The 144,179-nt window shown below is 34.5% G+C and overlaps 5 protein-coding genes and 4 pseudogenes across 5 annotated transcripts; 2 read left to right on the top strand and 7 right to left on the bottom strand.

Annotated features, from left to right (window-relative positions):
- Positions 1 to 17,576: 17,576 nt before the first annotated feature.
- LOC141481112 (polyadenylate-binding protein 2-like) lies at positions 17,577 to 18,242 on the bottom strand. Its single transcript, XM_074172226.1, has one exon. The coding sequence runs from the start codon at positions 18,240 to 18,242 to the stop codon at positions 17,577 to 17,579; it is 666 nt and encodes a 221-aa protein (XP_074028327.1).
- A 3,440-nt stretch (positions 18,243 to 21,682) lies between these two features.
- Positions 21,683 to 22,573, bottom strand: LOC141481141 (polyadenylate-binding protein 2 pseudogene; annotated as a pseudogene).
- A 1,514-nt stretch (positions 22,574 to 24,087) lies between these two features.
- On the bottom strand, positions 24,088 to 24,905 carry LOC141481111 (polyadenylate-binding protein 2-like). The gene has a single exon (XM_074172225.1). The coding sequence runs from the start codon at positions 24,903 to 24,905 to the stop codon at positions 24,138 to 24,140; it is 768 nt and encodes a 255-aa protein (XP_074028326.1). The 3' UTR covers positions 24,088 to 24,137.
- Positions 24,906 to 56,596: 31,691 nt separating this feature from the next.
- On the top strand, positions 56,597 to 134,578 carry LOC111508187 (uncharacterized). Its single transcript, XM_023163616.2, has 5 exons — positions 56,597 to 56,679; positions 74,864 to 74,950; positions 107,672 to 107,769; positions 118,040 to 118,202; positions 131,039 to 134,578. The coding sequence occupies exons 1-5, from the start codon at positions 56,662 to 56,664 to the stop codon at positions 134,102 to 134,104; spliced, it is 3,432 nt and encodes a 1,143-aa protein (XP_023019384.2). The 5' UTR covers positions 56,597 to 56,661; the 3' UTR covers positions 134,105 to 134,578.
- On the bottom strand, positions 78,151 to 78,988 carry LOC141481140 (polyadenylate-binding protein 2-B-like). The gene has a single exon (XM_074172277.1). The coding sequence runs from the start codon at positions 78,829 to 78,831 to the stop codon at positions 78,178 to 78,180; it is 654 nt and encodes a 217-aa protein (XP_074028378.1). The 5' UTR covers positions 78,832 to 78,988; the 3' UTR covers positions 78,151 to 78,177.
- Positions 92,047 to 92,700, bottom strand: LOC141481093 (polyadenylate-binding protein 2 pseudogene; annotated as a pseudogene).
- Positions 95,956 to 96,609, bottom strand: LOC141481092 (polyadenylate-binding protein 2 pseudogene; annotated as a pseudogene).
- Positions 98,955 to 99,567, bottom strand: LOC141481091 (polyadenylate-binding protein 2 pseudogene; annotated as a pseudogene).
- On the top strand, positions 102,587 to 103,853 carry LOC141481000 (uncharacterized). Its single transcript, XM_074171857.1, has 3 exons — positions 102,587 to 102,937; positions 103,003 to 103,073; positions 103,375 to 103,853. The coding sequence occupies exons 1-3, from the start codon at positions 102,786 to 102,788 to the stop codon at positions 103,461 to 103,463; spliced, it is 312 nt and encodes a 103-aa protein (XP_074027958.1). The 5' UTR covers positions 102,587 to 102,785; the 3' UTR covers positions 103,464 to 103,853.
- Positions 134,579 to 144,179: the final 9,601 nt, after the last annotated feature.

Genomic DNA, 144,179 nt, shown 5'->3' with positions numbered 1-144,179 from the left:
AATATGATTCAGTTTATGTTATGTTTATTAGTCATTTTAGTGTCGTTCTTCATTTTCAAAACGAATAACGAACATTTCTTTGAATATACAGTACAGATGTTTACCAGGTAGTAGTTACTAATGAATGTATCAAAAATGTTGTAGAGGACCTCCACGTGCACGATGCGAAGCTCATAACTGGGAGATCTTCAAGTTCTGTAATACATAGTATAACGGCAAGAGTAATCGATCTGACATCGGCCCTCGAACCAGACAAAGCAGAATGTATGATAAATAGCTTGTGGGCACACCTCGTTCGTGAGAGTACTTTCCTGCTTTCTTTCAGCAGGCGACCTTGTGTCTGTACTTCATAGTTCAAGAACGTTTATCGAGAGGTACGGTGCGTCCTCTAGATAGTCGAATCAATGAAGTATTCGGTTGGAAAGATTCCACAATCAGCTTTTATTTTTATGAATTTTATTCAATTTTTCATTCAGTATATTATTTGCAATAAAAAACGTTTCGAAGCGGTAACGGATTATTTTTTTATTATTTCAGTAATTGAAATATTTATGTAATAACTATGACACAAACATCAGGTTGTTTTTGACGGATATAATGATGATGGAACTGAAGCTTCGTAGATCATTATTTTGAAGAAACCACGGCTCTAAATACAGATATTTTTATAAAACAGAAAGGTTGAAAATAGGTTCATTAGTCTTCTTGAAAAAACTGGTAGAGAATAATATTGTTTAGAATAACTATTGAAAGAAAAACAAATCAAATTTCATTTGAACATTCAGCACTATAAATAATAATTTCAATAATGTAGTTATTGCAGTGAGGGTCATTGATATCTTTATTTAGTCTCACAACAAGTTCATTCGACAAAAATAATATTCATGTGTATCCAAATTATACAGTGTGGTCCAACGAAAACTTAACACCTCTCGAGTTTCCGGCGTTAACATGAAAATGTGGGAAATCGCTCGAACCCGTCAATTTCTGATTCGAGGGGGAACAACTGTTCCACTGTTTTCATCCCCGTGACTTCAACCCCCTAACGGGGGTGAGCACAACCCCTTGATTTTGAATAGGGATGAGGGGTGTTGAGATACCTCATTTTGAAGATCTTATCGTGTACTATCTGACCGTAAAATTTCGCTCCAAAATATCCATCGATAACGACATGACAGGTAAAAGAGTGGAAGAGTACGTACTTTTGTGATTACTTTATTAAATGTTCGAAATGGGCACCATCCACTTCCATGCAGTGATATAAGTTTTGCTGAAAACGTTCACGTACATTACTCAAGATGTCTGGTGTAATTTGACGGCATTCATTAATGATCCGAGTTCGCAAATCATCCAGTGACTCAGGCTGGGTAGCGTAAATCTTGGATTTCAGGTGACCCCATAGAAAAAAGTCCAGTGGAGCCAGATCCGGTGATCTGGGTGGCCACTCAATATGTCCCCTTCTTCCAATCCAGGCGTGAGGAAAATTGTCATCTAAAAACTGACGCACCGGTTGAACAAAGTGAGGTGGTGCGCCATCTTGTTGGAAAATGATCGTTTGATGGTCTTCTGCATTCTCCAATACTTGCACGAGGGCTGGATAAATAGCGTTCTCAATAGATCGAGATAAAGTTGGCCTGTGAGATTACCGGGTAGAAAAAAAGGGCCGATTATGTGATTTCCATAAATACCCGCCCAAACATTTAATTTTTGGGGGCGCTGTGTATACACACTCACGAAATAATCGTGGATTTTCATCTGACCAATACCGACAGTTATGCCGGTTTACAATGCCGTTAAGGTAAATGAACACTCGTCCGAAAAACAGATATCGAACATGTAGTTTTGATTGCAGTTAATTATTTCACTGATCACTTCACAGAACTGGAGTCGGCGATCGGGATCATCCTCATTCAGTTCCTGAACCAATCGTATCTTATACGGATGGAATTTATGTTGTTTCAGGATTCTCATGATTGTTGTGCGTGAAACACCAGATACCTCGGACAATTTCCTAGTACTAACGGTCGGATCCATTGCTATATGACCTAAGACAGCCACGTCCCTCGCTTCGTCTCTTTCATGCACCCTCTTTTTGTTTCCAACTGACCCAGTAGCGTCAAATTTGGCAACCAGTTTGCACAACGTAAGCAGCGGATACATTTTTTCCAGGATGTCGTTCGTTAAATAAAGCCGCTGTTGTGCGCGCAGAGTCGTTATTTCGGAAAAATAATTTTATCATTTCCACCCTTTTTTCTACGGAATACACCATTTTAATTCCACTACAAATTTACAATCGCTTGTACACACTTGTACCGTTCTTAACAATTCACGATAGACTAAGGTACAAAAACAAGGTCCGTCTACTTTTTTGGACAAAAAATTAACCACTCAATACCTTTGAAATGCGTCGGATACGAATAATATTCTCGAGATAAATTCCATATTGCCTCTTTCTTTCACTATTTTCGCTGTTATTTCATTATCGATGGATATTTTGAAGTGAAATTTTACGGGCAGATAGTACACGATAAGATCTTCAAAATGAGGTATCTCAACACCCCTCATCCCTATTCAAAATCAAGGGGTTGTGCTCACCCCCGTTAGGGGGTTGAAGTCACGGGGATGAAAACAGCGGAAAAGTTGTTCCCCCTCGAATCAGCAATTGACGGGTTCGAGCGATTTTCCACATTTTCATGTTAACGCCGGAAAATCGAGGTGTTAAGTTTTCGTTGGACCACACTGTATAAACAATCTATTCAATCCATTCATGCATTCACCAGTAATAATACTACATTCACTTTTTATATTGTAGGTGTTGAACTTTTTGGTTTAATAAACCTGTTTAATAACGTTTTAAATGAAATTTTCATTCAACTTGACCTCCAAAAACTCTCAATATTGAATTGTCTCAAAACAAGTGACTAATCTGTCAAAATAAATATCGAAATTATAAACAGTGTCTTCAATATCCTCCACCTCGTAAAGAATTCAAGTCTTCAAAATATCTTCTATTTTAGATGAGAATGGAATTCCAGGGAATGCTATTTTGAATATGAATTTCAACACTCGTCATCCAGTTATATTAGACCCCAATAAAAAATTCACTGAATTATTGAAGAACGATTACCATATCAAAACTGGTTACATCGATGTAGAAACAGTTATCAATAATCTGAGAGAAAAGTTTTGGGTACTATACCCATTTATTCAGCTGTGAAAAAAATATTAAAACATTGTCAGGAATATCGCATCAGAAAATGTCAAACAGTTGCGCCTGAAATGGGAATGTTACCAGCGAGTAGCAGATTACAGCCGGTTCTGGGCCTCCCCCCACCACTATGACGTATTAATTGCTTTTTTTGTTGTTGTTTAGTAACATCAAGGCGATGTGACCTTGAAGGGTCTGATGCAGGGATCGTTCAGATTTTTTTTTCATATGAGATTTTGGGGTGTGTGTATGTGTGACATAGTGACGTAATTACATTTGATTGGTGTGTGTGTGTGAGAATGCACGGTACAGGGTTTCATCATGTGCTTGTCTATGTACAAACATACGTCTGCATACTTCGAAAATCATTCAAGTAATGAATGTTCCATCGGTGTGAGCCCACCAAGTTAGTAGTGGAGTGACGTCACAGCAATAACCGTTCAACGGCTAGAGAGCGACATGTTCACTCCATGACGTGTGGCAGAGTAATGCGTATTCATCGGTCTGCTCTCACCTCCCTCGATGTAGTGAAGGATGTGACGTAACGCATCGCCCCAGACTCGCCATCAATGGTGACGCGCAGGCGGGCGAGGACTGTGCTAACGTCTGTCCTCTCCGAGAGCGCAACGACAACTGTTTGTTCGTATCGCTCTCGAAGCAGTGAATGATGTGACGTAACACATCACCCTACCCTCGCTATTGATGGTGACATGCATGCGGGCTAGGACTGTGCAAACGTCTGCCCTCTCCTAGAGCGCAACGACCACTGCTTGCTCGTACCGGCAACTGTTATCGCGTCAAGTTGGGAGATGAGCTTGGCTGTGACGTCAGGCATCTCTAGTGGATAGCAACTAGCAATGTGAACCTTTCACGGTTTCATGGTGGAGGTGACTCGCACTGTTTAATAAAAAAGAAATGCCTGGCACACTATGAAATCAGTAGACGAATATATCTGCTGCAGTTAGCAATTGGTAGAGTGTTATTCAGTTCGTAATAGAAGGAAGACGGTGAGTGTATTTGTCTGTTGGAAATTGTTTATATTTTCATATATATTTTCATCATGTCCGTTTCAAAAGTAGACTTGAATAAAATTAATAATTTGATTGTACAGGAAGTTGAAATACTAGAGCAAAAGGCCTTATCTTCATTGCCAATTGATGAAGTGTACATAATTAAAAATATGTCAACTTATTCTACACGATTTGGTAAATCAATTTTATTAACTTTGCAAGATGTGAGCAATGATAAATTATTTAAAAACATGGCGACCAAAACGTATTTCGTTGCAATTCAGTGATGACGATATATCTTGTATCAACTCATCAGGTGGTAAATATACGATGATGTATTTAGGACAGAGCCAACAAAGTTTTGCTGGCACGAAAACGCTAACTCTAGTCAAATTCAATATGATTGAATAATAATAGTAATTATAATGAATTTCTTATTGTTTTATTAATATTCATATATTAGATGATAATTATATGGAAATATAAACATTACTAACTTAGTTGAATACACTCACTTTGTAACTACAAGTAAAATGGGAATGTGAGTATTATATCACTGAAAAATTGGAGGTTGCTTATTGTTTTTTTTATTCGATTTAAGTTCCACCATTTAAAGATGTGGATGCAGTACGCAAGTCAAGATTGGGTCAATGTTGTAGATCTCAAATCATCGGTTCAACATTTGTCGTCTAAATTGAAGGTGTTGGGTGATGGAGCCGAACATGCAAGCAATTATGATATGAGTGTATGCTATGATGAAAAACAAATCGAATTATGCCTTCGTGATGCTGAGAACTATTGGAGTGGTGCAGAAGTTTGTAACAAATTTTTGGATAATGAATTGGAATTGTGGCAACTTTGTGAGGTTTGATTGAACTGAACCTGAGAAGATTCCTGTATAGCCTCCAACCATACTTGCCAGAATGGATTATTCATCATTTTGAATTGAATGATTAAAATCGAGAGGAAATTAAAGATGGTCGCGAAAATGATAATTATGAGGGAGAAGTTATTTTAGATAGTCTGTATGTTTCTGTAAATCATAAATAATGTCAAATAAAAAAACTTTGTATGTTTTATTTATTTAAATCTCATGAAATACAATAGAAAATGATTACAAAACAATAAATATGATATAAAATACAATACATGATATAAGTCAGTTACAAATAAAAAAAGATCATAAAACAGTACATGATAGAGTGAAAAAAAAAGTGTCAATATCTGCTATGACTGAACCATCCAATGCATTGTATGATGAAAATGTATAATGCAAAATTAATGCATATACTTTAGTGTTGTCTGTAAACTTGGTCTTCCTCGTCTCAAACTCAATCTTTATATCAATAGTTGATGACTTTGTTGCATTCGGTTGATGGGAACAATCGATGACGAATAGTGGATTCTCTCTAAATTGTCCAATGTCCATCAGAGGTTTACTCATATCTTTATCATGATAACTTCGCTGGAAACTCTCAAAAGCATAATGAGCAGGAGCATCAAGTTTTTTATCGAAGTTCAAATTCCAACGCTCATATGGAAAAACTTCAGAATTCACGTATACTCGAATACTATTGATATCAGCAGTTGTGAATTTTGTAATATCCTGTGTTCTATCTTCAGATGTGGTAGTACTTTGGAATGCGATGATGACAAAACGAGGAGTTTCCAATGCGTTAGTTGTTTTGATGGCCCATATGTCTGAAGAAGTCCCACGTAATGATGGTAGTTCATAGAGGTCCCACATACGACACGCCAACTTGATTTTGGCATTCAGACCGCTTTTGTTTATTCTACTCAAAAGTTTGAGCTTGTGTTTATCATCTGGTACAATATGTCTTATTTTCCATTCGATTTTATTTATTTTCAAATCAGCATCAACCTCACCTATATATGAGTTTTTGAATGATCGAGCAATAATCAAAATCAATTTCTGTTTGGCATTCAAGATACTTTTGTTGTAATCTTCAGCAAAACCCATCAAATATTTCAGTGGTAGTTTTTCACTAAAAAAATGACTGTTTGTATCCAAGATAGCTTGCTTCAATTGTGAAAGTCCCCAACCAGATGTCAATAATGTGTTAGCATGAGATTGTCCAAATGATATCATGGTTTTCATTGTAGATGTCATCCCAGGTTTTCTAACAACAGCCACTTGTTCACTACCCATTTCATAACGAATTTCGTCAAAGAGAAATGCAATTGCATTATTCGAGAGATAGCATGTTTTCGCTACATCTTTGGGGTGAATTTACCTTCTATGTAAATGAAGCTCTCGGCAATATCTAGTATAACATCTTGATTATTGATTGCAATTCTGATTTCATCCGAATTCCTGAATAGCGGTGATCCATAGGGCTTATATGTGTGCTCATGTAAACTTATGAGAGAATGATCGAGCACTGGTTCATTGAATATATTCAACTTTTCACTGTTTGTTTCGAACACCATTGTTATTTTCTCACTGTCAATCCAATCGATTTCAAAAATTTAAGATCACTCACAGACAGAGCGTTATGTGCTAACTGTTTAGCATACACTTGTGGAATGAGCTTCTTTTTATGCACACCTTTCTTTTTGATAGTGCAACTCGTTTGGGATTGTTCAATGCGATTTTGTCTATTATAAATGAAACCCATAACAACAGTTATTCGATTTTCTTCAATTCCAAAATAATGAAAATCTCTTCTTCACCTCCAAAATCGATAAGGATATTTTTTTTCATCCAAAATACGCACTGTAATGTGAATCAATTGACGACCTTCTGGTCTGACAGGCATATAAATAATACTGTGTGGTTCTTTAGTAAGATTGTAGCCAGGTTCAACATCAATATCGAATGAGAAAAGAATGCGGGATTCTTCACCATTTATATATGAACCAGATATTATATTGCAATCTAAGCGGATAAGTCTCACAGTTGTAATGTTTATTGGTAATGATGATTCATGTGTCTGATTTGGTGGAAATATTCCATGAGCTAACCCCATCATTTCTGCTATAGAATTTGGATGTGTCAGATCAATTTCATATTTGGATCGCATTTCACATTTGAATGTATTATTATTGGCGTGTAGATAGAAAATATCATCTGCAACGACATCATTTGGTTTTTTATCATGAAACAATCTGAACATGATATGTTTCTGTATGACAGCATTGATCTCTTCTATTTCGTAAGCACCACATGGAATTTCAATTGTCAACTTTTGGGGTATCGATGAGTTGTCATTACTGATTCTAAAATTAACTAAGTCATTAGCTTCAGTTATATTATTGATTGTATTTCATCCATAGAATCCCAAAAGTCCTAATCCATAACGACTGTTCCTATCCAATTCAATTGGTGGAAAAAAATCCGCACTTAAGACACTTGTCCCGAGAGCTTGTAGCTCGAACTTTCGTTTTGAAACACATTTCAATTTATTATTGTACACAGCAACAGCACATTTGAGACAATTTACACTTTTTGAAAGGTGTTGTATTGTAATAAGTATCATTTTTATTGATACCAATATTCACATCCTCTATATTACAAATACAACACATAGATTTTCGAGGTATAGGACCATCATTAACATCCGAATCTGAATTTTGATCGTGGTGGTGCTCATAACAATATCTATGTTTCATTATATCGATGTCATCTTGCAGATGCTTAGGCAACTTTTCCCAAACATTTGCAATCTCATGTGCAACATATGCAAGTATCACTTCCTTAGGCATATTTGCAAGCATCACTTTATCCATTTTTTTCAAGGTACCATATTTTGAAAACATTCTAAGTGAAAACCCCATTCCCTTGATAGCCTCCCGATCCAGTTTTGGTGTTGAATCCATTTTTATTTGGAAAATTATTTAGAGAGAAACTGCAAGCACAAGTGACCACAGAGAACTGTATTAAATTTCTGTTGTCGATCATAGTTATATTTGATTTTTACATTCGAACATTTTCGAAAGAATCGAGTCAATTCCAATGGTGGGGGTAGATCTCCAAAACTATCGAAATATGCGACTTCTTTCCCACATTTTTTATATGCCACCCAATGTGTTCCTGGTCCACTTATTCCATCTAAATTAACAATAGCTGTCTCGTTTTGTTTTGAACCTGAAGATGGTAATCTATCACACATAAAAACACCACGAAAATGTGGAATTTTCATTTTTTGTGCATAGTTTTTTGTTTTGTTTGTGGCTTTGTATGGTTTCAAATATAGTCCTAAACCTTTACGGTATGGTTTGAGATATATTCCACTTCCGCTTCCGTTTGCCTAATGCTACAGCCTCCATGGTTTTATACGATCGGCTTCCATTAAAGCCGCTCTGCTGGCTTTTGCCGAATTCACGGCCTTGGTAATACCAGCAGCGGCTCCCGCCAAACTTCCTAGTGCGGATAGTCCAGCAAAATTGGTATCAATGGTAAAAGTCCACCGATCTTGGGAACAGGAATTATGCGTGGTGTACGGATTTTCTTCTTTCCACCAGCAGCTTTGAGGTATTTACGTGCTGCCGGCAATGCCACAGTGATCGCTTTTTTGCTATTATTCGTCACAAATTGATTCCCACCAGCTATCTTCAATACATTTCGCACTTTATGGACTATCCCAGCACCAAATGCAACTTTTCTAATTTTATTTTTCTCCGTTTTTTTCCTCTTACATTTTTTCTTATTGGTACTATAACCCATGCCCATATGTCTTTTCGCTTTCATAATGTTGGTGACAAGTAATGCAGCTGCTCTTTCCCTAATACTCGCGTCCTTCGATTTAACCCTATCCCAAGCGCTGTATTCAAGTTCTTTGTCGGCTAAATGTCTTGCTGCAAGATCGGATGGATGCTTAGAATATTGAATATCGTGTTTTTTGCATTCAATATCTAATTTATTGATTCCAGGATCGTTACGAGCTAAACGTTGTTTCAATTTTGTACCCGGTCCACAGTATTGGTAACCTCCGGGTAGATGTAATTCGAAAGAAAGTTTGTTTATTAAATCATTAACAAAACCACAACCTCTTTTAATTTTACAATCACTTTCAATACGTCCGTATCGTTTGATGGTACACATTGAAATGAATAAGCTAATAACATTTATATAGTCTCCAACCACGGCACGATGCGCATTGTAAAACAGAAAGAAAAGTTTGCTGTAGATAATCTAGATGAGAAATTTGGGTTTGGATTGAATGGACAAAGGGTATTCAGACATGGTCCACTACTTCTATCATCAGTTCGAGGACTCATTATAGGACCTTCAAATTGTGGAAAGACGAATGCAATGATATCACTCAGTCCACAAGGACTGAGATTTAGAAATGTGTATCTCTATTCGAAATCGCTCAATCAACCTAAATATCAGTACTTGCGAAGTGTTTTGGAACCTATAAAAGGATTAGGTTTTTATACATTCAGCAATAATGCAGAAATAGTGGAACCCTCCGACGCTAAGCCTAATTCTGTTTTCATTTACGATGATGTGATATGTGAAAAGCAAGATATTATTAGATCATATTTCTGTATGGGACGTTATAAGGATGTTGAATGTTTTTATCTAGCACAGACATATTCACGGGTACCCAAACAGTTAGTGCGTGACAATACCAATTTCATTAAAAAGTTCAAAAAAGATGAAACGAATTTACATCACATTTATTCAGATCATGTTTCACCCGATGTAACATTCAAACAATTTCAATTGATGTGTGTTAAATGCTGGGGGGACCAATATGGATTTCTAGTCATTGATAAGGATAGAAAAATAGATGAAGGTAGATATCGCAATGGATTCGATAGTTTTATATACCCATTGTAGTATATGTGCATAGTACTTTTCGGTTGTTAGTGGTGTCGCTAAAACATGTACTATGAAATGACAGTTGACACTGACGAAAGAACAGTGTTGTTGGCGTTGTTTGGTGAAACTAGACACGTTGTGCGTGAAAACCAAAAACTATGAAATATAAAATTAATCATGTATATCATTGCAAATAAGTATGTAAATAAAGCTTGTAAATAGACTTCATAGTGTGTTAAATGATAACACACGGCGCAGTCTGAAAAAGAGGAACTGAAGCTCTAAAAATGGATTCGAAACCGCCATATTTTAAGGTTGGAGATTCAAAAGCCGCCAACTTATGGCCGAAGTTTAAACAATCTTTTGAGGTATTCCTGGTGGCTGCTGGATTGACGGAATCTGATGACAAAAGAAAGTGCAATTTATTACTACACTGCATGGGACAAGAAGGCCAAGATGTATATAACACTTTTGAGTTGAAAGCAAATGAAATTGATAAATTTGAAGTGCTAGTTATCAAGTTCAATGATTATTTTGTGCCCAAAGTCAATGTAACATATGAAAGACACAAATTCTTCATGATAAATCAAAAAACTGGAGAAGGGTTTGACAACTATGTTACAGAATTGAAATCTCTTGCAAGTTCATGTGATTTTGGAAAATTGAAAGATACACTCATAAGAGATCGTATTATATGTGGCATAGAACACATTGAATTAAGAGAAAAGCTATTAACAGAGCCTTATTTAACACTAAATAAATGGGTCAATATTTGTCGAGCTACTTTAGCAACAGAGAGTCACATTAAGGACATATCAAGCGAAGCAATAGCTATAAATAAAATAAATAAGCACAGAAAAAACCACAGAGGAAAGAAGCAAGAAGATACACAGCCAAACACAGAGAAGACCATAAAGGACTGTACGAGATGTGGGTATACACATAAAGTGAATAAATGTCCAGCGTACCAGCCGACCTGCAAGAAGTGTAATAAACTGAATCACTTTGCTAAAATGTGTGGACAGAAACAAGTGAAAGAAGTTACAGCGAAGAGCAAGAAAGAAGAACTAGAAGATGAAGAGAAAGACTCATTGTTCATAGGTTCAGTACAACATAGTAATAAAACAGAAGACTGGGTAGAGGTAGTACAAGTTTGTAAAAAGCCAAAGGTATTTATAGAATTTAAGTTAGATACAGGAGCTCAAGCAAGCATTATACCAATGCGTGTTTTTGAACAAATCCCTTATGTTAAACTACAAAAAACCAACACTAAACTTAATAACTACAATGGAAGTAGCATAAACCAGCTGGGAGAGTGCAAATTACACTGTATTCTTTCAAACAAAAATGAATTTGACCTAGAGTTTATTGTAGTAGACACTGTAAATCATAGTACAGCCATTTTAGGACTAGAACACTGTAAAATGTTAGGGTTGATCAAAAGAATCAATAATATTTCAGCAAGTAATGTTTTAGTTCAATATGAAGATGTGTTTACACGTATAGGTTGTTTAAAACAAAAACATAAAATTATTTTGAAAGAAAATTCAGTGCCAGTAGTCTTTAATGTCCGCAAGATTCCTATATCTATTGAAGAGGAAGTAAAATGTGAGTTAGATAGGTTGGAAAATTTAAAAATAATTGAAAAAGTCACAGAGGTCACTGACTGGGTACATCCATTGGTAACAGTAAGAAAGCCCAATGGAAAAATCAGACTGTGTCTTGATCCGGTAAATTTAAATCAATCAATTAAAAGGGAATATTATCAAATACCCACAATTGAGGAAATCCTAGCTGAACTTTCAGGAGCAAAGGGTTTTAGCTTATTAGATGCAAATCAAGGATTCCACCAAATACAATTGGATGAATCCAGCAAAAGGTTATGCACTTTGCAACACCTTTTGGGAGATACATGTTCTCCAGGCTCCCGTTTGGGATTTCATCTGCACCGGAAGTGTTCCAAAAGCAATTTAAACAAATTTTTGAAGGGCTCGAAGGTCAAATATCATACATAGATGACTTGTTAGTTTTTGGAAGAAATCAAGAAGAACATGATAAAAATTTAGTAGCTGTTCTAAACAGAGCCAGACAAGAGAGAATTAAATTCAATAAAAGTAAATGTACATTTAATGTAACTGAAATAAAGTTTGTAGGTCATGTTATAAGCAGTATGGGGGTAAAAGTTGACAATGATAAAATAAAAAGTATAAATGAAATGCCATTGCCTAAGAACAAAAAGGAACTTGAGCAGATATTGGGCATGATCACTTATGTCTCAAAATTTGTACCTAATTTATCTGAATTAACGAATGATCTGAGACAGTTGTTGAATAGAAACGCAGTTTTTCAGTGGGAAGAAAATCATACTGAAGCCCTAAATAAATTAAAACAAGCGTTATCGTCAACTCCTGTGTTACAGTATTATGACGTAAATAAACCAGTCATATTGTCAGTTGACTCCTCAAAAAATGGTTTAGGTGCAGTTCTGCTGCAAGACAATTTACCGGTGATTTATGCATCCAGGGTACTGACAGAAACAGAAAAGAATTACGCTCAGATAGAAAAAGAGCTTCTCGCAGTTCTGTTTGGGTGTACTCGTTTCCATCAGTATATCTATGGAAAAAAAGTGTGTGTGGAAAGTGACCACAAACCACTAGTTTCAATTCACAAAAAACCATTAATTAATACACCCTTAAGACTACAACGAATGTTGATTGAGTTACAGTTGTATTACTTATAAACCAGGCTCACAGTTATTTATTGCTGATTGTTTGAGTCGCAATTTCCTAAATGAAGTAACTGATAAAGACAAGTCTTGTTTAAATGGAACAGAAGCCCAGATTGATTTAATCGAAAAATTCCTACCTGTGTCTGATGAAATATTTAAAGAATTCCAGAATGAAACCAAAAATGACAAAAATCTAAATAATTTAATGAAACTAGTAAAAGAAGGTTGGCCAAGTGACAAAAACAATTTGTCAGATGAGTTACAATCATTTTGGGGTCATAGACATGAAATAATAAGTCTGAATGATGTATTATTCAAAAACAATAAAATTATCGTACCCAACAAACTGAGAAATGAAATGCTGAAGATTATACATTTTGATCATCTTGGTATCACAAAGTGCCACTTAAGAGCAAGACAATGTTTATATTGGCCCAACATTAACAAAGACATTGAAAACTTTGTAAACAATTGTGATACTTGCTTAAATTTCAGAAAATCAAACTCAAATGAACCATTAATTCAAACAGAAGTTACTGGAACTCCTTGGGAAACAGTTGGCACAGATGTTTGTCAAATAAAAGGAAAAAACTACTCAATTGTAATTGATTATTACTCTAAATTTATTGAAACAGGACATCTAGAAAAATTAGACAGTAAGCATACTATTGACCTATTGAAGTCGTTTTTTGCACGACATGGCATTCCAAAAATTATTAAATCTGATAATGGAACTATTTACAGTTCAGAAGCATTCAAAGCTTTCGTGGAATCATGGCAAATTAATCATGTAACTTCCAGTCCAACTAATGCCCAGTCGAATGGCATGTTTGAACGTTGTATCCAAACATTCAAAATTATCATGAAAAAAGCAGAGTATGATAACAAAGATCCATACCTTTGCCTTCTTGAATATCGAAACACACCTATCACAATGACATTCCATCACCCGCTACATTACTATTTAACAGAAAAAATAAAAAGCTTACTCCCTGAAGTTAATATCTTTGACAAAAAAGATTACTCAATCATAAATAGTTTTAAAAATAGGCAGTATAGACAAAAATTAAATTTTGATAATCATGTTAGAAGTTTACCAGAATTAAAGGAAGGGGAAAAAGTAAGAGATCAAAAGCAAGATAAATCAGAATGGGTCCCAGGTAGAATTTTAAATAAATTAGAGAAACCAAGAACTTATTTGGTTAAACTTAATAATGGTAGTGTAATAGAAAGAAACAGAAAATTCTTGATAAAAGACACAAAAAGTAAGAGGACTCCTCCTGAATTAGATTGCAAATCCAAGATAGTAGATAAGAGACCTAAACGAAGTACAATACAACCACAAAAATTGTCAGATTTTGTATTGGACTAATTACTGAATTTAAATATTGTACAAAGGCATATTGTAAATAAGTAGGCTAAGTTTAGCTTAAAAGAGAGAGGTGTAGTATATGTGCATAGTACTTTTCGGTTGTTAGTGGTGTCGCTAAAACATGTACTATGAAATGACAGTTGACACTGACGAAAGAACAGTGTTGTTGGCGTTGTTTGGTGAAACTAGACACGTTGTGCGTGAAAACCAAAAACTATGAAATATAAAATTAATCATGTATATCATTGTAAATAAGTATGTAAATAAAGCTTGTAAATAGACTTCATAGTGTGTTAAATGATAACACATTTCCGTATATCTGTTATCATGTTCCTGTAAATATCATTCCTGAATTTCTCCCGGACTAGTCCCTTCGAAGAATCAGGCATATATTGAATGGAACTTTCAACACCAGCAACGATATCCTCAAGGACTTTCTCGGAAATCGGGGTGCCAAATTTTGAACCGTTGTTCAAAAGATTGATCACTTCCTTATCAAATGATTGTGATAAATGATTTTCTACAATATTTGTGAATTTCGAAGTGGCTTCTTTCAGTTAATTCTTAGATATAAGGGTTTTGAGTTTCTTATTCAGCGTACACATTTTCCTGATATATTTTGATTCAATCATCTGAATCATTCCTCTCTGAAAGTCATCCATTGTGCGTTATATATATATATATATATATATATATATATAATTATATATATATATATATATATATATATATATATACATATATATATATAATATATATATATATATATATATATATATGTATATATATATATGTTTGTATGTATGTTAGTTTGTAACTTTCAAACTTCGGATCTGTATTGACAGAATTATCGGCATTATTGCTTGATCTATTGGCGGGCAGATGACGCTATAGGTGACTATCAATTATTCCTTGATCTTTTTGCGGGCAGATGGCGCTGTACGTGACTATCACTTATTGCTTGAGCTATTCGCGGGCAGATGCCGCTATACGCGCATACTCCTTGATAGGTTGTTCGAAAGAAAATCAAAATAAAAAACATATTTTAACAATTATAAGTATTGGCGAAATTTTGTACCACAGATGAAATATTCAAATATTCACAATTGCTCGTGATTCAGTACAGAAAAGAGTTTAGAATGAAACGAAAGATACATTTAAAAATCTAATTCAATTATTTGAAAGCAAATCAGAATATGGATATCAACATTGAAAATTTTATCGTAAATTGTACACCTAAAAAATTAAAAAAATTATTAAATTTTATTTATTCAATAAACATCTTAAGTATAACTGAAAAACAATTGAACGTGAATCCATATACCATATATCGTTATCATATTCACTCCCAGGTTATTTGAACGACTAAACTCCAGTTGCTGCAAGCATCTATTTTCAATAAGGTGAATAATGACCTCTTCTATAACTGGTTCTTATCGAAGCTCTGTTAGCGCAATAAAATGCTCTAGTCATCCCTCGCGATCCACGGAATGCACCGCGTCCTCTGGGTGGTCTATGCGTTGATGAAATGCCTGGGCGATTCGTCCTTCTTGACATTACTTTTATATGCCTTTCTCTGAAATTTGACTCATCTAATGTTACTGCAGTTTCTGCAGATTCCCTGTCCTCAAATTCAATATACGCAAATCCTTTTGGATGCTGGTTTCGAAAATTCTTGGCAAATAACATTGAAAGTGGGAATTGAAATATTGAACAAACAATATTGAAACAAAATTTATTCATAGTGGAATTTTTACTAATCACAACACAGATATACTTATATTGTTGTCAATTTTTCACTCGCCTTAAAATATATGAAGTTTGAAACTATTTCAATTTTCGAAAAGTTTTTTACATATTTATACTCATACTTAAATTCATCACTCAAGCCTCAGGTGAATGCTTGGAAGAATTGTTTTCTTTCACATAACCTGAAAATAAAAATATATTTCAGATAAGTTGTCTTTGACTCCCCGCTTTATATTATTTCGCATTGATATAATAGATGACATGAAAAATACTAAGGCAAAGTGTAACAACCTGGCTTACAAGAAAAAGATTTATACTTCTTGTTGGAAGATTGTTCGCGCTCAGCGTATTCTCAAAAAGGATAAGAAAAATATTCTAAATAACTATAGACCATTCACTTTGCTATCACTGATGTCAAAAATCACAAAGAGAACCGTAAACCACCATATCCCCAAATATTTGGAAGGCTTTAACATCTTGAGCGATCATCAGTATGGCTTTCAGAAACAAAGATCGAAAGACGACCTCTTATCTTATGTCACCCATCACCCATATTTGGAATAACGTAATTGGGAAATATAGAGAGTCAAGAGATTTTGCGCTCGTCAAACTTCGATTCTATGGCTTTTTGGATCATTTTTGTATATGACTTTACCGCATACTTGCCAACCGTGGTCTTCATATTTTGATTTGCAAAGAATCGATTTCAGGTTCTTGTAAGGAACCGCCATTTTGAAGAATCTATCAAAATACGCCACTGTGCTGGGTCATATAAGATATTAAATGTATTCACCAAACCTTCAATACTGGTACAAGAAACCAACTCTTCCTCTCTAAAAAAGTAGGGCACAGGGCGTTTTCATTTGGAAAGTAATTATAGTTATGACCTGTATACATTTAAAAACAGTAAAAAAAATTAATTTCACCTGTTTGTTCATGACATGTCTAAAGTATGTCTATGTCTAAATAGGTTTGTAGAGTCATATATAGGATTCAGATGAAAACATTTTTTTTTCGTTGCTGACGTGTGTTATTAATGTTTTCGTGGCCATTTCGATTAAATATGTTCGTGGAGTCATTCGCGTTTTCTCTAGATCGGAAAACCGATTTCAGTAATTCAGGAGTAAATTATTCTTGAGATACTTTAACAGACCTAGTATCAACAAAGTCGGATTAACATATTTTGAACATTTTATACAAATCAATATTATCCCGAACAAAAACGCTCCTTCTTCTCATGGAAAAAACCCTAAATACAAAAAATCCAATTTGACATCAAAACATCCTTGGAGACTCTCATAAAAAACTAGCCCACACCTTTTCGGTATAAAGGCCAAGTCAAGGTCGAATTGACAGTATTACTCATATTGAAACGATGTGGTTTGTTTTGTAGGTATCAGTCATCAAAGTTAAATATTTGATACTGATTGCCGGTAATTGTTTTGTGGTTTCTTTTGCTAAATATACCATTGTGGAGGTACAACTCATTGATTGCAGCGCCTCATCGATTTTTCAGCTATCTACTATGGAAGCGTGAAACTGTTTTTTCAAAACTGGGCAATGACAGGCCAGAGGACAAAGTCACCCCAATTGACGGTTAACATAAAAAATAACAATATAAAGAAAATTTTCAAAAATTTATTGAATTCTATTTATTTAATAAACATCCTATGTATAAATGAAAATCAACTAAACTTGAATCCATATATCATATATCGTTATCGCATCCACTCCCAAGTTATTTGAACGACTAAACTCCAGTTGGTTCTTATCGAAGCTCTGTTTCCGCAATAAAATGCTCTAGTCATCCCTCGGGATCCACGGAATGCACCGCGTCCTCTGGGTGGTCTATGCGTTGATGAAATGCCTGGGCGATTCGTCCTTTTTGACATTACTTCTATATGCCTTGCTCTGAAAATTGACTCATCTGATGTTACTGCAGTTTCTGCAGATTCCCTGTCCTCAAATTCAATATACGCAAATCCTTTTGGATGCTGGTCGTATTTGTTGCAAGTAATAGTTATTCTATTGATGGGGCCGCAGATTTGGAAATGTTGTTCCAACTCTTCAGCAGTTGCACCGTAATCTACATTACCAATGTATATGCTACGATTATCCACATCCATTTTTTCTTTCATTGACAATTGGACTGGATGGGTGCACATTTTGATTCGCTCGCCAACATGGTTTTGTATTTGTTTCAATTTAGCTAATTCTTCTTCCATTTCACGGACTCTAACTTTCATTCTTTCTATCTCAGGATCGGGTGCGATGTCAATTTCATCAAACGTTTTGTCTTCACAAGAATGATCTTCCTCCTTGATATCACTCAATTCATAATCTAGGATCTCATCAGCTAACCAAATGTTTCCTTTGTTGGCCATAGTTTGAATTTTAGATCATATCTCTTTAGTAACCACCTTCTTCAAATTCAGAGAATAACTTACATTATAGATCCCAACAGAAAGCTTTTATATTCTCTTTCTCTACCTGTTTCATTATTGCCAACTTATATTCCCCACTCATATACACAGGTATAATAACACAACACAACAAAAAAATATTTTTTGAATGTTTCCTACACTAAATTAGTCAATTTCTACTAATTTTGGGGTGATAAAAACGAAAATAACAATGAAAAATTTTTATTAGCTCTGGTTTTTGAGATACACAGTACTTAATCTTAAAGAGTAGTTATACTATACGTGAAAAGTGAAAGTACATAAAACAATATTGTTATGTTTCTTTTAGAATATTTCAAGTACAAAATTAATAAAAAAAAACATTATTCTTAGTGTTTTGACAAATAAAAGAAGTTTGTACCACCAAATTTCAATTAAGTCCATCTGATTCATTGTAAGATCGCTGTCGTTTAGCTTGTCTTTTATAAAACACTTCTGGAGCATCCCTACACACAGACCAGCAGTAGTCTGCAAGTATTGCTTCATTCCAACGGCCCTGATATCTCTGTTCCATTAAGGCAATGTCTTGATGGAATCTTTCTCCATGTTCGTCACTCACAGCTCCATAGTTTTGTGGGAAGAAATTAAGATGAGAGTGAAGAAAATGAATTTTTAAGGACATGTTGCATCCAAGTTGGTGGTAAGCTTGAAGAAGCTCTTTAACCAATGCTGTGAAGTTATCATCTCGTTTGTTACCTAAAAACCCATGTACAACCCCCTTAAAGGCTTCCCAGGCTCTTTTTTCATTTCCTGTTAAAATCATGTCAAAAGCAGGATCATTTACGATTTCACGGATTTGAGGCCCAATAAAGATGCCTTCCTTGACTTTAGCATCACTCAACCTGGGAAACTTTGCTCTCAAGTACTCAAAAGCTTGTCCTTCCTGGTCCATGGCCTCCACAAAGTTTTTCATTAGTCCCAACTTAATATGTAATGGGGGAAGGAGAACATCCTTAGGATCTACAAGAGGCCCCGTAAACTACATTTTTCTCATTAGGGTTTAGGTCTCGTGTAGGCCAGTTCATTTTTTTATAGTGAGATTTTCTATCCCGACTGTCCCACAGACACAAAAAACAACAGTACTTGGTGAACCCTAATTGCATTCCTAGGAGTATAGCAATGACTTTCAGATCACCACAGATGTGCCACTTGTGTTGTTCATATTTGATTGATTGGAGAAGTGTTTTCATATTTATATACGTTTCCTTCATGTGAACTGCATGACCTATAGGAATAGAGGGTAGCTGATTTCCATTATCCAGAAGTACAGCTTTTAAGCTTAGTTTTGAAGAGTCTATAAACAGTCTCCATTCAGATGGAGTGTGATCCAAATTCAAGCAGTCCATCAAACCATTAACATCAGAACAAACTACGAGGTTTTCTTTTTTCTCAAAAAAAGGAAGCAAATCTTTTTGACGCTGTCTGTACTGAGATATTTTCACATCATGTTTTAGAAGATTCCACTGTTGTAGTCTTGACCCTAACAGCTCAGCCTTTTCCTTAGACACGCGAAGATCTCTTATAAGGTCACTCAACTCTGCTTGACTAATTCTGTGCGCTTACCTCAAAATCAGGGTCATAGGATGTAGAAGGATGGGTTGCTCCTTCTAAACAGTCTCCATCACCTTCCTCTATTCCATAGTTTTGGGGTGGGGAAGGAACTGGCAAATTGTCTGAGTGTGGTACAGGCCGAAGAGCAGATGGGAGATTAGGGTATTTAACCGTTCCTCTTTTCTTCATAGATAAACCTTGCTTAATGGGAGGAGTTAAGCAGAAATAACAGTCGTCTGCATGATGGGTAGGCTCACGCCAAACCATAGGTACTGCAGAAGCCATTGCCCGGTTTTTATGACGGAACAAGAATTACAACATATATGAGGAGCCCATGATTTATCTTGGTCCCCAACTTTCACACCAAAATAATGTTCATAGGCTGTCTTAACGATAGGTGTTATTTTACGTTTCTGAGCCTTAAATGTTATTTCACCATATATATAGCAAAAGCTATCGACAGAATTCACACACTTTCGAGGCATTTCAGATCAGCACTTAAATTAATTTAAAAATCAACTTCACACGATAATTTCAATAGCAACCACGTGCGTACAATTGACAAACTCACATAGGTTATGTTTACTACTTAAGAACAGCTGATGAGAGGGGTGTTATGTAAACAAACATGTGTACCAACTGTTGGTGATGAAATATTTCATTTGTTGAAAACTCAATATACATATATATAATATAATGATACTATATCTTGAAAACAAGAGCTGATATATAATTTTTATGGTCACTTTTGGTTTTAACACGTGGAAATACATTAAAATCTCTAATTTCAACCCCGAAACAAAAACTTTGTTGTGTTGTGTAATTAGATAATTTGATTGAGTGAGTACCTAAGTGTGCAGTCTCATTTGTGATAAGGTAGAATGACAAATTGATTGTAGGAGATTAATACGTATAAAATATACCTGAATTATAATTACTCCAATATTGATTATTCTTCATAGCTCTTTGAAAAAGGCACTGAACTAGCAACAAAAACTAGTTTTCCTAATTATTCATTCATTCTTGTTAAGTTTCGAAAATTCTTGGCAAATAACATTGAAAGTGAGAATTGAAATATTGAACAATGTTGAAACAAAATTATTCATAGTGGAATTTTCACTAATCAGAACACAGATGTACTTGAATTGTTGTCAATTTTTCACTCGCCTTAAAATATATGAGTTTGAAACTGTTTCAATTTTCGAAAAGTTTTTTACATATTTATACTCATACTTATTAACATCACTCAAGCCTCAGGTGAATGCTTGGAAGAATTGTTTTCTTTCACATAACCTGACAATAAAAATATATTTTAGATAAGCTGTCTTTGACTCCTCGCTTTATATTATTTCGCATTGATATAATACATGACATGAAAAATACTAAGGCAAAGTGTAACAACCTGGCTTACAAGAAAGAGATTTATACTTCTTGTTGGAAGATTGCTCGCGTTCAGCTTATTCTCAAAAAGGACAAGAAAAATATTCTAAATAACTATAGACCATTCACTTTTCTATCACTGATGTCAAAAATCACAAAGAGAACCGTAAACCACCATATCCTCAAATATTTGGAAGGCTTCAACATCTTATTTCTAATAAGACCTTTGCTCGTCAAACTTCGATTCTATGGCTTTTTGGATCATTTTTGTATATGACTCTTCAGCTTCCTGGAAGAACGTTTCCTGCAAGTGGCCGTCGATGGATATCTCTCAAATACTTTTACCATCCACATATAAAAAAATAACAATATAAAGAAAATTTTCAAAAATTTATTGAATTCTATTTATTTAATAAACATCCTAAGTATAAATGAAAAACAACTAAACTTGAATCCATATATCATATATCGTTATCACATTCACTCCCAGGTTATTTGAACGACTAAACTCCAGTTGCTGGAGTTTCAATAAGGTGAATAATGACCTCTTCTATAATTGGTTCTTATCGAAGCTCTGTTTCTGCAATAAAATGCTCTAGTCATCCCTCGGGATTCACGGAATGCACCGCGTCCTCTGGGTGGTCTATGCGTTGATGAAATGCCCGGGCAATTCGTCCTTTTTGACATTACTTTTATATGCCTTCCTCTGAAAATTGACTCATCTAATGTAATTGCAGTTTCTGCAGATTCCCTGTCCTCAAATTCAATATACGCAAATCCTTTTGGATGCTGGTCGTATTTGTTGCAAGGAATAGTTATTCTATTTATGGGGCCGCAGATTTGGAAATGTTGTTCCAACTCTTCAGCAGTTGCACCGTAATCTACATTACTAATGTATATGCTACGATTATCCACTTCCATTTTTTCTTTCATTGACAATTGGACTGGAGGGGTGCACATTTTGATTCGCTTGCCAACTTGGTTCTGTATTTGTTTCAATTTAGCTAATTCTTCTTCCATTTCACGGACTCTAGCTTTCATTCTTTCTATCTCAGGATCGGGTGCGATGTCAATTTCATCAAACGTTTTGTCTTCACAAGAATGATCTTCCTCCTTGATATCACTCAATTCATAATCTAGGATCTCATCAGCTAACCAAATGTTTCCTTTGTTGGCCATAGTTTGAATTTTAGGTCGTATCTCTTTAGTAACCACCTTCTTCAAATTCAGAGAATAACTAACATTATAGATCCCAACAGAAAGCTTTTATATTCTCTTTTTCTACCTGTTTCATTATTGCCAACTTATATTCTCCACTCATATACACAGGTATAATAATTAGATAATTTGATTAAGTGAGTACCTAAGTGTGCAGTCTCATTTGTGATGAGGTAGAATGACAAATTAATTGTAGGAGATTAATACGTATAAAATATACCTGAATTATAATTACTCCAATATGATTATTATTCTTCATGGCTCTTTGAAAAAGGCACTGAACTAGCAACAAAAACTAGTTTTTCTAATTATTCATTCATTCTTGTTAAGTTTCGAAAATTCTTGGCAAATAACATTGAAAGTGAGAATTGAAATATTGAACAAACAATATTGAAACAAAATTATTCATAGTGGAATTTTCACTAATCAGAACACAGATGTACTTGAATTGTTGTCAATTTTTCACTCGCCCTAAAATATATGAAGTTCGAAACTATTTATTTCAATTTTCGAAAAGTTTTTTACATATTTATACTCATACTTATATTCATCACTCAAGCCTCAGGTGAATGCTTGGAAGAATTGTTTTCTTTCACATAACCTGACAATAAAAATATATTTTAGATAAGTTGTCTTTGACCCCCTGCTTTATATTATTTCGCATTGACATGACATGAAAAATACTGAGGCAAAGTGTAACAACCTGGCTTACAAGAAAGAGATTTATACTTCTTGTTGGAAGATTGCTCGCGTTCAGCGTATTCTCAAAAAGGACAAGAAAAATATTCTAAATAACTATAGACCATTCACTTTTCTATAACTGATGTCAAAAATCACAAAGAGAACCGTAAACCACCATATCCTCAAATATTTGGAAGGCTTCAACATCTTATTTCTAATAAGACCTTTGCTCGTCAAACTTCGATTCTATGGCTTTTTGGATCATTTTTGTATATGACTCTTCAGCTCCTGGAAAAACGTTTCCTGCAAGTGGCCGTCAATGGATATCTCTCAAATACTTTTACCATCCACGCTTTTGTCGCCCAGAAATCCATATTGTCTCCAAATTTCTTTTTCATTGTATATCAACGACTTATTGGAAAGAACTTAAAATCCAATATATTGCTTTGCTTACGATATCACTCTTGTCTCGTCATTCCACTTGGATTCGGGTGGAGTGCCATATACAATAAAAAATAAACTAACCCACACCTTCTCGGTATAAAGGCCAAGTCAAGGTCGAATTGACAGTATTACTCATATTGAAACGATGTGGTTTGTTTTGTAGGTATCAGTCATCAAAGTTAAATATTTGATAGTGATTGCCGGTAATTGTTTTGTGGTTTCTTTTGCTGAATATACCATTGTGGAGGTACAACTCATTGATTGCAGCGCCTCGTCGACCTTTCAGCTATCTACTATGGAAGCGTGAAACTGTTTTTTTAAAACTGGGCAATGACAGGCCAGAGGACAAAGTCACCCCAATTGACGGTTAACATAAAAAAATGACAATAAAAAGAAAATTTTCAAAAATTTATTGAATTCTATTTATTTAATAAACATCCTGAGTATAAATGAAAATCAACTAAACTTGAATCCATATATCATATATCGTTATCGCATTCACTCCCAGGTTATTTGAACGACTAAACTCCAGTTGCTGGAGTTTCAATAAGGTGAATAATGACCTCTTCTATAATTGGTTCTTATCGAAGCTCTGTTTCCGCAATAAAATGCTCTAGTCATCCCTCGGGATCCACGGAATGCACCGCGTCCTCTGGGTGGTCTATGCGTTGATGAAATGCCCGGGCGATTCGTCCTTTTTGACATTACTTTTATATGCCTTCCTCTGAAAATTGACTCATCTAATGTTATTGCAGTTTCTGCAGATTCCCTGTCCTCAAATTCAATATACGCAAATCCTTTTGGATGCTGGTCGTATTTGTTGCAAGGAATAGTTATTCTATTGATGGAACCGCAGATTTGGAAATGTTGTTCCAACTCTCCAGCAGTTGCACCGTAATCTACATTACCAATGTATATGCTACGATTATCCACTTCCATTTTTTCTTTCATTGACAATTGGACTGGAGGGGTGCACATTTTGATTCGCTCGCCAACTTGGTTCTGTATTTGTTTCAATTTAGCTAATTCTTCTTCCATTTCACGGACTCTAGCTTTCATTCTTTCTATCTCAGGATCGGGTGCGATGTCAATTTCATCAAACGTTTTGTCTTCACAAGAATGATCTTCCTCCTTGATATCACTCAATTCATAATCTAGGATCTCATCAGCTAACCAAATGTTTCCTTTGTTGGCCATAGTTTGAATTTCAGGTCGTATCTCTTTAGTAACCACCTTCTTCAAATCCAGAGAATAACTAACATTATAGATCCAAACAGAAGCTTTTATATTCTCTTTTTCTACCTGTTTCATTATTGCCAACTTATATTCTCACTCATATACACAGGTATATTAACTAGATAATTTGATTGAGTGAGTACCTAAGTGTGCAGTCTCATTTGTGATAAGGTAGAATGACAAATTGATTGTAGTAGATTAATACGTATAAAATATACCTGAATTATAATTACTCCAATATTGATTATTCTTCATGGCTCTCTAAAAAGGCACTGAACTAGCAACAAAATCTAGTTTTCCTAATTATTCATTCATTCTTGTTAAGTTTCGAAAATTCTTGGCAAATAACATTGAAAGTGAGAATTGAAATATTGAACAAACAATATTGAAACAGAATTATTCATAGTGGAATTTTTACTAATTACAACACAGATGTACTTGAATTGTTGTCAATTTTTCACTCGCCTTAAAATATATGATGTCACCTCATAAACCACAAGAGGAGACTAAATCATCTGTCGGTAACAAATAAGACAGATGGGTATCCGCGGCCAAGCTAAACAGTGGAGACGGGAGTGGGTTAAACAACTTAGCAAATTTCAAATAGATCTCAATGGGCGCCAGGTGAATTTAATCCTCCAGATACCCTAAGTAACTCACAATATCAATAACTTACCAATTAATATTGGAAATAAAAGATAAAGATCCCCAATATGATTTATTCAGTAATCCTAACTTACATGGATTAACCAACAACGCTTCTAAGACAACAATGCAATATTCACACTACTACGCGATGTTCAGATGTCAATACAAGAGCGCGGTGTATATAAGCACGAATTCAATCAGCCATTAATTACGGTAGTAACGACGCTCAAAACAAACTACAATACGTCGAGTAAAACTACCACGAAAATTGAGTAGGTGAAATCGTAAATACTAGTATTGGAAGGTGAGACAAACTCGTTTGCGTCGCGTGAGCTCAGGCGTAGGCGCATCGGTGTCAATCAGCAATCGTGAAAGGAAGAATATACCTCAATTTATATTTCACAGATGAATCACTATATCAATCTGGTATCAATAAACAAACTCTTTATCAATGAACGATAAACAAACACTATATCAACAGGTATCAATAAACATAAGGGCAACAGTTATTCAAATATCTCAGTATATCACAAATATTCAATTAAATCAATTATAACTTGAGTGCTCCTTTTGGGCCACCCGGTACATGGTGTTAGGCTACCCCGTGGTTCGACGGAAGTGGATCACCCTGTAGTACTGCTGAGATGGATCACCCTGTAGTACGGCAGAGATGGATCACCCTGTAGCACCACCAAGATAGATCACCCTGTAGGGCACGACAAGCTGGACCAGAAATGGATCACCAAATAAGATCCAGAAAGATAAATAAAAAAGGAAAGAAGAAAAAAAAAACCCTGGCCAAGGAGTTTTCTATACGTTTCTTCGTGTGCGGTGCTCTGCACGGAAGTCCTACTGGGACTTGATGAGTGACTAAGGGCCTTCTGTTTCTTATGAATCTAATTTCGAAAATCCTTCCACCTGGCACGAGTTCGGTAACCACCACAAATCCTCAAAAGAGCTTAAGTTTCAGACTGCAAATATCCACACCAAAATGACCAATCAGTCTTCCACTATTCAATCCTGACTTGTAGAAATAATCCCCGTGAAGGATGGCCCAAATACAACCATATATATCCTACAATCAGTCTGATGGTACCCTTGAACTCCGAACCAACGCTCATCGAAGGCCAACTTCCGAATACTAAGAGACTGCCACCTCTGACAGCTAACCAGTTGTTGCCACAGTGCGTCCAATCTACACTACAAGCACCATGGGGGCGCTGTGCACAACATCATAAATCTATCAATTCCTCCACAGCCACTTGAGACATCATCAACAAGTCCATGACCCATCAAAACTCCTTCTCATAGCAATGCAACCCTAAACAACCCTTGACAATTTGAGTAACCGATCAATCCTCCACCCGTGAACAACTGTAGAACTAGTTCGGTGTAGTTCGTCGGAACGACACTACGAAAGTCCGGTGGATGTCAACCAACAGCTGTCCCTTAACCTTGAAATTGAATGTTTACAAAAATATTGTTCCAACCTATTTCCAACTATTTACCAATCCTTATTCATGCGTTGGAATAGAAACATATAAGGTAATTCGCCACATCCTTCCCTTTCAGTACGAATATTTGAACATTCATCTTAAGCAGAATATCTACCAAAAATATCAAACAGTATTCAGAAACCAGAGGTAACTAATATTGTTTTTCAGGCGATATGGCTCTAATATGTAGGTAATCCTTCTGGAAGTGATGGATAACAATCTATGCAAGAAATATTCTTGGGAAGGTATAGAGAATAAGGCAGACAACGGCTGAAGAATGATAGGCGAAGTAAACTGAGAAACAAACAATAACAACTATTTCAACCTAGCGAGGAATTTTCGGATCTCCAACGTCGATTGGCAATAGGAGAATGTGTAAGTACTGGTCAAAGCAGTTAATCAGGGAGCATACATATATTTCTTGTACATTTCAGGAATAGTTTTCTATGGAACGGAAGATTCCCATTACTATGATGTTAAATGAATAAAATCTACTTATAACTTAATTACATTGTTAATATCCTTTGAATAAAGATCTTAAAAGGTAACGTAGTGTTTTGAAAGGTCACATAAGAGCAGTTTAATCTAGTGCTAAATTGAAACGTAACAATGAAGTTTGAAACTATTTCAATTTTCGAAAAGTTTTTTACATATTTATTCATCACTCAAGCCTCAGGTGAATGCTTGGAAGAATTGGTTTCTTTCACACATAACCTGAAATAAAAATATATTTTAGATAAGTTGTCTTTGACTCTCCGCTTAATATTATTTCGCATTGATATAATACATGACATGAAAAATACTAAGGCAAAGTGTAACAACCTGGCTTACAAGAAAAAGATTTATACTTCTTGTTGGAAGATTGCTCGCGTTCAGCGTATTCTCAAAAAGGATAAGAAAAATATTCTAAATAACTATAGACCATTCACTTTGCTATCACTGATGTCAAAAATCACAAAGTGAACCGTAAACCACCATATCCTCAAATATTTGGAAGGCTTTTACATCTTGAGCGATCATCAGTATGGCTTTCAGAAACAAAGATCGAAAGACGACCTTTTATCTTATGTCACCATCACCCATATTTGGAATAACGTAATGGGGAGATATAGAGAGTCAAGAGATTTTGCGCTCGATATTTCCAATAAGACCTTTGCTCGTCAAACTTCGATTCTATGGCTTTTTGGATCATTTTTGTATATGACTCTTCAGCTTCCTGGAAGAACGTTTCCTGCAAGTGGCCGTCGATGGATATCTCTCAAATACTTTTACCATCCACATATTAAAAAATAACAATATAAAGAAAATTTTCAAAAATTTATTGAATTCTATTTATCAATAAACATCCTAAGTATAAATGAAAAACAACTAAACTTGAATCCATATATCATATATCGTTATCACATTCACTCCCAGGTTATTTGAACGACTAAACTCCAGTTGCTGGAGTTTCAATAAGGTGAATAATGACCTCTTCTATAATTGGTTGTCCATGCGGTGGTCCATGCGTTGATGAAATGCCTGGCGATTCGTCCTTTTTGACATTACTTCTATATGCCTTTCTCTGAAAATTGACTCAAAAATTCAATTTGATAATCATGTTAGAAGTTTACCAGAATTAAAGGAAGGGAAAAAAGTAAGAGTTCAAAAGCAAGATAAATCAGAATGGGTCCCAGGTGGAATTTTAAATAAATTAGAGAAAACCAAGAACTTATTTGATTAAACCTAAAATGGTAGTGTAATAGAAAGAAACAGAAAATTCTTGATAAAAGACACAAAAAGTAAGAGGACTCCTCCTGAATTAGATTGCAAATCCAAGATAGTAGATAAGAGACCTAAACGAAGTACAATACAACCACAAAAATTGTCAGATTTTGTATTGGACTAATTACTGAATTTAAATATTGTACAAAGGCATATTGTAAATAAGTAGGCTAAGTTTAGCTTAAAAGAGAGAGGTGTAGTATATGTGCATAGTACTTTTCGGTTGTTAGTGGTGTCGCTAAAACATGTACTATGAAATGACAGTTGACACTGACGAAAGAACAGTGTTGTTGGCGTTGTTTGGTGAAACTAGACACGTTGTGCGTGAAAACCAGAAACTATGTAATAAAAAATAAATCATGTATATCATTGTGAATAAGTATGTAAATAAAGCTTGTAAATAGACTTCATAGTGTGTTAAATGATAACACACCCATGATCTTGTTTTTGAAACTTATTCGATCACTGATTATGTAGAGGTCACTTCATCAGCGAATTAAGCTATAATTTAAAAAAGGGCATTTTAATACAAAAAACGATTCTGAAAATAAAAACAATGAAATGAATTTGAAACGTCAACTAGTAGAGACAACAGAAGCTGTCAGGCAGAAATTCAACTCTATCAAGAATGATAATATTGAAAATCGTACGACATTTGAAAGATTGTATGAGCCCGTAATGAAACCATTGAATGTTTTATCATCAAACGCTACTTCTAAATCACCAGTGTTATCACCAAATCATGGAACTGTTCAATCTACTTCAAATTATCCCATGATTACTCCAATAGGAAGAAAACAATCTTTTGCTAGTGTATCATCTGTGAATAGTGACACGAGCACACTTCAAGACGATATGAGAACAACTCTATTCGAAACACCATCATCGTCCCACATCGATTCCTCGGATCCTGACACCTCACCTGATATGAATGAAAGTGGTGAAGATGTTTTGATGAAACATTTGAATAATGTACAATCTAGAAATCCAGCATATGATGGAACATTTGGCGTACGTATGGATCCTATTACACAAAAGCTGAAAATGGGAAGTCTAGTGGTGCATTTCAAAGATGGAAACATTTCATTTTGGGATGCTAATAAAGTGAAAAAATATGAATGTGCAGGTAGTCCAGAATTGTATGATATGATCTTTTTGAAGAATCCACAAGATGTTGATAATAAAGAAACTTTGAAATAAAGAAAATATTGAAAATAACGAATGCTCCATATAAACAATATCATCTGAAGAATGGTTTCAAAAACACAAATTCTAAAAAATTTCGAGAAGTTATCAAACCTCGAATCTTGGCTCGATAAATGTAATACTGGAATATTTTCAAAATCAGTCTGATCGATATCAACAAGTGGTGAACAATCTTCAGCAATCAATAGCGGCATAGAGCTCATGATAATGATTATTAAGGTCTGAGGAATGATATGTGATAGCAATAGAATGTGGATAGGAAAGGTGATGATGTTACTGAGACCTCACCATTTATAGAAGAAAATAAACTAGCGCATGCGCTCTTTCATCAACTGACACATGCGCTCTTTCACTAAACTATTCACGCATGTAACAATCTTAGTCATTTAAGAGGAAAACTTTGTGTTGCATGCATGTATTTTTAAATGTGAGAAAATAATACAAATAAACTCAATATATATATATATATATATATATATATATATATATATATATATATATAATATATATATATATATATATATATTAATAATAGAGGACAATAACGATAATAAAAAATATTAATATGTCTCTGTGGATGTGGAACGTTCTTTGACTCTATTCCTCAATATTTGTTGCTCATGCGTCAGACACCAACAACATGAAAAAAATGAATTCTCCTATTTGGGTAGAGTTGACCAACCTTCTCATACAGATCCCAAGTACTTCTACATGTATTGCATACATGATTCCAACAATTCATGGAATATGTATCACAACGCAATCAACGTTGCAGTGGAGCTGGAACGGCAGTACAGGTACCACAAATATTTCTACAGATACCTATATTATTAAATATTATAGGTTCGGAACACTTCAGACACTGTAACTGTTGTTGACAATAATCCGATTTTGTTCGCTTCGGCGGATGAGAAGGAGGCGATAGTTGAATCCGCGACACACAATCACTACACAAACCAGTACATGGGTTGATTGAATCCTTAGGTCTACTTATTTGGCAAAAGTAGCACACAATAGCCCCTGCAATCATCATTGGGTAGACACACACTTTTGGTTTTTCATTCCACTCTTTTTGAAACGGCATTTTACTAATTCGATTAGAAATATTAAGAGATGACTTACAGAAACTCTGAATGCTCTCTCCTATACCAACGATCTCTATTTATACAAATCAACATCATGTGAAAGGATAGTGGGATAACTTCTCCTTCTCTTCCACTCTAAACGAGTCAAGTGGGAGTCGCACTACCACCACTACCTATATAAGTCGACTTGCAAACCTAGAGTTTACTGGAAGGTACTGCGCTATACTAGAGTGGACTGCTCTCGATGAGATGACTTGTCGTACTGAATGTTGTGGAATGGTCTCCGGAGGGTATCGACATCAATGCGCGAGTGGTGGGAAAATGGTGGGAGCGCGCACGCGCGTTGAGGGTAGGGCTGTGCATGTGCAAGTGTTGGGAGTTGGGGGCGGGAAGGGGCTTCGGGAAGGGGACGGGGCTTAGGGGAGGGGCGGGGCTTAGGGAAGGTGGGCGGGCTCTCTGAAAAGTGGGTGGCGAAGGGGGGGCGTGGCCCGTTAGGGCCATGCCCACCGCCTGGGCTCCGCCCGGGCGGGCGGGGCCTCCGGCCCCTGGTAGGCGGGACCTCTGGCCTCTAGTAAACGCGCGCTTTGCGCGCGCGTGGAATGCTTTCACCATTCATTCCCAACGTAACATCTAACCGAACACCTAACCTAACGTATGTGTGAAGCTAACCTACCGTAAATAATAACCTAACCTAACACCTAACCTAACGTATGTATGACCCTATCCTACAGTATGTATTAACCTAACCTAACCTAATCTAACCTAACCTAACCTATCGTAAGTATTAACCTAACCTAACCTAACGCGGGAGTAAATTCACCATGTTGGTTCAATTAATACGTCATCTGTTGGTTTTGGTTTTGATTTTATTATTCTAACATTTGGATCAATGTCCAGTCCTGGATATCCCAGTCCACCTGATGGCCCGACTTTATGGCTTTTCTCCAAAACTTCAACTCTCTCTTCCAGTACATCATACTTTTTCATTGTAGTCGCTGTTATGTTTGACATAGCATCAAATTTTTATTTGTAGACGCTGTTATGTCAGACATTTTTATGTCTACATCATTTGTAAGTTTGTCAAATTTACGAGTGAAAGTTATCCGAGCCTCTGCAATTTTATCGTCAAATGCTTGACGGGCATCGCGAGCAATATTGCCTATTGTGGATTGTATTGCAGCTTGTAGGGCTAGAAGTATAACCTTCTTCGTTCCGTTAATTTACCCCTCAAGGTATGATACAGTTACACAATCACTCTTGTCAATTGGTTCGCTTGTATTTTTCAATATTTTTCCTTGCATGTCATAATGACCATCTTTTGTTAATTTAAATCCATTGCCGGGTGGACCTCGGATGACATTACCACCCCATTTTCTTTTTCTACCAAATTTATCGATTGTTTTAGACATTGTGCACCCACGATGATTCTTTTCAAACTGATATTCCTTTCATTTACATTATACTATATATTGCAGTAAATGATTAGGGAAATAGAAATAATACAAATAAAATTTTAATAATTTTATATTCATTACAGTAATACATATACATACATACATAATACATTAATATCACATTACTTCTGTCATATATTATTAATTATAAATGGCTACATAAATATCAATATTGAATTTTCCGGTTTTGAAGATATTGAATGATATTTCAATCATTGATCTCGGCAGATAATAAATTAATCAATTGATCCAATGGAGTCTCCTGAGATTGTGATTGTTGAATTATATTGGTTATCCAACGAATGTTATCATTTGGATCGTTTTGATAAAATTCAGTATCATTATGACCCCAAGGAAGAGTGTGGGTAGTATTCGGAATGATAAATCGTTTACCGTCGTGGTATGATAGTGCAACTTCATTTTTCAATTCAGTATACATATCATGCAACACGCTTCTAAATGAATTCATCTTTCTGAATATCATACCACCTTGTTCGACGATTTTTTGATAATCTTCGCATGTCAATTCATTCTTTATAACTGATCGTTTAACCCCTTTTGGCTTTTTTAAATTCACCATCAACGGATTTCACGTAATACGCTTTTGCACCTGTACCATAAAAGCTCATGATTGGATCATTCGGAAATTCATCTTTGAAGTTACCCAAGATTGAACTTGTTACTGGAATATTGAATTGGTTAACTATACTGTAATTGGATGTATCAAACCTACTTATGTTACTTTTCATGAATTCATAAAAATTTTCTGTATTTACTTTCAAAATGAGTGAGTCGGTATTTGTGTACAGTAAAGAGACATTTTCACCAAAGTGTTGTTTGATGCATCCATAGAAAAAGTCGAACATGACTGTTTTTGATAATTCTAATATAGAAAATCCCAAATATAATGGTTTATCATAATGGAGTTTAACTTCACCCAATTGAATGGCAACGAAATTTTCTGTGAAAATTGAACAATTTTTGAAATTTGGTCTGGATATGAGAGTGCTGGCACCTATATTTTTCTTTATATTTTCCCAATGTGTAACGAGTCTAACATCAATTCTGTTATCTACATTCTCCATTGTCTTTCCATATACCGCATTATTCATTAGTTTATAGAAATCTTTAACAGATTTGTTGTTAGACCTATTACGCATTTCAGTATTGAGATCTATATAGGGTTTCATCCAACGTGATTGTTTGAATTTCAATACTCTATGTGTATTCATCACAATAAAAAACATTTTTGATGTCTTGCTGTAGATTTCTATAATGAACAATATATTTATTTTCTTTTATCATTCAAATTTGGAATTAATTTGGGAATTTTCGATTGTGTACGAGGTGGTATTAATTTTTCAACTAAAAATGGAAGATCAGAATGTTCATCATGCAACTCTTGTGGATAATGAATGTCCACTTCAAACACATACCCGTACGGACTATCAGAACTCACATTCATCATATCAAGGTTGAGAATTTCATTTGGTGTCAACCATGTAAATTCACTTGTTTGAGAGGTTGTGACATGCTATGACCGTATAGATTCGTTGCATCTAAATATGTAATGAATGTGGAAGGTTCATTGGGATTATAATTTGGTAAAAATTTATTATTTGCTATATGTTTCCTCTCACTACACTGACTAATTCCACCTCGTATACCTTTTTGAAAAAAGTGAATCATATCAATGTCAGTTAGTAATTCCAATTCAATATTCGTATACTTCAACATAGCATCCCAAGATAATCCAGGTGCAGTGTAATAATGTGCTGGCTCTAAATTATAAACCTCCAAACTTGTGGTGCGAAAGTTTTCAAAAACATCACATAATAGCAATACATTCGACTTCGAATACAAATTTTTTGTTGGAAGTGATGGATAATTCAATTTGTCAATGTCATCAACGAAGCTATATGGAAATACACCTTTCTGCCTCATCAAATTGAATTTCTCAATTTGTGGGAAATGTTTATTCATCTCCAAACATTGATCGGAGGTCAAGTTAGCACCCAACTTCTCCAACGAATTAGTCATAAATTTATAACTATCAATAAATCTCATTTTGAGATATTTCTTCTTAACCTTACCATCTTTATCGATATAGGTGACTGTGAAGAGATGCTTAGTGAAAGATATGTATTTCTTTTTTGTTTGTGGGATGACATCAACTTTCTCTTTATTCCTATACAATTCTTTTATGAATAAATGGCAATCATAGCCGCTTAAATTGTGGAAAATAATTGGTACAAAGTTAGGGATTTTGAAAATCAAATTACATTTGGAATGAGCGGCATGTGATCTTTTCTTCCCTGTAACATGACAATGATCTCTAACTTTGACTTCACCATCAATAAATGGTTTATTACATATACCACAAGTTCCGGCTGCAGCAAATTGTTCCTCTTCTTCGAAGGTTTGTGCATCCATTGGTATAGGGTATCTGAGATGATTTTCATATATCTTTTTCAAATCATCTTCAATGCTACTAACAAATTTCTGAGCTGCATCTACACCCCTATATGTAACAAATTTTGACAAATCATCATTATATGAACATTTTATCAGATAAGCAAATGAATATGGAGCATGTTTGAATGTTTTAATCGTGTATGAACTTTCTGGATTTGGCTCATTCACGTGAATCGGTTCAAGTACTGATTCAAAATCAGCATATACTACAAATGGTACCCTCATTTGTCTCTCAAAATTTTCAAACATTAATTTATTTTCCGCAACCATCCGACCATATTTATTGATCTTAAAATTGGTGGTTGGTGTTGTTGTACTAACGAGATTACAATCATTCATCTTATGACGTAAAAGCAATCTCTCGCTGGAAAAATATATCAAACATCCATCACAAAAATATTTTTTGTGATCATGAGCTGATAGTTGACTGGAAACTAATCTTGAAAGATCTTTGATCCAACAATAATGACTATTGCCGGAGTCATCAGTTATAAGTAACAAATTGACATGTCTCCGGAGTCTTCTCTGTGAGTACCGCAATGGACCAATCACATCATACTTCACTTTACCCTTATCAAATTTACTCTCTAAACCGTAAACATTAATTGAAATATCATTCCTATCTTCAAATCTTTCAATACTCTTATTATTAACTTTAACCGGAAAGTCCATACCTGTGACATCTAAAACATTGGAAAAATGTGGATATAACGTAACTTCGGACACTCTACCATTTGCAGGATATAATGCTGATGTTATAGACCAAGCAAAACAGTGTTGATCTTCGTTATGAACATTCACGACAGCTGTTCTCCATTCAATGCATTCAGGCAGCTTCACATATGAACGCCCTCCCAGTGGGCTGTATTTATTAATATTGACTTCGAGAAATAGTATTTTTTCACAAGTCCATGTCACCATCTATAGCACAGTCCTCGCCCGCCTGCGTCTCACCATTGATGACGAGTCTGGGGCGATGCGTTACGTCACATCCTTCACTACATCGAGGGAGGTGAGAGCAGACCGATGAATACGCATTACTCTGCCACATGTTGTGGGGTGAACATGTCGCTCTCTAGCCGTTGAACGGTTATTGCTGTGACGTCACTCCTCCACTACTAACTTGGTGGGCTCACACACACCGATGGAACATTCATTACTTGAAGGATCTTCGAAGTATGCAGACGTATGTTAGTACATAGACAAACACATGATGAAACCCTGTACCGTGCATTCTCACACACACCCAAAAATCTCATATGAAAAAAAAAATTCTGAACGATCCCTGCACCAGACCCTTCAAGGTCACATCGCCTTGATGTTACTAAACAACAACAAAAAAAAAGCAATTAATACGACATAGTGGTGTGGGGAGGCCCAGAACCGGCTGTAATCTGCTACTCCAGCGGAAAGAGTCGAAGCATTCGTATTTCCGTTCACGTATGTTGGAATAGATTTTCTGGCCCAATGTAATATTTGTCTCAATTGGTCGTGGAAAGAAAAAGAGGTACGGAGTACTTTTCACGTGTTTCAATATTGAGATTGCTGCAACACTTGACACGAGATCAACAACTCTTGCTATCAGACGGGTCATTTCTCACTGCGGACAACCTAAACAATTCACCGGATCACACAGCGATCGATTGGGTGAGTATAGTGAAAACCACCCACGCCAACCCAATCGGCTACCGTACTACCATGGGATGGTGAGGATGACCATCGATACACTTGTTTCGGAGTACTAGCTGAGAAGAATTTTGTTGGTTTGGAATATTCAGACGGTGCACTCCGCCTGAAACAATTTTTTCAACACGGAATTTCTAAACTTTCATCTCTTCCAACGTTTCTACGCAGTAGGAACTACTTTCCCCGCCGATCCCATGATTGACACTGACAGGTATTTATGCAAGTTACCTTACTGATCTTTGCAGATTCGTCTCGTTCGTCCAGTAGCAAAGTCACGTTGAAATCAATTGAGTAGATCACCTACACACCGGTTTCTAGGTGTTACCTCCCATACGTACAGAAAAAATTTGACTCAATGTACATATGACCACAATGATTGAGGATTAGATACTACAGATTCTCGTATAGAATTTAAATAAATATCATATGAAGCTTGGATTTAGTTTTTTATGATAACTGTAAGGCAGTTGAATTGATAATTGTACTGCATATTACCAACTTTCTTGTACTTTTCGCGTCGTTTAGCTTTATTTTTATTATTGCATATAATCGCGGATGTATACCATTTGGTATATTTATGTTTGAACACTTTGAAAATAGGAATATGTGAATCAATAATATCATATAAGACATCATAGAAATTACTAACAGCTAAAATCACATCATCACAATCCCGAAAAAGAGACCAATTCGTGGAAAGTAACGCAGAATAATTGGCTCGTTTGAAATTATAATTTTTTTGGTTTTGGTTATCATTTGGATTGAAACTAGTTTCGGTAATCAAAAAATTAATAAAATCAATAATTAGAGCTGGATGATGAGTCATATCTTCAGGAACTACTGGAGCTCTGTCTCTTGTCACCTCACATGTCATATTGGAAATGATCAAGTCCAAGAGCCTATTCGAGTCATTCCATTGGTTCATATTCGAAAAGTTGATAATATTATAGAAAGCGTGGGACTTGTTATCAAGAGCGTAGACACATACAAAATTGGGAGCACTGTAGTCATCAATTAAAGTTACATGTTTGGTCTGCAAAATTTCTAGTTGTTCTAATGATTCACAAAATAGTTCGTAAGTCTCAGTGCTTACAGATGGTGAAATATAAATAACACACACACATAAAATAAAGTGTACTTTGAAAAGCATCTACATATAAGCAAATCGATCATGGGAAAATTATTATCAAATAATTCAACATATACTATTTCACTTTGAATACTGTTTTCATAGCTAGCTAAACACAATCACCACTTTCTCGAAATACAACATCTAATTTACGGTCTTTTCTGAATACTGTGTAACTTTCAGAAAAATATTTACTATTGGAGACGTCAGACGATAAATTAGTTTCGCATAAATAAATAAGATCGAACTTCTCCTGACTCACAGCAGAATACAAAACTTCACATTTTGAACGAATTCCGCGAAATAGCAGGTGACTTCATGGGTACTGTTGGATAGTTATAATTTTTTGTTACAATTACAGGAATATTATTTTTATTTCTTATAATCAGGTTTGATTCGCCAGCGTGTATACGTTCAATTAGTTTGTCACAAGTTTTCTTATGCCATGCTTGTTACTGTGGGGCTGCTGATTTTATTCTTGAATCTGGAATTTACAAGATTTTTTGTATTCCTAATAATATCCTGAACAAGTGTTTCATTTGCGAGACTAATTCTAACAGGCCGTTTTTTTGTAGAATCAAAACAGCCCAGTCGAATTGGTCTTAGTTCAGACATGTCAATGTTGGGTTGAAAGGTTTTAATGATCTCCGACACTTCAGCTCTGTTACTGTTTCTCTCATTCCCTCCTTGTTCATTTGGATCACGTTCGTCTGAGCCAAAAATGATAAAAGAAAGACGTACAATACAGGAAATAGCAGCCACTAACGGTTTCTCGAGGGGTACTGTAGATGACATAATAAGGAAGAAGAAGTTTAGGTTAAGAATGAACAAAATCTTAACTTTCAGAAAGGACAAAAAACAAGATGAATACATCTCAGTTCCATACCACCAATATACGAAGAACTTTTGGAAGTTTTTCGAAGAACTAGGTATGAAGGTGGTTTTCAAGACAAGTCATACAGTACAAAGCCTTTTGGGAAGTTCAAAAGACAAAGTCGAGAATTCGGAAAAGTCTGGAATTTACGAAATCGAATGTAAGGACTGCGATGCAAAATATTATGGAGAGACAAAAAGATCTATTGAAGTAAGATATAAGGAACACATAGCACTATTGAAATATGGAAGACCTGAAAAATCAGCAGTCATCCATCACATTTTGCAACAAAACCATTCCATAGACTTCAGTTCATTAAGATTAGTTAGACAAGTTAACAGCAACAGGCAACTAGATACCTATGAGAGTGTAGAAATAAGTAAACACAATAATATTATGAATAACGATGACGGACCTATACCAAAGAGCATACTATATAGCTTGTTAAAATAAATAAAATAATGTTGTTGGGTTTACTGATTACTACTTAAGGAAACATGGCAAAAATAAATTTGGATAGGCAATATTGTGAAATTAATTTTTATATAGCTGAAAATTGTTTTAAATAAACATATATTGTAAAATAATAGATAAGGCAAAATTGTAGAATTAATATAGGTTGGTATACCTGTATGGATGGTACACCTGGATGGTTTACTTGAAGATGATCACTTGGTGAACGAAACACGTGTCGAGGTTTTAAAAATAACGACTTGGTGTTGGGAAAAAACTCCAGTAGTATTCATTAGTACACCAAAGGTTTCAAACAGTGCATCATTTGAACAAGATTATTTATGTGTTGTTCCGGAATTTGAACTTCATCCTTAAATGCCTTCAATTCATCTTGAAAGACACTTAGCTGCCTCAAGATAGTTGGATCACTCTTCATTGCAGTACGACAATGTTTGCATAAAAACATTAATGATCGATTCTGTAGTATGGCAGCATGATATTCAGTTTCATCAAGATTGGTACATTTTCGCTGCCATGAAATGTTATAAGACAATTGTCACATCAAACAAGTTTATCATCGTCTTTGAATTCATGTTTACAGTAACCACAATTATCCATCAGCACACCACTGGTTTGAAATTCAATACAAGTGCGAAATAAGTGCAAAACAAAAATAATGAGAAGAAATATTGTGGCACCTTATCTACACGATTACAGCAAATTGATGAATAAATGTTAAAAAAATCAAGTCCAAAATATACTACAAATGTAGAACTCCTTTTTCTAAACACAGTGATGTTAAATTTGGGATTTCAACACAATTTTAAACCACTCAAACTTACTTACTGTTTTAATGTCTATGAAAGGAATTGCAATTATATCGAAGAAGAAAACAAGTATATGTTGAATGGTAGAATTAATTCTCCGGAATTACTTTCTACACAAAATTTTCATCTAGAAATAATACCACTTTTTTGTGCGAAAGAGCTGAAACCAATTCATTGATGAAATCACCAGTGAATTTAATGAGCAGTACGGCAGATGACATTGAATAATGTGAAATACGACAATAAAAAGGTAGAAGAAGTATTTCACATTATTCACATGTCAAAAAGTTGTCATTTTGATATTGAAGACTTCTTTCGAAATTTCGAATATATGATAGGTATTTGATAGGTTTTTGTTAAAAGTTTTGATTTTTCTTAGTTCAATGTTGGAAGTTTTGGGAAGTCAAAGTTTCATTCTTCGATGTTCATTATTATTAAAAGGCTAGATACTTTACCTTGATTCAAGTTTCTATTTTTATAATCCAAGTTATTACATTTCAGTATTAGTGTATTTCAAATTATTTCCAATTCAAAATTATACAAATTGAAAACAGAATGTGCAGAAAGGTGATAAAAATTAATCATTATTATTATTATTGTATATTGGGTAACATAGTTCATAAATATAAGCAGTGAAAATAGTGAATGTACGGAGATTCAAAAATTTCAAAAATATTGCCATGGAAAAACGAGAGTTGTTGTGTAACCATGGGAGAATCAATAAGGAGAAAAAAGTGTGTTTGGGAAGGAGCTACACGAAAATTTTTTGAAGAGCCCAATAAATTGAAATACCAGCCCTATTTTGCAACCAATTAACATAAATCCTTGATAAAAAAAGGAAGAAAAAAACGTACCTACATATTGAAAAAAAGAAGGATATTTGAAGAATTCCAATCTCGAAGTCAGAAATTCATGTTTCCATTCACATCAGACTTTCAAGTGCGCAAAACGTATATCATTGAACTTTCTTGCACTCACTAAATTGATAATTTGATAAATATAAGAACTCTAACTGCTTTGAATATTTAATAATTGGAATTATTATTCATAGTTGTGGGTAAATATTGTTAGACTTCATCACTTCACGAAACACAGAGTTTTTTGTGCTACTTAATTTGTTATATTTATTATAAATTTGAAACTTTGAAGCAAAATTTTCATTCTTCATAAAAGTTAAGAGACACAAAATTCTTGAAAAACCCTTTCCAAGATTTCTACTTTTGAAAGAGAGCTCCATGAGCTACCAGACTGAGCTGATGCAACTTCGAGGATAGATAAGTAAGTAAGATAAAATTGCTTTAATATAGAATTTCTTTCACAAGACTTCAAAGACATTGAATTGGAATCAGAACCAAATAAATCAAATTTAAAAATAAAAAAAATTTTAAATCACAATTCCATCATCATAATTCATAGAATTATATAGGATATATATATATATATATATATATATATATATATATATATATATATATATATATATATATATATATATATATATATATAGCTATAGCTACCTGCGTGACATCACCGCGTTGATGAGGCCAATAGCCAGAAACACGTGTCGCGCGGTTTGCTCCACTTTTGGAGTGTTGTGTCCACTAATTAACTAATTATTTCATTCATAATTCCACTCGATACCCACTCGATAAAATCTCTCTTTGTATTTATATCCTGGACCCGGATATCACGCAGGTAGCTATAGCTGCCTACGTGGTCATGTTAGATGTAACCTGGGAATTCTAGGTCTTCTAACTGAAACCACAAATGTGCGGTTGGCTCCTGTTGTTGACTCCGTGCATATGTGTTGTTTCCTGCTTTCGGCAAACAAATGTTGCTCATCTTCACACTTGGCTGCACCGCGCTGATGAGGCCAATAGCCAGAAACACGTGTTCGCGGTTTGCCCCACTTTTGGAGTGTTGTGTCCACTAATTGTTGCATTTTTTCTATTTTTAAAATGTATTTTTAAGTAGGTTAATAATGATTTTTTTAAAGTAATGAAAACAACAAAGAAATTAACGCATTTTTTATTTAATTCAAAGGAGGTGTTCAAACAGGTTTCCGTTATTTTCCAAACATGAGTATGATCTTCTAACTGTAGAACTTAAAACATCACGAAACATCTCTGGTGTAATACTGTTAAATGCGACAGTTACACATTCTCGTAACTGCTGTTCAGTTTCAAAAGAATGTTGGTAAACCCGGTTTTTAACAAAACCCCATACGAAGAAGTTCAGAGGAGTTAAGTCAGGGGATCGCGCTGGACACTTCACTAAAGGTTCCAATCCACCTTCCAGGAAATCGCTGCGAAAGATACTCTCGAACTTGTCTGGAATTATATGCAGGAGCACCGTCTTGTTGAAACCAACAGTTATTGACCTGTGCCAGAGGTAAATTATCTAAACAGTCTTCTACATAGTTTTGCAATAAATGATGGTATCGTTCGGCGGTCAAAGAATTATAGTAAAAAACGGACCTAGTATTTTAGTTTCTAAAATTGCACACCACATATTAAACCCAAAACGTTCTTGATGTCTTGATATTTTCTTAACACGCGGATTTTGCTGAGCCCAGTAATGCGTATTGCGGCGGTTGAAGATACCATTATTAGTGACCATACTTTCGTCGGACCATATTATTTTTGAAGGGAAATTATAATCTTCTTCACACGCGCGTGTATACCATTCGCAAAAATTTCGGCGCCGTTCGAAATCCCCTGTTTGAGTCCTTGGCAAATCCTAAATTTATAGGGGTGATATCTATTTTTACGCAAAATAAATTGAGCTTTGGATTTGGCTACTCCTACATTATTTTCGATTTGCCTAGTTGATATTTCAGGGTTCTCAACAACTGCTTGTAAAACATTATTTTGGGCTTCTTCTGAAGATTCCTTTTTTCGAGATAAAACAGGCTTTTTAAATGAACCATATTCTTTGAAATTTCGAGCCAACTCTAAGAAAATGGACTTACATGGCTGCTTTCTTTCTGGATATGTATTAAGATACATTGCTGCTGTATTTACAGTATTTTTGTGGCACAAAATGTAGCACGTTAGCATGTCAAACTTTTCTTCATGGCTATAATGCTCACCCGGCATATTCGACGATAATAACACAATATTATCTATTCAACAATAAACAATAATAACGACAACAGTAACAATAACTCTAAAAACAACAACTCGACAAACAGGCTAACAACAACGACAATTATTATTTTATCGTGTAATTAAATAATATTTGACAGGCTCGGTGACAGGTATTTACGTCAAAGCATTTGTTTGCAACGCCTACTTAAAGATTTTTTTTTAAATAGAAAAAATATAATTTTCCTTTAAACTAAAAAGAAAACAATGGCATGTGATACATCGTTGAATGAATAAAAAATGGAATCAGATACAGGGTTACTTTTGTTTCGGGTATATAAAAAAATAAATAATAAATTGAAAAGAAACGTCGGATATAAAATCTAAAAATAAAATAAAACTAAAACCAACGTGTAGTACCTTAAAAGCCAATGAAAAAGTTTATTATTTTTTGATATCTCCAAATAAAGTCAGAAAAAAATAAAAAATGATATTGTCAAACTCGTTTTTTCCCAAATATCTCAGCAGCCAAAAATTCTTAATAAAAAGCAGCAAAAATAAGCAAAAGAACAAACTTTTTCCTAATTTAACCTAAGCTGTATCTCCAACAGGTACTGAGATTCCCATGCTTAGGATCCTTATCTTGGACACACTGTATATACAAAGAGAGATTTTATCGAGTGGGTATGATATAAAAATCAAAAATGAAACAATATATATATATATATATATATATATATATATAATATAATATATATATAATAATATTATATAATATATATATATATATGACTGCTATCACTGATAAATACGATACGTACGATTTCTTATGACTTGCGCGTTACAACTTACGACTGAGTGCGTGACTAAAGACAAAATCATTCATGGTGATAATCGCTCCTGGACTATAGTACTAGAAGTGAATACATTCCGAGCGTACTCATAAGATAAAGCGATTGTAAATGGTGCAGAGTATATCTGAGGCATACATAAATGTAATTGTGGGTTACGGCAGGTGGATAGTCGATTAAACGAAGTTAATAAATTCAAATTAGAAATGGTGAAGCGCTTGCAATAACGTTTCCTTCGACTGAAATTATATTGGCGAATCCGAAGTTTTCAAATAGGATTTTTCATATAAGGATCGGTAGGAACTTAATGAATACTAAGTATATATACTGTGAGTGAATATAAGTGATCAGGAAGTGACCTTTGAAAAATTTTTGAAAATAATTCATGATGATGTGAGAAAACTTCTGAGTTGTTTATAAAATAAATGAATATTACGAATAACAATTCGAAACATTCACGTGTCTCAATGTGCCTCTTATATATCCCAAAACAACTACTTTCCTGGCTATCACCCCATAGAACATTGGATTACACCCGATAGTTATTTGTGCAAGTTTCCTCATAGTAACTTGCAGATATCGATCAGTTTGCGACAACATTCAATTCAAATTTCACCATCTATCATTCTCTGCGTGTAAGTCAAAAAAAACGTTAGTAGTATGTTCATTCTTTTCATTATGATCACAGATTTCTGAGAGTACAATATCTAAGGCGTTGTTTATAGAAAGAAATGCAGTGGTTCCATGAGATCTAACAGCATTGATAAGAATATACGTGTATTAAATCTCAAAGCAACATCAAACGCAGTTTTCAGAAAAAACATCTGCATTAAATCCACATCATAATATGTTGTTTTAATATTTACAAAATGACCTTTTGTGATCGTGATGAATCCAGTTTAGATTCTCATCAGAAAAATATCAGAGTTTTGACGATCAGCATGCTCGTTCAAATAGAAGTTCGTAGATAAATTCATCAAATACTCACAAAATACAGCTTCAGTCATTTCTTGGGTAATTCGTACTTCAAACGGGTGGTATTTTATTTTTTTGAAAATGTTCGATTTGGAAGACTTCAAAATATTCAAATCCCTAGATAGTCCCACACTTTCGATCCATCATGAATGTTTATCCGTTCAACTGCCGACGAAATTGCGACTTGTTGAATATGTTCAGGAACTATGGTCTATACTGCTTACATTGTTGAAAATGTTCACCATCCAAAACGAACACCAATCTTGATTACAATTTCAATCGTCTCTCTTTCAGATGAACGCATTTCCAAAAACATATTTTTTGATAACTTTCGACAAGATTCCAAGTGAATGTACTATCTTAGTCGAAGAGTTTGCGATATACAATTGAACTTAAAATGACAAATAAAAAACAAAAAGCAGCAAATATCTTAAATCAGTATATATTATAGCCGTTAGGCAAATATCACTAATAAAAATACTTTAAAAATCTGTTTGAAATATGTTTTTCCGTTAACCAGCTGTCGCACCCCTACGAACGACAACCCTCAGCAGTCCAAACTTGTGCTAAGGACTAACGAGGTCTTAACTTTCAACGTGTGATTCCTAACACGAATTGGAGGATAAGCAAGTGAAAATCGATCGTTCAGTCTGGGGCTTGAACCAGCGACCAACACGGCGGTGGATTTGAGTGAGTGAACAGAGTTGGATACAATTATAACCCAATATGAAGTATTTTTAATTATCTTATTGAAAAAGTCGTGGAAACAATATGTAATTTCAAATAGTTTTTTATTACATCAATTTTTCTTATTTTGTGAATAATTTTTTGTCATTGCCTTCTATAGACAAGCAAAAAGCAACTTTTAATTTATTCTTGGAAGAATGAGATCAGAAAAGTAACTAGAATAATTGTGAAAAAAATAGTGATGGCATCGTTACTCTAAGCTGGATCACACTATTCATCAAATATTATTCACTTGGCTCATAATACTTTAATGAATTACTTCATGAACGCACTGTATGTTATGAATTGCAGAAGAGTTTGTTCCGCGAAACCTTGATAGAAACAATTTAATACTCCAAAAGAAAAAGATATTGTCATGGAAATGATTATGTCTGTCCTAGAGATAGTATTTCAACTCAACAAATATTTTAATAAATCCACAACCTGAAATTTTTATTCATATCAATTTCCTTCAACCAACCCCAAATACTTTTCGGTTGCTGCGTCCATCCTGAACTCTGAATCCACTTTCATAAACTCTCCAAACTACAAAAAAAGCTTGAACCAAAACGTTAAAACAAATTAATAGTAATTCAAATTCATGAAACAATTCAAAGTGAAATAAAAATTTGTTCGGAACAGTAATGATTAGAAAAAAAAATTTAACTATACAAGCCAAACAATATTTTGTTGCAAAAAATATTTTAAAATTCTCAATCAAACTAGATGAGTGCCAAGGTGTTATGAAAACGATTCATTGATTACAAAGGTCAGGTTGAATTTGTGCATAAAATGTCTAGCACAATATTTCGTTCAATTCTCAAAGTTGTTGAGTGTGAATTTCTATTATTTCAGAACAGGAGGTTGGTTCACAAATAACAGCATTCGCCGCCATGCTCTGTGTTATTGAAATATTTCGTTTTTCTACTTTCAATTTAATACCGTTTGCGAACCAATTTGGATTTTTTATATTGATGCAATTATAACTGTTGAAATTGGTTAGCAAATTGAAAGCTCTCATTCGAACGCTACAGAAGTTTCTAGAGATACCGTACCCCTCTTCAACACCTGTCACTGTAGACCAACATCGTTAACACCGGTATAGGAAACTCTTCAAGCATACCAATAAAATATGGAATACGGTTTACTTGTGATTATTAAATTAACACTAAATGTCACTGTACAAATAAATCAGAGTGTCAATGTTCTGAAATTTTCTATTATCTTCATTTGGGAAAACAACTGAATGCAAGGTCTCACCCTAGAGTTTAATGTACTAAACCTTGTAACTTCTGATGGAAATCACATTTCCAGAAACTTAAGGCTTTTGGTTTTACACTTCTCCAAATACACTCCTATGATTATTGAGATCCGGGACTCCGGCAGACTCTAGCAGTAGCCACGTCAGACCTATGTTTTACAGTGTACCAGACACGTCCAAGAAGATCTCCACGTTGTGTCCACTTCATTCCTGTTTTAAAGCAAATATTTGGTGTGATACAATGTTTAATATAAAATTGACAAAAAAGGGTTTCTTTCTCTTCAGATTGTCCCTCAAACAGCTTTAACAGTATATTGAGCTTTAAGAGTATTAATATTATCTTGAGAAACTATAGATGGTCTCTAATTGCATCATTGCCTTGAATTACTCATCATCTATTCACGGTATTGTTTGCTCCAATCATTTCTATATGTCTGAAGAATTCGATAGGTAGAACCTTTGAAGAAATATAATACAGGGCTTGTAGATACGCAGGAGAATTTTAATTTGAAAAAAAGATGAAGTGGATTAATTGAATGTTCCAAAAATTGAACGAAAGTTATTTGTTTTGTTAAAAATCAGATATATCCAGCGATCTTTTATCTAATATTAGCGAAGACCCCATACTACATCTAATGTTTCAGAAGTCAATCAACAACATTGATATATATTTCATATTTCTAAACTCATTTGACATCTGTCAAGGAAGTTTAATAATGAGGTAATAATGAGGCGAATCGAAGAAGTAACGATCACCGATGAATAGAACAGTTCTTAGTGTTTAGAAAGAGTTTTATCTAAGTGGATGTTTTTATGAAAATTCCATTTTATGAACTACTACCGAATCTCCCGGCGCACACGCCAAATATTCGACTTTTGTAGATAACTCTTGATTTGAATTGTCGTAGGAATACCCAATTGTTTGATACTTGTTGATGATATAGCTCACTGATGTGAGGTTTTCCAAAATTGACTAAGCGGTTTCTGAGTAAATCCAATACAAAAAGCTAACAAAACATTTTTATGTCTTCATTACAAAGATATTAGATGGTATATAACAATAATGAACGTCTCCTGATAATAATTTTAGCAACAGATGTTCACCATTTTATTCATCACTCTGCCTTTCCACGTCGGTTGACTCCTGACCCTGCATGAAAACAGTAATTTACCATACCCCAAAGTTTCACTCCCATTTAAGAAACTGGTAATTAACTCAGGACGTTGGATTATATCCGACAGATGTCAGTGCAGGAATCTTCACAGAAAATTTCCTGCATATGCAATTGGCAATACAACTGAAAGAGTCGACCTTCAATTTTGGAACGGGCACACTTGCACACCGGTTTCGGACTCATTAGCCACTCATCAGTGCAAGATAGTGACCATCATCGACCTAAGGTCAATGAGTTGCTAATGAGCCCGAAACCGGTCTGCAAGTGTGCCCGTTGAAGGCCGACTTGCTAATTCATTGCTAATTGCATATGCAGGTAATTTTCTGTGGAGATTCCTGCACTGACGCCTGTCGGATATAATCCAACGCCCTTCATGGTATTAGCCAGGGGAGTAGTTGTTTTCTGATAGGCGTCAGTCCATTCAACCTACTGTGTAGGTATATTCGAGACTGACTTGAACGTTTAAAGTTCATTTCTTTAGATTTGTTCATTGCCAGTCTTCAAGCATAGCCCACTGACTAATAATGAAGGATATGGGTCAATTTTGAGCGGTTTGAAAAGCAACACTCGTTAGTTCTTGAGTTCCTTCCTCTCTTTTTGGAACCAAAAACTTCATAACATATATCTTCGTATCTCAATGGCCGAGAAGGGCTAAAGCAAGCTCAGCAGATTTCATTCATCTGAGAGTTGGAAATGAAGAGTTTCATTAAATTCGTCCCTGTTCGTTGTCAATAATTGATACCAGATATGTTAATTCAACACTATTTAGGACCCGTTTTGTGATGTTATTAGGTAGACTCACACCCTGACAGCTAATGTATAAAGGTTTTTTGACGCCTCTCGGTCAAAAATCTCCGTATTAGTCACGATATGTTGAAGAAACCAGTTTGACATTCAATGATAAACACCTCGGCCTCAGTCCTGTTGATATGAGAAAGGAGAGATAGGCTTCCTGAATGAACCGTGATCTTAGATGTTACTGAAAACAACTTCATGCAATGGCCTATCCACGAAGTAATTTTTGATGTGAACTTTTGTTGAACTTGTTTCAAGTCGTTGAACTTATTTCAAGTCGATGAAATGTGAATATCATTATTTTATCTGAGGATGACCCATTGCACATTTGTCTATCTCAAATTTCAATCCAATAGCATTCATGGCCGAATTGGTGTCAAAAGTTTTCTTTTTGACTCTCTCTGTTGAAATACTGCTGGGAGTGTTGTCAGTGTGCCTGGATTTGTGAGGGTAAGAACGATCCGAATTTTTTGTGACTTCAGAAGCCCTATACTCATAAGTTGTCCTACGTGTCCATTGGTGGAAGCGACTCTCATCCTCACCCACACCAACTAATGTTAGATCTTCTGAAATGTTTTAGATTCAGGCGAAGATATATAGTCTTTAACATATTTGACCAAAGAGGCGACATACTCCGCATATATTTCACACTATCAAGCATGCATTCTCGTCATGTATTCTGTTTCTACAGGCTCACTACTTCCGCATCTCAGGCTATTTTTTGTCCACTCGAAGCATAAGGGGGAGATGAACTTTATCAACCAACAACGATCAGCATTGAATAATTACATCTTGGATGATTGGATGATCATGGATGATTGTTTCAAGAACATAAGACTAATGTCCGTTCAAAAATGCATTATTGTTTTTTACTATTATTTCAAATTATTCTACAAATACATTCAAGCAATACTAGAAATAATTACTTATTTTTTGGGGTTCATTTTCTTTTATTTTTGTCACATTATCACAATATTATACATACACAAATACTCTGTATGATGCAATGAAAGTGATTTCAATATATAGGGTGTTTTTTAAACATTCGACAAAAATTTCAGCGACTATTCCTTGGACTATTCTAAGTATGTTTTGTCCTTTTAATGATTTTTGATAGCTTGCTTTGTTACAAAGATACGGAGCGAAAAAGAATTTTGTCAACAAAAGTTCATTACCAAAAAATACATGTAATATTTCTTAATCTACAATTGAACACAAAAAATGCACGTCAAATAGACAAAGTCAAGAAGTTTCAACCTATTCGACACATACAAATGATAACTTATGAGACATCTATTCAAATTGAATGTCTGCAGCCGTTTGTAGTCATTGGAATGTTGTTGATAGGTACCAACGGAATTGTAAGATTTTTTATTACTTGGTAGGTCCAGTGTAGTACGCTATACTATTATTTCAGCTGCGTTAACAATTTTAGAATGACCAAAATTGTCATTGCCGAAATTCTTTTTCGCTCCGTATCTTTGAAACAAAGCGCCCTATCAAAAATCATCAAGGAGCAAAATATCCTTAGAATAGTGCAAGGAATAGTCCCTAAAATTGTTGCTGCACGTTTAATAACACCCTGTATTTTATTTAATTGGAAACTACTTTTTAAATCTCATAGTGTGAGTGCCCATGGGTAAAATGATTATTATTAATCAATACCCTCTTGAAACTTTTTCTAACGATTAATTGATTTCGTTTGTTTGAAGGTGGTTGTTTCTCTAAACACATTTTTTCTCTACTATTTCCGTCGAGGAGGCGTTTCTCGCAAATATATTATAATGTGGACTATTTCATGATGATTAATGGATTTATACATATTTTGTCGTCGTACAAAATGAAATCGAGAAAAAAATGAATCGAAATCACGAAAAGAAATTATTAGACAAAAATATGGAAGCGTTATGGCTGTCTATGATGTATTGATACCATTCACTTGATTTTTCCAAAACTACTAAAAAATGTGAAAATTGCACATTTTTGAGTAGTAGTAGTAAATATTCTTTGTCGAAAAATATTCCAATTTTCCAGTCAGAAGCGTCCCATGAGGCCCAAGAAATTTATGAATACCCTTATTTATCATTTTTCGATTAGTAATTCATTAATAACCTTATTTATCATTTTTCGATTTAACACAAAAAAGAAAATGTAATGAATGATTCGTCGAGCAGTGGAATGTTGACTCAAGCGTGACAAAGAATAAAGTTTTTCCGTAATTTATAATTTATCAATCTTAATAACGTAAATAGAAATATTATATTTTCTGAAATCCACCTGCAATTTCTCTACAATCGCTATATAGTTATATATACAATGTGATTACCAGAGATAGTCTACCAAAAAAAGTTTTCCGATTTTCAAGTCGGATACACAACAATCAACGGTTTTCGGAATATTCAATATGTTCAGGAAGAATGCAGTATTTTTATTTCAAATTGATAGCAAGTATGAGTAGCTAAAATAATTTTTTAATTTGCTATGAATTTGTTTTCCAAATTTATTCATACAATTAAAAAACTGATGTTATGTTATTTATTCATCTCTCGAGGAATTCTACATTAGCGTGTTACTCCTCTCGAATAGCTAACTTTTTTTTCAATAAAAATAAAGTTGAAATCAATGTACGGTATAAAGAAGTCTAATACCGATTTAGAGAAAGCTTGAATATCAATGCCATTTTTGCTGTGTCATGTAAGACACCCAAGTCGGAAATATTGCAAGAATTATTTGAAAATAGAAGCTCTCATATCGATTATCCTATGTCAGACATAACAATTATCGATGTGTGTTATTTCCTTCATACTCTCTCATTACTTCCGGAGAAATATTCAGCTGTTCTGATATACATTTTCAAATGTTAAGTTGATGAAAAAAAAGAAATTCATATTATTTTTGACGAGTACAACTGTTTGAGCATTAAAGATTAAGAGCATCCATTACGAGGAGAAGATAATAACACACTCTCCGATATCCGCCCAGAAAAAAAGGGGCCACTGAATTTGGCAAGTTGATACGTATCAGAAATTTTGAAAGAAATGTGAGCAATTTCTGATTGTTGATTGAAGCAGACAAAATTTTGTTGTTCTCTGTCAAGAAAAATTAGTGAAGCTGAATTATGATGAATGTTATGGCTTCGATGTTCATATGAAAATGATGATGATGATACGAAAAGTTTTCATATTGCCAGATGAATAGGAATAACAGATTGACGATATTGTGTACAAAAAAAGCAAGGTCTCAAGATGCTTTGAACCAGCTCTTAAATATGTATACACATCAATCAACAACTGCTACCAGTAAGGTAAAGTCGAAGTAATCTTCATTGTAAATAGTTGAAGATATCGGCAACTCAAAGACAAAAAAAAAACAATACAGAGAAATAATGCCGCTACGAACTAGTCCACGTGGACTGAAGAATTGGCGGTTCGTATTGGATAATTTTTACTAACCTAGTTTTATGATTGCTGAAGAGTCATAAAATCAAATTTTAATTCATGTTACGGTGACTAATGGAATGTGGGGATGTGTATCGCCGTTGTGTCGTCAATGTTCAGTTCAGGAACTGATCGCGATTTGAGGGTTGAAATTCGATATTGGTGTAGTTATACCTACTTGAAATTTTTGTTATCTGTTCAAAATGTGGCGTCCTTGGACAAGTACTAATAGTAATAACGAAGGTGATAACAACGCAGACTTTTTCCTGTGTAGTGATTCTAATAGCGCTAGTGAACAATGCGAAAAAGAGATACCAGTGCATGAGATTCGGATGTATTTGAATATTGAAAAACAGAGAGTATATTTCAATGTATATAAGAATCTACATCTCAAGTTTGGTTTCGAGGGAAACAATATATTACAAGCAACATCAGATTTGACCGAAATTCTTTTCTCAACTGTACGTAAAATAGTCGAAAACAAACCTTATGAACGCAAGATGCGATCTGTTACGGGATTTCGAAAATATTTCGATGTTCATCTAATAAAATCATTAAAAAAAAACAATATACGACTGTTACAAAAGCAATGAGATTCCTACAATTGAAATCATAAGGAAGAAATTGTATACTTCCGGCCATAACGTGAGCTGCTGTGATAAAACTCTTCAGAATTGGAAAAAGAAACTAGAATTTACATTTAAAATAATAAACAAACGTTAAGCAGTTATGGAAAGCAGAAGAATAGTGGAATTGCGTAACAACTACTTAGAACAAATAACTAAATGAAGACAAGAACAACGGCAAATTTTCTATTTGGACGAAACTTGGTATGACACTCACCACACAGTAACGAAAGGGTGGACTGATGGTTCGAGAATATGTACGCCTAACATGGCTGCAAACAAAGGATCACGACTAATCATTGCGGAGAAAGTAAAGGATGGGTTCCGAATTCTTTGAACTTATGAGGAAAAAAACTTGAGGACTGCAATGTTGACTACCATAAGAACATGGAAGCCAATATTTTTGAGGAATGGATTGAAAACACATTGGCTCCAAATTTGGATGCGAATAGTGTAATAGTTCTTGACAACGCTTCCTATCATTCGCGACAGCTCATCAAAGTACCGAATAAAAATTCAAGGAAAGGTGAAATACAAAGTTTCTTTAATGTTTAACAATTTGTATTTTGAAGATAACTATACCAAAAACCAACTACTTGAAGTTCTACACACAAAAACATTTGAAAAAGTGTATGCCCTTGAGAGTATTGCTGAAAAGTATAGACACACCATACTGAGACTTCCCCCTTATTTTTGTGTTTTCAGTCCCATCGAGATGGGACTGAAAACACATCAGGCGTAAAAATTATTTATCAAAATTTGATAAGAAGGTAATAGAGCAAGTTAAAGAAGAAGTTTCTAATATTACCGAAGAAGACTGACAGAAAAGGAAAAAAAGTAATTTTAGTTGAAAAAGAGTATGGAGATTGGACACTTCCATAGTAATGGTGAAAATGAATTCATTATCGATTTAAATGACGACAGTGATAGTGAAACAGAGAATATGGAAGAGGAATTATCAGAAGCTTTCAAAGAAAGTTAGTGGAGTGTTTTTGTAGCGATCGATTGTATATATATTTGTTTCAATCATCACTCTGTTATTTGAATCCCTACTTTTCCACTCACTTATATAAACGAAATATTTATTATATATATTATATCTATATATACATATACAATTGATAGTGTAAGGACCGTAGGTATATATAGAAGAGTGGTTTTTCGGAGATTCGGTTTGTTTAGAATGAAATATTTTTTTCAGCTGCCCGAGCTTTCGCTAATATTTATTAGCTTTATCGAATGCTGGAATATAAAAAAAGACATAATAAATGTATATATATATATATATATATATATATATATATATATATATATATATATATATATATATATAATCTAGAAAGGTTAATGCAGTCAAGCTGCTGGAAAATAATTCCATGAAAATCAAAAAATAAATAGATAAGTACTCTTTGATCATTCCCATATTGATTTCAATTTAAGAGCCACCGGTATACAGCTGTTTCAGCCTATTGGGCATCGTCAGTACCGGGCAGGCGGTCCTCGATTGAAGACAAAATGAGAAAAAACCAAGTGGTTTTTTCTCATAAAACATAAGTGGAACCAGGTGGTTCCACTTATGTTTCGCTTGCGTTTACGCAGCTATTTTTATCAAGTACTTTCTTGGTTTTTTCTCATTTTGTCTTCAATCGAGGACCGCCTGCCCGTACTGACGATGCCCAATAGGCTGAAACAGCTGTATACCGGTGGCTCTTAAATTGAAATCAATATGGGAATGATCAAAGAGTACTTATCTATTTATTTTATATATATATATATATATATATATATATATATATATATATATATATATATATATATATATATATACATACAGCTGTCTACCGGTGGTTCTTATTATTATTATTATATATAATATATATATATAATTATATATATATATATATTATATATAATATATAATATATATATATATAGGTCCCTAACTATATAATTAAAGGGGAACTGTTGGAAGGTAGGTTGCACTATATCGTTTACTTGAACTATACATGCGATAGAAGAGTTTGTTTTTGATGTGAATGCAGGTCGTTATGAATTGTTCGAAAATTATTTTCGAAACAAACAAATTTCTGAAGAAATAATCCAAAAAATACTTCAAAGATGTAGAAAGAATGTCTCCATCGAAAAATGAACTCTTGCAACAACTGAAAAGGAAACTAGTGCCCAAACAAAACTCAGTTATGATTGAACAGCAAGACAGTAATTTGGACGAATCGTTTGAAAGTTATCACGATAAGATTAACTTAACGCAATGCAATAAGCCATTATGGGTCGCGTCTACTATGAGCCGGTGGTGGACAATGCGCGGGGGTAAAGGGGAGGTCTAAGCAATGAAGCGCCATCGCCGAAAACGCGACCCGAACGCGGGCTGACACATGCGGGCAGACGTTGTTGACGGTTGTGTTAGTTTTGCGAATTTCTATATAGGTAACATAATTCGATTCTTGAAGCTATTTATTACTTAGGTTGGCATATTTTTAAGTTACTGTATTTTTAAAATAAATATATAAATTTACTAGCAATTGCCCGCTCTTATATCAACGTACAGCCAAAGCTACTGAACCTAGAATCTTGAAATATGCAGGTTAGTTCTTTGTATAGCGTAAATAAGCATCAAGAAAAGGAATGAGGAATTTCCAAAGTAGAAAATAGGGCTTCAAAGATTATATTGAATTTCTTTAGTTTTGAAGTTAGAAACCTGAAGTTTTGGGTTGATGAAAAACATTGTAATAACAAGTATTTGTTTAAAATGGTCTGTCACGAAACTCGATGTGACAAACCAAATTCTACGCGAGCGAAGCCGCAGGTAACAACTAGTAATTATTAAAACATTCAAAGAAAATCAAATCTTTCACAATAAAGCAGAAATGCAATTAGACTTTGGAATATTGCAGCTCTATTCACTGCAGGTGAAGAATAAATCGCACATGAGGAGATTCGTGTTCAGTATTACCAGGTCTAGTGTTTTTGTAGCAGATCTCCTATTCTGGCTCTCGAGTTACTGTTGTGCTGTTTGAGAGTTCAAATCTACTAATGAATATTGAATGACTGTAGTTTGTGTATATAGTATGTACCTATAAAATTATATTATCTGCCGTTTTTCATTAACCCACTGTTTTTGAGATAAAATCTACTACCACCCGGCAACACTGACCGTGTTCATATGGCCCGACTTTCTGCTTCACATATAAAATATAAAAAATTCAAAAAAATCTAATCAATAACACAATATTTATCAATTCTTGGTGTTACGGAGTTCGCCGGATCTGCTAGTATGTAACAAAACGACATGTTTTATTTGAAACAATGAAGTTGAACTCTACTTTCGCTTTAACCGGAAGTGTTCCGGACTTGAAATCATCCCAGCTGAATTGCCCCTATTGCCATTTTGATACCGTCAAATTTTCATAATTTCCTCCATTATACGGTCAAGTGATGAATAAAGAGATTCCATGTATTCCTTAAAAAATGAAATTATGAAAAAACATCAATTGCCAAATGACAGACCATACCAGATAATTGCAGGACCCGCAGCATCCCATATATCGCGTCCCCGCATGTAAATTTCTCGTTTCAGCGTTGGGCTGGGCAGGTGAAAGGACTTGTGTAAGGATTCGAATGAAATTCTGATACATTTCTAAAAGAGATCAGTCGAAGAGAGTACATCTCCCCGGAGAAGGCGTCCACTGCCGTTATTGCAAGTACTCCGTTCACTCTCTCGCTCTGTGTTACACTCTAGGAATTTAGTTTGTGATAGTTCTCAGTTCAAGGTGGAGCCGGCACGATGCTGAATGCGATGCAGGTGAGTAACCTTCACCTTGCGTGTGGTGTCGCGTGGTGCTGGAATATTCAATTTGTTGTGGATTTTTCTTGTTTTTTCGGTTGGTGATATGAAACAATTTTTTCTGAATCGGCACGTACGAGAAAAAAAAGATAACAACCTTCTGTAGGATAAATAGATATTTTTGTAATAAAGAGATATAATTCCGTAAAAAATCCTTTAAAGTTTTTCATGTGAACAAAATATCATCATTTCTTAAAGTGAAATGATTTCATACATTTTTTATTGAATATTTTACACAATGTGATTTTAGGTAGTCATATACCGTTCCGTTATGTTGAACAAAAATCATTAATATTTTTGTCCCGAAAAGATAGTTTCGGTCGAGCTTTCTTTCGACTTTCCAATATATTTGGAGAACTGGTCAATGACCACTCCCCACAACGTGAGATGAGTAATCATTGTATCCGAAAATCATGTGCCCGCAATGAGCCAGGGATGACAGCCTACTGAAATTTTTCAGTCAAGATTTTTGCCGTATTACGGCAAACCTGTATGATCTTCATATTCCAGAGTAGGAAAGGCATCATTCCACCATGGATCCCAACTATCAAAATAACTGATATATCATTCATTTTTCCTTGACTTTTTGGGTAATAGGCACCTCACTCGGAAAGAGGTGCTTACAAAGAGGCTTACTTCAGGCTTATTCCCTGCAACGGATTCAATACTTTCTTGAGAGAGGCAACACCGGTGTATTTTCAATACCGTAGAAGATCCGAAGGTGGAAATAGGACACTCTTAGGGCCCCAATATGTCGATGGAAATATGCTGAGACAGCAAATGCCAGATATTCTGACAGCAAGTATATGAATGTCAGACGCTTCGCGGTAAGCCCTGCACCTGGTGTCAAAAACGATATAGAAAACGGTTCCGGAAATAGGTAGTAATTGAATTTTATCAAAAGAATTTTTTCAAAAATATATATATATTCATTCTTAAATACGTTTTCTTTGTTTTAACATTATCTATTTTTTATTTCAACGTTTAGTATTCTCTAGGTAATCATCATATTCTTACTTCAAATACGGACCTGAATTGGAAAAAAAACATTTTCAGGAGAGGTTAGTTTTTCATTACATTTTTGTCAAACAATTTTTTTTTGAATACAGTTATGTATCACACGTTTAGTTCGGATTTTCAGACAACTCTGACTATCTTGTATTGCACCTATTCATATTTTATTTCTCATCAGATCGTAGAACATTTCTATAAGGAAATTGATGTAAATCTACCACGAATAGTGAAGAAAGTGAAAACGGGCACTTTTTTAAAAATTTTCATCAAACAAATAAATATTCATATATTTGTTATCCATTAATATGGAAATATTTCTAGAATAGTTTAGTTTCTTCATTTTATGAATATTACTGGAGTTTTTTCCAGCACCAAACCGTTATTTTATCGCCGCGACACGTGTTTCGATCATCTGTTGAAGATGATCACTTGATGATCGAAACACTTGTCGAGGTGATTATTCCAATGCAGTTTTTCCTCAATATTCAGTATTGCCAAAACGTAATAATTCCATATGACACAAATAATATCGAACATTGAAATGAAAATTTGGTGGAACCAAATAAAAATAAAAGATTTTGGATGGAAAATATCTGAAACATGTTGTGCTATTCTCTCCATTTGCAACATGAAGCACGTAAAACTGAATTTGTGTAATTGTATTTTTGCATATTTTCTATTTTTTCAACACTTTGGACAACTGCATTCCGGCTCATCCTTCCATTTTTCATAGTTTTTAGGTATAATTTGTATGATTTTAACAAACCTTCATATTCGTAGTAACGTGTGGAAATTTATTTAAAGATTTCCAAGAATTGTTTCGATAAACAATAACATAACGTCTCAAAACAAATCTCTTGGAAAATATTGAATAGAAATCGAGATTGAGATCTACTTCTGCCAATGTCATTAACATGATCACGGTAAAACAAGATGTAAAATGAAAAACATTTGTGTGTAGTTTCTGTTACATACTCTGTTACTAATTATGAACAATTGTGGAAATGGAAAATAAGTTATTTTTCACTAGACACAGGTTTCAAACTCCGATATCAAATAGATGAAGCTTTAGGTTTCATTACAATATTCAGATCATTTCCTTCTCAAAAATCTAGTTCGATATTTTGAGATTGATGAGTAAAGAAAATTTTTTATGTACTGAACTAGTAACTGAAAAGAAAGTTATTCACAATCTTTTACATCTATTTTTGATTGATTGACTTACTATTTGACATATCTATGATACTAATTCACCTAATTCACACTTCAGCATCCTCTTATTTGTGCAGCTCATGTCCTCAAATCCATAAAGTTCACTTATGACTTGCCTCCTCTTGGCGTGTGTCTGAATGAAGTTCACTTTCGTGGCTTCTTTGCACTAAAATCACCTCTCACCTCCTGTAATTTTTGTCCAAACTGAAATATCAACTCCCAGCCTATAGTGAATTTTTCCACAATTTACACCTGCTTTGAGAGAAGAATAGCAATGGCATAATTGGTCAGATAAAACACATAACTGACCCTCCACTGCTAAAAGTTTTTGTCAACGAAATATCATATCTGATCTAAAATGTTTTGTGGTATATTTGGAATTTAAAAACAGTCACTTCAATTCCACGTTTTTGGGTTTTTGATTCATAAAAGCAATTTTTTCCGGTATGCTCGTATATGCATTGATACAATATTCATCAACAATATGCTTTTTTTATGAAAAAATACCATTTATTGAATAAACTTAACGCCTACTTACGAAAATAACAAATGATTTACAGATTGTGACTCTGACCCGTTACTTGATGAAAATTAATAATAACCATGATGAAAATCATAGAATTTTCACAAATAATTTTATTTAATACGCGTTTCGCTATACGATAACTTCATCAGTAACATCAGCTACAAGTAACTGATGAAGCCCTCATCAATTGAACAAGTTATAATTATTATCAGGGGTAATTTACAAATTGTATGTCATTCTCAAAATATCAACTTCCATTAAAAATCTGGTTTTCAAAATCCTGAACTTCTTCGTTGAAGCATTATAACTGTCAGTGAATTAATTGCAATAAATATGGTTTTCAGATAAAGTGAGCGGATTGAGTAATTGATTTACAATATGAATGTTGAATTTTATTACCTACTATGATGAAGTGGTTAACCCGTTTTTGTTATCGATTTGATTTTAGAGAGTAAGAGGTATAATAGTAAAAGCAAATTTTTTTGTATCACGGAAATATTGTTTGATTAGAAATGGAGAGTTTCAAATTGAAGAGGAAATAAACGGCAACGGGTTAAATAACATTGCAAGATGGGACAAAGGTTATAAGCTCAAGTTTTGGAGGTAGTTGTGAGGTTCTTTCTCAAGCGAAAAATCTGAATAGCATCAGATTCAATTGAAAGTATCTGTAAAAATCTGAAATACTCTCAAGTGTTCTGACAACTACTGAAATGTATGGTCGTTGTCAATGAACGGTCACATATAAGATGAACAGCTTTATTTTATCCGGCCCAACAAAAGAAACAAAAATTTTGGAAAAAAATTGTATTTATTCATCAACATAATCTCCTTGTAGTTCTTTACACTTTTCCCAGCGACGTTAAAAAAATTTGTTACCGTTTTTATACGAAGAACTGTCGAGCTCCTCAAAATAGCCATCAACTGCCGATATCACTTCTTCATCGTTGGAAAATCTATGACCACTGTTCCAAGTTTAGGAACAGAAAGTACTCCAAGGGGGGACTAAATCTGGCAAATAGGCTGCATGAAGTAGCAATTTATACTTTAATTCGTTAATTTTGGTCATTGCGATAATGGATTGATACCAACTATGCATTGATATACTACCATTTGGCATATAATGTTATTTTATAGGGGAGATTGTGTAAATTCTGGAAGAGCGTTCATTTGTCAAAAACGAATTATCCGTCTCATTTTTAATATAAAAAATAGAAACAGCTGTAAAGCCGCTTTTTCAAAGTATAATATTCTAACATTTCCCTGTATTTATCTATATAAATTATCAATATATGTAAAGCAACATATTAATAAATTCACAAAAAAACTCGGATTACCATTCATATCCTACAAGAAACGCGGATGCACTTTCAGTTACAAAGCATAATTTGAAGACATTTGAAACATCTCCACACTACTCAGGTATAAGGATATTTAATAAACTTCCACAACATCTCAAAAAACTGGACCATAAAAAATTTAAAAATAAATTGAAACATTTCTGTGTGCAAAAACCTATTACTCCATCAGTGAATTCCTGAATGATGATTTTTTATTTACTTGTCTGAGAGTTACACATGTTTGTCTGTTCTTTGGAACAATTAGTGTTTGTGATATTTCATTATATTTTGTTATATTTTGTTTTATTATATTTTGTTTAATGTAACAGTATTTGACGTGTACATCTATCCTAAGGATGGCTGCTATGTAGCCAGTGCGAATAAATTATTTTGATTTTTTTTATTTTTTATTTTTATTTGTGAGCTGGTGCATTGTCTTGATGAAACAATAACACTGATTTCTCCACTATAACGTTGATGGTTTTACATTTTTCAAGATAGCCAATGAAAATTATCGTACGCGCATCCCAAAAACCGATGCCATGGCCTTGCCTGCAGATCAAACGGTCTTCGCCTTCTTTGTAACCGGTTCTCCCTTTAGAGTCCACTCTATTGATTGTTTTTTTTTGTCTCGGGTGTAAAGTGATGGACGCATGTTTCATTTATGATTATGAAACAACGCAAGAATTCTACTTTGTTGCTGTGAAACTTCGCTGAACACTCAATTGAAATATCTTCACGACACTGTTTTTAGTGGAGCTTTCTCAGCTTTCTCATGTCCAAATTTTCAGATAATATATGATGTACCGCACTTTTTGAAATGCCTACTAAGTCTGCTAGCTCACGCACTTTCAGTCAACGATCATTCAGTACCGCTTTGTGTATTTTCTTTGCCGTTTCTGAAGTCGTCACCTCATTTGGTCGACCACTGCGATGCTCGTCTTGGCATCTCGTACGGCCTCGTTTAAAACTCTGCTATCCAATATTTCACTGTTGTAAACGAACGAGCAGACTCAGTTCAGCTTTTATATTAGTTGTTCTGAGGCCTTTCAGATAAAAGTATTGTACTACATAACAATGACCAATTTTCTCCATTTTTACAAATTCACCGAAACCTTTCGTTATTAATGACTGCCAAACAAATACTAACAACGCAGCGTCTTCAAACTTGCAACAAATACTTTACAGATTGTGTACTTTCTGAAACAGTGATATTTTTCAAAACCGGGTACTTCTGAACCACCCTGGTAATGGAAATCGTCAATACTGTAGAATGCAAGCCCCACATAAGTGGGTACTGAATCAAAATTAAATGAGCATGTGGTTTGATTTTTATCAATCCTATGGTATCAATGTAGGAGGAACCGTCATCGACACTACATACCAAATAGGTAAAACACTGAATTGTAATTACCAAAACCTTCAATACCTACTTCTACACGCTGCTATATTTTTACATTACAGTCAATAAAACCCCACAAAATCATGACTACTTTTAAGATATAGCGATTATGTAATCCACATACTGAAAGTATGCAGCCAAATGAAATAGGTATACTCGAAGTAACTGATATAGTAATTCTTAAGCTATCGGCGAACTCAAAGGCCAAAAAAAAACCAATACAAAGAAATAATGCAGCTACGAATTAGTCCACGTGGACTGAAGAACTGGCGGTTCGTATTGGATAATTTTTACTAACTGAGTTTTATGATTGGCTAAAGAGTCATAAAATTTAATTTGAAGTCATGTTACGGTGAACAATAGAATGTAGCGATGAGTACCGCCAAGTACCGTCAGTACCGTCAATGTCCAGTTCAGGATCTAATCGCGATTTGAGTGTAGAAATTTGATATTGGTGCAGTTATAATTACCTAACATTTTTGTTATTTTTTTAAAATGTGGCGTCCTTGGACAAGTACTAATAGTAATAACGAGTGTGATAACAACGCAGACTTTTTCCTGTGTAGTGATTCCAATAGCACTGGTGAACAATGCGAAAAAGAGATACCAGTGAATAAGATTCGAATGCATTTGAATATTGAAACACAGAGCGTATGTTTCATGTATATGAGAATCTACATATCAAGTTTAGTTTCGAGGAAAAAAACTATTACAAACAACATCAGATTTGACCGAAATTCCTTTCTCAACTGTACGTAAAAGAGTCAAAAACAAACCTTATGAACGCAAGATGCATGTGATGCGGGATTACCAAAACCTTTAGATGTTCATCTAATAAAATCATTAAAAAAAAAACAATATACGACTGTTACAAAAGCAATGAGATTTCTACAATTGAAATCATAAGGAAGAAATTGAATACTTCCGGCCAAACGTGAGCTGCTGTGACAAAACTCTTGAGAATAAGATAAAGAAACTGGGATTTAGATTTAAAATAATGGGCAAACGTCAAGCAGTTATGGAAAGCAGAAGAATAGTGGAATTGCGTAACAAATACTTAGAACAAATAACTAAATATAGACAAGAACAACGGCAAATTCTCTATTTGGACGACACTTGGTATGACACTCACGACACAGTTACGAAAGGGTGGACTGATGGTTCGAGAATGTATACGCCTAACATGCCTGCAAACAAAGGATCGTGACTAATCATTGTGCGTTGCGGAGGAAGTGAAGGATGGGTTCCAAATTCTTTCAAATTATGTGGAAAAAAACTTGAGGATGCAATGTTGACTATCATAAGAACATTTAAGATGATATTTTAGAGGAATGGTTTGAAAAACACATTGGTCCCAAATTTGGATGCGAATAGTGTAATAGTTCTTGACAACGCTTCCTATCATTCGCGACAGCTCATCAAAGTACCAAATAAAAATTCGACGAAAGATGAAATATTAAGTTTTTAATGGGTAAAAATTTGTAATTTGAAGATAACTATACCAAAACCAACTACTTGAAGTTTAACAGACAAAAACATTTGAAAAAATGTATGCCCTTGAGAATATTGGTGAAAAGTACGGACACACCATATTGAGACTTCCCCCTATTTTGTGTTTTCAATCCCATCGAGTTGATTTGGGGAAAATTGAAACAAAGCATCAGGCGTAAAAATAATTTTCCAAAATTAAGTAGTTAGGTTAGGTCTGGTCACAAGTGACTGGGTCTATTCGATCCATTACCGCAACCCGCAAGGATTTATTGTGGTTCACACCTATTCAAGTGCGAGTAAGTAGTATATTATATATAATATATATATATATATATATATATATATATATATATATATAACTCGATAATCTTCGTATTTGTATTATTTCCTAGACCCGGATATCACCCTGGTAGCTATAGCTACCTCCGTGTTGATTTTGATAGTTTTCTTGTATAAAAACACGATCTGTTAACTGAAATCATAAATGTGCGACTGGCTCCTGCTGGTGGCTCCATGCATTTGTATTTCTTCCTTCTGGTAACCAAGTGTTGCCCATACTCCGGGTTGCCTCTTTCATCTCATGCAGACCTACGACTTTGTAGGTAAGTGTGGCAGATATCCAACGGAAAAACAAACAACCCACCCAGCTAATGCCGCGCAAAGAGTTGAAGTAAAACCATCAGGCACCTGTGCAACGTCTTCGACTTGGAAGGTTCGTCGCAAATTGTTTCCTACCATGAAAAGCAGAAATTAATTTCGTTTGGTTGATCCGACCAACCGATAGTTATTGAATAACAAAATAAGTTAGCTCTCTAACTATATTATTAAAGGTAGGGTGCACTATATCGTTTACTTGAAGTATACCTGTATTATTTTTTGTGAACATTGATCATATGTAGAAGACTATTACTGGAGTTTTTTCCCAACACGAAATCGTTATTTTTAACACCTCGACACGTGTTTCGATCACCAAGTGATCATCTTCAAAGAGGAAGATTAAAACAGTTTTAATCTTCCTCTTTGAAGATGATCACTTGGTGATCAAAACACGTGTCGAGGTGTTAAAAATAACGATTTGTGTTGGGAAAAAACTCCAGTAATATTCATTACTACACCAAAGGTTCCAAACAGTACATCATAAGCATATGTAGAAGAAATAATTTTGTCACAATTTTTGAAAGCACATTGTTTCACTGGAGAGCGACATGCTTCAGAATATTGTAATTAAATGTCCAATCTCTCCTTTACCAAATCTACACTCAGGCTACTAAGCTGAAAAGGTTGATATATATTTTACTTCAGGAAATGGACTATACCAATGATCTATACTAATTCATTAATAGAAACATCAACAATAAAAGAGTTCATGAAGAGAACCCACACTTTTAACCAATGTTCGTTTATTTTATGGCCGTTCCACAACACTGAACTTTTGTGGTCTACGAAATCGGATGCATCGAAAAGTGTGTTGCAATTCTGGTGTGGGGATGCAGCATTTCTGTTATATTCGTTTTATGCCAGATATTTTTTTTCATCTTATTGCATTACATTGTTAATAGATAGAATTGGAAGTTCTTACGTAAAATGAATTTATACCACACCAGAATAAAAAAAAATTCTCTTGACGTGAGTTCTGATGTAGAATCAGTGTTTTAACGGAATAACATGTTCCTCACATTGATAAGAGATGATAATTTCACGAATACACAATATCACCACTGGTGAAATTTCATGATTGAGAACAATATTTTTTTGAGTAGGTTTGAATCAAATGTCCTTTCTATTATTTCGTTTTCAAAAATTCGCCATATTTTTCTAATTATTTTTAATAGTCACCATAATAGTTAAACCGTGAAGAGTTTACTCGTCTTGCATTGTTGTCTTGTAAATTACAATAAAAAGTGTTTTCAGCCATACAACTGAGTGGAAAAACTTTCGTGTACTGAAATATTTCTTGAATGTTGGGTTATCTTCAATTTCGTTCAATATTTCCATTCCCATCAAACTTTTCCTAATTGACAATATTCCAGAGTCACTAGGGTTTGTTTTAACACTGGTAGACATCGATGTCTACCAGTGAGGATGACTGTGTTCCATGAAATTTTACCACTCATTTAGTCTATTGTGTAGAAATCCTGTGAATGATATTTGATGTAATTCCATAACGAATGTTTGGAAAACAAACTGAGTAGAGAAGAGTGTTTTTCTTTTTAATAATTCAGTGTTCATATCAAAGTATTTGTTTCGAAAGAATTTATCTTTCGTGTAATCCAATTTTTATATGAAAGTAGCTGTTTCAGAAGGTCGTTTTTTTCTTCCAGTTTTTGTCTGATAGTCACTTCTTTGCATGATCTAGTATTGAGTTACTACTTTAAAAATTGATTGCTTTCTTCCTTTCTTTGGAAGATTCCCACATTTTTTGTATCAAGTAGAAACCCAAACATTTTTTTCCAATAATGTTAAATAATTGTTGAGAATTTTCAATTAAACTTCGGCTCCTCTAGCGTCTCATGACGAACGATTCTCTAACCAAGTTACCAACCAAGTACTCTTCCCATATTGCTAAAATTGCATGATTTTGATATTTATTTGAAGAGATTAATTAGAGAAATAACGGTTTCAAAATACTGTTTGGTGCCGTATTGTTAGAACCGCTGTATTTACAATAAAAAAGGCTTCATGGAAAGCCCGCAATATGCAGACTTGTGACGTCAACTGATTAGACAGTGCTTTGATGTAATATGAAAGATATTCTGAACATGAGTGAAAATGTTTTTTTTTAATTTTTTTGGGATTAACAAGTAATCATATCGTTGTGAATATAAATATGGTACGCAAAATGTTACTCGTATCAAAATTTTGAAAACGAATAGAAAGTACCTAGAACGCAGCACCTTTCTTACCGAAAGATTGAATGACTTTATTGGGTTGTGTGCTACAAAACTCCAACGGGACTACTGCAACACCCTGTATAATATTCAAACATTGGCGATATTTAGTCGGTTGTTATTTCCGTCAACCCAGTATTGAAATAAAGTAATAATTTTTTTGGACATCTCATTTAATTATAAAATTAATTTATAATTAAATTCCATTAAATTCTGCCAAAATGATCACTGATCACTGTGGGAAAGAGGACACGGGTAGTGTCAATTAGCTCCGGCACACCAATAGTAATAATTAACGTCACTTCGAAATGATTTTCAAGCTGAGCTATGTTTATAAGAGATGACAAGATAAAACTTATTTTAGAATAGTATGTTTCAGTTTCAAATCATGAAATAAGACCAGTAGAAAACATTTTAGGTTGGTCTAATTTCGAACCGATATCAAACTCAAATTATTAGAATGAAACATGAACTGATGTAACGTGGTAACGAATACTAGAGTAACGTGGATGACAATTGAAAAATAAATTTGTGCAAATTGAAATTCAACTATTTTTCTCAAGATAAACCAAAGGAGTTGAGAAGCTACACGTATTGTTGAAAGAATGAATTTCATCATAAATGTTTGTTAACGTTATAACAAAAATCGACGATTTCGAAAATTATTCAGAATATCCTAGTGAATTGATGAGAAATACCATTACTTTCAAATCATTAACAAACTATTGAAAACGTTTATTCAAGCAACTTTGCGTTCAATGTATTAGAGAAGTAGTCTTACTACTCACTTGTTTCATGTAGTCTACTGCTCACTTATTTCATGTTTTTATTGAAAAAAATAATTGAATTTCTCTTTCCATTTCCTTCAAGACACCTTATGTAAAAATGCATGACAGCTCATGGGATAAAATAGATTTTCCGTTAACCAGCTGCCGTCTCCCCAAGAACGACAACCTTCTGAAGTTAAATATTATGCATGCCGAAGATTCGTGAGATCTCATCTTTCAAAGTGCGATTCCTACCTTGGGTCAGACGATACGCCCTGAACACTAATCGTTCCAAAGTTAAAATCGAATCAACCTTCACAATAGAAGTAGTTTCGTGAGTAGCATTCAGTAACCAACCAGCTACCATCTGACGTACTGTTTTCATATTGAATAAATGATCGATGACAAACTCATTCATCATTTGTTGGGATTGTTGATTGCTTTTGGTTCCCAATGTATTTCTTAACGTTTAATAAAAGGTTAAACTGAAACCTCAGCTCCAAAGATCCATCAACTTGGGCTTCTGAAGTCACGGAAGTTATCATCTATGGATGCATATATTCTTTTTCCAATGAAACGAACTTCTAACGGCAAACCTTGGTTCAAAAAAAATTGCGAGCAAGCTGTCGCCTTCAAAAATCTCGCCTACCGGCAGTGGCGCAAGAATCCCAGTGCCAAAAACCGAACTAGGTTTATTAATGTTCCCAACAGCTGCAAACTTAGGATAAATGAAAGCAAAGAACCCCACAATTAGATAATTAGGGATAGACTGCTTGCCACTCCCAACGGGTCTAGATCCTACTGGTCGGTAGCTGAAGCTGTTAATCAGAACTTTACAGAATCCACAATGCCACTATTATCACAAGCAGATGTTTCAATTGCAACAACAGCCATAGAAAAAGCGAATCTACAAGCTTCACAGTCGATGTTCTGGGAAAGGCACTTCACAGTCGATGTTCTGGGAAAGGCACCACCCACTATCCCCAGACTAGAATCCACAATGCCGGAAATTACTTTGCGACAGCGTTTAGTCAGGCGAATTTTGAAAGAGCTCAATATCAACAAGGCGTCTGGCTCTGATGAAGTGCCCGTCTTCGTACTTAAGAAGTGCGCAAATAAACTCGCACCAGTATTTTGCAGACTTTTCAACGTGTATTACAAGAAAGATGTTTTTCTTTCATGTTGGAAGATTGCTCGCGTTCAGCCTATTCCCTAAAAGGGCAAAAAAAAATCTTCCAAATAACTGCAGACCAGTCGCTTTGGTATCAGTGATATCAAAAATCATTGAGAAAGTCGTGAAACACCATATCCTCAAATATTTGAAAGGCTTCATCATCTTGAGCGATTATCAATATGGCTTTCCGTTATATTGATAATCACGACTAGAGGTCGTGAATGTTCCATCGGGTCGTTTAAGCGACCCAATATCACCAGTCGGCTCTCTAGAGAGAATCTTATGAATTATTGTGCTGCAAGGTAAATCAGAGGTACTCTAACAGAACTTCCTCCTTCCTTCCCGTTTTGCCTTTCTAATTTCCTTGTTGTATATCGTTAGAATAGTTTCTTAAAGCTCCCAGTTACCTGATTCTTCAGCTCGACTGATTAATCGTCGAACTTCTTTTCTTTGTTTTTCCAGGCTTTTGTTCCACCAAGATCCACCGGTGACCATTAATTTCAAACTCAAAAACTTCTCTAACGAGAATTCCAAGAGCTTTCAAACGATATTTTATTCGACTTCTGAAAAGATTGCACCCTTTTTGTCAAGGATCAAGGAGCCTCTACGTTTCTCTAGAATTTTAACGCAGTACCTGATAAAAAAAATTTATTTTGTTTTCGTTTGCTTGCCCGGTATACTTTGAGAGGAGGGTCATGTAACAGGACTAATTGAATTGTACCGAATAGGAAATATTCATTTCCATCTGATACTTCCATTTTTTGTTTTCCTCGTGTGATAAATTTGCAATTTAAAAATATCTTCGAATATGGTAACCAGGGGAGAGCGAAAAGTGAAATAACACGATTAATGAGAATTTCTGCAATCTATAGCTCACATAATTCAGTGACACCTGATATAATAAATGCCGTAACAAAACTGGTTCAACACGACAAACTAATGCAGAAATTGCTACAAATCACCTGTGAACACACCCAAACTAAATAATATTTGCATTTCCGTTTACGGTGGTAAGTTATATAAAGTTCTTCAACCTTAGTTATCTCACCCTGAAGTGAGATCAGTGTTATGTAACGAATCATTTACTGATTTTTGTCAAATGGAGACCTGGAAAACTTACTTCAATTTTACGGATTAACTGTTCAGAAAGTGGAACAAAAACTTTGTTTTCAATTGATATCACACAATTGTAATCAATATATCATAATATCATCAATTTTCATTTAATTTAGACATTATTACGCCTTGGTCAAAGAAGAAACGGACTGGTTTAAGTTTGACGATAGTCGTGTCACGAAGTGTTCTGGCGATGCATTGAATTTATTGGAGCCTCTGGAGACACCCTACATTTTGTTTTATGAGAGAGAGGACATTGTTAGATCAAGATCTTCAGATGATGTGGTGCTGCAGGTTTTTCCGGGTTTTCCTGCAGCTGAAAAAGCAAATGCGCCACTGGAATCAATGAAGTCGCCCGGAGCGCCAATTAATTTTTATTGTTGTATTTATTTTATTCTTAATGTCATAAATTATAAACTGTATTTGAAAATTTAGACATATTCAATTTATTTGTGTTATGATTGAGATGAGCAACAATAAATTGACCGTTGTTGTTTTAATACACATCCTCAATCAATTCATTTACCATACAAGTTGATATACGAAACAACATAGGTAATCTTTTTTTCCCCACGTTATAAAACAAGTTAGGGTTTTTGCGTTCAATGAGGGAAATCATATGAAAATAATAATTCCGATTTCATTTATCATCTTCTGAATACAATCGATAATTCAAAAACAGCGTTACAGAGTGAGCCTAGAGTTAGTTACACCGGTCTTCTACTATTTGTCTTTGAGACCCGATGCATAAGTCCAAAGTTTTATTTGGATTGATTTTCAGTCCATGATTCTCCGAGTTTAGGAATGTTTTGTGCAAATCTATGTTTATATTGACCACGCAACTTTATGTATCGGTGTTATGAGAAGACAAATATAACTGTATATCATCTGCGTATAGATGTACTTGACAATGTGATGAGAAAGTGGGGTAATCAAAAATAAACACCAACATCAAAGGTCCTAAAATACTTCCCTGCGGTACACCTGAGGTTGTTTCTTTCAGGGAAGAATGATTACAATAAAACCATGAAGATATATATTAAACAGAAAAGTCTCTCCGAAACAACTACTTTCATATGAACGTTTGGAATGGAATTTTTCATGGTAATTATTTTCTATCTTCCTTTCTCCAGAAGTTTTCCACAGGTTTGTTCAATATTTGACTATTTCATTTTACTTTTGAAATATTGAAAATATAGATGATGATAATTTCGTTGACATTAATGTAGCTAAATAACTTTTGTATGAATGGAAAGTGTTATATTTTTAGGACTGAATAATTTTGGTGTAAAGGTGGAGTAGTAGAAAGCCAAAAACTTTTGTATATATTCCTCTTGAAGCTCTCAATATTCTGTAACCTTTGAGAACAATAAATTTTTTGATTTGTATTGAATTGAATCAAAACTGCAACAAAACATGTAAAATAAGTTTATACGATATAAACCTGAATGCTTCAAATTCTGTTTCATTTGTCAATTTATCAACAAGTTAGTGCTTTTCAGACCAAAATTCAGATTGATTGATTTACTAACATGTTTTGAATATCGTTATTGAAATCTCTATTCACTGAAAACATTCAATCCTATAAACTAAAAAAGATATCATCTACACAAGAATCAAGGAACTTTTAAAAAACTATTCCATTTTGATTAGAGAGCCTAATATGTTATTGAATAAATATTTCACTATGTTAACTAGCATTTCATTATTAGAGTTACAGAAACAACAATCTATTTGTTTGGCTGAAAGTTCAAATTTCCCTGGAAAGTTTGTCATGATTATAAAAATTCAATAACAATTCTAGAATTGTGTTTCGATCTATTTGACAGCATCATGAATTTTTATTCAGTCGAGTTTAGTTTAAATATGTTTTAACTCAATCACTTTTCCAAACGTCTTATATACTGTGTGTAATGTCTACAGAATTCACTATTACATAGATCAAAGTATCACCAATAATAAAGTTCAAACTGAAAAATTCCAATGATTTCACAAATTTCATTTATATACAAAATAAATAACAATGCATCAAATCTTGATAACTGAAATTTGATCGATACATTTCAATCATCTACGTAGTTATTTTATCATCAAATTATGTGTAATTTTTCGGTATTGATCTATCAATAGTTTCAAATGCAGTTCCAAGTCAAATTCGAAATATATACTTCACTCACATGAATTTCATTCGTTCTGTATGATTATACTTCCATTTACCAACAAATCAAATACTAAGGCATTTGAATTTCTCATAATGATTAACGTGAGAAAAGATGTAGACGGATAACAAATAAAAGTAATCTCTTTAATTAATACTTTACTTCTCAGACAACGCACGAGACAATGTAGAGAAGGTTGGCCATGGACAAAACTTTTATTTTCATAGGCACTTCTGATGTTACAGAAAGATAAAGATTATTTATTCTTCGTTATCAGCAAGAAACAATTTCTAATCTTCCGCATGTTTTGAAGTGAACATTTATGCATGAGAGCACTGAACTTAGAGCGATGATTTCTTTTTTTTTTAATATATCGAATTGTTACTGTTTAACGGAAAAACAGATTTTAAACAGACGGACAGACATATATTCATTGAAAGACGTTTTTGTGGATAAGTCATTGTCGAATTTTTCGAACAAACTGCAGATTTCATTGAAATTGGACAAAGGTACCGAAATGCAGAACGTTCAGTAACTTGAATGACATCACACGGTGAAGGTAAGACCTCGTCAGGCTCTAGATCGCACAAGTTTTTGTCATTCCTATGGGTTTTGTCACAGTAGCTCACGTTATGGCCGGAAGTACTCAGTTTCTTCCTTATGATTTCAGTTGTAGGAATCTCATTGCTTTTCTAACAGTCGTCTATTGGTTTTTTTCAATGATTTTATTAGATGAACATCTAAAGGTTTTGATAATCCCGCATCACATCGCGTCTTCCGTTCATAAGATTTGTTTTTGACTATTTTACGTACAGTTGAGAAAGGAATTTCGGTCAAATCTGATGTTGCTTGTAATAGTTTGTTTCCCTTGAAACCAAACTTGAGATTAAGATTCTTATATACATTGAAACATACTCTCTGTGTTTCAATATTCAAATGCATCTGAATCTCATTTACTGGTATCTCTTTTTCGCATTATTCACCAAAAAGTCTGCGTTGTTATCACACTCGTTATTACTATTAGTACTTGTTCAAGGATGCCACACTTTAAACAGCTAACAAAAATTTTAGGCAAATATAACCGCAACAATATCGAATTTCAACACTCAAATCACGATCAGTTCCTGAACTGAACACGACAGCGATAACATTCCCCGATTCCTATTCTTCACCGTAACATGACTTTAAATTTGATTTTATGACTCTTTAGCCAATCATAAAACTCGGTTAGTAAAAATTGTCCAATACGAACCGCCAAGTCTACAATCCACGTGGACTAGTTCGGCTTTCTGTGTATTGGTTTTTTGGCCTTCGAGAGTGCCGCCAACTTTAAATATGCACAATATCGTTTACTTCGACTATAATATAATAATGTAAACTCAATGAAACATAGTGACGGGAGTTATAACAGAACATCCACTAATGATAGAAAAAAAAACTATTGGCTGAGAAACGAAAATTTCGACTAACCGAACTATTATCTTTATGTACGTGAACGGCATGAAAAATCTAAGGTTAGCAAGGGAAAATCGAACACCGTACGAGATACAAAGTTGCTAATTCTTTTTTCCTGTCCTTATAAAATACTTGAATTGGTGATGGTTTCTCGGCAAGGAAACGTAGGAAACGTGAAAATCTGTAAACGCCATCTTATAAAGTTTGAAAAGTGGCAATGATAAAGTGTCTTTTATCTTCCGTTGGTGGCTCCAAATCGCTACTCATTTCTACTGACTGCATGGCAATATAATTATTTTAGAAAGTACCTATAATATCGCAGTAACACAAATATGTCTTAGTCTGTTTGAATGTGTGATTTCGGAGACTGCAACGCATTCTGATTGCGATATTCATAACATCGTTGTTGATTACTTTCCATCATAATCAGCCATTCTTCTTTTATTTTGAAACCTCATTGCGAGTCGAACTAACTGTTGATTGGAAAAAAGAGTCCTAGAAGTTAATCAGTTCTGGTCCGAATAACACACTTGACATTCACCGTATGATTGAACACAGAACAATGCCCTGAATTTGAAATACGGTACTGATTCGAAGAGCTCAAGGAACAAAAAATTTCCTTTCAGATTTCACATTGAAGGAATTTGACTGGAAAAAATTTGGGGAACAGTAAGTGTCGTAAGAAAACTCTGAAGATATTCAGATGAATAATTGGAATGTTTCAGTGTGAAAAATAGAAAGGAACTACTTGCTTGTGGAAGCCGAGAATGTATAATTACAGTCGTTGAACCTAGTTATCGATACCTACCTTCAACTTTTCGAGAATGCATTCTACAAATATTCTTTGCAAACAGTTTATCCAAAAGTTTTCAGCACATATATCAAAATTTTGTTTAATTTATTGTTAGCATGAAAATTTTAAATTAGATCATTCATAGCATATACCTTACAACAAACAAGAACTATGATCATTGTGGTTTGTGACAATAAAATATTTCAATAATGTTTACAAAGCCCGTTAACGATAACATGAGGGCAACAGCTAGTTAACGGAAATACAGACTTTAGAGATTTCATCTGGAGCTGAAAACTGAACGACCAATAACTCTGATAGTCAAAAAGTAATACATCAGGCCTATTTGCTTGTATGAGTTTGAGGATGGGAAAGGAATAGTTCCAATAAATTGTTCATCATCATTATTTCTATCGAAGATTAAGCTAGGCTGTCCCTGTCCACGAAGACCTGATATATTCGGGAAGGGACACCAGAATCATCAACCAATGACCACTTTCCATACCATGGGTTAGTTATTATTATTATTTGAAACAAGTACTTTCCTCTGTAGATATTGAAATTAATGTCATGTCTTCTTCCGCATTTTATGTATAAAAACTTTAATATGAGAACTAAAGCAGATATGATTCATTGAAAATATAATGAATTAAAAGGTATTTGTGAAAAATTCCAGATGGAATGAATGAATAAAAATATAACTCGAAACAAATATTTGATGAAAATATTCATCGATATCAAATCCAAGCTGGATGCGACTGATACAAAAAATCACTAGATACAAGATAAACGTTGTTTTTGTTTTCAGGTGGTGCTTCTGTGCATCCTATTGATGATTCCCGTATATGCGGTAAAACCTCCAGGATACGTGGAACCAAAAAAAGAAGAAGACCCAGTAAGTATCCCTTTGTGAATTTTAATAGACACATATGGGTTATTCGTAGGTTTGAGAAACGATGCACAATGAATTATTGCTGAACACTTTTCAAAATTGAATTGCAAAATCATTAGACTCCTGAAGTGAAATCGTCATTTACCACTAAGAGTTAATATTCAATAATAAATGGAGTAAATTATTACTCATCAAATACTACAAAGAGTAGGTAATAATAAATGTATTTCTTTCCACTAATTGGAAGTGCAATTCATTAGGTTTATAAAGAACGTGATATAACGACTATAACAAAATTTTGTCAAGAAATAAGCAGCCAAGCGTTATCAAAAATTTCGATAAATATGTACTGAGTGAGCCAAATTGGATACTTCTAAAAGGAAACTCCGGTTTTCGAACTAGATAGATGAAAACTAATGGGATTCAAAGTTTATGACAAATTTAATGGTGGAAACTGTAAATTTGTGCTGTAACTTTATTCCTTCCAGAAAATTCTTGTTTCTATGAAAAGCACTTTTTCACGTAGAATTCAATGAAGGAAAAAAATGAGATATCAATAGTTATTGATGGAAAACTATTTTTGTTAATGAGCCACCCTATATATGAAACAGAAAGACATTGTTCAGTAGTAGCTATCAAATGTTGAGAAAATCTTTTTACAGCGGTGATTAAAACGCATGGTTTCAATAAAACTGATACGATAATGATAATGATGAAGAACAAACAATGAAATATATTTCTTCAGAGAAAGTATTCGAAACGTCTACCAGCTTCTTCTACACTCACGCGACACCTTTTGTAAACGTTTTTCGCCAAATTAATCAGTTCAATAGGAGTGAAAGAAGCAAAACGTTGCATCACTGCCACTTCCAATTCGTATCTAGTATTGTTCTGCAATTCGAAAATAAAATCTTTCATTCTTCGCAAGAGATAATTGTCCAAAGGCGTTAGGTCCGGTTACCTGGCCGGCCAACGGTTGGGTCCTTGGTTAGCTATCCAATTATCACCAAAATTTGTAGCCAAAGAATTGTTAACCATTGCAGTATTGTAAGGCGAAGCCCCGTCTTGTTCAAAATATATTTTTCTGAGTACCACTAACTAACTAACTAATATTAATATACTGGGGTCTATGGAATGGTTATGTTGCAAAATATGTGTTCCTTATATCTTATTTTTTTGTCTGTCCATAATATTGTGCATCGCAGTCCTTACATTTGATTTCGTAAATTCCAAATTCTCGACTTTGTCTTTTGGATTTCTTAAAGGCTCTATAGTGTATGACTTGTTTTGAGAACCACCTTCATACCTAGTCCCTTGAAAATATTTTTAAAGTCCTCGTCGTGTGTGGATGGTATGGACCTGAGATATATTTATCTTGGTTTTTGTCGTATTTAAAAGTCGAGATTTTGTTCATTTTCAACATAAACGATTTCTTCCTTATTATATCATTTACAATACCCCTCGACAAATCGTTACTGGCTACTATTTCCTGTATTGTACGTTATTCTTTTGTTAACTTCTCATGTTTGAGGCACGTTTATACTGTCAACAGTGATGTGAACTGTCAGGAATATACCTGTTCGTGCTTGTTTTCCTTTCTAAATACATCGTATTCTAGCCCTCCTCGTTAGCTCCTCATTACCAAAACGTCAAGAAATGCATGCTGTCCTTTATTTTCTAATTCATACGTGAATTTTATTGATGGAAATAGTTTATTTAAAAAGGAAAACAGTTCTCAATATTAGATTGTATATACATAATATATATATATATATATATATATATAATATATATATATATATATATATATATATATATTTATTACACGCTTTATATTAGCTTCACCTGTATGTATGTTAGTTTGTAACTTTCCAGCTTAGGATCTGTATTGACAGAATTATCGGCAATATTGCTTGATCTATTCGCGGGCAGATGGCGCTATAGGTGACTATCAATTATTCCTTGATCTTTTTGCGGGCAGATGGCGCTGTACGTAACTATCACTTATTGCTTGAGCTATTCGCGGGCAGATGCCGCTATACGCATACTCCTTGATAGGTTGTTCGAAAGAAAATCAAAATAAAAAACATATTTTAAGAATTATAAGTGTTAGCGAAATTTTGTACCACAGATGAAATATTCAAATATTCACAATTGCTCGTGATTCAGTACAGAAAAGAGTTTAGAATGAAACGGAAGATACATTAAAAAATCTAATTCAATTATTTGAAAGCAAATCAGAATATGGATATCAACATTGAAATTTTTATCGTAAATTGTACACCTGAAAAATTGAAAAATTTATTGAATTTTATTTATTTAATAAACATCTTAAGTATAACTGAAAAACTATTAAACGTGAATCCATATACCATATATCGTTATCACATTCACTCCCAGGTTATTTGAACGACTAAACTCCAGTTGCTGCAAGCATCGATTTTCAATAAGGTGAATAATGACCTCTTCTATAACTGGTTCTTATCGAAGCTCTGTTTCCGCAATAAAATGCTCTAGTCATCCCTCGGGATCCACGGAATGCACCGCGTCCTCTGGGTGGTCTATGCGTTGATGAAATGCCTGGGCGATTCGTCCTTTTTGACATTACTTTTATATGCCTTTCATGGAAAAAACCCTAAATACAAAAAATCTATTTTGACATCAAAACATCCTTGCAGATTTCTCATTGGTAAGTCATGAAATTTGGTTAATGAACCTTAAATTCGGGTGGAGCGCCATATTCAATAAAAATTAACTAGCCCACACCTTTCCGGTATAAAGGCCAAGTCAAGGTCGAATTGATAGTATCACTGACATTGAAACGATGTGCTTTGATTTGTAGGTATCAGTCATCAAACTTAAATATTTGATAATGATTGCCGGTAATTGTTTTGTGGTTTCTTTTGCTAAATATACCATTGTGAGGTTACAACTCATTGATTGCAGTGCCTCATCGACCTTTCAGCTATCTACTATGGAAGCGTGAAACTGTTTTTTCAAAACTGGGCAATGACAGGCCAGAGGACAAAGTCACCCCAATTGACGGTTAACATAAAAAAATAACAATAAAAAGAAAATTTTCAAAAATTTATTGAATTCTATTTATTTAATTAACATCCTAAGTATAAATGAAAAACAACTAAACTTGAATCCATATACCATATATCGTTATCACATTCACTGCCAGGTTATTTGAACGACTAAACTCCAGTTGCTGCAAGCATCGATTTTCAATAAGGTGAATAATGACCTCTTCTATAACTGGTTCTTATCGAAGCTCTGTTTCCGCAATAAAATGCTCTAGTCATCCCTCGCGATCCACGGAATGCACCGCGTCCTCTGGGTGGTCTATGCGTTGATGAAATGCCTGGGCGATTTGTCCTTTTTGACATTACTTTTATATGCCTTTCTCTGAAAATTGACTCATCTAATGTTATTGCAGTTTCTGCAGATTCCCTGTCCTCAAATTCAATATACGCAAATCCTTTTGGATGCTGGTCGTATTTGTTGCAAGGAATAGTTATTCTATTGATGGAGCCGCAGATTTGGAAATGTTGTTCCAACTCCTCAGCAGTTGCACCGTAATCTACATTACCAATGTATATGCTACGATTATCCACTTCCATTTTTTCTTTCATTGACAATTGGACAGGAGGGGTGCACATTTTGATTCGCTCGCCAACTTGACCCTGTATTTGTTTCAATTTAGCTAATTCTTCTTCCATTTCACGGACTCTAGCTTTCATTCTTTCTATCTCAGGATCGGGTGCGATGTCAATTTCATCAAACGTTTTGTCTTCAGAAGAATGATCTTCCTCCTTGATATCACTCAATTCATAATCTAGGATCTCATCAGCTAACCAAATGTTTTCTTTGTTGGCCATAGTTTGAATTTTAGGTCGTATCTCTTTAGTAACCACCTTCTTCAAATTCAGAGAATAACTAACATTATAGATCCCAACAGAAAGCTTTTATATTCTCTTTTTCTACCTGATTCATTATTGCCAACTTATATTCTCCACTCATATACACAGGTATATTAATTAGATAATTTGATTCAGTGAGTACCTAAGTGGGCAATCTCATTTGTGATAAGGTAGAATGACAAATTGATTGTAGGAGATTAATAGGTATAAAATATACCTGAATGATAATTACTCCAATATTGATTATTCTTCATGGCTCTTTGAAAAAGGCACTGAACTAGCAACAAAAACTGGTTTTCCTAATTATTCATTCATTCTTGTTATGTTTCGAAAATTCTTCTCAAATAACATTGAAAGTGAGAATTGAAATATTGAACAAACAATATTGAAACAAAATTATTCATAGTGGAATTTTTACTAATCAGAACACAGATGTACTTGAATTGTTATCAATTTTTCACTCGCCTTAAAATATATGAAGTTTGAAACTATTTCAATTTTCGAAAAGTATTTTACATATTTATACTCATACTTATATTCATCACTCAAGCCTCAGGTGAATGCTTGGAAGAATTGTTTTCTTTCACATAACCTGACAATAAAAACATATTTTAGATAAGTTGTCTTTGACCCCCTGCTTTATATTATTTCGCATTGATATAATACATGACATGAAAAATACTAAGGCGAAGTGTAACAACCTGGCTTACAAGAAAGAGATTTATACTTCTTGTTGGAAGATTGTTCGCTTTCAGCGTATTCTCAAAAAGGACAAGAAAAATATTCTAAATAACTATAGACCATTCACTTTGCTATCACTGATGTCAAAAATCACAAAGAGAACCGTAAACCACCATATCCTCAAATATTTGGAAGGCTTTAACATCTTGAGCGATCGTCAATATGGCTTTCAGAAACAAAGATCGAAAGACGACCTTTTATCCTATGTCACCCATCACCCATATTTGGAATAACGCAATCGGGAAATATAGAGAGTCAAAAGCTTTTGCGCTCGATATTTCTAATAAGACCTTTGCTCGCCAAACTTCGATTCTATGACTTTTTGGATCATTTTTGTATATGACTCTTCAGCTTCCTGGAAAAACGTTTCCTGCAAATGGCCGTCAATGGATATCTCTCAAATACTTTCACCATCCACGCTTTTGTCGCCCAGAAATCCATATTGTCTTCAATTCTCTTTTTCATTGTATATCAACGACTTATTGGAAAGAACTAAAAATCCAATATATTGCTTTGCTTACGATATCACTCTTGTCTCGTCATTCCACTTGGATTCCTGGAGATCATTTTTACCGGCAGCAGGAAATTACACATCTTAATGAGGATCTAAAAGTAATTTTGAATATTTTCTGAAACTTTACCTGAGTAATTGATGCTACTGTACTTGACTAGATTGTGTTCTCGGCAGTTTGAGCATTCCTTTCTGAAAATAATTATTTGTGCGTAATCATTTTCGTCTAATCTATATGTTTTTTATATAGACTATAGCTATCCAATTCTGAGAGACTACGGTTAGTGGGCAGATGATCGATTTCTAAACGAAGCCATTTCTCGTTGACGAATTTCTGCACTTTACCGCATACTTGCCAACCGTGGTCTTCATATTTTGATTTGCAAAGAATCGATTTCAGGTTCTTGTAAGTTTCCGTGATGTGTACGGAATGACCGACAGAAATGGAGGCATAGGAACCGCCATTTTGAAGAATCTATGAAAATACGCCACTGTGCTGGGTCATATAAGATATTAAATGTATTCACCAAACCTTCAATACTGGTACAACAAACCAACTCTTCCTCTCGAGAAAAGTAGAGCACAGGGCGTTTTCATTCGAAAAGTAATTATAGTCATGACCGGTATACATTTGAAAACAGTAAAAAAAAATAATTTTACTTGTTTGTTCATGTCATGTCTAAAGTATGTCTATGTCTAAATAGGTTTGTAGAGTCACATACAAGATTAAGATGAAAACATTTTTTTTTTCGTTGCTGACGTGTTGTTCGATAAGGACTGTAGTTACCATGTGGGCCGTGTGTTAAATTTTTGAAAGGAGAAGACAATCTGGAAAATTAATAATGGAAGACACCAACCTTAATTTGGTTCCGGAAGATCTTGCCTTCTGATCTCACTTCCTAATTAGTTCGTGGGGTACCCCGGTGGTGATCTTGAAGGATGCTGTTTTGGTGGTAGATAATGATAATTTTCACCATACATTTAGCGGAATACACGTTTTTTGCGGAACACACTTCTTTTGCCGAGCACACCTCTTGCTTCTTTCTGTCCTTTATACTTTTTTCACGGTTTCCGACCTCCGCGCGTGCGTATAAGGCCGGTGTCATCAATCAAATGTAAGCAATAATAATAATAATAATCATACCTGAACCCACATACAGTAACAGGTGAATACCGAACATACTCCCCACTAGGTTTGGTAAATATAAATTTAACAAAATAAAATATAAAATATAAGAAAATATAGGCGACTAAAAAAAAAGAAAAAGATTTTAAGCCTCCGTAAAGGGCAAAGTTATACCAGAGGTCGGGTAAAGACTCCCGCTCTGCACCGAACTTTAGCAACTCTTGCAATACCGTCATCGCCCGGGAAAAATTTTATTACTCGAGCAAGATTCCATTTTAATGGAGGAACATTGTCCTCCTTAATAATCGCTAATGCACCTTCCTTGAGAGGTGCTCCTGGAAGCGTCCATTTTCCTTTCTGATGAAGAGTATAGAGGTACTCTCGATGCCACCTCTGCCAAAAAGTTGAATGCAACTGTAAAAGAAGCTGAAAACGGTCAAGTCTGCCCATTCTCAGATGTGATGTATCAGGATCAGGAAGTGCGGTTAGGGGTTCAAGCGTTAGGAAATGACCAGGCGTAAGAGCTCTCAGGTCGTTAGGGTCTGAGCTCATTGCGCACAAAAGCCGAGAATTTAATATCAATTCTATTTGTACTAATACAGTGTTCAGTTCTTCATAGCTTAATATTTGGTTACCAATCACGCAAGCCAAATGGGATTCAATTGATTTTATGCCTGCTTCGGCTAGACCGGCAAAATGAGAACCATAAGGTGGATGAAAAGTAAATTTTAATTTTTCTTCAGCGAAAGCCTCCTTCATAATAGTCAATAAATATTTATTAGCTCCGACAAAATTTGTTCCATTGTCAGATACTATTTCTGAACAACGACCACGTCTAGCAATAAAACGACGAAGCGCGCATAAAAATATATTTGTTGATAGATCTGAAACCAACTCAATATGAATAGCCTTGGTGGCAAAACAAACAAAAATACAAACGTAAGATTTCAGAATGTTAGATCCCCGAGAACGATACAAAGGAATTTTGAAAGGCCCTTCAAGATCACATCCAACGATACTAAATGGTATAATTTGAGTTATACGTTTGGTAGGTAAATTACCCATAATAGGTAGAATTGGATTTAAACGCCAGCATTTTAAACATTTCGAGACGATACTGAGAATAGCTTGTCAAGCCGATAAAATCCAAAAGTTCTGCGCCAATAAGAAATACAGTGTCTGCGGTCCAGGATGAAAGTACTTATTATGAGTATCAATAATAATAAGTTCTGTAAGTTTACATGATTTAAGTAATAGGATTGGATGTTTCATATCATAGTTGAGCAAAGAGTTATTCAAACGACCTCCTACTCTCAAAATATCATTTCCATCCAGAAATATACTCAACTTTCTGAAACTTTTGCATAATAACTCTTCATTTTTCAGTTTACAAATTTCGTTAAAAAAATATTGAAACTGTACATGTTTAATGAGTAGTAATAAAGCAGCTTGTAAGTCCTTGTAACAAAATGCATGTATTTCCCTAGATGTGGGATGTAAGCAATTATAAACAAAGCGGGTAACGTAAGCAATAACTCCTTTCATTTCATCAAGAGAAGAATAATTTTTAAGAAGTGTATCAAAGAGATTATCATCCACAGATGCTGATAATACGATCTTTCTAACTTCAGTATAAGCTTTTGAGCTCGGTTGAAGGTCTTGAACTGAAGTGACAGGCCAATTTTCTTGATTAGAATGTAACCAAGTAGGACCTTTCCACCACTCCTGAAATTTTATGAATTCATCAGGATATAATCCTCTAGTAGCACAATCGGAAATATCATTTTTAGACTGAACGTAATACCATTTAGCAATCGAAAGCCTATCTTTTATGACGGATACGCGATTCCCAACAAAAGGTTTCCATTTATGTGCTGAAGAGTTCACCCAATGCAAAACAACAGTACTATCAGAAAAAGTATATATATTTCCAATTGGTATTTCTCTCCATACGTTTTAATAACGAATTCCATGCATTTAGAGAGAAGAAGTGCGGCACACAACTCGATTCGAGGGATTGAAAGTTGTTTCAGGGGGGTTACTTTTGATTTAGCATAGACCAAAGATATTTTCACAAATTTATTTTGTATCAAGACCCTAGCGAAAATGCAAGCTGCATAAGCCTTGAGGGAACCATCACAAAACCCACACAAATCTATCTTTTGGAGAGGATTAGTGTATAAATATCGAGGTATTTTGATACAAGAAAGATTTGAAAGTTGTGCTTTGAATTTCTTCCATTTCCTTTCAATTGGTTCAGGAAAAATTTCATCCCAACCCACTTTGAGAATCCATAAACTTTGAATTAACAATTTGGCGATTAAAGAAACAGGACACAAATATCCGACAGGATCATAAATGCGAGCTAAGTCAGACAGTATATTTCGCTTTGTACATATTTCATTGATAGAATGTACTGAATATGAAAAGCAATCGTTTATAGGAGACCATTCCAGTCTTAAAATTTTCACCCCCGAATTGGGATTATCATTAAACATCAAAATGTTTTGATTGACATGATTTGGGGGCAGGCAGGAAATCAATTCAGTACGATTTTAAGTCCATTTTCTCAGTTCGAAGCCTGCTGTTTGAAGTAAATATATTAATTGCGTTTGTAATGTACGGGCTTCAGTTAAGTCATAATAAGACATGCATATATCGTCGACATAGGTGCAATTCAAAAGAGCTTTAGAAGCAAGAGGAAACCTTTCTCATTCCTGATTTGCTAAGTGAATGAGCGTACGCATTGCTAGAAACGGTAAACAATTAAGCCCAAATGGGACTCTGTTCAAAGTATATTCTAACAACGGTTCATCAGGACTGAATCTCCAAAAAATTTTTAAATAATTACGGTGTTCTGGTGTAACCAGAATCTGAGAAAAAATTGACCTTATGTCGGCAGTCATAACTACAACTCCTAATCTGATTTTTTTTTTTCAGCTAATTCAATTATATATATATATATATATATATATATATATATATATATAGGGTAATTCGAGGAGAGATGGGCACAGTTTTGAAAAACGAATGGTGTCACCGTTAGTATGCAGACTATTTGCTAACCTCTGTTGAAATACGTTAGTATAGAGATTATAACACACAATGTAGTGCAACAGTTACGTCGAAATGGATTTATTTGGGATCTATTAGGAAAAATTCTCACCCTTGTTTTTGTCCATCTCTTGGGCACCAAGAAATTTACCGGTAAGGAGAGATGGGCATTGCTTTAAGTTACATTAAGCGACAATATTTTGTGATTTTTTCGCTGGAAATCACAATTTCTACCTAATTCAATTGAATTGTATTCCTCTAGTTTTCCAATAGGCAAAATATCGAAAGGCAATGTATGTATCAGGTATAGGTATAATGAAAGAGAATTAACCAAAGAACAATTCAAAATGAAGCCTAAATGTGCTAGGCTGTTTTATTAAAAGAAACAAGTTACCCAATAACATAGAAAATTCAGATAAATCGTTACTAAAACCTATCATGTTCTGATATCTTGCTGAGCTTGCCTCGATCGGATTTGACAGCACTATGACAACGTCCTCTTCATCTGCATAATTCGTCTCGTCGGTTTCCTTAAATTTCATTAACATCTCTACTCTTTTATAAAATTTGACTTCCAAGCCATCTGAACTTTTACAAATTATTTTGGCAACGAACAAACGGTAGGCCATTTTTCCAGAAACTCTCACTACCACAAACGTGCCCTCTTGCAACTCTTTTGGTCATCTTCTTTAACTTCCTCAACTTCTTCGTCCCATTCGTCAGTACCGTCGTCATGTAAGGAAATGGCCTCATCACATTCAGACTCGTCGTACTGATAAGAAAGTTTTCTTCTCCTTTTCTTCGCTTTATTTCCTTTCTCCATCGCTTGCTTTTCCTTAATTTCTCTCTTCAAAGCTCTATCCCTCTCTTTTTCTTCAACTTCCTTTTGTTTAATTCCTTTGTTAAAAGCTCTCTTTCTTTTTCTTTCTTCAACTTCCTTCTGTCTCATTTCTTTTTTTAGAGCCTTATCTTTTAGCTCGTCCTCCGCCTGCCTTATTCTTAAACTTGGGTTTCTGTGCATAAACGAATTAAATCAGGGAAAACCTGCAAGACCAGTATCCTCACTGAAGGAAGTTTTAATTTGAAGTGCCTGCGCAATCCTGAAGGCCGTTTCACGCACAGCCCTTCGGTCTGGTGCGAACCCTCTCGCTTGTAATTTTTTGATATAGTTGACAGTTTTCGTTTTCACTTCTGCGCCTAGTTGACTAGGCAGCCCTAATGAACCTTTTGATTTTATTCCACTTTCAAGTCTGTTCTGTAATGTAGTTCTGGGGATGCTATATAATTTTGCGATAGCAAGCACCTTCTGTCCGTCTCTTACTTTGGCAATGGCCTCCTGCAGAGATTCCTCTGTCCAGGAAGCTTGTGTGTTTCCCTTACGAACATACACAGTTGGCATCTAATAGAAAAATATCAGAATATAATCTAAGTCAGTTATCGAGGATAGATGGGCACCTGCCCAACTATCCTTGTGCCTTAAATGCCCATCTCTCCTTTTTGTTGAGGAGAGATGGGCACCTCGGCCATACGGTTTACATGTAAGTTAAGCGACTCCAGTGCATTTAACATTATTATCCAGCCCCATCCTAGTTATGCCAAAGCATAATTATTCAAAAAACAGTAAAAACGAAAATGTAACACATCTTTAAAAATATGAGCGAAAAATTTTGAGACCTTACCTTGACAGTGTTTTGTAAATAATATAAAAATATAGACACAACGACTTATAAAACGACTCTACAACAATGGCCGCGCCTGCTCCTCCAACTAGCAGCAGACGAAATGTTAATAGTTCTTTAAATAACCGCTTGAGGATATTGTGCCCATCTCACCTCACTGCCCATCTCTCCTCGAATTACCCTATATATATATATATATATATATATATATATATATATATATATATATATATATATATATATATATATATTTTTTTTTTTTTCAGAAAATATTTATTTTCAGAAATCAAATATACATATAACATTAAAAATTGAAAAATACCTATCACTAATGAAAGAATAAAATAATTCATCAAAACCACAAAAAAAATATCAATTTCAATAAAAATTTAAACGAGAAATTCCGTAAGATTCCAGAAGCTGAACTCTACATAACTCTACGCAACCTTATTCAGATAGGAAAATATCGCTTTTCCTGTAGAACAGTAAATAAGGAACTCGCGTTCCTTGGGGTTTCAATACGTCTTCATTTTGCACGGTCTTGACCGAAGAATCGTCGTACCTAATCCAGCAATTGTAGCCGACGTGGAAGGCATCGGTCACGTAGTGTCCAATGTTGGCATTTTTGCCTTCATGGTAAACGACGGCGAATAGCTTGTATTGTCTCTCTGTTGGAGACTGTGTTTCCGACGATATCAAAGTCGAATCAAACTTCAAGTCGAATTCAAAATCAAAAGCCTTGATAATCTTCGTGCAACGGTAGTTACTGTATTTGAAAAACTTCAGATGCAAAATAAGGATAACGGGAAGTTTGCAGAGCGTAATTTGCTCCCATGCTTCGACCTTCTCGTTTGTTTTCGACGAAGTCACTCCCTCTAAAATGTTCTTGGAGACAAGTACCTTAAGCGCTTCTCTGACGGTCTTCACTTTCTCAATGTTGAGTGGCAGGGTGAGGAAAGGCTGGGTATTCTCAGTAATGTGGTCCACGTTGCGATGAATGCTCGACTTTAGTTGCCCCGCGAAGATGTCACTTATCGGTGTATTGGTGAAGTCGATCCTTCTGGTTGAATGGCCTTCATTTTTCGATTCTATTATGTTCCATAAATTATTTGAATCATTGCTCAAAGCAGAGTCAACGAGAGGTTTTTCATCTTGAATATAATTTTTAACCATCTCATTCAGCTCAAACATTTCATCATTGAGTCCATTCAAAAGAAAACCTAGAAACTCTTCTGCATCTTGTTGTCTACCATCGATCCAGTCAGTCCGCATGTTATGCAACATTTTATAAATCCACGTCGGACCGAATGGGATGCCAGTGTTGATTGAAACTTTTTGACCATTCTTGGAATTTTTATCTACTCTCCCGTCTTTCGTCAAACAGTAGGAAGGTAGGTGAACAAACTGTTCCACAAAACAGTGAGCAGAAGTGCAGAAATATCCTGCTGAAGCTTAGGGCCAGTGAACAAAGTATCATTCAAAGAGATATTATTCGAATCTTCCGAAGAAGCATCATATACTACCCGTAATGTATCATTTTTGAAAATTGGATGATGTGGAAGGTAATATGAGTTTTCACTTCTTCGTGAAGTTAAACTCATGTAATCATTGTTTAAATAATTTTGCATGAATGCAAAGTATTCCCTATATAAAGTAGAATCTCTAGCAAAACGTTTTTCTAAAAGAAGATAACGACGAAGGGCTGGTGATCTTGAATTATTGAATGTAATGTCTTTATTTTTGAAAGGCAATGAAACCATGTACCTACCATCTACGGTGCGCGTTGTAGTCTCACAAAATATCTTTTCGCAAGCATCTTCATCATTTGATAAAGTTGTAGTGACTTGTGGAACCTCTTCCAGATTCCAAAAATTTTTAATAGAATCATCTAAAATGCGGTCGGTGGTGAAAAAAGAATGAATTTTGGGGGATGATCACGCTTTAATTCACCCATCAAAACATACCCAAATGTTGTGTTGATAGCTATAGGGAGATTACTGTCTTGAGAGAGAATTTTTTCATTCAATAAAATTCTCGAGAAAATATTAGCTCCAAGTAAAATTTCTACCGGGCCAGATTCGTTAAAAGTTTCGTCTGCTAAATTGAGATTGTTTATATGTTTCCACTTCATAACCTCAAAGGTAGTCGTCGGAAGGTTATCACAAATTTTATCCAAAACAATAGCATTAAAATCGAGAACTGGTAAATCTTTATTGAAGGGTTTGATTTCACAGAATACTCCACCAGATTTAGACAATTTTTTCATTGCACCTAAACCATGAATACTCATTGATAACCTATTAATAGGTAATCGTAAGCGGCGAACACAAGAATTTGTAATGAAACACGATTCACTGCCGGAGTCCAGAATAGCGCGCGCAATTTGAAATTTGCCCCTACTATCCTTAATTTTCATTTTAAGTGTGGCCAACAAAACTTCCGAATGAGAGAATGGTTTGTTAGCAGGGTTGGATTCAGGCTTCATTGTCAAAGAACCAGAAATTGTAACATTTGAAGTAGAAAGATCATTAGAAAATGTATCCGTGTTTCTATTATTATTTGCGGAACGCGAATTTTGGGAGCGATCTATATGAAGAGTAGAATGATGGGTTTTAGAATTACATTGCAAACAGGAAGAACTAGATTTGCAAAAACGTAACGCGTGAGAATTGCTGAGGTAATTATTGTATAACTTGTTTTGTTTAACAAAATTGAATCGTTCTTGGGGCGATTTATTCAAATATTGGGGACATTTATGAATGAGATGATCAATACTTTTGCAAGAGATACAAGAACGATTGTTAGTGCGGGTGTTCGAAAAAAAGAAATGTTATTTCGTTGGGAATCTGCGGAAACATTTTTTGTCGAGCGAGTTGATTACCGACTACTTGTAGAAGCAATTGTTTCATAGGCGGTACATTGTCTTTTCAGGAAATCGACTAAATGCGTGAAGCTGGGCATATCATTTGAGCCATAGTTCAGTTCAAAACGAGATATTGTAATAGGATCCAAACGTTTGAGAAGCATCTGTGTGAGAACAAAGTCCCATTGGGAGACAGGATATTTCAGAATTTTCAAAGCGGCTATGTTTTCCGTAAATGTAACAATGATTTTTCGTAATAATAACGAGTTTTCATTGTGAAGGCGAGGGCAATTATCAATTTCATTCCAATGGGCGGTAGATAATAATCTTGTATTAGAATAGCGAGTAGCTAAAGCGTTATATGCAACAACATAATTGGAAGCAGTAAGTGGATAGCACGTTATCAAATTTTTCGGGGGGCCCTCCAAAGAAGCATGAAGATGTGAAAACTTTTCAATGTTCGACAGCTGATCATTGTACATTGTACATGTATTAATGCATTATAAATATCTATAAAAGAGGTAAACAACTTAATATCACCTGAGAATTTTGAGAGTTTCAACTCTGGCAATTTTACTCTTGGTATTGTGTCTTCACGTTCAGATTGATTAATGATTAAAATAGTTCATAGTAAACAGCTTTGATTGAAAAATATTTTTCATCGAATGTTTTTCGAATGATTTCTTCTGCATTGGGATCATTAGCATCCTCCATATTGCTGATAGCGGTCATAATAGATATATGATGCTTTTCAAAATTTTCCGAAATTTTCTCAAAGATTCGAAATCGTTGAATAAATCTAGAATGAACTGACTCGTCCGTTTGAGCCTCTACTGATACTTGGTAAAGCTCATCAATTTTATTAATTTCTATAAGACGTAAGGCTTTTGCCTTTTTGATTTTGTCTGGAGACGACATTGATAAGAAAATATGTAAGTATCAGGATTGATAATTAATTTTGAAAATACGAGCCTGGCGTTCGTGACGTAATGCAAGAGCTGATGAATAACAAAGCGGGTTTTGCGCATTAATGCTAAGAAAGAGGAGAAAGAACAAAAAAAGAAAAAAAATGTAAGTTGAACAAGGCGGTAAAAAATTGAAAAATGTATCGTAGATAGCTCGATAAGTGAATATAGGAAATTTACTCAAAAGGCAATTTTTTAAATATCCGGCTCGAAGGACCAAATTTTATGTTCGATAAGGACTGTAGTTACCATGTGGGCCGGTGTTAGATATTTAAAAGGAGAAGACAATCTGGAAAATTATTAATGAAAGACACCAACCTTAATTTGGTTCCGGAAGATCTCCTTGCCTTCTGATCTCACTTCCTAATTAGTTCGTAGGGTACCCCGGTGGCGATCTTGAAGGATGCTGTTTTGGTGGTAGATAATGATAATTTTCACCATACATTCAACGGAACACAAGTTTTTTGCGAACACATTTCTTTTGCCGAGCACACCTCTTGCTTCTGTCCTTTATACTTTTTTCACGGTTTCCGACCTCCGCGCGTGCGTATAAGGCCGGTGTCATCAATCAAATGTAAGCAATAATAATAATAATAATAATAATAATAATAATAATGATAATAATAATCTACCGCAGTCGCGTGATGGGTATAGAGGTTCCTGACACAAGGTGCAGGGCCTGCCGCGAGGCGCCCGAGACCCTAATGCACTTGCTATCAGCATGTCCAGCATATGCGGTCTCGGCCTATATCCATCGACATAACGCGGCCCTAAGAGTGCTATATTACCATCTACGGCACTCTTACGGTATTGATGAGACACCGGTGTTGCCCTACGCTCCGGGGGATATTGAATCCGTTGTGGGGAACGAGAAGTGCCGAATTGATTGGAACTATTCGTTCCCCACCCTCAGGCTCATACAAGCTAATAAGCCTGATGTAGTCCTTCTCAACCACCAGACCAAAACGATATTTGTCGTGGAGTTTTCAGCTCCGGGTGAGACGAATATCGTCAGAAAAGAGGAGGAAAAACGGATAAAATATCGAGATTTTCTCTTCGAACTCCGCAGACTCTATCCAGATCACTCTGTCAAGATGGTCGTTCTGATTATTGGAGTCCTTGGTGGAATGATGTCTTCTCTACTCTCGAATCTCAAAATCATACCGGCTTGCCGCACTAAGGCAGAAATCTTAGCCGCACAGATGCAGAAGGCTGTCATTCTTGGCTCACTGCGTTTGCTCAGGGCACATGATTCTCGGACCCAATGATCACTTACCCCACGGTGTGGGGAGTGGTCATTGGTTGATTATGCTGGCGCGCCCTCCCGAATGTATCGGGGCTTCGGGGGATAGGGCCTGACCAGCGCACACTACGGTGAAAAAAAAAAAAAAAAAATCATACCTGATCCCACATAAGGTGAATACCGAACACGTGTGTTATTATTGTATTCGTGACCATTACGATTGAATATGTTCGTGGAGTCATTCCCGTTTTCTCTAGATCGGAAAACCGATTTTAGTAATTCAGGAATGAATTATTCTTGAGATACTTTACCAGACCTAGCATCAACAAAGTCGGATGAACATATTTGAACATTTTATACGAATCAATATTATCCCGAACAAAAACGCTCCTTCTATCTCATGGAAAAAAACCTTAAACACAAAAAATCCATTTTGACATCAAAACATCCTTGCAGATTTCTCATTGGTAAGTCATGAAATTTGGTTAATGAACCTTAAATTCGGGTGGAGTGCCATACACAATAAAAAATAAACTAGCCCACACCTTTCCGGTATAAAGGCCAAGTCAAGGTCGAATTGACAGTATTACTCATATTGAAACGATGTGCTTTGTTCTCTAGGTATCAGTCATCAAAGGTAAATATTTGATAATGATTGCCGCTAAATGATTTGAGGTTTCCTATTTTAAATATATCATTGAGGAGGTACGACTCATTGATTGCAGCGCCTCATCGACCTTTCAGCTATTTACTATGGGGGCGTGAAACTATTTTTTCAAAACTGGGCAAAGATAACCCAGAGGATAAAATCGCCCCAATTGACGGTTAATTCAAAGAAATAACAATAATTAAAAAATTTTCATTTATTTAATAAATATCTTAAGTATAACTGAAAAACAATTAAACTCGAATCCATATACCATATATCGTTATCACATTCACTCCCAGGTTATTTGAACGACTAAACTCCAGTTGCTGCAAGCATCGATTTTCAATAAGGTGAATAATGATCTCTTCTATAACTGTTTCTTATCGAAGCTCTGTTTCCGCAATAAAATGCTCTAGTCATCCCTCGCGATCCACGGAATGCACCGCGTCCTCTCGGTGGTCTATGTGTTGATGAAATGCCTGGGCGATTCGTCCTTTTTGACATTACTTTTATATGCCTTCCTCTGAAAATTGACTCATCTAATGTTATTGCAGTTTCTGCAGATTCCCTGTCCTCAAATTCAATATACGCAAATCCTTTTGGATGCTGGTCGTATTTGTTGCAAGGAATAGTTATTCTATTGATGGATCCGCAGATTTGGAAATGTTGTTCCAACTCTTCAGCAGTTGCACCGTAATCTACATTACCAATGTATATGCTACGATTATCCACTTCCATTTTTTCTTTCATTGACAATTGGACAGGAGGGGTGCACATTTTGATTCGCTCGCCAACTTGACTCTGTATTTGTTTCAATTTAGCTAATTCTTCTTCCATTTCACGGACTCTAGCTTTCATTCTTTCTATCTCAGGATCGGGTGAAATGTCAATTTCATCAAACGTTTTGTCTTCAGAAGAATGATCTTCCTCCTTGATATCACTCAATTCATAATCTAGGATCTCATCAGCTAACCAAATGGTTTCTTTGTTGGCCATAGTTTGAATTTTAGGTCGTATCTCTTTAGTAACCACCTTCTTCAAATTCAGAGAATAACTAACATTTTAGATCCCAACAGAAAGCTTTTATATTCTCTTTTTCTACCTGATTCATTATTGCCAACTTATATTCTCCACTCATATACACAGGTATATTAATGAGATAATTTGATTGAGTGAGTACCTAAGTGTGCAGTCTCATTTGTGATAAGGTAGAATGACAAATTGATTGTAGGAGATTAATACGTATAAAATATACCTGAATTATAATTACTCCAATATTGATTATTCTTCATGGCTCTTTGAAAAAGGCACTAAACTAGCAACAAAAACTAGTTTTCCTAATTATTCATTCATTCTTGTTGAGTTTCGAAAATTTTTGGCAAATAACATTGAAGTGAGAATTGAAATATTGAACAAACAATATTGAAACAAAATTATTCATAGTGGAATTTTTACTAATCTCAACACAGATGTACTTGAATTATTGTCATTTTTTCACTCGCCTTGAAATATATGAAGTTTGAAACTATTTCAATTTTCGAAAAGTTTTTTACATATTTATACTCATACTTATATTCATCACTCAAGCCTCAGGTGAACGCTTGGAAGAATTGTTTTCTTTCACATAACCTGACAATAAAAATATATTTTAGATAAGTTGTCTTTGACCCCCCGCTTTATATTATTTCGCATTGATATAATACATGACATGAAAAATACTAAGGCAAAGTGTAACAACCTGGCTTACAAGAAAAAGATTTATACTTCTTGTTGGAAGATTGCTCGCGTTCAGGGTATTCTCAAAAAGGACAAGGAAAATATTCTAAATAACTATAGATCATTCACTTTGCTATCACTGATGTCAAAAATCACAAAGAGAACCGTAAACCACCATATCCTCAAATATTTGGAAGGCTTTAACATCTTGAGCGATCATCAGTATGGCTTTCAGAAACAAAGATCGAAAGACGACCTTTTATCTTATGTCACCCATCACCCATATTTGGAATAACGTAATTGGGAAATATAGAGAGTCAAGAGATTTTGCGCTCGATATTTCTAATACGACCTTTGCTCGTCAAACTTCGATTCTATGGCTTTTTGGATCATTTTTGTATATGACTCTTCAGCTTCCTGGAAGAACGTTTCCTGCAAGTGGCCGTCGATGGATATCTCTCAAATACTTTTACCATCAACGCTTTTGTCGCCCAGTAATCCATATTGTTTCCAAATCTTTTCTTCATTGTATATCAACGACTTATTGGAAAAAACTAACAATCCAATATATTGCTTTGCTTACGATATCACTCTTGTCTCGTCATTTCACTTGGATTCCAGGAGATCATTTTTACCGGCAGCAGGAAATTACACATCTTAATGAGGATCTAAAAGTAATTTTGAATATTTTCTGAAAGTTCACCTGAGTAATTGATGCTACTGTACTTGACTAGATTGTGTTCTCGGCAGATTGAGCATTCCTCTCTGAAAGTAATTTTTTGTGCGTAATCATTTTCGTCTAATCTATATGTTTTTTGTATATAGACTATAGCTATCCAATTCTGAGAGACTACGGTTAGTGTGCAGATGATCGATTTCTAAATGAAGCCATTTCTCTTTGACGAATTTCTGGACTTTACCGCACACTTGCCAATCGTGATCTTCCTATTTTGATTTGGAAAAATCGATTTCAGGTTCTTGTAAGTTTCAGTGATGTGTACGGGATGACCGACAGAAATGGAGGCATAGGAACCGCCATTTTGAAGAATCTATGAAAATACGCCACTGTGCTGGGTCATATAAGATATTAAATGTATTCACCAAACCTTCAATCCTGGTACAACAAACCAACTCTTCCTCTCGAGAAAAGTAGAGCACAGGGCGTTTTCATTTGAAAAGTTATTATAGTCATGACCTGTATACATTTGAAAACAGTAAAAAAAAAAAATTAATTTTACTTGTTTGTTCATGACATGTCTAAAGTATGTCTATGTCTAAATAGGTTTGTAGAGTCACATATAAGATTAAGATGAAAACAGTTTTTTTTTCGTTGCTGACGTGTTGTTCGATAAGGACTGTAGTTACCATGTGGGCCGTGTGTTAAATTTTTGAAAGGAGAAGACAATCTGGAAAATTAATAATGGAAGACACCAACCTTAATTTGGTTCCGGAAGATCTCCATGCTTTCTGATCTCACTTCCTAATTAGTTCGTGGGGTACCCCGGTGGTGATCTTGAAGGATGCTGTTTTGGTGGTACATAATGATAATTTTCACCATACATTTAGCGGAACACACGATTTTTGCGGAACACACTTCTTTTGCCGAGCACACCTCTTGCTTCTTTCTGTCCTTTATACTTTTTTCACGGGTTCCAACCTCCGCGCGTGCGTATAAGGCCGGTGTCATCAATCAAATGTAAGCAATAATAATAATAATTATCATACCTGAACCCACATACAGTAACAGCTGAATACCGAACACGTGTGTTATTAATGTTTTCGTGACCATTTCGATTAAATATGTTCGTGGAGTCATTCGCGTTTTCTCTAGATCGGAAAACCGATTTCAGTAATTCAGGAATAAATTATTTTTGAGATACTTTAACAGACCTAGCATCAACAAAGTGGGATGAACATATTTTGAACATATTATACAAATCAATATTATCCCGAACAAAAACGCTTCTTCTATCTCATGGAAAAAAATCCATTTTGACATCAAAACATCCTTGCAGATTTCTCATTGGTAAGTCATGAAATTTGGTTAATGAACCTTAAATTCGGGTGGAGTGCCATATACAATAAAAAATAAACTAGCCCACACCTTTCCGGTATAAAGGCCAAGTCAAGGTCGAATTGACAGTATTACTCATATTGAAACGATGTGCTTTGTTCTGTAGGTATCAGTCATCAAAGGTAAATATTTGATAATGATTGCCGCTGAATGATTTGAGGTTTCCTATTTTAAATATATCATTGAGGAGGTACGACTCATTGATTGCAGCGCCTCATCGACCTTTCAGCTATTTACTATGGGGGCGTGAAACTATTTTTTCAAAACTGGGCAAAGATAACCCAGAGGATAAAATCGCCCCAATTGACGGTTAATTCAAAGAAATAACAATAAATAAAAAAATTTCAAACATTTATTGAATTTTACTCAATATATCAATAATCCATATACCATATATCGTTATCACATTCACTCCCAGGTTATTTGAACGACTAAACTCCAGTTGCTGCAAGCATCGATTTTCAATAAGGTGAATAATGACCTCTTCTATAACTGGTTCTCATCGAAGCTCTGTTACCGCAATAAAATGCTCTAGTCATCCCTCGCGACCCACGGAATGCACCGCGTCCTCTGGGTGGTCTATGTGTTGATGAAATGCCTGGGCGATTCGTCCTTTTTGACATTACTTTTATATGCCTTTCTCTGAAAATTGACTCGTCTAATGTTATTGCAGTTTCTGCAGATTCCCTGTCCTCAAATTCAATATACGCAAATCCTTTTGGATGCTGGTCGTATTTGTTGCAAGGAATAGTTATTCTATTGATGGAGCCGCAGATTTGGAAATGTTGTTCCAACTCTTCAGCAGTTGCACCGTAATCTACATTACCAATGAATATGCTACGATTATCCACTTCCATTTTTTCTTTCATTGACAATTGGACTGGAGGGGTGCACATTTTGATTCGCTCGCCAACTTGGTTCTGTATTTGTTTCAATTTAGCTAATTCTTCTTCCATTTCACGGACTCTAGCTTTCATTCTTTCTATCTCAGGATCGGGTGCGATGTCAATTTCACTAAACGTTTTGTTTTCAGAAGAATGATCTTCCTCCTTGATATCACTCAATTCATAATCTAGGATCTCATCAGCTAACCAAATATTTTCTTTGTTCGCCATAGTTTGAATTTTAGGTCGTATCTCTTTAGTAACCACCTTCTTCAAATTCAGAGAATAACTAACATTATAGATCCCAACAGAAAGCTTTTATATTCTCTTTTTCTACCTGATTCATTATTGCCAACTTATATTCTTCACTCATATACACAGGTATATTAATTAGATAATTTGATTGAGTGAGTACCTAAGTGGGCAGTCTCATTTGTGATAAGGTAGAATGACAAATTGATTGTAGGAGATTAATAGGTATGAAATATACCTGAATTATAATTACTCCAATATTGATTATTCTTCATGGCTCTTTGAAAAAGGCACTAAACTAGCAACAAAAACTAGTTTTCCTAATTATTCATTCATTCTTGTTGAGTTTCGAAAATTTTTGGCAAATAACATTGAAAGTGAGAATTGAAATATTGAACAAACAATATTGAAACAAAATTATTCATAGTGGAATTTTTACTAATCTCAACACAGATGTACTTGAATTATTGTCATTTTTTCACTCGCCTTGAAATATATGAAGTTTGAAACTATTTAAATTTTCGAAAAGTTTTTTACATATTCATACTCATACTTATATTCATCACTCAAGCATCAGGTGAATGCTTGAAAGAATTGTTTCCTTTCACATAACCTGAAAATAAAAATATATTTTAGATGAGTTTTTTTTGATCCCCTGCTCTATATCATTTCGCATTGATATAATACGTGACATGAAAAATACTAAGGCAAAGTGTAACAACTTGGCTTACAAGAAAGAGATTTATACTTCTTGTTGGAAGATTGCTCGCGTTCAGCGTATTCTCAAAAAGGACAAGAAAAATATTCTAAATAACTATAGACCATTCACTTTGCTATCACTGATGTCAAAAATCACAAAGATAACCGTAAACTACCATATCCTCAAATATTTGGAAGGCTTTAACATCTTGAGCGATCATCAATATGGCTTTCAGAAACAAAGATCGAAAGACGACCTTTTATCCTATGTCACCCATCACCCATATTTGGAATAACGCAATCGGGAAACATAGAGAGTCAAGAGCTTTTGCGCTCGATATTTCTAATAAGACCTTTGCTCGCCAAACTTCGATTCTATGGCTTTTTGGATCATTTTTGTGTATGACCCTTCAGCTTCCTGGTAGAACGTTTTCTGCAAGTGGCCGTCGATGGATATCTCTCAAATACTTTTACCATCAACGCTTTTGTCGCCCAGAAATCCATATTGTCTACAAATCTCTTTCTCATTGTATATCAACGACTTATTGGAAAAAACTAAAAATCCAATATATTGCTTTGCTTACGATATCACTCTTGTCTCGTCATTCCACTTGGATTCCAGGAGATCATTTCTACCGGCAGCAGGAAATTACACATCATAAGGAGGATCTAAATGTAATTTTGAATATTTTCTGAAAGTTTACCTGAGTAATTGATGCTACTGTACTTGACTAGATTGTGTTCTCGGGAGTTTGAACATTCCTCTCTGCAAGTAATTTTTTGTGCGTAATCATTTTCGTCTAATCTATATGTTTTTTATATAGACAATAGCTATCCAATTCTGAGAGACTACAGTTATTGTGCAGATTATCGATTTCTGAACAGTTTTTTTTCGTTGCTGACGTGTGTTATTAATGTTGTCGTGGCCATTTCGATTAAATATGTTCGTGGAGTCATTCGCGTTTTCTCTAGATCGGAAAACCGATTTTAGTAATTCAGGAATAAATTATTCTTGAGATACTTTAACAGATCTAGCATCAACAAAGTCGGATGAACATATTTTGAACATTTTATACGAATCAATATCATCCCGAACAAAACCGCTCCTTCTATCTCATGGAAAAAAACACTAAATACAAAAAATTCATTATGACATCAAAACATCCTTGCAGATTTCTCATTGGTAAGTCATGAAATTTGGTTATTGAACCTTAAATTCGGGTAGAGTGCCATATACAATAAAAAATAAACTAGCCCACACCTTTCCGGTATAAAGGGCAAGTCAAGGTTTTGTAAGTGTCAGTCATCAAAGTTAAATATTTGATAATGATTGCCGGCAATTGTTTTGTGGTTTTTTCTGCTAAATATACCATTGTGGAGGTGCGACTCATTGATTGCAGCGCCTTATCGCTATTCACTATGGAGGCGTAAAACTGTTTTTTCAAAACTGGGCAAAGATAGCCCAGAGGATAAAATCACCCCAATTAACGGTTAATTCAAAGAAATAACAACAAATACAAAATTTTCAAAAATTTATTGAATTTTATTTATTTAATAAACATCTTAAGTATAACTAAAAAACAATTAAACGTGAATCCATATACCATATATCGTTATCACATTCACTAGAGCATTTTATTTCCGCAATAAAATGCTCTAGTCATCCCTCGCGATCCACGGAATGCACCGCGTCCTCTGGGTGGTCTATGCGTTGATGAAATGCCTGGGCGATTCGTCCTTTTTGACATTATTTTATAAGCCTTTCTCTAAAAATTGACTCATCTAATGTTATTGCAGTTTCTGCAGATTCCCTGTCCTCAAATTCAATATACGCAAATCCTTTTGGATGCTGGTCGTATTTGTTGCAAGGAATAGTTATTCTTTGATGGAGCCGCAGATTTGGAAATGTTGTTTCAACTCTTCAGCAGTTGCACCGTAATCTACATTTCCAATGTATATGCTACGATTATCCACTTCCATTTTTTCTTTCATTGGCAATTGAACAGGACGGGCGCACATTTTGATTCGCTCGCCAACTTGACTCTGTATTTGTTTCAATTTAGCTAATTCTTCTTCCATTTCACTGACTCTAGCTTTCATTCTTTCTATCTCAGGATCGGGTGCGATGTCAATTTCATCAAACGTTTTGTCTTCAGAAGAATGATCTTCCTCCTTGATATCACTCAATTCATAATCTAGGATCTTATCAGCTAACCAAATGTTTTCTTTGTTGGCCATAGTTTGAATTTCAGGTCGTATCTCTTCAGTAAATCAACGCTAACCACCTTCTTCAAATTAAGAGAATAACTAACATTATAGATCCCAACAGAAAGCTTTTATATTCTTTTTTTTTACCTAATTCATTATTGCCAACTTATATTCTCCACTCATATACACAGGTATATTAATTAGATAATTTGATTGAGTGAGTACCTAAGTGGGCAGTCTCATTTGTGATAAGGTAGAATGACAAATAAATTGTAGGAGATTAATAGGTATAAAATATACCTGCATTATAATCACTCCAATATTGATTATTCTTCATGGCTCTTTGAAAAAGGCACTAAACTAGCAACAAAAACTAGTTTTCGTAATTATTCATTCATTCTTGTTAAGTTTCGAAAATTCTTGGCAAATAACATTGAAAGTGAGAATTGAAATATTGAACAAACAATATTGAAACAAAATTATTCATAGTGGAATTTTTATTAATCACAACACAGATGTACTTGAATTGTTGTCAATTCTTCACTCGCCTTAAAATATATGAAGTTTGAAACTATTTCAATTTTCGAAAAGTTCTTTACCTACTTATACTCATACTTATATTCACCACTCAAAACTGGGGAAAGATAGCCCAGAGGACAAAGTCACCCCAATTGACGGTTATATTGAAGAAATAACAATAAATTGAAAATTTTTCAAAATTTATTGAATTCTATTTTTTTAATAAACATCCTAAGTATAACTGAAAAACAACTAAACTTGAACTACTTCAATTTGTAACTATTTCTTGTAACTATTTCAATTTTTGAAAAGTTCTTTACCTACTTATACTCATACTTATATTCAGGACTCAAGCCTCAGGTGAATGCTTGGGCGAATTTTCCTTTTTTACATATCCTGAAAATAAAAATATATTTTAGATAATTTGTCCTTGATCCTCTAAATTATATCATTTAGCATTGATATAATACATGATGACATGAAAGATAGTTACACAAATTGTAGCAACCTGTCTTACAAGAAAGAGGTTTTTCTTTTTTGTTGGAAGATTGCTCGCTTTCAGCGTATTCTTAAATTGTCTAAATAACTATAGACCATTTACTTTGCTATCACTGATATAAAAAATCACTAAGAAATCTGTAAACCACCATATCCTCAAATATTTGGAAGGTTTCAACATCTTGAGCGATCATCAATATGGCTTTCAGAAACAAAGATCGAAAGACGACCTTTTATCCTATGTCACCCATCACCCATATTTGGAATAACGCAATCGGGATACATGGAGAGTCACGAGCTTTTGCGCTCGATATTTCTAAGACCTTTGAACGTGTTTGCTCGCAAAACTTCGATTCTATGGTTTTTCGGATCATTTTTATGTATGACTCTTCAGCTTCCTGGAAGAATGTTTTCTGCAAGTGGCGATCGATGGATATCTTTCAAATACTTTTACCATCAACGCTTTTGTCGCCCAGAAATCCATATTTTCTCCAACTCTCTTTTTCATCAACGACTTATTGGAATAAACCAAGAATCCAATATATTGCTTTGCTTACGATATCACATTTGTCTCGTCATTCCATTTTTACCGGCAGCAGGAAATTACATATCTTAATGAGGATCTTAAAGTAATTTCGAATTGGGGTGAAAGTAACCAGGTTCAATTCAATGCCGCAAAAACCCAGGCATCGGTTTCCAGGCATAAATGTCTCGGAACAGGATGAATTAATGTCAGATTAGACAATTCCACTTTCTGCCTCGATAAGTTTGTTGGGAGGTTGAAATGGGTACCGATATATATTGGCTCAATTATGTCGCAGGAATTGCAAAGATCCCTACTAGAAAGTTTGGAAAACTGTTCCGAAACAGAAAACTGTACACACCTCAGCAACTTTTGATGCTATATGAAGCTCATATCTTCTTCTTTGGAGTATAGTTCTCATGTAAGGAGCTCCGCCCCTAAGCATACCCTGAAGCTACTGGATTCCATCCAGAAAAGTATCATCCACCTGATTGGAGACCCGAACATCACTTGCAACCTTGATAGTCTGGAACATCGAAGGAAGGTTTGAGATTTGTCCCTCTTCTATAGATACTTTCACGAGAAGTGTTCAAGTGAAAGGCAACCTGTCTGGTGTGATGACGTCACAGTCTGCCTGAATCAGGGCAAGATCTACTATATGAATGCCGCATTACTTTTAGTGCGTAAATTCCATTGTTATCGGTTGGTTAACCCACTTCAAGATGTTCAATGATTTCTAACAGCAAATTTATAAATTTTGTGCTATTATTTACAGAAAATTATATATCATTAAAATTATTACTGGCAGTTAATTCTGCCGCTAGGTATTACTATTATAAATGTGTATTTAACTCGTTGGATTAAAACTTTCGTCTCCTAGGATAAAAATCAAATTTGATATTTTATGTCTCGATTCAAAGTAATGCTCGACATGAGCATCCCACACAGCACTAGATATTCATGGAATATTCCCTGTATATCATAAAACGAACGTATATATTCCAAATATTCATAGAATATTCTTGGAATATATACATGCCTTTAGAATATTCATAGAATATGCTTGAATTAATATGGCAGGATTATTCCCGAAAGAATGTGCATAGAATGTCTATAAATGGATTATTCTCCCTTGAATATTCTAAGAATATTGTCGATCGAATATACCATATGATATATTCTTAGAATATATCCCCACGGTATATTTTGGAATATTCTATACAATGGAATTTTGAATTATCTTATAATAACGTATCCAAAAATTCAATATTATTAAAAACAAAAATATTTGAAGATCTTAATCGAATGCATAACCTAATGTATATAACCCTGATAGTGTTAACCAGTTTTTGAACTCAACGCAAAGATTCTGGATGAATTGCTCCAACAGCAACTGTTGGAAACGACAAAAAAATTTGAATGGGCCAATAAATGAACCAGTTGCATCAATAAGTTGGTTAATTCTCATCCTATTTGTCTTTTTGTATTTGAAATTATTTAATTATAAAGCGAAAAATCCTGGAAACAGAGAAATGGGGAAGTGAATAATTGGAGTAAACGTTTCTCATTGGTCAATTGAAGTGTAGCGCGCGACAGTCGAATAAGCTCTGTGAAAGCGGCTGTCCCTTAATGCATGGTACATTTGCGTTTGCGTTAAATTCGACATTTGATTCAACATGGCGGTTGACGTGGCAGGTTCGCGTGTGTAATGCATGGTGTGTTAGTGTTATTATCAAAGTATAATTCTGTCACGTTCAGTGTACCATTTATAATTTGGGGTTGTCCAATTTGCAGTACAGCGAATAGTTTGATTTTGGATCTTCAAACAGGAGAGTTGCATCTATTCAGTCTTCAAGAAAAGTAAGTAAAATACAAAAGTATCGATAGTAAAGTCATGGTGATTAACCTACTATACCTCATTTTAGGTTCGAGGAGAGTTGGTGTGTGGGATTTGTTGGTTTGACTAAGTACAGTTGTGTATCTTCAATAGAGAAAAGTAAGTGAATAACACATTTTTTTGTATCATTTGTTTTCATGATTTTTATCACTCGTTTTCAAGATAGTATCAATTTGCCCAAAAGGAAACAGAGTGGTACCTGGTACAGGCAGGTGCGCCAAGGAACTGAAAACGAAATGATTACTTTTCAACAAGACAATGCAAGTTGCTCTCCAAGTCATAAAATGTTGTAAATGTTCATGAGTAACCTATGCGAAAAATATCTATTTGATTTTTATTCCAGTTTTATTGTGCCACTTTCAAATAGTGATAATGAACGTTAATGTACATTTTATTCCAGGTATTACTATTGAAACACTGGCTGATGCATTGTTGGACAAATATAAGGAAAACTATTCTGGTGAGCAAAGTTTGAATAACTTTAAGTAAGTGAAATTCATTGAAGAACCCATCATACTACTCATTTTAAATACTTCATTTGTGGGTTTATTTTTCTAAGTGAGAAACCTAACCTAACCTATTTCTTGATGTAATACACTTTTTCTTTTTCAATGAAATGATATATTTATTATTTTTTAATTAGTGCTGATGAATTCACAGAGTTGTTATTTTAGTATATTTTTTAGTATACATTTGTTTGAGAGTAGGAATATCCTAATTTGAATACATTTCTAATATTTGTAATATGACAGTATTCAGGAATATTTTATTCAGTGAATAAATATTTTGAATTAGATTTTTTATTTTTAATATTGGTTGAAACGTCAAATATTTCAGTGTATATTGTTTTTAAAATATATTTGTTTATGAATATTATGTGTTTTATTACTTGTGTGAATCTTGTATCAAATGCAATATATACATGCCTAATAGCGGTTACTCGTCACATTCTTGGAATATTCCAAATATTCCTAGAATATTCATAAAAATATATTTAAAGAATATTCTATGGTGTTTCTCTATTGTATATTCCTACAATAAACTAAGAATATCCTAAATATTTTATGAATATTCCTCGGGTTCTATTCCTGGAATATTCTTAATAGAATATACCTTAGATATTCTAGAATATTATAAGATATTCCAAGAATATTCCCAAGGAATATTCTTAGAATATATCAAAGGTTCGCCAGGAGCACTTCCAGGGAATATTCTCCAGAAGATATATATATCCATGGCATATTCATAGCATAATACAATATCCTTAAATGTATATTCATAAAATATACCTGGAATATCTATTGCTATGTGGGATATGTTACTTCCACTATGAAAGCTCACTTGATTCCTAATCATTCATACAAAAATGTACTATAACTTTCAACCCTCGCATTTCGTGAAATATCCACTATTTAAATATTCTCGTTCACATTCAAAATCGCATAATCATCAGACGAAAGTCTTAAAATTACTCTTGAGAGCTACTTTCCAATGAAGCTATCAACTCAATTCCTAATTGAATTAAAACAGCAGAAATTCAAGTATGTAATAAATTTCTTTATTGAAATCAATCATTACCACTCTTTGAAGATATGAATTTTCAATGCCGTTAAACTATTTAAATTTCATTTCAAACGTTGTTTCAGACATTTTTTCTGAGTTTAGATGAAAAATATTGACCATTTTGACACATATTGACACACAAACACATGACCTACATACCAGAGCTGCAACACTCTTCCCGACGTGTTTTTCACCAATGAAATTTTCGTCATCGGGAGATGGACTATATTCATTCATAATTTTAACTACGCATATTTATACACGTTACTATTATAAGGGTGAAGAATAGAATGTTTGAAATCAGACACTGTTCATAATGCTCATGCCAGACTCAGATTTTTTCAGACTTTCCCAGGCATACAAAAGTCTGGTGTGATGTGCACTAACCATTATTGGCAATGATCGTTTCTTCTATTGGTATATTGAAAAATAATGGTTTGTTCGATTGATAACCTATTTATTTTGTAGAAATTCATATTGAATTTGGTATAGAGAAAATAACTTTGGACTGATTTCTACTAAGTTTTTCATTCGTTACGACCGGTTTCGGTTTGTTGAACCATTTTAAAGTAAACTGATGCATTTTGACTAACAAGTCCTTAAATATACAGTTGATTTGCTTTTGATACCTGAAATAATAAATGTTACCTGTTTTATCAATGCCAATACTAAAACAATAACTATTTAACTTCTATATCATATTAAAATTACTAACTGATGATCAAAAAATCTACTTGTGGATTTCTCCAACTAGCAATTTCGACAACTACTTTGGGATCCAATGGAATCCAAAAACCTACTCGTAGAGAAATCAACGGGTTGGTTTTTGGATAATTAGTTGATAATTTTGTTATGTTATAAAAGTGGAATAGTTATTGTTTTGGTATTGGTATTGACAAATCAGGTAATATTTGTTATTTCATATATCTATTGCAAGTACTACAAGCACATTGACTGTATATTTTAGGACTTGTTTTTCAAAATGCATAAGTTTACTTGAAAATGGTTTGACAAACCGAAACCGGTCATAAATAATAAAAAGCTTAGTAAAAATCAGACAAAAGTTATTTACTTTATCCTATATTAGAAAATATTCATCTTTTCTGATGATTAACGAAAAAACAGATTTTTTTTTCTCCAAATTTGTATATGTGCTGCGTGTTATTCCATACAAGTTTTTATAACTCGTTTAGTTTAATAGCAGTTCTCAAAGCTCATTTCATCAAACTTTTCAGTTTCTGTCGTCTTATTTTCAGAGCAACACTTCATGAGTAGATTTTGTTTGAAGGCCGTTGAATCAAGGAATTATCTCCTGACGTTTTGCTAACACGTGTGACTAGCTTCTTTAGAGGTGCTCCCACCTTCGATGTTGAAAGCAAACTGGTGTTTACTCGAATGGGTAACAGCAAAGCAGTGGTGTGTGCCCTTCAGTCCCTTTATGAACAGCTACCTTTGATATTCCCATTAGGGTGTGGTATCTGTTGAAAATGGTGACACCATCTCTTGCATCGCATTTCCAATTAATCTTAGGGTTTGGATTGTGGTTGAATGGGTCTTTCAGAATCCAAACTGTTCATGTGCTAGTAAATTTTTGTACCTGATTTTCACATGACCATGGACTAATCGATATATGATTTTGAGGGAAATATGGATCTCGACCAATTTTTGGTATCAAAATGATTTCACCATATTTCTATCGTGGATAATTTCCAAGAAGCAGTGAGTCTGTATTTAGCCTGAAATGGACGTGGTTTGTTCAACTGAAGAGAAATATGCTTCTTTTGCTCTGCTCTATGTATGAGTGTTGAAGTATCTTCTTTGAATGTCTACCTTCTAGTATACGCCAGAGTGATCCGTAGCCGGTTTTTAGGCTCTCGTATAATTTAGACCATTTCTCGTTTCTGTAATCAATAATAGTCTACTGAACTTCGTTAGTTTATTCATTCGCCCTGGCTCTGTCCCTCGGTGGTGAAGTTTTAGTAGATACTTCTCAAACGGTTTCTCCTGTCAATCAGAGATTCAATCTTCCGTGAAAATTTGGGATTTTGACAGTCCTCATTCTACAATGACGGTCGCTGCGAAAGCACTTGTAATTTTCTTTTTGAAATATACCTCTGCGGCATCAAGTATTTTTGTGGATTCATGTGGTTCTGGAATGTTCAGAGTATTTTCGAAGCGGACTTCGTCTGTCGACACTAAGATACTTGTGTTCTGAATAGAGTGATTATCCACCAGAATCACTGAATTGTAACCTGAGTTAACTGCAATATCATGTTCATCGAATCTATGGAATAGTTGTTGATGGGTTGATATCCCCGGTCCTACCACTTGATATCTATGATGATCGGCATAAGCATGAAGTGATCTGTCGTTCTGATTGCTGATTCCACTCCACTGCATGTGTTTGGCATTAAAATTACGTCAACTATCGTGAGGCAATGTCTTTCTATTAGTAGTTCACTAAGTAACCCCGACAGAGAGATATTTTGGGGGTACTGTCGGCTAATATCAGTCTATGAACTCCTCTCCTCAGCGTCACTTCAATTCTAACAGAGTCTGTCCATCAAGTGATGAGCAATCTCCAAGGGACTCCTTCAAAAAAGGGATTTTGCAGGAGCATGATGTATACGACGTGTTCTCTGAAGAAGTTCTCTCTATCGAGCTTCTTCCGGATTATATTGTCAGTATTTCGGAATACATTATTAAGGGGTTCTGTCAAGCTCTGGCGTCTTGCCAGTAATGAGACGAGGAATTGTATCAAGAGATGTTTAATCTGGTCTAGGGCAGCACAAAATTGCTCGCGGTTTAGATGTTCCAGCATGCGAGACCCATCATCTAGCTGAATTTTTCCTTGCAGGCATGCTGGTGGGCATGCAGTTATGCTGAAGGGGTTTGTTAGGGGTTGTCGGTATTTCAGAGAATGCCAAGTAACCGTGGAAAGCAGCTGTCTGTTTCTCCCTGCTGTTGAAGCACCTCGCAAGGGATTGACGTGGATTTTCACATTCTAGTGGAAATATTAATAATTATTGTTCCAGTAATACAGTAATTCACAATTCTCATAGCTCTTTCGTTTTCAACTTTCCGTTACTTTAAATCAAAAATATGTTACTCAGTTAATGATTGTATTTTTATAGGATCCTCCAAAATACGAATATGGATACAATATTGCAAATGACCAAGGTGATGGACAAGGGAAACAGGAGCAACGGGATGGAATCCATGCATCAGGAAGGTAAAGCTTTGTATTAAGGTTTTTTTATTTACCATCAGTTTTTGTCAAACATATCTAATTTTCCTCTAGAAATAATCCTCCGACAAAAATTGTAATCAAGACTATTCTGATCAGTTAATGTCTCATTTAATAATTTTTGTGCAAATGATATGGAGATATGCATTTGGAATATGCTTGTTCATGAAAGCACCTGCCAATAATATTATTTTTCATTAGTTATCCATTTTAGCATATGATCAGTGAAATTCAACAAAGTTTTTTTTTTTGGAAATAGAGGGAACACAAACTTCCAAAAATTCTAGAACATCCATTCAAAGCTCAAGTTCATCTCAGAAAAATAACTCTTTGACTTTCTCAGAAACAATCATTTCAAGAAACTCAAACACGTAATGAAAGTGGAATGGTTTCATATTCCCATTTAGAGGTCGAAGCAATATATAGTCTTGTTCAGTGAATAAACTTACCCTTTACTCATTAGCCGGCGGTAAATCAAACATTACATACCTGATACCGTAATGTGTTGCCTAGCAACACTCTTTGTTTCTGAAAGCAATGTCGTTTCAGTTTCAACTTTCAACCAATTTCCCCTCAAAAATGATAATTAGAAATTTTACGGAATTCTACACTACATACTATTATAGGTACAATATTTTTGCCGCATACCACAACCATATACGATTATTATAAAAGTAGTTGCCAGAATTCACTGTCAACTAGTTAAACAGGTAATGTGCCCCTGAGGACCTGAATAATTATAATAATAATAGGTCAGCTGACCAACTTTCGGAAATCTAACATTTCAGTGAAGTTTCTATTGTTCTATGAAATCTTTCGATCATTATTTTCAAGGTAGGATGGTAGGTGTAGTTCAATAATATTGGAATACCATAATTTTCGAAAATTCTTTAAATAAAGAGCTCTTAAACTTTCTTCATTGATCAGAAGTGATTATCTAGAAGGCACTCCAAATTTCGTGATCCAACCATCATAAAATGTTCTTTCTACTGTTTTCGCCCACATATAAGTCACTGGAAATGCTTGAACTCAACTAGAATATCTGTGTTTATATTTGAGACAGAAAGAAAAATGGTCCTAGTATATCGATATTTAGGTATATTGTTTCTGAAATTTTATATCATCAACATACCTATTATTCTTAGAGTTATGGCATAGAATGCAATTTTGAACCAATATTCTGATATTTTTTCCGGTTCTTGGCCAAATATATTTAGTTTTGATAAAAAGTAAAACTGTAGCATCTGGCGTAGAATTAATACCAAACAAACAATTTGCCCAGAGTATTGTTGCTTTGATGCTCGAATGAGATATATCGGGAAATCAATTGAATCAGTTGATACATCTCAAAATAACTGTAAATTACTTTCAGTGGATTTTATCAAAATGAGTGATGGACGGTAGCCGGTCGGTTCGACGTGGATGCTTTGTTCACTCACTCAAATTGACCGCCGTGTTGGTCGCTGGTTCAAGCCCCAGGCTGAACGATCAATTTTCACTTGTTATCGTCCAACCCGTATTAGGAATCATACGTTAAAACGTGAGACCTCGTTAGTCCTCAGCTCGTATAAGTTTCGCTTTCTGAGGGTTGTCGTTCGTAGGGTGCGACAGCTGGTTAACGAAAAAACAGATTTTTTTTAAACAGATTGATAAGAGATGATAGTTTTTTGAGTTCGTAAATGTTTGTGATCCATGAAGATTGTGAATTATCGTCCTTCAAGAATAACATTTTTTTTTAGATTCATATATAACTTGTTCGCGATAATGTGTACTCTATTTCATTTGATTCTTGGATAGTGTCGACGAGAAAAATTTCACTAGCGCCCCTATATATGTGTTTGAAGCATAAATCATCAATGACAAAGAAAAATATAAATAAGGATGAACTGATGAAGTGGAATTGACAATTATTTTTCCCCATTTCTTGAGAACAGCTTCTTGTCGAGTATTCTAAACGTTGTCTATTACATTTATCATTCCCTTTTAAAAATGATTTCTGCAGTCTTCAGAATGGATGTTAGGAAAAAATAATAATCCTCAAAAATCTTCTTGATGAATTCATATCTTTTGGTTTCTCATAATTTAGTGTGGCTTCAACTTAAACACGCTTAATGCAATTTACCTAATCCAGCTACAGGTATTAGCACTCCAAACTACCTGTGCTGTGATATCCAGTCATCAGAGATTACCTCGGGATATATAAACCTCTGAAGAAGCTAGCCATTCGTGCCAGCGAAACGTCAGGAAGAAATTCCAACAATCGACAGTTTACAAACCCGAAAAATAATGACAATGAATACATCGGCCTCGAAAGCCTTCAAAATTTTGTCCTTTTGGGGTCCTTGACAGCACATCAAGTTTGACATCAAAATGGTTGTCATATCCAACCAAAGCTCAAACAGAAACTCTTAGTGATGGGTTCAACAAACTACAAACAGAAACTCAATGACCTCAAAAAAAAGCAAAATTAGTAACGTGCAAATTTATAACTTATGGAATAATCACCACTTGTGTCAACTAATAATAGAAACAATAGAAACTTTATCAGCGTCTCAAAAGTAGAAATTATACAGTACAATCAAAAGTAACACTCCATTGTGAGATTTTCACTGGACAGTTCACAAAACCGCGACACGTGTTTCGCTTTGCAATAACTTTTTCCAGTGATTCCATACTCTGTATGAAAACACTTGAATAAGTTATTTGTTTCTTCAAGTATCGACCAATTCCATCACAACAGAAATCAACTTTAATCGTTAAATAGACAAATCTACAACCGCACGCAACATACGATACAATTGCTTTGAAACATTTTCTAATCCTTGTAATAGCAATAATGATAATACATTTATTTCGAAAAGGTGTACACCTTGTGTATCAACGACTCATTGGAAAAAACAAGAATCCAATATAATGCTTTGCTAACGACAGCACACTTGTGTCGTCATTCCATTTGGATTCCACACTGGTAAAAATTTTTCCACCGGTACCGGTGGCAATTTAATTACCGCCCATATTAGCGAGAAATTACTTTCGCGTGTGATCTCACATTCCATGCGGAATATTATTTTGTAATTCTAACCCGAAGACAAGTGTGGAATTTTTCAGTGTAATTTTTCATTTTGAGTGTAATTTTGTGTTGAAATAAAACTTTATAGGGTAAATTTGCGATATAAATTTATATCGAGATATTACACTCTTGACAGAATTTTACAGTAGAATTTTACACTCTTATATAATTTCACAGTGGAATTCTATACTCTGATAAAATTTTACATTGTAATTATTCATTTACGGGTTATATTACCTTGGGATATTCCGTTGTAAGAAGGTCCGAATTCAGAGTAGTTTTGAAGATAATGATACCTCAATCAGATGTTGACTCTTGACTCTTAAGTGGCCATTTTTCCACATAATTTAGATAATTGAATGCACAAGACATATTACACATTGATATATTAAAAAAAATGTGTATATACAAAATAAGTTCATATACATTCTTGAAATGAAATTCTACAAAACATTGTTTTTTTCCATTTTCAAAAAAGTCAAATAACAGTACAAAATAAAAAAACCATTCTTCAAATTAACACATTTTCTTTCTTGCCCATGGTGGTATTATTCGAAAAGAGAAATGAAAGTAATATTCCTTTTTCTTTTTTCCTCAATTGCTGTTATTATCCTAAAATAGAAATGAAATATCATCAAATGAATAGGTTTAGAAATCTAAAAAATAGTAAGTTGACGAACACACATTCCTAGAGAGAAACTACTACTAGTTTGAATTCAATATTAATATTTCTCAAAAATTTTTGATACATATTCAACCGTTTAAATAAAAAATTAGATTTTTCCAAATGTTTTCCAACATTTTCTGAAATATAGCAAATATAGCTATAATGATATGGTATAAAGTGGTGATGAAGTGTTTTGTTCACCTCTTCAACAGAAACAAAAAGGTCCTAAAGTGTTTCTCGATTCCTTCAATTTTGAGTTCCAACTTGCCTCCCATCACAAAAATGTTTTCAAGTTCAATAATAAGAATCACAAATCCTCAAATTTATCCAAAATTATGAGAGATACGAATAAAACATTCAGATATTTTTTTAGGTGAATGAAATTACGATTTAACATTGTCCGATATTTGCAACCACCAATACGAAACTTTATTCCTCATCAAAATTCATATTTAAAATTGGTCGTGCATACGGCGTCACTGATGAGTCACGCCACTGCTATCGAGTATATCTTTTTTTTCTCTTTTCTCAATACCATTCAGTAATTATCACAAACTTTTTCAAATATATGTTCTGTAATTATTTGAAAATCAGTTAAAATATGTTGTACTATTCCATACAGTATGAAATAATTCGCGATGTGAGGTTAGGATATACTTGTAATAAAAAAAACACTCTAATGCATAACGAGAAAACTCAATGAATTCATCTGTTTATTGGACTAGTTATTGAAATTTTACAAGAAATGTACTCACCTTCTTTATTTATTTTCACCAACAACAAAAATATTCTAATGCACACGTCAGACAAACCGATGCGCTTCTGTAGACAAGAATGAACAATACAATAAATACTCACAAATACAAGCGTAATTTTACATTCGATAAAGAGATGGCGAAAATTTACATTTCACTAAGGGGGAAAAGCCATCGTCCAGTTAGTAATTCTCTTCACATGAAATAATACGTTATGATTTCACACATATATTAGATGAATATTTAATTCTCAATGAAAAGTACATTGTCTACTGAAATTACGCTCGGGGATGTGAATTACTCAATAGAGAGAGTATATTTTCAATAAAACTGGAGTAATTTTCTTCGTTCGAAATTAAAATTCCGAGGTAAATTTCAATCATTTTTCCCGGTGCAGGACATCGGCTACGGAGGCATATCTTCAGCAGCAGCATGAGGTTGCATATTTTAATGAGTATCTAGAATTGATTTCACATTGGGGTGAAAGTAACCAGGTTCAATTCAATACTACAAAAACCCAGGCATCGGTTTCCTCCAAAAAGATAAATGTCTCCGAACCGGATATAATAATGTCAGGTCAGACAATTCAGCTTTCTGCTTCGATAAGTTTGTTGGGGGTTGAAATGGACACCAATATCTCTTGGCACAATCATGTCACTGGAATTGCAAAGGCTACTTCTCAAAAGCTTGGAACACTGTTTCGAATTAGAAAACTGTACACACCTCAGAAACGTTTGATGCTTTATAAACCTCAATTCAGACATTCTTTGGAATATTGTTCTCATGTATGGAGCTCTGTCACCGAACATACCCTGAAATTGCTGGATTCCATCCGGAAAAAGTCACTCGCCTGATTGGAGACGCGAACATTACGTGCAACCTTGACAGCCTGGAACATCGAAGAAAGGTTGGAGATTTGTATCTCTTCTATATATATTTTCACGGGAGATCTTCAAGTGACTTGGCACATTTGATTCCACCAAGAGCGGTAAATATCAGAAATACGCGACGGACTGTGGCTGCTCATCGTTTTGAGGTTCAACTCAGTATACTTCGAACTCAACTGTTTGAGAACTTTTACATTCGAAGAACTCCGATTTTGTGGAATAAACTTCCTGAGAACGTTTTTCCAAATGGATTTAGTCTTCAGCGATTCGAATCCAATGTGAATCGCTACTTTCTTACAGGCACCGCTCTGGAGCGCCTTAAGGATTTTCCTGTAGTGCTTGTGTTTTGTCTTAAAAAGAAAACAAAAAATATAAATATAATGCATTAAAAATCAACGAACAGAAAATAAAATTTCTGTAATCTCTTAAGGGTGAAAGTCATGACAGAAATCCATAGTAATGAATAATTTTACAGAAGATATCCACTGAGTAGATGCCAAAATTCATGAATTATTTCAATAGGTTTCTTCGAAATGCTAAAAATGTTAATTTCGTTTACCATAATCTCGTTTATTTTTTAATCTAAATGAGTGCTCACTGTCGTTACTTTTTAACATTTTTCTATAGCGAGAATCTGATTTCACTGGTATGTGAGTGACACTTTACAGATAGAATTCTGTTCATATTCCAAAAAAATCTTGCAAATCGGAATAATATATATATATATATATATATATATATATATATAACGGGTGTCCCACATTTTATGTGACAGGCAATATCTGGTTTGTTGAAAGAGATACACAAATATGTTTCATACAAAAGTTTTAGGAGTTCATGAGAGCTATATTTTGATATAATTTTTAAATATACAGGGTGTTTGGTGTAGGTGCTACAGACCAAAATTCCATTTTTTAAAAAACAGAACGCCCTGTATATCATTACATATTCAGATGCTACGTTAAATTCTGATATCATTTCATGTTTGGTTTTTGAAATTCGGTTACGGCGTTGTTGAGTTATTGCACTTTTCCTTAAATATAAAGTTTCAAAAAAACTTATTTACTCGTACACGAATCCAGTCTATATCTTTTATTAAATTGAACTAGACTACTACTGAATACAAACCATTATTCTCACCTCTACGATACGATATCGATATCAGTTGAATATAATATTGAAATTCTTGAGAATGTGACTAACTTGAGGGTGAATTGCTTTATATTGCACACTTTCATCAAGTAGCTTATGCTTGTTGATGCCATAGTAACAAATGTTGTTGAATTGTATCTACTTATCAGTTTGATTCAGTGATTCTTTGCAAAACAGTAACTGTGTTCTTTGTGCGAAAACTCCAGTATGCCTTTCGCGTTTAGTCCAAGTGATTGCATTGATATGTCATTAATTTTTGGGGAATGTCAGAAAAACTGCCGTCAAGCACAACGTCTATACCAAGAACGTTTTCCAGACAGACCCATTCCGTCACGAATGACTTTTTCGAGAGTTGTAGAAAAATTGCGAACTGGGTCATTTGCTTCTACTATAAAGCATCGTCATCATACGAGATCTGTTAGAACTGAAGATTTAGAGATCAATGTGTTGGCTTATATTATTATTCATCCACATGTTTCTATCCGTACTCTTGCAGAAGAAGTCGGTGTGAGTAGATCTAATGTACAGAGAATTCTGAAAAAAATAAATACCACCATTCAAAATTCAGTTGGTACAAGGTTTGAAACCCACGGACTTTGAACGACGACTTGAATTCATTGCTTGTATTCAGGTAATATTACATGAAAGTCCTAACATATTCAGTCAAATTTTGTGGAGCGATGAATCGCGATTCCACAATAATGGAGTTGTGAAATGACATAACAGTCACTATTGGTCTCAAGAAAATCCCCACTGGGTCCGCGAAAGTTTGTTTCAAACTACTTGGGGTATTAATGTATAGTGAGGATTGTTCAATGGCCGCATCATAGGACCTTACTTTTTCAATGAAAATCTCAATGGATTGCGATATTTACATTTTCTAGAAAATGATTTGATCCAGTTGATGGAAGATATTCCCATAGCAGAACGACAAGGAATTTGGTGGCAACAAGATGGTGCTCCTCCTCACAATTCACAGGTTGTTACTGAATATCTGGATAGAACGTACCCAAATAGATGGATTGGTAATAAGGGTCCAATTCGGTGGCCGGCTTGTTCCCCAGATTTATCACCGCTTGATTTTTTTCTATGGGGTTATTTAAAAGATATTGTTTTCACTACTCCCCCTTTGAATGTGGATGATCTGAAAATGAAAATTCGACTAGCGTGCAGTGATATTACGCCTGATATTATAAGAGCGACTTGTACGAGAGAAGTGATTCGACGTTTCGAAGCCTGTATAATATCTAATGGGCATCACTTTGAACAATTTTTATGACTTATTTCTAGGTACCTACCATTCTTATGAAATGATTTATCAAGTTATATTATTTACATTGTTATTAATTAAAGATTTGTTTTCGAATACACCTCTTTCAATTTCGCAATTGTTTCATATTCAAAATGATTCCTGACTGAATTCCACAACTCAAAGTTGAAACCATTACTTCGAACACCCGAAACTTTGACTAATTTTCATGTGATCTGATGCAGAGAGAATAATTGTATGAGATATTTTTAAAAATAATAGTCGTTCTCAAGACTTTACATTTTAAGCAATAACTCAACAACGCCGTAACCGAATTTCAAAAACCAAACATGAAATGATATCAGAATTTAACGTAGCATCTGAATATGTAATGATATAAAGGGCGTTCTATTTTAAAAAATGGAATTTTGGTCTGTAGCACCTACACCAAACACCCTGTATATTTAAAAATTATATCAAAATATAGCTCTCATGAACTCCTAAAAATTTTGTATGAAATATTTTTGTGTATCTCCTTCAACAAACCAGATATTGCCTGTCACATAAAATGTGGGACACCCCGCAGATCAACTCCTCACTAGATGTAGGAAAATGCACCATGGTCCGTCAACAAGCATTGTCAACCCCCAGTAGCATAGCACATACCATGTACAAAACTACATCAGACTCTTTAGCATATGTGAGCCAGAGGGTGGGGAATGAATGAATCCGAAAAATTCAATGTCACTATCTCCATTCGGGTTTGAAGGCCGTCGTAGTTTGAAACTGCATCCTGACGTTTCGCCAGCTGGCTTCTTTAAAGGTGTATTCATCTTGATGATTCACCGAGTCATCAGTAAATCCTCTGAAGAAGCCAGCTACTCGTGCTGGCAATGCAGTTCCAAACTATGACGGCCTTCATACCCGAATGGAGATAGTAACACTGAAAATTTGGGCCGCGAAAGCCCTAACCAATTTATTCAATACATTCGTTACTTTTCATTACCACAACGGATTTAATATCCCCGGAGTGTAGGGTGTGAAATTATTATATCATGAGAGTACCTGAAAAATAACTAGTCCGCCATTTAGATTCAGAGTGAGTCATTTTATTTTTCGTATTTTTTTAGCTAACCCTTCCATTCGAAACCGTTATCAGGGAAAGTATAATAGACATAGTCCACCATATTTGTTAGTCCGCCATATCGATCTTTATTTTTTGTAATATTTTCAAAAAACTCCCAGTTAATAGCCATGTAGAAGATGTGCATTAAGAATAACTAGTTCAACATTTTGAGCGGTTCGCTATATTGGATACATACTCCAGCTCCCCACGGGTGCAATGCTGATACTAAATATTAATTCATCCACCGGAAATTTAAAGGCACGGAGAAATGATATTTTGTTTTATGGATGCGCCTTTTTTCCCCGCGGCTGGCGCCCCAGTTGGAATATTGAAAAATCCGTTCTTTTTGCACATCTATAATAAAAAACGAACCCACATGCAAAATTTAAACCTCCGAAAATAAATCGGTATGGATGAACAGTAATAAAAAGGGAACTTAATTTTATGAACGCAACTTTTTTCACCGCGGCTGGCTCCCCAGTAGGAACATTCGAAATTCCTTTTTCTTGCACATCTACAACATAAAACAAACCTTCCTTCATACAAAATTTCAGGTTCCGCAAATATAAAGGTACGGAAAAACGTTGAAGAAAAGGTAATATTTATATGTAAACCTGCCTTTTTATCCCCAGGGATGGCTTCCTAGTTGGAATATTCAAAAATTATTTCTTATTGCACTTCTACAACATAAAACGAACCTACATACAGAATTCCAGCTTCGAAAATATAGCGGTACGGAGAAACAGTGATGAAAAAAGGTAATATTCATATATAAACACGCCCTTTTTATCCTCAGGGGAAAGCTCTCCAGTTAGAATATTGAGAAATCCTCTCTTATTGCACATCAACAACCTAAAATGAACCTACATACAAAATTTCAGCTTCCGAAAATGTATCGGTATGGAGAAACAGTGATGGAAAGGTAATTTTCATATATAAACACGCCAATTTTATCCCAAGGGAAAGCTCTCCGATTAGAATATTGAAAAATCCTCTCTTATTGCACATCAACAACATGAAACGGACATACCTAGAAAATTTCAGCCTTCGAAAATTTCATAAGTTAAGAGTCTCTTCCTTAATGCGCATCTAAGACCTAAGAAGCACCTATATACCAAATTTTAGCTTCCTAGGACTCACCAGAGATAAATGAGTGAGTGTTAAGTTAGCGACTTTCGCATTTATTAGTATAGATATATAATGGCGGCATTCTCATTATTTTCAACTCAAACTTTTTGATTAAATCAATGGCCTGATTTCATTTTATGCATAAAAGTTCGTTGTCTTGTTGAAAAATTATATATTTCTAACAAAAAGTACACTTTTCAAACCTTCTGATTTTTCCTCAGGTACTTTGTACAAGGAAAAGACTCCAATCAGGAAGTCCAATATTTTGCAGATGATTGGGGATATCATCCCGCCGTAGAATATAGCAGTGTAGGTCCCTATAGCAGATCCAGCGCACAATTCGCTCTGGATCATGAGGCAGTACAACAATTAAAAAATAAAAAGGTGAGTCATGTACTTGTTCGATATTGATCGAATCTAAAAAAAAAGTTACTTATTCAATTATGAAATAAATTACGAGCTAATGGTTATCACGTTATGTGAAGACAAATTTCATTCGTAGAAAAAAATGACTGACACGATGTTTAGGTGATGTAATGTCGGTTCATCTGAGTTGGATTATACGAATTCATTTACTGAATAAAACTTACTTTACTTGAAATCAGAAACTGAAACTGAACATTTGAAAAAGATAACACTTGTATTGAAGAACTTCCTACACCTGCAGAAATTCACAGTATCGTTCACAAAAAAAAAGTTATTCATTAGTATTCAACAGTTTTGCCTATCAAAAATGAGCTAAAAAATTATACAGATACTTATCTTGATTGTATTATACTTTTCAACGGTAATTATCAAGAAGTAAATTTTTTTATTAGATTTTATTAACTCCTTACACCCTTCTACAAGATTCACTATGTAATTAGCAAAAGATAATTCTCTTCTCTTCCTATTGATCAACATTAATGTTTCCAAACTTGAATTTTCAATTAATAGAAAACCTACTCATATCGATTCAGTAATTCCCTTGTCATGTTGCTACCCGCATTCCTATAAATTTGCAGCATTTGATTAATTATTTTACTGATTATTTAATATTCCGATGTCACCTGAAAATTTTGATATATTATTGAATATTATTAGACAAATAGGTCATAATAATGTATTTCCTGCTTATCTAATTGATAGAATCTATAGCAACCACAGAACTAAATTTCTCAATCGTAGTTTAATTTCCACCAACAACTTCAATAAATATTGTTCTATTCCCTATTTGGGTAAAGTTTCACAAGATATTTCAAATATTCTCAGAAAGTACTGTAATAATATTAATTTTTCATTTTATACTGTGTACATTTTATACAGAATTTCGTTTCCACAAACAAATTGTTCTTTTCACTATGTCGGACAAAGTGGTAGAAAAATTAAAACAAGAGTTCTTGAACATGTTAAACTAATTGACAATTTCAGAAATCTACAAGTAAATGATTATAACACTAAAAGTTCTTTCTCTAATAACATTCTTAATTACAACCGTAGTTTTGATATTGATTCTGATTTACATATTTTACACGTTTGCCAAAAAAGCACTTCACTTAATTTACTTGAAATTTTTGAAATCAACTCTGCTATTAATAACCCAACTGTTATATCTGTCAATAAACAAGTACAGTTTGATCGACAAGTTTTTTAATTCTCTTCATGTTAACTAAATTTCCCCTGCCTTGATCTTCCATAAACCTTTATTTTTGTAACAAGATCGCATGTATAGATGGTATGGGATCTGTTTGCTCAGAACACGAGTCGATATGTATGCGGTGGTCGTTCTCCTGTTGTGTTCTGTGTTTGCAAATCTCTAGTTGTGAACTTTTATCTTTTTATATATTTTTGACAGTTGATTCTCTCTTCTCTCAATTCAGTTCGGATATCTTTCATTATAAGTCGTTTTCATGTACCATTCGATGATTTTGATATTAATGAGTGGGTATAAAAGCTCCAAGCCTCCCATAGTTCAATCTTTTACAGATATGATGTTATGAACTTCCGTCGTTTCTACTACAAAAAAAAAATCATTATTATTAACATATCATTGTGACCATTAGTTCATTGGTAACACGTGACAATTTTCTTTTCTCCATCATAAAATATTTTTTTCTTCATGTAGGTATTTTATATTTCATTGTGTTAACTATTAATATGTTGTTCTTCTTTTACTGTAGAATTTCAAATAATCAGCTGATGATGAACCTATATAGGTTCGAACCATGTACTGATTGATGGTTTTACCGTTTTAACTTCTGAGGGGGATAATAAATTGTGAAGGCGACTTGGTGTTTTTATTCTTCGTGAATAGACAAAATTCATTTTCTCTATATTAAAATATTATTATTATTATTTTCCAGATGATACATAGGTTCATTTATTTCCCTGCAAAATACAATCAGTAGTTTTTTTGTTATCCCCTTTGTTGATTCAAATGGTGATCATCTGAAAAAAATGATCAATTAACCATATTATCAAATTTTGGAAATAGTTTTACATATATGTGAATAACAATTTTTGAGAATTCCAAACAACCCATTATCTAAAATATTCACTGGAAAAGATCAATGCGTACAGCATCACGAAAGTGAATTTGAAGAAAGTAAATTTCTACATTGAAGTCTTCATCGACATGCTGGAAATAGAGCAACTACGAATATGTTGAATAACGTTTCTATTAACATTCTAATGTCTTCAACGCAGATTCTCTAGGTGAAACTGATTATTTATGGTTAACTTCTTTTTGTCACCTGAGAACTTGTTTGAACGAACATGCCACAAACTTTTGCTCTCATTCAGTCAACGTCTGAGAGTGTTTTTTTTTTCATTTCATGACGAAGTATGTGATAGTGATATTAATTTTATTTATTACTTATATTTATTGTCTTACTGTATGTTTAATAATTGACAATCGTAATCACAGGTAATGCAAGTTCATTATTAATTTTCTGCTGAAAATGGTAAAACTTTTGGTAATAGTCGGGTACATTTATTTATTGTTAATATTTTTGTCAAAATAACGGAGTATATATGTGTAGAGTAGAGATGTGATTGTGCCTATTCTGGATTCATTTTACGTATTCAGCATTGCATAACTGCGTCAATATTTTCTGTAGATCGCAATCAATCTACCTGCCGAATCTTGGAATAGAGGCTAATTGCAAAACATTTTTATGCTGTGAAAAAGTATCAATTTGTTGCAAACAAGTAAAAATTATAAAAAGTGTTCATTCACACTAGTGAAAAAAAAACAAACATTGATGTGTAAGGGCGGAATTCAGTCAGCCCTATCACCTGCTACTGGTAGCTGCTCTTCCATTCAACCCAAAAGTGAAATTTCATAAAGGAAAGAGAAATTAGAAGAAATTCACCTTACATTTTTAACAATTCTATTTCAAAATTATATGACTGAGGATAACAATGTTAACATTGATAATAATTATTAACGACAAAAATAAAGATAATGGTAATATCAATAACCAGGCAGGCATAAAATTAAAGATAATTCTCTAAAGATACTGATGATTTTCATATTCTGACACCAAAGTCAGTGTTAAAACAAAACCGTTCTCTTTTATATTTTCAAGAAACAACCTCCGAAATAAAAAACTTTAGAATTTCACTATTGATACAAATTGCAACTATCAACATTCCAGTGACACAAATTATAGTGCACTGATTCCTCTGCTTTCAAACTTCATCGACATACTATTGCCATTTTTTTTTACTTGATGACTTTAGCGTTCACAACTGATATAGATTCCCAATGATGATCGATTATAAAAAAGTTAACAAATTATTCTATAAAAATCGATGCAATCAATAAACCGATTTTTCAACCACAAACCATGATATATCAAAAATTGCAAACACGCTATGGCTTCTCAAAATTCGACATCACTCAAACATCTCGTGTGTGGCATGAGGGTTTTCTGGCAAAACTTTGATGCTATGGCTTGTTTATGGCTCACCAGCTTCCTGAGAGAAAGTTCCCTGCAAGAGGCGTCGATGGATATATCTCGAATACGTTTACCATCAACGATGGTGTTCCTCAGGGATCTCCAACCCTCCAACCCTCTTTTTATTGTGTATAAACGACTTATTGGAAAAAACGAAGGTCCCAAGATAAGCACACTTATCTCGTTATCCCATTTGGATTCCAGCACATCGGCTGCGGATGCACATCTTCACCGGCAGCAAGAGATTGCATATCTTATCGAGGATCTAGAAGTGATTTCGAACTGGGGTGAAAGTAACCAGATTCAATTCAATGCCACGAAAATCCAGGCTTTGGTTTTCTCCAAGAAGATAAATGTCTCCGAGTCGGATATAATGAATAATGTCGGGACAGACAATTACGCTTTCTGCTTCAATGAGTTTGTTGAGAATTGAAATGGACACCAATATCTCTTGACACAATCATGTCGCTGGAATCGCGAAGGCTGATTCGCAAAAGCTTGGAACACTGTTCCGAACCAGAAAACCATACACACCTCAGCAACCTTTGATGCTTTATAAAGTTCAGATCAGACCTTCTTTGAAGTATTGTTCTCATATATGGAGCTCCGCACGCAAGCATTCATTTATTTATTTATTATCAAATATTTCACTTGTTGAAATGTACAATTGAAAAAAAGATGAAAAAACATATCTTCCAATATACAATAACAAGGAAAACGTCAGCTTAAAAAAAAGAAAAACTGTAGGTATTTACAGATGATTTGCCAAATGAACAAGAAACACAAATAACATGGAGTGGGATCAAATCATCGATAAAATTCCTCCAAGGAGTAGCAATTTTTTCAATTAAAAAAGTTTTCAATCTTGATTTAAAAATATTCATATAAGGGGCTGCCTTTATATTTTCGTCTAATTTGTTGAAAATTTTCGGTCCGAGATAAAGATGGCTTTTCTGGTAGAGGGCTGTTCGATGTGATCGAGGTACTAGCAAATTTCCAGAGCGAGTTGGATAATCATGAGTTTGCTTGTTCGATAAAAAACTTGATTTGTTATTATAAACAAAAATACATATTTCATAAACATATATCCCAACAACCGTAAGAAGTTTCAGGTTTTTGAAAGAGCTCCTGCATGACTCTCTCCATCCAAGTTTAGCAATTATTCGAACTGCCGATTTTTGTAATATGAAAATCCTTTTTACGGACGATCCCGTACCCAAATTCAAAATCCCGTATCGCAAATGACAATGAATAGTGGCATAGTACAGACTCAACAAGATTTCAGCATTAAAGTAGTTAGACAAGAATCTTAACGCATAACAATTTTTACTTAGCCTAAATTATTAGGCATCACAGTCTGTAATCAACTGTGATGCCTAATAATTTAGTTTCTTTAGAGGATTCTACATGAAAATCATCATCCTCATGTATACTGAAAATCTCGGACTCATTTGTAACCATAGTAAATTTCATCAGCACAGTTTTAGTTATATTGAGTTTCAGGTGATTTTTACTTGCCCATGTTATAATTTGCTGGTATACCTTTCCAGTAAGAACTGATAGAGTTACCGAATCTTTCTCTGTTAAAAGGAAATTTGTATCATCCGCATATGTTACCACGTGTACTGATGAAACTTATTGAAAATAGTGGAACAAGTCATTCGCAAAAATGATGCAGAAAAGTGGTCCGAGTATAGATCCTTGAGGGACACCTTGCTCTATTTTTCGTGGTTCACTTACAGTGACGTCAACAATAACTCGTTGAATTCTGCCTTGCAGGTATGCTTTAATTAACTTGTAAGCAGCCCCTCTCACGCCATATCGTTCCAATTTCTGTAGCAGTAGTTCATGGTTCACGGTGTCGAAAGCTCTTGGAAAATCTATAAATAAGCCACAAATGTGTAGTTTGCAATCAAGAGCATTTATAATGTATTCACTGAAATCACATAGAGCTGTTTCTGTACTCTTATTCCTTGTGAATCTATGTTGGTTTGATGAGAGAATGTTATTCATAAAAAGGAAGGAAATTAATTGATTTTTGATATTCAACTCAAATACTTTTGATACACTAGAGAGCAAACTAATGCCCCTATAGTTTTCATACAAATTTTTATCACCCTTTTTATAAATTGGTGCAACATTAGCAATTTTCAGTTTGTCAGGAAACATTCCATATTCTAGTGATAGGTTAATGATGTGATGCAGCGGATATGATAACTCATGAGCACATTTTTTTAGAAGCTTGTTTGAAATTTCATCATAACCACTTGCACCCGAGTTTTTTAGTGTTTTTATCAAATCAATTATGTCATATTTACTAATGGGGTGCATAAAAAAGGGAGTTTTGGCAGATGGCAACATTATTTTCCATGAATTTGATGTCTATCTCATCATGACACTTCATCGGGAAAAAAGGGCATTGAAATCATTAGCTATCTCGATTTTTGATATCTCAACATTACCATTATTCATTTCAACATTATTGTTTCGTTTGTCATTTTTCCTGAGATGGTTAATCATCTGCCACATTGTTTTCGACTTATTTTTGGATTTTGCTATTATATGATCAACATGGCGTTTATGATTTTCCTTCAATTCTTCCCTATATATTTGTGCGAGATGCTTGCTCACAGTTTTATAGCGATCATCTTCCCTGGCACACTCTGAATGAAGTGAAACCAAGCCTTTGAGTTCTTGAGTGCTAATATTAGAATTTTTTTCTCTGTCCACGAAAACGAATTGATGGAAAAGCCATTTCAATGTAATAATGAATTATATTATCAATTACCTGAAGCTGCTGGATTCCATCCAAAAAGGGGCCATCCGCCTGATTGGAGACGCGAACATCACTTGCAACCTAGGTTGGAGATTTGTCTCTCTTCTATAGATACTTTCACCGGAAGTATTCAAGTGACTTAGCACATTTGATTCCACTAAGAGCGGTACATATCAGAAATACGCGACGGACTGTGGCTGCTCATTGTTTTGAGGTTCAACTCAGTACACCTCGATTTTCACTATTCAAGAACTATTTCATTTAGAGAACCGCGTTTATGTGGGATAAACTGCCTGAGAGCGTTTTTCCAAATGAATTTAATCTCCGGCTTTCTTCATGATTTTTAATATCACTGATAGCAAAGCGACTGATCTATAGTTATTTGGAAGATGTTTCTTGCCCTTCTTGGGAATGCTGAATCCGAGAAATCTTCCAACATGAAGAATAAACCCCTTTCTTATAAGACAGGTTGAAAAGTCTGCAAAATACTGGTGCGAGTTCATTTGCACACTTTTTAAGTACGATGACGGGCACTTCATCAGGACCAGACGCATTATTGATATCGAGCTGTTTCAAAATTTGCCTGACTAGACGTTGTCGAAAAGTAATTTCCGGCATTATAGATTATATTATGGGAATAGTAGGTGGTGGCTTTCCCACAAAATCGACTATGAAGTGGGACGTAAATTGTTGATTTGCTTTTTCTATGACTGTTGTTGCAATTGAATTATCCGCTTGTATTAGTGGTGGAATTGTGGATTTTTAACAGCTTTTGCTACCAATCATATTGTCTTCAAGTCTTTTTATTTCATATCATAATTAACGGTCTATAGAAAAAGACAAGAAATCTATGAAAAATGAGATTCAAAACTTCCTGTTTTCATGCAATTTGTATTTGCAACTTACATTACTGCAGTTTTTTCCTAGAAGGGTATTTTCAAACGAATACAATAAACAACTTATTGTATTCGTTTGAAAATGTCCTTATAGGACGAAACGTCAGTAGTTAATTACCAACACATTTTGTATAAAAACATCGGCAGTTTAAATTATCATTTTTCATGTAGTAATGGGTACATCCATGAATTTATTACAAGAAATGTAACAATTCACTTCGCTGATGATACCGCATTTGTGTCTTCTTTGCATTTATATGCCCGAACATGAGCTGCCAGTTACATCTTTGACGTTAAAAAAAAATAAAAATCTTCATGAAATTTCAAAATATGGTTTTATAATGTAAAAAAACGATAAAAATAAAAACAACAATAGAAATTAATTGGCGCTCCGGGGCGACTTCATTGATTCCAGTGACGCATTTGCTTTTTCAGCTGAAGGAAAACCCGGAAAAACCTGCAGCACCACATCGTCTGGAGATCTTGATCTGCCAATGTCCTCTCTCTCATAAAATGAAATGTAGAGTGTCTCCAAAGCCTCCTATAGATTCAATACATTGCCGGAACACTTCGTGAGATGACTATCGTCAAACTTAAAACAGTCCGTTTCGTCTTTGACCAAGGCGTAATAATGACCAAATTCAACGCCAGAACCACAGTGAACAATGACTGCATGAATATTGTAATAGTGGTCTGCTAGATTGAAATGTTCATCTATTTCGAACCTTCGAAAGAGTTTCTTGCTTCCGTCAGAGGTTGAGTCTTGTTTGAAATTCATCAGTGTTATTATTTCCTATTGTTTCCTAAATTATCCAATCCAATTTTCTTCTCTAGACTTTCAGGACAACTCTCTACTGATTCGTAAGGAAGAACATGTTCCACATAATCTCCATAAGAACTATTTCTCGAGCTGCGATCGATTCTTCCAAGTGATGAAGGGTTTCGTAGAGGGATCGATTGAGCTCTTGCTTCATGAAGTTCTTCCACTGAAAGGGAACCAGAACTGCGAGGACTGCAACTCATATTTGGGGGCAAGAATAACCTAAGTCCATTGACCGCACTGAAAAAGAAGAAGGTGGATCAATCACTTGTAAATTAACCTTGACAGGGGACTGATGAATATCCACATATCTCGGGTCGTTTCGAAGATATTTCAGTTCCGTACTGAAATTAGGGCAATGCATCTCATCAAAATTATGTGAAGGAGGAATAGTTCCAAGGACCGAAGCAGCATTGCCACGTTGAATAGCAAAACTAATTATTTCTATCAAAAAAGAGGTAGAACGATGATCTTTCGTTGCTTGGCCTATTCTCCTTCCGAGTTCATGAACGCATAACAGAGACTCCGGGCCATAAACACCAAAAGTTTCAACCGCTACTGGATGGAACAGATAGTTGGTACCAAGATTTTGGTATTTTTTTCTTTTCAATTTCTCGCCAGACAATGCTGCAGTTCCAGCAGACTCCGAACTTCCGGCTAGATGGGAAGTCGCGACCGTGTCAACGCAAGTGAAGTCCCATATCACAGGTTCACCGTATTTCCATGGTATGAGAGACATACCATCTGGTCGTTTACCATCACCTCGACTGGTACCTGAGGGTTCCAGAATTGCAGGAACATCAGCTGACAACTAAGCTCTTTTCAATATGTCGTTCACTTGGTGATGTCGAGATGTACGCCCTGCACTTCTCCTATAACTCAAACCATGTGTACCTTCTCATCAACTATACTACCGCAAACACAAGTATGAGGAACACAAATAGATGAACCCATGAATGTCTGAAGAAAATTTAGCTCAGGGTGTCAATAATCGGGTAAAACTCAATGGTACGAAAAAATTATATCAAAGCAAACAATTCCGCTTGCTGAGTTGATTGATATGTGGAGTGTAATGCATAGCAATATGTTTTGGCACAATCATGTTGCTGGAATAACAAAGACAGCTTTTCACAAATTTGAAAGAATATGTTGCACATTGAGATCAGACAACTTTATTGATGTGTGTTCAAAGTTGGCTTTCTTTAGAATATTGATTCTTACATATGTAGAGGTCTACCTCAAACATACTCTTAGGCTGCTATACTCTTTCTAAATTGGAGTTCCAAATGTCATAAGCAATTTCGATGCCTGGAATTCAGAAGGAACGTTGGGGACTTGCCTCTTTTCTATAAATACTTTTGCGGAAAGTGTTCGAATAACTCAGCTCGCTACTGAGAGCGGTATATTTTTCGAAAACACTTTCAGGTGTCCTTGTAGAATATAATTCCAGAGATGGTTTATCTATCAAATGGGAATAATAATAATAATTGTCTTTATCCATCACCATCAAAGATGTCAAAAAAATTATGATTCATACACAATCCTACTGACGAAAATATGAAATATCAGCTATAACTGCTTTCAATTTCAATTTCGGAAAGAAAAAGTTTCCGGATATTATTGAACTTTGCAGACATTGAAGTGTTACTTATTTATTGCGATATCATATAACATTGAAAAATTTTTATTTGAATATTTCAAGGTGACGATTGACATGTTTGCTACTAAAAAACCTTTGTATAACAGAACCCATAGATATTTTCATCCAATATATGAGAATACCGATATTAGTTTTTATTGAAAGAAAAAGCATAATATGAATGATTTACTGAGTGATGCAAACTTTTCTGTTCTGTGTCATCTTTCTATTAGTTGTTTGATTACATTCAAATTCTTCAATCCACTCCCACACAACAAAACATGATCTAATAATTACATTCCTTGTTATAACTTCTGTTGTTTAACATCTGGAAAACTTACCTCAATTCTGCAGTCTCTTATTATAATATAACATCTTTATATTTGTCGGTTAAATTGTGGCAAAGTTGTGTATTTTAGAGTCATATTCAATGATGTAAAGAAATCGAATATAGCTCTTTTGGTTCTGGAGATATACAAGAAAAACCAAAAAATCCCAAATAATTGTTTTGCCTATATCTTCTTTATTCGCAGACATATTGAAAATCTGTCCACATTTTGCTATTGGCACTTGATGTGGGCTCTCAGAATATATCCATGAATCTTCAATAGAGGGTGTCATCTGACTTGGTCCACCCCCATTTTTGAATTTTCAAATACGGACCTGTATATTTTGTTGTAGTTTTTGGATCGTAGATGTTTACTTCATACTGAGAAATCAAATTCAATTTTATATTTCTGGATTTTTCAGTAATATTCGATTATAATTGTGTGAATTATTCCCTTTTAAATTATGGCCCTGGAAATTGGTGACTGGGTTGAATAAAAACATAATAGCAACTTTCACGTCTCCCTATGTATCGTAGAGTTTTTCGAGAGTTTTTTTTTATTTTAAGGTACCTATTCATATTTCTTCCATTGCTCTGAGCGTTTTCTACAATGGACTTCGAATGAGAAAACCTTTTATGATGAATTGAAACATATCTACATCAAAAATATATTGTATGTGCTTTAATAAGCAGAAAAAGAAATGATAGCAATAATAACATCCGAAACGAACACTATAATTGTAATGAAAATTGAAATGAAGTTATTTATATCGGTACCCAAAAAAATTATTGGGGCAATAAATGTTCGAATTGGACTCCTTTCATTTCGAGACATTTTTAAACTCGGTTTTTCATATTATTTATTGCCCTTAATACAACTATTTGCTACATTGTTGCGAAATCATTCAAAATCCTCAATCTCGAGTCTTCCACATTTTCTATCTCTCTGCCAGCGTAAATCCTACTTTTCAAAGTCCTCCATAGAAAATAGTCCAAAATAGTGCGATCTGGTGATCTTGCAATCTTATTTCAATTCGAACATTTATTGACAAATTACTTTTTTTGTGTATATAAATTACTTACTCCATTTCAATTTTCATTATAATTATAGTGTTCGTTTGGGATACTATCATTGCTACCATTTTTTTTTCTCCTAATCAAAACACATATAATATATTTTTGTTGTAGATATGTTTCAGATAATCATAAAAGGTTTTCTTATTCGAAGTTCATTGTAGAAAACGCTCAGAACAATGAAAAAAATATGAATAGGTACCTAAAAATGAAAAAAACTCTCATAAAACCCTAAGATACATAGGGAGACGTGAAAGTTGCTATTATGTTTTTATTCTTCCTTACGTAATTTAGAAATGATCCAAAACTCACTCATAAAAATTATGTTCAAAAAGAATAAATTCTATAATACTCAAGCATTATATGAAGATAGTGGAATATATAGTGTAAGAAAACTGTATACTTTCCGTTGTATATTATGGACAGCCAATGTTACGAGTTCATTTGTTCAGAATATATATAATACTCGTTTACACACTTCTCAGATTGCAAAGGTTCCACGATGCCGACTTACTCACAATCAAAAATTTATCACATACTTTGGACCAAAACTCTACAATTCTTTACCACCGTCACTAAAATGTATCAGAAGTTATACTAAATTGAAAATAGAATTGAAAACATTTATCAATCACAATTACCACAGATTGGAAACAATACTGGATAGTTGACTAATTCACCATACTGCAATCACTCAAAACAATGTCACAAGCTGTTGTTTCTGTTTTTTCTTTCGTATTTGATGCTCTAGTTATGCTTAAAGACTGCTCATCATTTTGGTCGTCCTTCTAGGACTTTCCAGAACTATTTAGTAGGTTCATCTTAGTTTGTAAATGTATTGTTTGTATTGGATTCGTGGCTGTAACACAAGCTTGGCTTAGATAGCCACGATCCTTCATAGATGTAAATTGTAACAGTTTATATTTTATATTAATCTGAATTGAATAAATTTTGATTTGATTTGATTCAACTCAGTCAACTAATATCCAGGGCCGTAATCTAAAAGGGAATAATTCACACAATTATAATCGAATATAACTGAAGAATCCCGAAAACTAATATTGAATTTAATTTCTCAGTATGAAGTAAACGTCTACGATCCAAAAACTACAACAAAAAATACAGGTCCGTATTTAAAAATTCAAAGATGGGAGTGGCCCAAGTCAGATGACACCCTGTATAAAAGATTTATGGATATATTCTAAGAGCTCACATCAAGTACCTATAGCAAAATGTGGACATATTTTCAATATGTCTGCGAATAAAGAAGATATAGACAAAAAAATAATTTGAGATTTTTTGGTTTTTCTTGTATATCTCCAGAACAAAAAAATAAATATTCGATTTCTTTACATCATTGAATAGGTCTCTGAAATTCGCAACTTTGCCATAATTCAACCGACACTCTATCTCTTATCGTTTAAGAGATCCCTATGTACAGAAACGAATTTGAATAGCCCTGTATATATAAATATATATTGCTTCATCTTTCATTTCTTCAGATTGTGGAAGGTTATGAAATATCGAGTCCTTCATCAAAAATGTATTTTAAAGAATAAATTTTTATAGCTTCAGCTGCAGAATTCATATTTTATAACTATTTCATAAATATTTTTGTTGAAATCTTTTTTGGACATTACGTTCTTGAGAGATGTATTTTAGTACCCAATGTGTGCTAGAATAAATTTTGATTTTGATTCCATTGATATTCTACAGCCCAGAAACACTTATATCTTTTTTTTTCAGAACAAACAGCCCCAGCTCCATGGCCTTCCAGATACAGGAAACCTTGACAAACAAGGAAGCCGGATATCTCTGGAAAAATTATCAAAGTCGATAGATCAGGGACAAAAAGATGTTCAGATCCAATCAACAACACAACAATCTGCTAATGAAAAAAACGTGCAGTTCGACGTCAGATTACCAGAAATTCCAAAGATCCCTCAGATTAATCCTGAACACATACCACAGGAAAAACAATCGATAAAAATAGCTCAAAACATCCAATTATCATCACATCAAGGTGAAAATTCGCAAACATCTAACGAAGGCCTACCATTAAGGGGTTTTTTTCCACAATACTTAACTCAAGTTCAACCACCAGCTCAAGCTCTAACCCAAATAACTCCTAACCAAGATGATTCTCGTGCTCAAGAAAATTTTATAGAAAGTTTAGAACCACAAAATCAAAATACTATCAGTTCTTTGGAACAATATGAACAAGTAAAAGAGTCCGCAGAGAACTATATTCCTCCAAAAGTTCAGGAACACATTTCTAAGGAAGAAAACACTTTAGAAACGTCCAAACATCACCAAGAAAAAAGTGTATCATTAGAAAATGATATCAGTAAAACCTCAAATAATATTGGAATACTTGACACGTTATCACATAACTATGATCTTAACCAACCACAGAAACTTGTTCAACTCAATGATTATATTACTGAATACAGTGGTAGAGACGGATATTCAGAGTTTGGAATGAGAATAAATAAATTAAAAAATGAAGAATCTAACAAGTTGGTCGAAAGTACACAACATCTGGTTTCTGGACAAGACGTTCTCGACATCAATAGTGCAATCACAGAGTACCAAGAGTCGAATACTAAAATCAACTCTCAAGAAACCAATACTGAATACAAAACTTCTGATGTAACATCAGTTAGCACAACAACGGAATCCAGTATCAAGGAAAGCAGTTTCAATGGTCAACCGATCATAGTTGCCGACTCACTTGAAATCGATGTACCGTCTTCTACATCATTTGTTGAATCGAACCAAGAAGAATCATACTCCACAGCAAAATCAACAGCTTGGTTCTCTTCAACAGCTTCGCCGTTAGTATCAACGGTTGTTGTAACCCCAAGACCAGTTAGTACTAAGTTTTTAGCGCCAATTACCGCAGGAATCAGGTTGCAAAACGTTGAAAAACATACTGAAGAACGAGAGCAAATTAAAAATAATAATAAAATGCATATTGAAGTTCAAGAAAGTATTCCGTATTATTTGGGGAAATATGAATATCCTATCAGCTATGAACAACACGTTAATATAAACAACTCCTCTATATCTAGTATAGACGAAAAAGCCAAAGAAAATATAGAATTGGGAAAGACTCTTCTCTATTTTCCAAGTCAAGGAATATCTGTGAGAAATCAACCTATTGCGGACGTAGATAATCACATTACCATTCAACAATTACCAGGTACTGACATCAAAAACCAATTTTTAGAAATTGATCAAGAGCAAGCTCAAGGTTATCAAAATCAAGTTACCGTTCAACATACTCCAGATGTTGAACAAGCTCCGAAAGAAGTAACGAAGGTCATACACGAACCATATCCTGTTGAGGTACCCTATTCCATTGTGAAACAAGTAGAAATCCCTAGAACTATACAGAAAGTTATAGAAAAACCTATACACATAACTCGATATGTAGAAAAGCCTGTACGGATTCCTCAACCAATTCCTGTGGAGAAAGTTGTAGAAAAACCAGTTCATATTCCAGTGCATATCACAAAATATATTGACAGACCTTATCCAGTAGAAGTTCGTGTCCCGTACCCTCAACCATTTCCAGTCGAAAGAGTTGTGCAGAAAATTGTCAAACAACCTTATCCAGTTGAAGTACGAGTACCTGTTCAAGTAGAGAAAATAGTCGAGAAAAAAGTTCCTCATTACATAGAAAAGCCTGTACCAGTGGAGAAAATTGTGGAGAAACCCGTCCCCCACTACATTGATAGACCTTATCCTGTGGAAAAAATCGTTGAGAAACCAGTCACACAGTACGTGGATAGGCCATATCCCGTGGAAAAGATCATAGAAAAACCAGTTCCACACTACATAGATAGACCTTATCCAGTAGAGGTTAAGGTTCCTGTTGAAAAAATTGTCGAGAAAAAAGTGCCACACTATGTCGATAGACCATATCCTGTAGAAAAAATTGTAGAAAAACCAGTTCCACACTATATTGACAGACCATACCCCGTAGAGAAAATCGTGGAGAAACAAGTTCCTCAATATATCGATAGGCCTTATCCAGTAGAGGTGAAGGTGCCGGTTGAAAAAATTGTGGAAAAGAAAATTCCACTGTACGTAGACAGACCGTATCCTGTGGAAAAAATCGTAGAGAAGCCAGTTCCACATTATATTGACAGACCATATCCGGTTGAAAAAGTAGTTGAAAAACCAGTCCCACACTTTGTTGATCAGTCATATCCGGTGGCAGTGAAAGTTCCTGTGCAGCAGTCTGTTAATGTGGATTTTGGTGTCACAAAATCAAACAGAGTCCAATTTCAACACCCATATTTTTCTCAGATATTTTTGCAACAATCTTATACCGATCAGACAAAATATCAACCCAAAGAACAGTATGTTCAGCAGTCGCAACCTGAGATTTATATTACTGCCAATCCTTATGCTTACGCTCCCCAAATCAACAAATATATTCCTCCTAAGAAGAATCTTATTCTGAACAATGGCTATTTACCACCTAGACAAATTCCCATTGATTATTTACAACCTTTTCAAGGAGATGCCTACTTACCTCCGATTCAAGCAGATTCGAAGTATCCTCAAGTACAATTTAAACAATGTGGTTACCATACATCCAAAGGCAATATTCTTAACCACGATAACATTGGATTACTGCCTCCAAAAATATTTAACGGGGCGGGTCCTTTGTTGAGAATACATAGAAATGCGAGATCTCATTTTGACAGTAAAAACATAAAAATGGAACATGGTTTTTTACCACCAATGGTTCCTTCTTTAGAGATAGATGATATGGGAAATCCGATAGAAAAAAAATGAAAGTAGGTGGTTCCTATTCGCTGTTGCGACATTTGCCATATATTTATATAGTGTATCGGGTGAAATTTCGTTACCTATTAAAATGATACCTCGTACAAAGAATGGAACTATAGTCATGGAATGTTCCCGTAACAGTCAACGATTTGAAACTAGTTGAAGAGCATTCATACAAACTTGGATTGAAATATCAGTTGCCCCGGAAATTTAACTTCAGTACGAAAAAATAATACATTTGAAAATGTGATAAATATTTTACGTAGACTACAGTTGAATATGTAATGTAGCGTTCTCTTACATCTGAACATTGCGTCAGATGAGTCGAAACTGTTAATTCATAGGTTATGTTAGTTATAGTTATAGCGATGGAAAACTCTTGTAATATTGTTTTACCATTCTGCTAATATCCTTTCACCGAGTCATTATGTTGTTACTTTATATATTTGATAAAAAAATTTGTAAAAAACTCTTTTTTTTTTGTTTTATTCAACTATATATGATGGAATTGGCCGATACTTGATGAAAATTCATAACTAACGTATTCAAAACATGTTTTCAAAAATCTCAGAAATCCTAATGGAACTGATTCAAACCTATACCAATTTCAAGCCACGATTTAGTATAAATAATTCTTATCAATTAGTGAATGATTTTGAAAACGTATTTTTCCTGATAATGAAAAATTAATATCGTTTGACGTTCAAAAATTTATTACTCAGTATTCCGCCAATTAAAACGATTGGACTGGTGGGGCGTCTCATAGACAAAAATCACGTAAATACACTAATTAAATAAGAAAATTTCAGATCTGCTTACTATTTGTCTATATATCTCAAAACTATTTCCAATTTGATGAATTTTTTTTTCATGCAGTGAAGGGACTAATAATGATAAGTCAACTAACAGTTTCTTGTACTGGTACAGATACGTAGATGATATATTAGTCTATTTTACTGGTACAGATAGGATATTAGGCAAGTTCGTTGAATATGTTAATTCCATCCATCCATCAATAAAATTCACCACTGAAAGGGAGGTAAATAATTCAATGAAGTACCTTGACTTAACCACTACAAAAAAATAACAATAAACATGATTTTGCAATTTTCCACAAATCATCTTACACGGACATTATCATACATAATTCCTCCACACACCCTTATCAACGTAGCTGCATTCAATAGTGTGCTTCACAGACTGTTGAATTTTCATCTTCTAGAAATTTATTTTCAATACAAATCATGAAATTATAAAACAACAACAAAAATTATTTGGTGCTCCGGGGCGAATTAATGGATTCTAGTGGCGCATTTGCTTTTTCAGCTGCAGAAAAACCCGGAAACACCTGCAGCACCACATCATCTGAAGATATTGATCTGCCAATGTCCTCTTTTTCATAAAGCAAAATGTATGGTGTCTTAAGAGGCTCCAATAAATTCAATACATCATCAGAACACTTCGTGACACGACTATCGTCAAACTTAAACCAGTCCATTTCGCCTTTGACCAAGGCGTAATAATGACCAGATTCAACGCCAGAAACACAGTGCACAATGACTGCATAATGATTATAATAGAGGTCTACTAGATTCAAGTGTCCATCTATTTCAAACTTTCCTAAAAGTTTGGTGCTTCCGTCACCTATCCATCACCTGTCAAAATTTCCATTTTCAGATGATTTAACGATAAGCTTTGCACGGACTGGTTATTAGTCATATTAGGAAACGCTAGTTAAAATTCCAGAAATTCACATACGTTTTTGTTACCTCTGGAATATTTACTACAAAGAAAAGAGGTGAGGATTTTTCCAGCAAAAGATTCTCAAACACAAGACGAGATAGACTGTACGGAATCATTCAAACCAGAGCAGTCAGGAGTATTAATTCTGCCATTGTTTTGCTCACGAAGAGTATTCAACAAGAACTCCAAGAATTCGGAACAATCCTCTTGTTGTCCAAACGAGTATCTGATGGACTTCAAAAACTCTAGGAAATCGGTTGGTGGGAAATTTGATACATTCTTACAAAACTGCAGCTGTTTGAACAGGTGTTTGAGTTTGGTGAATAAGTAGGAAACATTCTCGTTCTCGTTCATTGTTAAAATCTCAATCTTGAAATTCGTCGTCGTAAACAAAACTTGTAAAATGCTATTCATGTAGCAAGTGTTTCCTAAATTATCTAATCCAATTTTTCAAGACAACTTTCTACTGATTCGTAAGAAAGAACATGTTTCACAGAATCTGCATGAGAACCATTTCTCAAGCTGCAATCGATCCTTCCAAGTGATGAAGGGTTTCGTAGAGAGATCGATTCGGCTCCTGCTTCATTAAGCTCTTCCACTGAAAGGGAACCAGAACCACGAGGACTGTAATTCATATTGGGAAGGCCCAGAATGACCTAAGTCCATTGACCGCACTGAAAAAGAAGATGGTATATCAATCACTTACGAATTAACCTTGATAGAAGACAGATGCATATCCACATATCTCGACTTGATTCGAAGAGATTTTAGTTCCGTACTGAAATGAGGGCAATGCATGATCTCATCAAATTTATGTGAAGGAGAAATAGTTCCTAGGACCGAAGCAGCATTACCATGCTGAATAGCAATAATAATTCTTTCTATCAAAAAAGATGTAGAACGGTATTTTTCGTTGCTTGGCCTATTCTCCTTCCAAGTTAATGAACACCGAGTTAATGAGACTCCGGACCATAAACACAAAAAGTTTCAACCGCTACTGAATGGAACAGATAGTTGTTGCCAAGATTTTGGTAATTTTTTCGTTTCAATTGTTTGCCAGATAAAGCTGTGGTTCCAGCAGACTGCAAACTTTCAGCTAGCCGCGACTGTGTCAACGCAAGTGAACATAACATAGATTTACCGTATTTCCATGATATGATAGCCATACCATCTGGTCGTTTACCATCATCTCGACTGGTACCTGAGGGTTCCAGAATTGCAGGAACATCCGCTGACACCATAGCTCTTTTCAATATTTCACTCACCTGGTGACGTCGAGATATATGCCTTGCACTTCTCCTGCAACTCAAACCATGTGTACCTTTCTCATCAACTATACCACCTTAAACACAAGTATGATGCATACAAATAGACAAACCTATCTTAAGTCCTAGTGCTATTCTAAAAGATTCATTGTCTAATAGTGTTCCAAGAGATGCATCAGTTAGAGCCAAGCACCCGATTTCTTGATCATTGCTGCTTTCAGACGAGCCTTATCGTATATACTTGCAGATTTCAGAATCATTTATATTGTTCAGAAGAGGACGGTCCTATGCACTTTGTATTTTCTTTTTATCTGTAGGAGGAGCAATTTTAGTTGCGGCATGCCAAAGTGATTCACCTTCAGCATAAAAAACGTCTTCAATATTGATGAATATGGAAGGGAGGATGGAATCGATAAGATCAGAAACATTATTGACTGACGACAGAAAAGCTGGTAAAGCTAAGGAAAAAGCCGAACGTAGCTCTAGTCCACCAAGGTTTACAGGAAGCGTTGCTTGGTGCCATGAATCATTATTGAAATAATTGTTTGTAACATATTCCGTCGTGTTACGGAGTGAATTATCAAATGCGTCAAGCTCTATCTAACTTGACCAAGAGGGGGAACATCTGAGAACGTACATGAGTTTTGAAATCGTCAAACAATTTTTCAAAAGAAAAACTGCAAAGTGTTTTGGAAGGTCATTCAATCTGTTGGTCAGCAGTTTGAGTTATTTCCGTTCTTCTCGAAGATGTTCTGAAAGTGAATCTTCAGAAAGAGGAGCACCCAGAACACTCCATTTAGATTTTCCCAAAATTCTTATACCAGGAGCCAATTTCAAAATAATGGATTCGGAAATATTATTCGGAGTTGAAAGAGTAATCAACTCGCATTTATTAAAATTTAGTTCAAATCCAATATATTTTAAATAATGAATGATTATTTTTTAAATCCTTTGAAACAATGTTTTCATCGGCACCGATTGAGCCATCGCCAAATACCAACAATTATCAGGAAGCTGATTTATAACACTGACTTAAGAAGGGATATCATCCTGGAAACCAACCAAGATGTTTGTATCAATAATGTTGAAAGCATTTTGATGAAGATTAATATATTTACGAGCTGCATGAGCAACAGCTTCATGTCCACCTATAGTACGAAAACCAAACTGAAGTGGACGTAGCGTCGATCCTAGTTCGTCTTTGATCCTCATACAACCAAGTTTAGCTAGGTACCGACAGCAATCGGTCCTACTCATCCATCCTTTTTCCGAAGAGCACACAGTAAAGCGCCAAAAAGTACAGGACAAATTTCTGGTGAAACCCTACCAGTAAAAATGAAGTTACATAATTTTATAATAGAAGAAAGAAGTTTCTGTCCTAAATTACCAGAGCTGTAACTAATGAAGTCTTGCATGTGGCTAGGGTGGAAAGAATCTAAACCAGCAGCAGAACCATAACGAAAAGATTTAATTGCCTCCGATACTTCATGTTCCGAAAATTGAAACACCGGAAACTCTGAAAAATCGTGTGGTGGTTGCGAATCCAGAGAATGCTTGAAGGAATCTGATCGAGGGTGTTTTGATCGGAGACCTGGAAGTGTGGATTCACCGTATTCAGCCAACGTATCACTTGAGCTCAAGATTCTGATAGCTGGCCTAATGTCACCATCAGCATTTTTATTCAAAACAAGCTAGGAAAAGTTTTGGTTATATTTCTTTTTATAGATCTGAGATGAAATGCATTGATCTTGAAATTAAAACTTTTGATGTTTTTCTTTATAAGAGACGTGAGAGAAGATCTACGGGAGTCCTTGGCATGTGGGAAGGAGAACAAAGTATAAGGAAAAGTTAACAAGTGTTCCCAGCTTGTTGGAGAGTTTGTATGTAAACATTCATCTATAATTTCGCAAAGGGCAGATGCACAGCAATTTGTAGCAGATTCAGGAATCCTTTTCATAACGAGACTGGATCGTTTCAATGAGGACAATTTTTCATGAAACGTAGTATTGAATGACACATCTTTATTAGAATGAGGCATCAGAACGGAATAGATAGCTCGTGTGAAAGCTGATTCATTTAAACAAGATTTTAAATTCGAAATTCTATGAACTCTACCATTATGAATTTTGAGACTTTTCGTTGTTTCAAAGGATTTTTACAAATTTTACATAATTTGTTATCAAGAGAAAGGACATCGTTAATAATCACTGAAATGAATGATATACTACTACGGAATTAACCATAAAGAATGGAATGATTATAAAATATGCAAGTTGTTAAAAATGAGCAAAGTATGTGTTTTATATATTTAAGAGATATTTCAAGAATACTTAGCTTTAAGTTGAACTAGTTCATCAAGTTTTACTTCACTTGATTGGTTTTTTCACCTCCTGAATTTTACAAACTTATTTATAAAAATGACCGAACTGCAAATTCTGTGGGTCTCTCTTATTGCTATAAATTGTGAATCATTTTGGCCATGAAAAAAATTATTTTTTAAACGGTGAAAAAATACTTTTTTTCGCGTTGAGTTTTTTTGACACATATGTCAAACAAGAATATCTCACTGTCTGAGAGTAATGTCTAGGAAGAACTGAGTTTGATCAAATAAATCGCGGTCAACAACGGTTATAATGTAGATATTATCGACTTCCAAAAAAAAAACAACCAAAGCAAGTCATGGACCAGGTCTACTAAAATTCAAGAAGCGATAATGTCGGCTATAGGACATTGTCATATTTGGGTGCACCCACCAAAAATTACATTCTAAAAAAGAATGCGTAAACGTAGCTTACAGAACGAATAGTGGTCTAAGTAAATTCATTGAAAACAATAAAGGCAAAACTTCGGTGTCGGATAGATCAAGAGTAAATCATGCAAGGTGATTTGTGGCTCTAGTCCAGTACTGTATATTGGCCAAACAGAGAGAACATTTTCCCAAAGAATTGAAGAACATAGAAGTAGTTTTGTGAATAGAAAGGCCAATTCCACATTTACAAATCACCTTTCAGCAGAAGGGCCTGAGTTCAATCATGAATACGACGTGTCAAATTTAGAAGAGAAAAGTTTGAAACACAATCTTCTAGAATGCCAATAAATCAATAGATTTAAGAATTCCAGTAATTTACTGAATGATCAATTAGAATTGAATAACTCCCCGTTACTGAATATTTTTTTAAATGTGGAAACTGGGACATAAAGTCAGGTAATTCAATTAATTACAGGTAAAACTCAGGTACTTGAAATGAAGGTACTTCAAATTGTGAAATTAGGTAGATTAAGCATTGAATATGTAGAATATAGTTAGTAAAGACACACCCGAAAAAGCCTTCTTATGACGAAACACGTGTTGCGTGTTTGTAGAACTGTTTAGTGAAAATCTTACAATAAAGTAATTTTTGAATACGTTATTTAACTACAGTTGAAAATTTATTTCAAATTTTTCATTGAATATAAAGCTGTTTTGATTGGTTCCCGGGTTTTGCCGTAGAGATTATAACCAAAGAAGACGGCAAAACCCGGAAGTCAATAAAAACATTGACGTCAGCCGTGAAAGCCTACATTCCTGAATACAAAGCTTTACAAAGGGTTAAATATTTTCACATCAATTTAAGGTGTCAGTGAAGATTATTTGTACTGAAGAGGTAGATGTGTTAGTAAATAATAGTTTAAAAAACTTAAAAGAAACACGCACACAGTAGCAACACAAACTAAAAAATAAAAAATATTATTTCGCAACTAATTTGAGATTGTGTTCAACATCAATAATACGTCCCATGGCTTGATGTAACTAATGACTTTTATTAAGTCTGAAATCAGAATAAATATATTTACAAATAAATAATTTTGTTGTATAAGAGCGTGGGATTCTTCAAATTATAATTTTACTATGGCTCTAATCTGGCAAACAGCTCCTAACCAAAAACAATGGATATTTAGCTCCCCACACTGTTATACAATGAAATTAATTTATTTTTTTGTAAATATATTTGTTGCATCAAGCCATGTTGAAAACAATCTTAAATTAGTTTCGAATAATTTTTTATTTATTTTTATTTATCAGTTTGTGTTGCTATTAAAGCGTGTTTCCTTCAGTTCTTTTAAACTATTATTTGTTTTCCACTTTTTAGTTTACCTTGCTTTTTCAAACCTATTTGTTTCAATATAAAATATATACGCATGCAGAGACAGTGTAGCTGTCACACTTGCTCTCACACAGAGAGTGTTTAAGGAAATTATTCAATCTTAGCAATCCTGATTAAGATAATGAGATAAACTTATGAAATTATTGTATTTTCATGGATTCTTGATGAGTCTACATAGTTTAAAATGAATCTGTCCGTTTGAAGTTAGTCGAAATCGAGTCCAAAGGAGTTACAAACATACAAATGAAGCTAATGAAAACGTGTTGAAAATAGTAATCAATTTGTCCTGTACGAACAGTTGAATCAATAAATAATTGGATAAGTTTTTAATAGCGATAGAGTCGCTACAAAATAATTCAATGTGTAAGATATTTATATATGTGAAGGAAAACTTCACTTGACTTGTACGCCAGACGAATTGGCTACGGTTAGAATTGTGTATGAGTGAAGTAAGCGAAATATCATCTGTAGGTACATGTAGCTTTGAAACCGTCGATAGGATATTATAATTCAAATTATAGACTGATTTTCGGATTGAGCGAATATTTCAAATGACCAGAAATCTCATTCAACTAATAGATTTTTCGTAGACCCTTTGAAATTCATTTAGCCATGAGTTGTTTCCTGTTTTTGTAAGTCGTTTCATTTGAAGGTACTAGATCTTCAAAACATTGACAGCAATATTGATTTGGGTCATACATATTTTTCTGTAGATTTGAAAGAGTTGCTCATTTTGTAATTTTTTATGATAACAATCACGTATTCACCATGTTAAGATTCTGCTTTGATCCTGAACCAGCAATAGATAAATCAGCAAATGATAAAACAACTTGTCCAATGGTTTTATCATACTCTTTGCTCTCATGATATTGCTGAATAATAAAATGTTCTTTGAAAAAATGAAACTTTTTCGCAAACATCCTAAGGTCTTGTGGTATAACTATTGAAAGTATATTATTAGGATAATTTTAAGAAGAATGTTATTTTTGGTAATTATAGTGGGAGTATCAGCTATTGGATTAGAAGAATACGAATTCGTCCAATTTCTGACTGAAATGTCAGTTATCAGATTGATACAATTTCATGAGATTGTGTCCATAAAATATATAGATGATAAGAATGTTTTGGGCGTGGAAATATCATATTGAAATATTAAATTCATTCATAACCTGACACTTCCTGTCAGTTCCTAGACCAGATCAAATGTCAAAAGCACTTGAAACAAAACAATATGCCAGTAGATCATGCAGCTAAGCTTTTCAATGTACCTGAAATTTCATCATAAATTTGAAGGAAAGTTTCCATACGAAGTCCAAAAATAAATCTAGAAGAGGCAAACAATAATTTATTTGACATTGAATAGTCCAGACAAAGGTTTCTCAGATACTAGATTTGAATTCATAAAATATCGAAATAAATTAGCTAATTCAAAGATGGGAAACCATGCGAAAAATGGTTGAAACCATTTATGGAAAGAAGGCCAGAATCCACACCCAGAATGACACAAAATGCCTACACAATATAATCAATGGAAGAAGTACAATTTCACTTACATTGAACACTCAATTCGTTCATGATTACGACTTATTGTCATGGAATGAGTTGAATCCACTCATGTCATCGATGACAGTACTTAAATAATATTCATTCCCTTATTTGATTTGACCCCAGCCACAGGAATCTTGTTTAAATTGAAAGGGTATATTTTTAAGAGAGATTAATTTTTGGGGAAAAAAGTTTTTAGCCTTCTACTCCTAAAAATGTGGGTATCTTTCAAAGAAAGGAAGGAAGCATTCAATTTGAAAAAATTAACTCTACACAAAGATGCGTGTATCATGCAAAGAAGTAAATTTCAGACATTCGTAATGGAATCGAGTCAGATATCATTCACAGGATTTCTACACAATATAATTGATGAGAGAAGTGAAATTTGATTTACATGAAACACTGTCATCCTCACTGCTAGACATCCGATGTTTCGCCGTAAGATACCTGCCTTATCGGTTCTTCAGTAGCAAATACGGATAACATAAGAAACATCACTAAATTCGATCATGATTACGTCTTTGGAAGATTCCCATATTTCTTGTAGAAGACCAAAATTTTCTTTCCCAATAATTAATCTCTTCTAAAAATGTACCCTCTCAATTTGAAAAAATAATAGAGGAAAGTGACCAAATATGGAATAGTATTCCTAATATGGAATACTCCCACTTCTCTTCTCTCAAATGCAAACTCACACACGCATCAATCTACGATATTCTGTCTCCTTCTACTCCATTTTACACGTATAAGTGGTTACATGTCAATCGAGCGAGCCCTTTCGTCATTGTGAAAGTGTTTTCTTTTTAAGGTATGTAAAAAAATACATATTTTTGTGCAAAAACTGCACACAGTATTGTTTTTATAGCTTTTTAAGACTGTCTAGATGTTCTTTTGTATGTTTTAGCGGCATTAGATGGTATTACTTTCACAATTATGAAACTTTTAATAACAGTTTGGAAACGTTGGAAAATCCAAATATGGACAGATTACAGTATCCAAATATGGACCATTTCATAATTGGTACTCAGGATTATCAAGTGACTTGATAATTTTGTAAATTATATTATTTTTGTACTTTATGGCTGGCGTCAACTTGAAATCAAAGCGATAAGAATGAAAGTCAGAGCATATGGCGAAAACTATAAAATTAGTAGCTGAGAGAGAAAAAAATGGGCTATTTGAGAGCTTCAAAGTACTTTGATGTCAGGAAAACATTTTTTCTCCAGAGGAAGCCGCAGCTACTACACTCGGAAGGAAAAATTAGGGACAACATTTGAAAATCTTTTGGTAGACTACATTTTGACAATGAAGAGCAAATGTCATAGCTTGACAAAAAATGATGTTCGAAGAATGACGTACATGTTAGCAAAGCGTAATCAGTTG

Source organism: Leptinotarsa decemlineata, unplaced genomic scaffold (genome assembly GCF_025532065.1).
Source record: "Leptinotarsa decemlineata unplaced genomic scaffold, Ldec_3_MD MMD2_tig00000035_RagTag_RagTag, whole genome shotgun sequence".
In the NCBI taxonomy this organism is placed as follows: domain Eukaryota; kingdom Metazoa; phylum Arthropoda; class Insecta; order Coleoptera; family Chrysomelidae; genus Leptinotarsa; species Leptinotarsa decemlineata.
This window is presented reverse-complemented; position numbering and strand designations above follow the sequence as displayed.

Bases quoted from the DNA above. Each gene is read 5' to 3' on its own strand.
- LOC141481112 (XM_074172226.1), bottom strand. From the start codon at position 18,242: ATGGCCAACAAAGGAAACATTTGGTTAGCTGATGAGATCCTAGATTAT.
- LOC141481111 (XM_074172225.1), bottom strand. From the start codon at position 24,905: ATGAAACAGGTAGAAAAAGAGAATATAAAAGCTTCTGTTTGGATCTAT.
- LOC111508187 (XM_023163616.2), top strand. The intron at 107,770-118,039 runs GTAAAGCTTTGT...ATTTTTCCTCAG, and splicing joins GGAATCCATGCATCAGGAAG to GTACTTTGTACAAGGAAAAG. The intron at 118,203-131,038 runs GTGAGTCATGTA...TTTTTTTTTCAG, and splicing joins AACAATTAAAAAATAAAAAG to AACAAACAGCCCCAGCTCCA.
- LOC141481140 (XM_074172277.1), bottom strand. From the start codon at position 78,831: ATGGCCAACAAAGAAAACATTTGGTTAGCTGATGAGATCCTAGATTAT.
- LOC141481000 (XM_074171857.1), top strand. From the start codon at position 102,786: ATGCATGGTGTGTTAGTGTTATTATCAAAGTATAATTCTGTCACGTTC. The intron at 102,938-103,002 runs GTAAGTAAAATA...ACCTCATTTTAG, and splicing joins CTATTCAGTCTTCAAGAAAA to GTTCGAGGAGAGTTGGTGTG. The intron at 103,074-103,374 runs GTAAGTGAATAA...ATTTTATTCCAG, and splicing joins TGTATCTTCAATAGAGAAAA to GTATTACTATTGAAACACTG.